Source organism: Micropterus salmoides, unplaced genomic scaffold, assembly GCF_014851395.1.
Source record: "Micropterus salmoides isolate LMB-PRFRI ecotype aquatic unplaced genomic scaffold, ASM1485139v1 Ms_hic_scaffold_17, whole genome shotgun sequence".
NCBI lineage: Eukaryota > Metazoa > Chordata > Actinopteri > Centrarchiformes > Centrarchidae > Micropterus > Micropterus salmoides.
In genome coordinates this window covers 1,480,152-1,602,047 of record NW_024040817.1, presented here as the reverse complement: position 1 = coordinate 1,602,047, position 121,896 = coordinate 1,480,152, and the positions used below count along the sequence as shown (strand labels likewise).

At 39.6% G+C, this 121,896-nt stretch overlaps 4 protein-coding genes across 8 annotated transcripts in view; all 4 read left to right on the top strand.

Annotated features, from left to right (window-relative positions):
* Positions 1–986: 986 nt before the first annotated feature.
* LOC119907944 (tumor necrosis factor receptor superfamily member 6B-like) lies at positions 987–6,095 on the top strand. Of its 2 annotated transcripts, none has more exons than XM_038725654.1 (4): positions 987–1,077; positions 1,505–1,901; positions 3,936–4,118; positions 4,845–6,095. In XM_038725654.1, the coding sequence occupies exons 1-4, from the start codon at positions 1,075–1,077 to the stop codon at positions 5,171–5,173; spliced, it is 912 nt and encodes a 303-aa protein (XP_038581582.1). In that variant the 5' UTR covers positions 987–1,074; the 3' UTR covers positions 5,174–6,095. The 2 variants fall into 2 exon arrangements, with proteins under 2 accessions (XP_038581582.1, XP_038581583.1); XM_038725655.1 differs by having other exon boundaries at positions 1,064–1,148.
* Positions 6,096–30,672: 24,577 nt separating this feature from the next.
* On the top strand, positions 30,673–70,044 carry LOC119907939 (F-actin-uncapping protein LRRC16A). 2 transcript variants are annotated; one of them, XM_038725645.1, is made up of 39 exons: positions 30,673–31,100; positions 34,939–35,036; positions 40,849–40,899; positions 48,351–48,410; positions 48,624–48,745; positions 50,274–50,371; positions 50,464–50,534; positions 50,670–50,743; positions 50,987–51,062; positions 51,294–51,382; positions 51,723–51,817; positions 52,244–52,330; positions 52,422–52,525; positions 52,606–52,683; positions 52,952–53,028; positions 53,154–53,258; positions 53,696–53,765; positions 53,897–53,978; positions 54,072–54,171; positions 54,369–54,423; positions 54,520–54,692; positions 54,985–55,053; positions 55,200–55,293; positions 55,689–55,787; positions 55,867–55,995; positions 56,261–56,383; positions 56,471–56,646; positions 58,465–58,552; positions 58,639–58,806; positions 58,994–59,060; positions 59,949–60,202; positions 60,717–60,820; positions 61,010–61,508; positions 62,365–62,407; positions 62,671–62,871; positions 63,021–63,158; positions 63,786–63,896; positions 66,605–66,754; positions 67,578–70,044. In XM_038725645.1, exons 1-39 carry the CDS (start codon positions 31,061–31,063, stop codon positions 67,700–67,702), a joined length of 4,443 nt encoding a protein of 1,480 aa, XP_038581573.1. In that variant the 5' UTR covers positions 30,673–31,060; the 3' UTR covers positions 67,703–70,044. The 2 variants fall into 2 exon arrangements, with proteins under 2 accessions (XP_038581573.1, XP_038581574.1); XM_038725646.1 differs by lacking the exons at positions 30,673–31,100; positions 34,939–35,036; positions 40,849–40,899; positions 48,351–48,410 and having other exon boundaries at positions 48,627–48,745; positions 50,270–50,371.
* A 90-nt stretch (positions 70,045–70,134) lies between these two features.
* LOC119907945 (secretagogin-like) lies at positions 70,135–79,139 on the top strand. 2 transcript variants are annotated; one of them, XM_038725658.1, is made up of 11 exons: positions 70,135–70,387; positions 72,387–72,457; positions 73,541–73,636; positions 73,985–74,074; positions 74,570–74,626; positions 76,690–76,767; positions 76,872–76,927; positions 77,072–77,117; positions 77,319–77,378; positions 77,710–77,719; positions 78,531–79,139. In XM_038725658.1, exons 1-11 carry the CDS (start codon positions 70,318–70,320, stop codon positions 78,587–78,589), a joined length of 693 nt encoding a protein of 230 aa, XP_038581586.1. In that variant the 5' UTR covers positions 70,135–70,317; the 3' UTR covers positions 78,590–79,139. The 2 variants fall into 2 exon arrangements, with proteins under 2 accessions (XP_038581586.1, XP_038581585.1); XM_038725657.1 differs by having other exon boundaries at positions 77,710–77,778.
* A 4,871-nt stretch (positions 79,140–84,010) lies between these two features.
* Positions 84,011–121,896, top strand: part of LOC119907941 (protein MTSS 1-like) — a 66,923-nt gene continuing 29,037 nt past the window's right edge. The window contains exons 1-3 of one of the 2 annotated variants that reach the window (XM_038725650.1): positions 84,011–84,574; positions 93,892–93,953; positions 95,963–96,036. In XM_038725650.1, coding sequence (XP_038581578.1) covers positions 84,503–84,574; positions 93,892–93,953; positions 95,963–96,036 — 208 coding nt within the window. In that variant the 5' untranslated portion in view covers positions 84,011–84,502. The remainder of the gene's footprint in view (positions 84,575–93,891; positions 93,954–95,962; positions 96,037–121,896) is intronic. The other variant, XM_038725649.1, reaches the window with a different exon arrangement.

Sequence of the window (121,896 nt, the reverse complement as noted above, 5' to 3'; positions counted from 1 at the left end):
AACACTTGACATTAAAACATTATAGAGATAATGCATACAATATCAGTATATGAGACAGAAAATACATTGTAATTTCATTTTAAAAACCATTAGAATTCAAAATGTGTAATAAAATCAGACAATATTTAGGATTTTTAGCTATCATTTATCATTTCATTTATGGTTTTTTTACACTAATGATGATGATTGACTTTGCTGAGGTCATTGCTCAAAATTCAAAAAGGAAAGTCGGAAATAACCTAACCTCAAAATACCTGAATCTGAAATTTATGAATGAAAAGGCTGAGTATCATTGTAATTTCTCCCCCTCTAGTGACAGTAACATGATTTACACACCACATGCATTCAAGAAGTCTGACTCTTCTTCTCAGTAGTTCTCAACAGGTAAAGATAAGAGACATATTATATTATACAGTGCAAGTCAAAACACTTTGTAAAACAGATGAAATGTAATATTTATTTAAAGTCACTCCACATCAACTTTAAACAGCCAAAATGCTAAGGATCAGATGTCTCTCCATCCCCTTGATAAGAATTTAATTTATTTTAATTTTCTATAATTTACATTGTGTATTTATATTATTGTTACTACTATAGTATTATTTTTATTATTCTGAAAATAGCAACACATTTTGGACAGGATCCTAACATGAAACTCCTGCCATCTCACACATTTAACGGAATTCCTCTTTAGCCAGATGGATGAAGTAAGTAAATCCTTATTTGGGCGAATAAGGGACACAAAACCCTATAATAACATCGTACACAACTTCAGAGGTTTGTAGAAGGAGAATCGTGCGCGTCTGAGTAAATAAGATTAATTTATAAACTGTTAACCTGCACAAAGTGCTTTAGGTAAAAAAAAAAAAAAAAAAAAAAAACAATTAAGAGCGATGACTCTTCCTAAATACCAATTACATGAGCAGCGAATTCCAAAGAAAATCTGATTGATCTGATTTGAGTGGCGTCATAGTTAGCCTATACATCACACATAAATAGAGCAAGCGAGGTAGTGAGAGCACATCCTCCTGACAGACCGCTGCAGCCTGCAACAGCAGACACAACACATTTACGATGGTAGGTGGGGCGGGAGCAGCTACAGCTGGAGCACAGACGTGCCGAAACTCCTCACTGCAGACTTCTTAGAGGCATGGCCTGACTGCATAGTTACTGATAATTCAAATGTGTAGCCTAGCCTGTTTCATTTTATTATTATTATTTAGTAGCATATTGAATAGGGCCAGTTATTTTAGAGAATTAGAAACGTGATTTTAACTGAATATTTATGGAAAGAAGATATTTTCAAGAGCTGCGTTCAGACTAACCTGCTCCACATGTGACACCAGTCCGCTTGTGATTGTGTTCCCTTCTTCTTTATATGTTCCTGTACTTGTTTAATTTCGCTGCATTTCTCCTTCTCAATCAGTTCTCAATATTCCGCGTGGCTCCACATTTAGCATCGTATTCCCTTTAATTTCCTTTGCTGTTTACTCCTTCCTTCCAGATGTTACTATCGCTCTTCCCAGTGTTGCTGCTGTCAGTGAGCGCCGTTCTGGTTGACGGCTCTCAGCTCCGGACTTTCAGAGACACGGACCGGACCACCGGCATGACCGTGGTCTGTGATAAGTGCCCCCCTGGAACCTTTATGAAGGCACGCTGCACGTCTACGCACAAAAGCGAGTGCGCGCCGTGTCCGCAGGGGTCGTTCACGGAGCTGTGGAACTACATCGGCAAGTGCCTGCGCTGCGGGGCGTGCGGCCTGAACCAGGTGGAGAAGACGGCGTGCAGCGCGGAGAGAGACTGCCAGTGCGAGTGTCAAAAGGGATATTACTACAAGAAGAATTACGACATGTGCTTGCTCCACAGCGAGTGTCCAACCGGACAAGGGGTGTTGACTCAAGGTAGGCTGCTGCTCCGGGGTTAAAGAGTCCAGTTCGGGTGGGATGGCTGAAAGTCTCCATCAGAAAAGGTTCAGAAATAGTACATAGTACTTGTTATGTAATGGAGATCAGAAATTATATAATACTGTCAGGGATCAGGTAGCATGGTTGTTAGGGAGTGCCCTTATTATTCAGGCTATTCGGTCCAAAAGCAAAACATGGGCTTGCAGTAACTTTCTGAAACGTGTTCTTTATGTAGCTACACATTAGAGGCAGTAACCCAGAGACGCATAAATAGCCTATATCATGACTGTAACCCGGGGAAAAAAATGGTATTGATATCTCCATGGGTGATGCTGTTAAACATCAAATGCAATTCAGACATGTCACAACACATTTCTACATTTCCATTCAAGCAAATGTCCCAGGTAGGAGTCAGCAACGACAGACTCCAAATACCCACGATGCCCTACAGAAATGACCTCCATACCAAGAAAACCTTCATTGCTGCTTGCAATAGTATTTCTAAACTAGCTACTACTAGGAAATGGTATGCAACTCATTCAATGCCCAGGATGCATGAAAGGAGAACGAATTTTTACCAAGCTCTGAGTCCACCCTGAGGACAGAAACAGTGTTTACAAATTACACAACCACAACAATCTGTGGAATGACACTCCGTAATGAGCACCAGCAACTGTCATGTCTCTACTGTATATTTAAGTGTTATCCCGCAATATGTCTACCTTCCTATGTCTGCAATTAAATACCGACATGACACGGACCTGTCCTGTTAATTCCAGTGCTTTCATTTAGTACAATCTCTCAGTATGTAAGCTGAGATCGCAATTTATTTAGCCAATTATTATATATTTATATATTATATATATTTAAAAAAGGTAAATTGTGTCGTGAGAGGAACAGGCTGGCATCTTTTGTGTCTGCTGTTACCAGTGTAATCAATGGTAACAGTTTTTTTCTAAGAAAGTAGAGGATAATTTATCTTTTTTCTGCTACTACTCCAAATTTCAGGGAGTTCAAAGTTTAAGTAATGGATTATCCACAATGAATCGAAGGTGTGTGAGGCATGTTTTTCTCTCTATCTGAGGTCAAAGAAACTCCAAACAATCTTTCCTGCTGACATGTGACATATTTAATACTAAATAAGTAATACATATCACATTTTAAGTCAGTATCATCAGTATCTCATGTGACTGTGCAGCTACAGAAATACAATCTTGTCAGCCTGCAGTGACATTTAACGGTGGCAAGGTGCAACCTACAGCTGAAAAGAAGCTGTGGCTTCTCACTCACACGCCCTTCTCTGCTTCTGATTGGCTGGTAGTCCTTAACTAGGAACTGCGCATGTGCAACTCTCAACAAAGATCATTTAGAGACAAGATGTATCACTCCATAGCTAAAACGAAGCGTTCAACACACAGGGTGAAAAGAGGAGCTGCAGTAATGTGCAGTATGACAAAAAATATGGTGTTTTTTTGAAAATTAAACCATGTAAACCTGTTTACGATTATGAACCTGAAAATGAGCACAAGTGCACTGGAGCATCAAATTACCCCGTCATAAACCAGGGCAGCCGAGAAAACCAAACAATGGATCAGGGCTGATGTTGTTTTTATAGACTTTAGTTTAACTGTAAAGTGTGGAACAAATCCTTAGTGAGCGGGCTAATGTGCCCATTACCATGTTATCAGTCTTTAATAATAAAGAAACAGTGAAATTTAACTTTGGGTCTATTCTCTCGAATTCGGAGGAGTAGAGAGTAGAGAAGAGAAGTGTACTTTGCACTATGTTGCTGTTGTTTTGGTGCACTGGTCAATTTGATTAGTATGTAAATTTCTCACACATGTATTTCAAAGTGCATTTCATTTGGTGAATGGAAAGAAATACTCTGTAGGGTTTTGTTGTTGTACTGACAATCAAAGCATGATTAATACTGGACACATATTTTCAGTTAGAGGTGGTATTTGATACTAATCAGGACAACATATGTGGTTCTTGTCCTTTATCTAAAACAAATGCACATGTCTTCTCCAGGTACAGCTGATGAGGACACTGTGTGCCACACTTGTCCCAACGGGTCCTACTCCGACACTGTCTCTGCTCACCAGAACTGCACAGAGCACACACACTGCAAAGATGCAGGACTGGAGCTGGTGCTGAAGGGCTCCATCTGGCACGACAGTGTGTGCACGAGCAACGAAGAGCTCAGATCCAGAGGTAAGATCACCGGTTTATAAAGTTCATACAGGAAAGGAGGAAGAAGCATGTCATGATGTTGGCTATACCAGTGGTTTTGCTTGTTAATGTTTAACTTATTTACAAAAAAAACTACACAAATCATCGTTACCTGCTTTCCAAAGCTGCACATTCATCAGTTTGCCAATGATTAGTTAAATTCTCTTAATATCCTAAGAAAACACTTAGGTGCACTGCTGGGTGGACTGAAATTTGGTTTTCAAAACAGTGACTTTGATTTGTCAGTGGTGGAACAGGAGCTTCGTGCCCTGGATGTGCATCCCACAAATCTCCATCAACTGCAAGATGCTATCCATCAATATGGGCCAACATTTCTAAAGAATGCTTTCAGCACCTTGTTGAATCAATGCCACGTAGAATTAAGGCAGTTCTGAAGGCGAAAGGGGGTCAAACACAGTATTAGTATGGTGTTCCTAATAATCCTTTAGGTGAGTGTATATGTGACATGTTGGGAGTGAAAATGTGTTGCTTTTAATGGGGGAAAAATGGAAGACACCCCAGGAAGATTAACAGAAAAGGGATCCGTCTCCCAGGACGGACAGACATGCAATATGTCAAGTGTACAGAATAGAGCAACATATAACACAGTAATCACAGTATGGACTATCAGGATGACAAAAATCAGGCCAATGCTTTTTTATGTTTTCTCATTAGTTGCTGATTGATTATCATCTTTATTTCTTGCAGACGGCGGTGACTATCTCAAAGAAATCCTTCCGACTTTCTTCGTTCACCAGAAAATGTCGCTTAGGCGGCTGCGTCAGATCTTGCACAGGCTTCCATCTGAGGACAAAAAAAAACAGGGAGGAACTTCAGGACTTAACTACTCGCAACTTAATGTAAGGATCAATACTTGGGTAACTTCTGCCACAGGGAAGCAGATTCAGCAGCTTCCGGAGATTCTGACCCAAACAGGAGCAATCAGCGCTGGTGATAAACTACAGAACAAGCTGCGGAGAATCAACTCTCGTCTGAATGAGCTGTGTTCTTTGGGGAATGAGGTGAATGTACTTTAAATGTCAGAGGAGGCTGAAGTAGAAAATACCTTCTTCTACATTTCAAAGAGTTTGATAGGTCCAGTAGTTCAAAAATGACTGCACTATTCAAGATACACTGTTATTTTCACCAGGTTTTAGTACTTAGCATTAGTTAAAGGAGAATACCAGTTAGAGGAAAAGTTAATTACATCCCATCTGCATCTAGATAATGAACATTCCCTCATTTTTCAGTGCTTTTCAGTTTTTCTTGTTTTTTCTTCTTAAAATAGACCAAACAATCCAAATTTGTTTGTCACCTAACGTGAAATGGCCTGCTCTCCTGTGTAACCAAATTTTAGAAACGTTAAATGTTATTTAAATAAACTATGCAAAGCAACATGTTTTAGAGAAAACTTCATTTCATGTCAGGTGATTGACAGGAATAATGTAATTTAATATAATGCAGATGTAATATTTAGAAGAAAAATGTCCTTTCACCAGATTTTAGTTCTCCCAAGTACATTACTGACATCTACAATTACCTTTATAAGATACTACTGTATGTTGCACCTGGGTATCCAAAACACAAAATACAGTTATTTTATTTGTGGGAGTTAAAACAGAGAGAACCTACACAATTGATGCTTAAAACTTAAAACTTAAAAATAAAAACACTGGTATTACTCTTCAAAGAAGAAAAAGTGTTGGCCTAGAGTACATCTACCTCCTCCTATGTCTACAGTTAAACACCGACATGGCACTGGCCCTGCTAATTTCAGTGGTTTCATTTTCATGTGAGCTGAGATCTTAATTTATTGCTATTTATATGAACGAGGCAAGTTTTGTTAGAGTGAGAGGGTTCTATTTTTGTTGGTAGATGAATACAATTTTATGCAAGTGAAGCTGGAATATGTGTGGCTGCTTTTGAATGACGCTTAAATAAAAATGATCACAAATGAAATCGGTTGTAATCGGGGTTTTTTTTAACAGTTTCTCTATTAATAATAATAATAAGAAATTACGTAGAAACAACCTAGCATACCAAGACAAGGCAAAAATCCAGATACAGATCAGAGGAAGTTTTGTTTGATGGACATTATTCCTAGTCATGAAAAAAATAAAAATTCTATTCGAGAAATCATTCTATGAAAGTAGGACATACTTAGTCTTTTTACCGCAACGTGTTATTTGGAAAATAATGAAGAAACAGATGGAATAGCTGATGGAACAATTAATAAACTGAACACAACAAATATCCTTCAGTGTATCTTCCATCAGTATTACAGACAGTAAATGGGAAGAAAAATGTAATTCTTTTTCTCTAACATCACCAATAGTGCCAAAAATGCACATAGTCTATTTGGTATTGTGTTTCCATCTGTTTGTTGATGGACTTGCTCAAAAGAGTCACTAACTCTAACATCAGGTCATTTTGGCTACAGGCTACCTAAAACCTTGGACTTTTCTGCAAAATGAGCAGCCTGGATACTCTTGATTTAGCATTAAAATGCTTAAACAAAATATTAAATCCCTTGTGATAATATGCAGATGACATCCAATTCTTTCTGCATGTCCTCTGAACAAATCGGTGATTGGGTGTGCCAGAAATTCCTTCAGTCAAACACCGAGAAAACAGAAATAATTGTCTTGAGACTCAGCACAACTTCAGCTCATTTGGCATGCTGCTCTAAATTCTAAACAAAGACAAAGTGAACAGATCACACCCGTGCTCAGGTTTCTGCACTGGTTTCCAGTGTTCTGTTGCACATAGGTTAAATTACTGCTGTTAATCTATAAATCACTCAATGATTTAGTACCAAAACACAATACTCTGACTGACTGTCTTTTACCATATGTAAAAAAAACAAAACAACAACCTTATGTTAACCGCTGCCTCTCAGGGTCTTCCTTGCACTTGTATTTACTTGTATATTTTCTATTGCTTTTGTTTTTAATATGTGTTTTAATGTATTTTCTGTTTAACGTTTTAAATGTGTTATGTAAAGTACGTAGAGTATCCTTTTTGTATGACACAAATAAACATACCTTTTCTTGGCTGAAATAGATATCTAATGCTTGGAATTAGGTAACTTTTTGGGATGTCAATCAGAGTTTCAAATAAGTCTAATATTGCTTTTTACATCTGTATATAATGCAAACATGTTGAGGAAGATTGTACAATTTGTTCAGCTGCTTAAAGCAAGCCATTTTATGGTGTATTTTTGCATCAAAATTGAGCTGGTAAACTGAAAAAGAGAAATATTGAGCAAAATATTTGTATTTTTATTGAAAGGCACCGTGATGTGCAGTGCATGTCATGAGGTGTGTTATTATACCATAACTAATGGATTATCCACAATGAATCAAAGGTGTGGGAGGCATGTTTTTCTCTCTATCTAAGGTCAAACAATCTTTCCTGCTGACATGTGACATTTGTAATACCAAATAACTAACACATATCACATTTTAAGTCAGTGTCATTAGCATCTGATATGACTGGGGTTCCTTCCTGAATGCAGCTACAGAAAAACAATCTGTCAGCCTGCACTGACATTAAATGACTCCCAAGTGTTACTTCTTGATCCCTCTGGCATTTAAGAGCTGCAGTCAGCTAACTTCCTCAAAGAGCTACCGAATAATGTGATTTTGTGCCACATGATGCAGAGTGAACCAGTCACTTAGGCAGAGACAGCTTTAGAAAATGTAAAATGTAATAAGATAAAATAAATGTCATATTGAGTCATTTTGACTTGTCCTAAAAGTATAATATTCTTCTTAAATTGGGTGGAAGATTCTATCATTTGCACAAAATAATTTTAACATCTTCTAAAATAAACAAGTTAAAATTTTTTTAGGAATTAGAGTCTTGAAACACGCAAAATGAGGAAGATCTGCACCAATCTACCAGGAATGTGTGCTTGCCGCATTATTTTTGTCACCCTGAGTCTGTGCCAATGCAGTCCCATTGAATTTAATGAGAAGGCTGTCCGAACCTGGCCTTACATTCTCTTGTTGGAGCCTGTTCTCATCCCAGGGCGTCAAATCCTGAGGCTTACAGAAAGCATGAAAAAGTGTTGGTTAGTAGTGTTTGGTTTTAGTTTTAATATGGATTTAGGTTATTTCAAGATGAGCAAACTTGTATCAAGTAACAGCTTAATCATACTTCACTAAAATGGAGTAAAACTTTACTTAAATGTTTCCTTCTTTCATGCTCCCATGGTGGTTTCAATGGCATTTTAAAAGATTTTCCACTGGGGAAAATTAAGAAAAGAACTTGTCAGTGAAAACCAATGTCCTCAACTTCTCTATAATTCATGCTCATTTGAGAGTCATGGAAGTATTTGATATCTAATGTCACTATCTATTTTTCTGACTTCGATGTAAATATAAACACACTGAATGAGTATTAAGCATACATTTAGAATTGACTTATACAGTATGCTTTCATTTCCATATACGCAATGTAAAAAAAAAGAAGATTGATGTGATTTACGTGAAAGATTTTTCAAGCCACTCTTCTGCACCGATGTTTGAACAATGATTAGCCTAAAGGAGAAATCCATGAAGAAAGAAATTAACAGATAACTTCCTAGAGCTGAAATACAGTATACATGCCAGTCTATCACAGTTTCTCTGAGGGGTTATTAAAAGGCCTTCTTGGAAACAGGAATCCTCTGATTACATGACTGCAGACATGCACAAATCAAATTAAGGGAATTTTGGTTGACCAACAAAATAAGAAACAAAATTTCACCACATAATAACTCCTGTAACTCCTGTTTTTCTTTCCACACCACAGTGTGAATCAAGTATATGATTCACTTTGAGGTTTGCTGAATCAAAATTTGATAAGCATTTGTTTATTTTTGGAATAATAAATATAATAATATAATAAATAGTTTAATAGCAAAACAAACATCAGCCCTGTCCTGTTTTAAAATGTCTTTAAATTAAAGATTAAAGGTCAGGGGTTGAGCCAATGTGAACTTGTGGGACAAATGTCATTGCTGTAATGTTTTTTGGTATGTTTCCTTATTTCATGCTCCCACGTTGGTTTCAATGGCATTTTATAAAAGATATAAGTAGTATATAAGTCTTGTGAAATCTGAACTAACCACAACAATGGTCCTTCCTGTAGTACTGTATCTCTCCCACCATGGTGCTTTCAGTGAAAAACAAAGAGTACCAGTACTCCCCCTATTCACATGTTAGAGCGTGCACAACAGGTTTCATCAATGGGCAGATAAGACTTTGATATTTGATATCTCTGATGTCTATCTCTTGGCATAATTAAGGGCAAGGACCATGAAGGGCATGTTCTGTTTGCCAGAATGGCAGGTGCTAATGTCAATTGCAGAACCTCAGTAGAGCACCTGGAAAAATAGGCATGACATGACAAGCCAGAGCGTGACAAGATACAATGACCGGACACAGCCAAAACTGAAAACAGCAGAGAACATAGATAGACCTAGCAGACAGACAGAAACCAAGCACAATGATACAGATAAACATCAGATAAAAACAGAATTCAACAAGAAATAAGGCAGACAAAGATAACGGCAAAATAGGACAGAACAGATCAGAGTAATAAATATAACAAATCAAACAAGAACTATGACAGATCTGGTTGAATGAAACATAACTGTAAACAACTGAACGGGGCTGAACATGCAAGAAGACAAAAACAAGGCAGAACAGCGGAAACACAAGACGATGGAACAAAAACTCTAAACCAATAAATGGACTGAAACAAGAAACACCAAACAGATTGAATAACAGATACAGAACTGACTAAATAACAAAACTGGCGGAGAACTGAACTAAACAGATCAGATAGGCAGGCATTGTGACAGGTTCACATCCAGTCCTGCCTGTGATTAGGTGGTAGGAAGAACTGTGTTGCAAACACAGTAACTATAGTACACACTTTTTGAACATCCACATAAAAAGTGCCAAAAAAGGTATGTGTGTAAACATAATTTCTAGGAGATGGTGTTGAAAATGTCAATGTCAGGAACATAGCTAGGAATTTAAAAGTCACACTGCTGTTTTTGTGGGTCCTCAAGAGCTGTGGGAGCCTAACATCATCATTACATTTAATGCCACTGGTAAACATCAAGATTGGCTGTCCATCCCTCAGAATCAAAAAAAGTGTTTTTTCAAGCCACCCTTCTGCACCGATGTTCAAACAATAATTAGCCTAAAAGGAGAAATCCATGACTGGACAAATGGACAGAGAGGTCCCTGGAGATGAAGTTTCTCTGAGGGGTTAGCTTGGGACTGAAGAAAAGGAGTTTTAGAAATGTTTTTAGTTGGACACAGGTGGTAATAATTTGAATTTCATGGGCAACCCTTTCAAACTTTGCAGTCTTTTGAGGTTAACCCAAGACTGTGTAGGATGAACACGGCTGAGTAATGATAAACATTTTCTTTCTTTCTTTCTGAGCGGGCAAGTTGGAAACTGCTGACAGGGCCAAAAAACTGATTTTTGTTACACAGAAGCTGTTACAGATGAATGTGTCAAGAGTGATCAACAATGACGAACAACAAAACAAACAAGGAAGAAAGCAGGTGTGCATATGCCCTGTGTGATAGATTTATCATGTTTGAGAAACTGAAGGAGCTGGAGCATTTTGTCTATGAAAATCATGAACTACACCAAACATCAACACAACAGCTTGTATTTCCACAAAAAGCTTCAGAGAATGACTCTGCTTGTTTGTACCAGGAAATGACTGAGGAATCCACCTACAACTTTACATCATAGATGTAAAGTCATAGATGTAAAGTTGTGTCTGTGGAGAGCACATGGTACCTCTCCACAGACCACATAGGTCATTACCCTGTGCACACTTCCTGTTTCTCAATCACCATGATTATTTACTACTCAACTGTGAAGCAGCTAGGGAGTGTGTGTTTGTGTGTGTGTTTGTGGGGGTGTGGGTCTTGTTGTTCGGGTGAGTCACAAAACTCTTCCATCCTTCCAGCTAATCCTCAAGGAAGCCTCGCACTTTAGGTAATCTCAAAACTTCCAGGTCAAGACTTAACGTGACTGGAACAGGGATTGACTCACCTGAGTGATGTTAAAGGCCTTTGTTTTATAAAATTAATGGTCTAAAGAAGATCCACTATTAGCAAGCAGCGTTGGGCAAGTTAGAAATTGTAATAAGTTACTAGTTATTTATTACACCTTAAAAAAAGCAATAATACGTAACGTTACTCGTTACGTTAATATTTTACTTTCACCACCAACCCCCCAAACAAAGCAGTCTCTCTCCGACTTTAAGTGATATCATTCATTCATAACAGCAGCAAAACACTTTTTTTTTTTTTTTACAAAACGTAAAACATTGTATATATGTGTTTTTCTCCACATGTATTTATAAGAGCAGTATTCAGTATTTTGTCATCCCTCCCCAGTGCTTAAAAAGTGACACACACTTGAAACAAATCTGTAAACATCATCTAATCTCAGAACTGCAGTAAAGCCAAGCGTTGTTCTCATTGGTGGCTATTTCCCTCGTTGAGTTGGAAATTTTCAGACATATTTTGGCGTGTATAAAAGATGAAAAACACCTAAGCATCAGTGTTAGTTTGGGAAACCATCCAATGAAAACCACACCAGTAGTGTGTATTAAAACTAGTGTATTTTAATGCCTCACTTAAAGCATTTTAGGTAATGGAAGGATTTTCCATTTCCTGTTAATTATGTAGGCAAAAAATCCCTTAGACATGGAGACTTACATCTGCCTATTCATGGCATGAGCACAAAAGATCATGCTGAAATCATGCGTGCAATACATTTTTAAATCGTCATCACTCAATCGATCATCAAAGGGCTTTACAGAAAAGGAGGCATGTAGAGAGTGTCGAGTCAAAATAGAATTAATTCATAAAAATGAGGAACTGGTTTATAGAAGCTACAATTAACGACTGCATCAGAGTATTTAAAATGACATAACAGTACTACGTCAGAACTAAATATAGAGTTAATCATTCATTTAAAGCTATATTTAACTGCACTTTACATGTTTTGTTTCTGTCTGTTGAGTGGCTAGAACATATTTTCGAAACAAGTTACCTCATGTGTCAAATATTTGAACGATTGACGTTGCAGGACTTCAAGACGATTAATTGTTTTTATAGATGAACTGTTCTATATTTTTAGGTGATTCTGAAAGGCAAAATGGTATTAGATATCTGCTTATCCCATTTTTCCCCTAAACTTGACACTTTAGGGATTTCACACACATTAAACACAACAAAATGCAGGTTAACAGAGGAAACTAATGCTTTTCCAGTTACAGTCTGTAATACATTCAAACAGATCCAACTAGTGCTATTAACTCTGGAAGCTCTTCTTGAGCAACATAGGCAGTAACTGCCTTGCTCAAGTCAGTGTCATTCTCCCTGCCCAAATATCTCGAAGCCAGGAATAGACAGTTTTCTAGCCTGCTACACCCTGACTTACTCTTTCAGTTTCTCTTAAGCAGCTTTAAAGTAAAAAAAAACACGAATTTCACACAGCATCCGCTCATTTCACCTCTTTATAGAGGTTGTGTTATTGGAAAGGTAGAGAGTGCACTTTCTTGAATAGAAACAATGATTAGGAGCTGAAATAAGCTAATTCACACCATGTGGCTGCACACAGCCAGTATAATTTATGTATTGTGTGTATTTTGAAACTGGTAATATAAATGTACATAATATTTTTTTCTGAATTTACTTTGTGTCATTTGCGCAAAAAGAACCATATTGTTGCACAAGTTGTGTATTTCTTGCATATTATGTTTGGTTTGTTCTTGTTATATATATATAACAAACCACACAGTCTTCGTGTGTCTTCATCCTAGAAGACTGTTATAGTGTACTGTGAGAGAAAGTCCCCCGGTCAAGCCAACCAACGGTCCTTGACTGTGCATATTGGGTAAAATACTCAAACCCAAGATGTTTACAATGGCTGCTCCATTACATCAAATTGTAGGCCAAATAGAGATGACTAGATGCATCATTTCCCAAAAGGCAGCTTTTTTTGGATATCACATTTCTTGTTTGCACCTTTATTTATGCAGAGGATATTTTTTGACTTTCAAATCTCAAATTAGTTTCTTTCTCACAAAAGGCTATTCTTGTCAACCCTGCTGTGCACACAGTACAGTTACAGGAACTGGGGCCTTTTTAGAGGAATTGACTTGCACCAACTGAAGTATGAAACTGTGAGGTGTCACTGTCAGTGCACTGACAGTAACTTGAATGTCAAGAATATGATCAAGCTGCTGAACCTGCTGAACCTGTAGGAGTCACTTATCACCCACAAAGTGACCCACCCATGCTAAAATTACAATGTATGCACACATAATGTTCATGGTGCTCCATCAAATTGTAGCCTTCAGTGGTTAGTGGCTTCTGTCCAGTCCTGTTACTGCACTAATTTGCAAACTGTGCAGGAGGTAGAAAATATAGTGTAATGGAAAAACACACTATTAACAGCGAAATACCTACTTTGAGTAAAGCTGCAGTAAAGTGCATGTGCATGATGCACAACAGCAGCTGCTTGTACTTGAGCAGAAGAAAGCTATGTCTGATGAGACAGCGTGTAGAGCTAATAACTTGGGTTTTCATTATTTTGTTTTATGTTGGTTATGATGATACTGTACTCAACATATTATGTAAAGTTCTGGGAACTCATTTTTTAAAGTCCACAAGAGCAAACGCTAACAGTAAGACGATCATATAAGGTTGTGAACAAATCCCCAGATTAATAAAATTTGTGGAGATGAACAAAACTGCTTGTACATCAGTCACAGTCTTAACCAATTTCCTTGACCTACCATACTAATAGGTGTGCATTCTCACTTTTTCTGAATGATGAGGGGTTATCAACATTACTATCACACTCAGGTGTAATTTTCACTTGGGATGGAGAGATTTCTATCCAGCCTCAGTAATCCAGATGAGAGTTGATAAATTAATATGCTAAATCAGAGGTTTTCAAAGTAGAAGGCGGGCCTCGCCATGGGGGCTTAACTTTTTCAGGGGAGGCTCAGTGAATGGAAGTGAAAAAATATTACATTATTTATAAAACTGAAATCACATAGAAAAGCCTTTGTGTTTGATTTTCCCACTTTATTAGAGTCAGAAACTAATATATCCATTAGGAGAGGCATGTGGTTTATGTATTTGGTATAGTAGCAACATTAGTCTATCTTGGCTCAGTTCTTGAGGGTCTACAGGATCTATTAACATAATTGCACACACAATAATTACAAGTAAACAGATTATTCCAGTGCATGCAAAGCAATAAGTGCTTTTGCCCCAGGTTTTGCCTCTCAGGCTGCATACAAGTTGTTTTTACTTTACTAACCACTAGTAATGATAGTAATGAGTAAGTTATTTGTGACTAATGCCAGATGACTGGATTCTCTCTCTCTCTCTCACACACACAAAATTCTGTGAAGTGTTTTGCTGAAAACCACCTTAGAGGAAGAAACTTGCCGTGCAGAGAAGCGTAGACAAAAAAGCTTCAGACTTCCTGCTTCCTTAAAACTTTTTAGTCCCATAAACACCAGCATGTAACTTGAGATCCTCGATCTTATTTGACTCTATTCTATCCCTTTTATTTTATTGTATTTTACTAATTTTATATTTATCTGTATTTTAGTCTTTTCAATGTTTTCATGCTTTTACCTTGTATTGTTTTTTGTATTATTGTCTCTTGGGTATTATTGTCTTTACACTTGTTAAAGCACTTTGTAACTTGTTTTTGAAAAGTGCTCTACAAATAAGGATTATTATTATTAATTATCTGGCAATTAACTTTCTAATCTTTAATTTGGCTTATGTCTAGTTGTTTTTGTATCATGAATTGCTGACCAAATTCATGTGCAACCCCCTTTCCTCTGCCTGTAGCAGAAAGTCTTTCTCCTCTCTTCAATTAATTAGGAGCACATTATACCTGCCCTTTCATCTTTGCCCTGGCTTCCTCTTAGTAGAGGATTCCTGTTAGCACCTTGTAAACCTTGTGTGCATTCCCATAACTGTCGTAGACTATTGAATTGTTTCCCCCTGTGTCACATGAACATGGAGTTGTTTAGCTGTTGATTTGGGAATCCCAGATTGTCCACATAAACACAGCAAGATAATGTAATGGGGAAAAAACTGTTGTTCTGCCGGTGGACCTAAACGCAACACTCGGGCAGAACAGGCTTTACTGAAGGGGAAAAGGGGTTGAGGGAGAGGCAGACACCGGGGCCAGGGGAACCGAGGTGACTGAAACAACGGAGCCGGGGGGCACTGGGATCCGAGGAAGCAAGGAAGCACAGGGAGGAGCTGTGAGGACGCTGTGGGAGAGGTCTGAGGGGAGAGAGTGCAGGGTGGTGAGCCCGAATGACGGATGTGAGTGGACCTGGAGGGAAGAGAGACAGACAGGGTTAGACACAGTGGGAACAAAGCACAGGGAAACAGAAATGGCGCAGAATACTCAAGAGCTTGAGTGGCGAAGTGGCACCGGGTAAGGAGCAACGACAATCGAGCAGGGGTTGACTGGAGAACCGGGGTGGAAGTACTGTCAGAGATGAGGCTGATTGCTGGCAGGTGTGGCAGGCAGAGGAGGTGGCTGACGAGGTGCAGGTCGTTGGCTGGGCTCAGGAGCAGAGGGAGAGAGAGAGAGAGACGGAGGGCACACGCAGGGGAGGAGACACAGGGAGGCAGGCAGAGTACAGGAAAACAAAACACTAGGGGAAAACAGAATCACAAGCAAAAAAGAAGAAATAAACAGGCTGCCACCACAACACATCTGCATGAATATGTTTTAATCATACCGGTGTATCAATAAGTGGATTTCCAAGCCAGACAGGAAATAGGCATGCAAATAAATATATTTGTTTTGTAAATAGTGGAGGAAATAGTAACTTCACATCTTCCAGGAAGCTGAATGGAGCCCACTGTTTTATATCAAACAAATTAGAATCAGATGGATACTATTTATTAGCAGCATGCAAATACACTTTCTGAAGCAGAAAATGTGATGTACAATATTCCCAAATAATCATAAACCAGGAAAGCTATAAATAAAAACATTTGAATCAGCTATCTTTCCTCATCTAAGTTATGGAAACAGTGTCCTCTTTGTTAAGGACCTACATGGTTACGAGAACCAATGCTCATGTGCAGGCCTACTTGGCAAATGTGTATATGTGTATCTCACAGGCTACCAGCTGTTATGTATTCAGGAAACTAACGTTTTTGAGATACTTTGGGAGAGAGTATGTAACAGTCCCGTTGGGCTTTACACGTGATGCACAGGTTACCCTACTTCATTGGGTACCTGTGCTAATGGAGAAGGCAGATCATATGCAGTGGTTTGGCTGTCTCCATGTGCATCTCAAGATAACAACAGGCAATTGTATTAAACAAAAAAAGCAAAACTAAAGATGGGCTAATCAACAAGCAAAGCAAAATGCATATCGTTAAAATAACTGTGTCACACAGTGGCTGTTTAAAAACACAAAGTAACTTGTTCTTTGTGTAAATTTTAAATTTTTTATATTTTTACTTTTTATGGGAGTATTTGTACTTTTACTTGAGCAAAGATTTACCAGTGGTTTATCAGATTGATAATGATATGTGGATTTGTTTATTGTACTAAAATTCTTAACTGAGGTGATTGCTTTACTTGAGGAAAGCTGGCTTTCTAGTTTTGAAAATGTATTTTAATGGCTCATTTTACGAGGTACGGTATTTTCATAAAATTCTCAAGAATGCAGGAATAAAAGTCTCTAGAGACCCAGAGCCCCTAACAAATATTTTGTCTGGAGAGTGGGCTGACCAAGTACAGATTCCTGGGCAATTTGTTTGCCCCAGTCCGCCCCTGATAAACATTATTAGCGATTGATATTTATGGCCAAGTAATTATAGCTATATTGTGAAATAATGTTTTTTCCCCCCCCAGAGTAGTTGGCCTGCCCCTGCTGCTGGAAAAAGATCCTTGAGGAAACAGTGCTAGGGAATACCTGCCAACACTAAATGCTTTTCTCAGTTGTTCTGTATTTCAAGATCATCTCCCGGTGCCCTGCCGTTTTGTTGTTTCTCCAAAGAAACTCATGACCCCCAAACTAGAATAATGAGTATACACGGATCTAAGATTTGGATTTTCGTCTGACATCATCAAAGCTCCCAGATCCAAGAAACACAATCAACACACACAATCCACACACCACATACAATTTGAACCCATTTGTCACCACAACAACAACCCAACCCAAGAGGCGTGTGTGCAACAATGGCAGAAATGTCAGGGCAGGATGGCGTGCCAGCATAAAAATCTAATTACACATGCAAATTTAAGCAGTCTTGGAATAACAGATGAAACTAACACCACCACCCTCCTGCATTCCAACATCATGATCATAAATGAAAATGAAAATCACAGTCTTTGGTGGTTGGTAATTTTGTTATCTTTATGTGGGGAGGGAAACCCAACACAGCATTACATTGGTATGTACAGTGGTTTCATTTAGAATTTTCCCCCCTAGGTAGTTTCACCCATGTAACTCATGACTAAATAAAAATGTTTACAAAATGCCTGGGACTCCACACCGGTCGGTAATACTGATCAAGGCAACAACAAGGTTCGGACCAAAAATCCTACATTGATGCATTACGGTTCTATAGTATGTTCATTGACATGAAGTCACATGGAGTGACATCACAGGTAACTTATTCATTGGGCAGTTTATTTGCAAAGTGCTTCACTGAAGCTACATGGACCCACAGAGGAAAATCAAATTGTAGTGACTGAAAGCGAAATCATGCTGCACGTTAGGTGTTTATATTCTCTGGTGGTCAAAAGAAATTGGTGAGCAACAATAATGGGCAACATTAAGTGGTGATCAGACCTGAGGCCTGAGTTTTTGCAGTGAGAGGCGTCCTTTTCACGCTGCTAATAGTTTATTAATAGTTAACTGGTGTTAAGAAAACAGTAGCTCACTTTCATAAGCATTATCATTGCGATGTTTAGCTGGTTACAAATTAACAAGCCAGACATATATAATGAAATAAAAAGGTACAGATGTGTGAGTTTATCTCACAGGAAAATAGTGTGCCTTGTATTTTGCAACCTGCAAAACGCACTCTGTCTGGTCGAGCCCTTATACTTATATTATATTTTTATCATGGGACAGTTGCTGTACAATGGCTCCATTTCACTAACTGTTTAATGAGGAACTCTCGTACTGTCTGCTAATTGCAGGGTTCACAGTTAGATCGCCTGCTCCTCTCGTCCACATGTTCAAGTGTCCCTGAGCAAGTCACAGAATCCCGTGTTTCTCTTGATGCTCCCCAGAGGTGACAGCAGGACTTGAGACACATTAACAATCTGTAATAATTTTTCTTTTGAAGAGCCTGTGCAAAACTGCTTCCTGTTTACGGCATCTGGCAGGGCCTTATCTTCATGACTAGAAACCCGATTACCTATCTAGTTTACAGTCAAATAGAAAGTGTACTTTCCACAGAAGCTGAATGGTCTGTTTGCTTCAACAAGAAGAAACAGTGAAACTACTCCAATACATTACATGCATTAGGAACTGTTTAATATACCTTATCTATAATAGACATTGACATTTATAGGGTTCTAAATATTGCTGTTTGTGCAAACCATCTAGCCAGTTTCCATTTTTTTATTAGTTGAGTGCCCATGCGATCAGAAGACATGCTAAATATGGATGCATTTGCCTACGTATCTTTAATGGTTACCAGCTACACAGTGTCTACATTAAACAGTAACTGTGAAGTCAGTGACATCAAGGGAGTTAATGTGTGCCTTCTATGTAAATAGATATCGCACGTCACAAGCTGCCCCTCATTTGCTTGCCTGCATGTGTCAAAACCTTTTGTGTTCACAGAACCTCATGAATTAGACACGAGAAAGTTTTCCGGTGCGGCAGATCTGATAGCTACAGTTCAAAACAGTCAGTCGCTTGGAGGACAGTCTGGCAGGATTTAAATAGTTTGACATGTAAAATTACAGACTGTTTAAGTGCTGCCCTCATAGTCACTGACAGAAATTTAAAGAATTCCGTTATCAAGTACAGGGAATAACAGAAGGAGAAGGTCACCATAACCACATTGCTATTGTTGATTCAATGACACTGTACGTTGGTAACTTTGGTATGTCGTGTAGATACCTCATTGTTCGCCCCTGCCTGCTTTGTTTATGATTATATTAGGCTCTGATTGGCCAACATGGCTTTATGGTTACGGTCAAATTGCCGCCCGGTTATAAAATATGTACGTGTGGACTAGGCCTAAAATGCCGCAGTTTCCTAGTGCATCACAACACAAAGGAGACTAAACCTACCTGAGAATGGGTTTCGGTGGGCCTCTTTTTTAACACTTTTATCGTTACGAAACATAGCGAGGGAAACCGAAATACAGCAGACAGGCTGCAAGGTGTTTTTACATCTGTGGTTTTGATTTGGTCCAGACCAGAAGGGGAAAAAATAAACATTGTTGCATTTTAGAAAAAAGAGGAGTCAACATGAAGCTATACAGGCTGACGAGTTGGCGAGTACCCACGCATGGAAATCAAATTCCGGTGACCGATGCGTGTGTCTATTTCTGTTCTTTGGTATCACAAAGAGCTCATGAAGAAATACTTGATTATAAGCATTATTAGTACTATTAGACTGCAAATGCCCTCATGTCATGAATAATGACACAGAAGTGATCGGAGTCTGACTTTTTCTTTTTTGCTACAATCAAGACGCACAAACAAACTGTATTCAAAATATTCAAGTAAACTAAAAAAAATGTAGCTAGTGCCTTTGTAACTGGAGAGAACTGTGCACGTAAATTAGCCCTCATTAACCTCACTGAAAGGGTTAAAAAAGGGTTTCTTTCATGTGAAATAGGGATTACTGACAGGCAGATCAGGAGCAGCACAACACCAGGTCAGTCCAGGACATAAGACCATACACTGTTCCACTTCATGAGTCTGTGTGTTTCTGAATAAACAAAGATGCTTTCAGGTTATTTGGCATTAAATTTGGACTCTGGAAGAACATTCCACACTTTTCCACCTAAAGTGAACCTGAATCAGCAGCTGCTTTTAATGGTGCAAACAGACTCAGGGTCTTAAATCTGAATCTTTACACAGAGCTAGCAAACTGTGCTGGGTGGGGATGGAACAGCGGTTAAGATGCATGCCTTTGGTGTGAGAAACCTGCGTTCAACTCCTCACTGTGACACATCCACCAATGTGTCCCTGAGCAAAACACATAACCCTTAGTTGCTACAGAGGCGTGCAATATAAAAAGCAATTGTGAGTCACTTTGGATAAAAGCGTTAGATAAATGAAAATGTTATGTCTCCAGCTCTACAGCATCTCATGAACATCTGGGCTTTTCCCACTGGTCTCTCCTGATCATGTTTGTTTTGTTTCATACAAAGATAATTTATTATGTCATTCAGGGTTTAGCTTTTGCACTGCTTGAGCCACAGAAATGAGGCATATGCTGCCATTGTATCACTCACAATGGGAGCCAAAGCTTGAATTTAGATGTGTAAAATTAAGATGTACGGCTGTTAACATTATTCACTTCCAGCAGTACAGTTGGTACACCTAGGGCCTGTACCACAAAGCAGGATTTGATGTTAGCGAGGTAACTTAAGGATTAACCCAGAGTTTTCAGTCCTACAATGGTGGTATTCTTCTTACCAGGGTGCACCTGTTCAGCATAGGTTGTTTTCTGTAAATGTTGCGAACTGAAGCCGTGATTGAGATACATTATTTTGACCACTATTTGAGGACTTTACACATCGTGAATGGATTTTTTGTGTTGTTTTACGAATTTAAATTAGAACTTTTTTGGGAAATTTTGGAAAAAAGTTTTAGTGCTTTAAATAAATCTGATTTCTGAAGTGACGAGAAGCTTTTGGAAGTGAGTTCTAACAACTACTTATTCAGTGCCCTCAGTTTTTTATGTGGAAAAGCCGACACACAGCCACTGAAGCTGAAAGAATAAGTGATACACACTACTACTCATACCCAATGACACTGATATTTTAAGCCTGTTAAGCGTGATTTACACTTCTGCGTCAAATCGACAGCGTAGCCTACACGTAGCCCCGTACCCTACGCAGTAGCCTACACCATTACCTGACATGCACCTCCTCAAATGTAACTACACGTTGGGGAGATGCGACACGTAAGAACTGTGATTGGTCGGCTAGGTAGCCCTGTAATACCTCTGAGCTGACAGGAAGTGCTCCGTGCTTTGAAGTAAATTTTGCTTGCGGCCAATCTAGCGGCTGTAACATGGTGGATCAATATATTTCAATTCAATTCAATTCAATTTTATTTATATAGCGCCAAATCACAACAACAGTTATCTCACAGCGCTTTTCATAAAAGAGCAGGTCTAGACCGTACTCTGTGATGTTATTTACAGAAGCCCAACAGTTCCCACCAAGAGCAGCACTAGGAGACAGAGGCAAGGAAAAACTTCCTTTTAAGAGGCAGAAACCTCGAGCAGAACCATGGCTCAGGGTGGGCGGCCATCTGCCTCCACCGGTTGGGGGTGAAGGAGAGAGACAGAGAGAGAGACAGAGAGAGAGAGAGACAGAGAGAGAGACAGAGAGAAAGAGAGAAAGAGAGAAAGAGAGAAAGAGAGAAAGAGAGAAAGAGAGAAAGAGAAAAAGAGAAAGAGAGAAAGAGAGAAAGAGAAAAAGAGAAAGAGAAAGAGAGAAAGAGAAAGAGAAAGAGAGAGAGAGAAAGAGAAAGAGAAAGAGAGAAAGAGAGAAAGAGAAAGAGAGAAAGAGAGAGAGAAAGAGAGAGGGATGTAAGGAGAGAGAGGGGTGGGAGGCAGCCTACACAATATACACACAGAGGTACAGACAGTGAAGGTAATGTTGCTATAGACTAAATGAAAAATGGTACAGATATTTATAATAGTGTTAATGGTAACCATCGTAATGTTAATGATTATAATAACAATAATAACAATAAGACTAGCAACAATAGTCGTTGCAGTAGAGGGTGTCGAGCAGGAACACGGGGGCAGCAGGAGACCCGCAACCACAGATCCAGACTCCACAGCTCCAGAGCCAGAAAACCTGCAGGAAGTGATAGGAGGAGAGAGGAGAGGGACGAGAAAGCACAAGACTACCAGAAAGGGGAGAAGTTGTGTTAGTAACATGCAATAATGGGATAAGGTTGCATACAGAGGGAGAGAAAGTAGAGGAGAGAGGAGCTCAGTGCATCATGGGAAATCCCCCGGCAGTCTAGGCCTATAGCAGCATAACTAAGGGATGGTTCAGGACTACCTGAGCCAGCCCTAACTATAAGCTTTATCAAAGAGGAAAGTCTTAAGCCTACTCTTAAATGTGGAGATGGTGTCTGCCTCCTGAACCCAAACTGGAACCTGGTTCCTCCATATATTTGAGGGTCACAACCAGAACGAAATGACTCATTTCACTATCAGAATGTAGACCTGACGCAGACTTATAAATCACGTTTTAACTTACACATTCACACAGTCTGAGATTATAATGCTTTTAGTCTGGATAATGTGTTTAACATCTTAAGGCATTGTGGTGAAGGTAAAATGATTCAATTAGAGACTGGGCTGAAATGTGCATCTTTTATATGGGAATATATACATCACATTTTTCAATGTGACATAAAAGACTGATTGCATATACAGACAAATGTAGACTGTAAAAGAAAAAGAAAAGTTTTTCCAGTGTATCCAAACATTCAGACATAGGGCACTGAATGTCTTGTGTTAGGGCAAACTGAATATGGACATTTAACAGAGTAACTACCTGAACCTTTCGGCAAAGTACTTAAGATGCTGTTTTCACATATTCATATTTTTATTATGATATGTCTTAATACAACATGTCCTTGCTTTATTTTCCCTAAGGTCACACCCAATACACATAAGCAGCCCAAATCTATCCATGTCTGGCTCTGGTTTGGAGCTGGATGTATGTTAAGGGGTTACGTTATTAATTGAGTTACTTATTTTGACTAGCTCAAAACAGGCTCAAAACAAAATGTTCTTACCAGAGTTAAGGAGCCATGAGTCTTCCTACACCCGAAGGCTGAACATGAACAAACACAATGTGAAAGGGCCAAAACAAAGACAGCATCCATAAACTAGTTCATTGCTAGTTAAAAACACAGTGCAGATTCGCCTCTATCCTGATTGAGAGGTTGCCACAGTAGTAACTTGTCAATTGTTGAGAAATACTGTGAGCCAGGTTCAGGAGACTGATGAAAGATTAACATAGCATTATTTACTGAGCCCGGCCCAGGAGATACAGTGCCAGCATACAACATGTGAACACGTCAAATGCCAACACCAAATCTGAAGGATAACATCTTGTGGTCCTGTTTCTGTTTCTGTCTTCCCCCTAGTGCCTGTAGGTTTCTTTATTAGGTAACCTTTCATCTAGAACAACTACCTATCTGATGTTCAATCCAATGCTTCGTCATATTGGAATCTCTCACTATCTACAAGTTGCACTCTAATCTGTGGAGCCAGTGAGCTGTTGTAAACATTCGTGTAGGACTGTAAAATTCCCAGAGAACACTGGTATCTGCTAGCCTGATGCCTGAGCTACTGTCTCTAAGTAATCAGTCTATTCTTGTCTTCCTGATAAGGACAAGTACATGTGAGAAATACCTAAAGCTATAATGTCAAACACTTACGGGATCACTTGAATTACTCTAAGCTAGACCTGTCTTACCTTTCCCTGTTACATCAATTAAGACACCTAAGAAATATTCTTAACATCAATCACAAGGTAGTCCCGCCCTAAAGCATCCCCTGCTGTATCATGTGAAAGAAGCAGCTGTAAAACGGTGGATACATTTTTTTGAGCACAACAACCTCCATGAAGGAAACACTACTGCGCTATGTGGAAGTTACGTGAAAGATCCAAATAATTTCATACCTTGAAGTCAAACTTTTTTGAGATAAGGCGCCATTGACCATCTTTCTTAGAAATAAAAGGATGCCCGACTCTGTATTTATCCAGTTCTCTTTATATATCCATGGTGCAATCTCAATGTGTACTAACGCGTTTTCGTCATACGGCAGCGCCGCTTGCGCCAGCAGCCACATTCAAGATGAACATGGCTAATGTTACTTAACTCAGAGGAGAAACTTGATTGTGATATTAAGAGAAATACCGTTTGTCGTCGTTGTAATCAAGATAAATTCAATGGCAACTAAAGAAAGGCTTTGTGCCAGAAAGACTTTAGGCTTTTGACTAAGTATAAGGAGCCAGAAAGGAAGCAGGTGACGTGGATGAATTGGACAGCCACAGGCCTTTCCTCTGAGAGATTGGGGTTTGGTTCCTGTGGGATCCTGCAAAGTAATTGTTCATGATAATTTAACCTAAGCCTAACCAAAGGCTTTTGAACACAAGGTTAACGTTGTGAAACACTCGCAGTTAGGTTAGGCTTTATTTAAATACACCAGTGAGATAAAATGCACCACCCACCACTGGACCTAAGTTTAGCTGTGAAACAGGTGACTCTCTTTCAATCTTGCCTCTGCCTCTTGGAGTTTGTGTACACACCAGTGGAAACTGAAAACAGAAAATGTACTACTGTTGGTACTGTGGATTCAAACTGTGGCAATGAATGGTTTCCAGTAAAAGAGATTCTCAGACTGTGCAATAGTGACTTTATTCAAAGTGTGTCAGAGGAAGGGCAGAGTGTGTTTGTTTATTCCTCCTTTGCATGGATAAATGCATATTATCTCAAAACATTATGTCAATTGTGCGTCAGAAGCTGTCAGAAGATATAAAGAATAATGTTAAAAGGACATGTGAGCCATTTTTAGCTTTATTCACCATTATGGTTTGGATGAATGATATGCAAGGGGAAATATCCACTGCGTGATCTGTTCGAGTTTTAATGCTGTGGGGCCAACAGAGCTTGAAATCCAACCACAAAAAGACCTAATGGAAAAGAAAAGGCTGGAGTAAGCTGGGGTTGTTTCAGCACCTTGGACAGATCATCTATCACCAATCCTCTTAGATATTGTGATCAAGATGTTTTAATTAACAGTTCAAAATTTACAGTTCCTATTTTTCTGCAAACTGGGAAAACATGCCAGTTTTAAGTCACATAAATAAATTGTCAGACAGGATCATTCACATTCCAGTTTCTGAGGGCTGGAGATTCCAGATTTGGAGGATTCCTCTTAATACTCTCTATTGCCATCTTTTGGACATGTGTTAAAGTTTGCATTGCTTTTACTGGTATATTTGAACAAATGCATTGAACATTAAAAATAAAAATGGCCTCAGGTAGCAAAACAAAATTATTATATTATAAAATTAGTTGTTTTGTTACAAATGTTGTTTCTTGTTCTTTTGGTTTTTTCAATTCCATCATTTATGTTAGAAATCTGCTTATTCAAACTAAATCCAAATCAACGCAATGTTACATTTGGAAAAATCTAATTTGATCCAATCAGTTTAATAAACTCCTGCTCTGCTGACATTTCATAATTCAAAAATGTTTTTCTGAGCTCATAAAATTATGACAGCTTCCCAGTTGTAATACTGTGGTGACCTGTTGGAGAAGTTAGTTTTTTAGCAAAATATTGTGGTTAACAGTATCAAAAGCCTTGCACTTATCTACAGAAGTGCAGGGAAATGTTTTCAAGTGCGTTAGCAATACAAAAACAGCAGTAACAGCAGCTGCAGCTAAGCTGTCCACCCTCTCAACAAAGGTCCTATTGATATTAAATGGGGGGGTAGGTACTTCCCTGCTTCTTCCCGAAATCTACTATCAGCTCCTTATCCTTGCTGACTTTCAGGAATGGGTTGTTGGCACCAGTAGAGCCAGGTTCACCACAGCTGTGTCATCATAAAACATGATGATGGTGTACAGCTTCATTGTGCTATGAAAAAGTCTAATGCCTGATGTGGATGAAGGACATAATTTTCCTCTGAGAAAGGCACGTAGTTGTGAGTTATCTATAGTGAACATATGCGCAGTGTGTATATAATGTTGTTGGGTCAAATATCCAGTAAGACACTTTGTTTGAATTCAGTACTCAATCCTGGTACATTAAACCACCAGCTGATCTACTCACTGGTAAGTTCACAGTAACACTGATGTCTATGTGGCTCCATCTAGTGATTGAGTCAGATTCACACACTGAATCTGACTTCAACCAGATCAGTCATCCATTAAAATACAGTATCAACCCCAACACCGACACAGGCAGAATGAACACTGGGAGAAATAACAATAACTGTTGAGGTTCTCCCATTACAACAAGATATGCCTATTATTAAAGGTTTTGAAAAATGTTGTCTTTGGTTTAAACAGCAATCAATATCAATAACTAGGTTAAAAAATCCTTTGCTTGTTTGTTCTGAATGTCAGTTGATAAGACCTCCATCTGAAGGCATGTCTCATTTCAAAAACAAATCACTTTAGGAGATTTAAACTTTGAAAAGACTAGACCACTTAGACTAATTTAGCACAAGATTACAAGTTTGCATGTCAGATATTTATGAGCAGGTTATTCCACATGTTTGGTTCATTTTAACAAAAGGCTGCCTTTCCATACATCTTCATCTTAAGGTCTCAGATCACATACTGAGCTATTACACAAAATATAAATGGCAGAGTAAGTATTCCATTAGTTGGTAGTAACTATTTTTAGCTACAAGTGACTAATTGCCCCCGCGACCCTGTACGCAGGAAAAGCGGTTGACGATGGATGGATGGACGACTAATTATTTATTTTTAAATTTCACACACATAGATACCAAAAAAATAAATGAAATCTTAAAAGAAAAAAAAAACAAAACGTGAGGGTGTGGAAGAAGCCAAAAATGGCTTATATAAATTACTACACCCCGAAAACATAACAAACAGTAAAGATACAATACAAAAATCACAAATACATTTTAAATATTAGACACAGTAAACATTACAGCAATAATAAATTAAAAGTAGAGAGAAATACAAAAAAATACAGAGAAGCAGGAGTAATTTTCTAATGTATAAAATGAATGAACTCTTTTTGTACCCAGACACAGAAAATGGAAGCCTCCAGATCCTACAGCCCTTCGTGGGCTGGTCTGGAGGGCTTCCCTTTCTTTTGTTGCAAGAAACTTATGTTTTTGCATTACTCCTGGACTCTTTGGTTATGTTCAACCCCCTCTTGTAACAATCTTTGGTTTCGACTACACTACATTTCGACTCTTGACCATTTGTAAAAACATATTGCTCTCTATTACCAACATCATCGTCAGGCAGATCAAAGTTATTAAAAGATAGAAACTACCCTTTATGAGATATATTTTCTGTACAGATTGTTTTTTATTTTTGAAGATTATTTTTTCAAACCAGTAGAAAACCATGGATTTTTATGTTTTTTTCCCCAGTATCAGCAAAACGAGGTGGAAAACATGTTGTGAAAATTGAATTAAATAGCTCCATAAATGCTTTGTAAACTGAGATCACATTGCTCTCTTTATATACCTTTTCAAAGGAAACCTTCTCGATCATTACTTTAAATTTTGATCTATTACTTAGATTGACATTTCTATAAGTGACTACAAAGGTTTTTTTTCCTTTTGTCTATCTAATCAAACAATTTGAGAGATGATCAGATATATCTGTGAATAAAATTCCTGATTTTGTTTCATAGTTGAAAGTATTAAATAATATATTATCGATTAGTGTAGCAGATTTGTGTGTTACTCTGGTAGGCTAACTAACAGTGGGGTAAAAATAACTTGAACATAAGTTGTTTAGAAAATCTTTTGTTGGAGGAAGGATTTCACTTTTAAAAAGGTTAATATTGAAATCCCAAAGAATATGGCATGTTTTGCTTTCCTTATTTATAAGCTCCAAAGTGTTGCTGAGACTATTATTAAAATGAATAATGTAGGTATCTGTTGGTGGATAAATACCAATGAACATATTTTTCTTATTTTTGTAAGATAAAATTTCGATGAAGACTGATTCAATCTCTTCTCTCCAATCTATTGGGCTCTGTATTTCAGATATCACCTTTTCACTATAGTTACTAGTAAAAAATGGATTTATCTTGTTTATTTTTTTAGTAACTAGTAGCTATTCCATTCTTACTAGTCAGAAATTAAATGTCACTATCAACGAGCTATTTTACTAGTCATTAATGTAACCACGTAACTAAAAAGTAGTTAACTAGAAACTGATGGAGTTGTTACTAGTGGCTAAAAAATAAGAACTTGTCGCTTATAAATAGCGACTAGTTTTTAAGGAATAAATGTTTGGCTTGCCATAGAAGTATTATCAGCAAAATGTGCCAAAAGTATAAAAAATAAAAGTAATCTTTTTTTTTTTATTATTCATAATGTTTTTCACAGTGTTATATTATTACAGTATGTTATTCTGTTTTGTTTTGTTTTTATCACTAATGAATATGTGTGTATGTAACAGCATATAATGTTCAGCCAAGTTTAGATACTACTGGGTAGATTGGTAGGTAGGTATTTAGTACTGCATCATATCATTTAAACATACAGTACACATTGTTTATCTGTAAAAAGTAACTGGTAACTAAGTGCCAAATAAATTAGTGAAAAGTGAAAAAGGTTGTTTTTTTCCATCCGATATATCGTGGAGTAAAGTAGCACAAAATGGAAATGATCAAGTAAAGTACAAGTATGTCAACTGTACTTAAGAACAGTACAGTACTACAAATCTGTACCTCAAATAGCTTGATACCCTTGTGACATATAAAACTAATGGTACATTTGTGAGAAATATATTCCTCACCAAACTTTTGAGATTGAGCAAAATGTTCCTCCGTCATTTTGCTGCTGTTCATTCTTGTTCAGTGCAACAACAAGTATCTAACAACAACTAACTATACTAGTTGCAGGCTATAAACTAGTTGACTAAAGCTACACACCACCTGCATCCTGAATAATGTGATATTTGCCCACATTTTTTTAATTTGAGAGCTGATTCCATATTAGGTTTTTGTCACACAACAGGTAGTTGGTCTGGAAGTGGATGTTTTTGTTGTGGCGTCTCGCCTTTGATAAATGTAGTTACCATTGTTCGTCTCAATGGGGCAGTAAACTACAGTCAGCGCTTTGGTTCAACTGAAGAAGAAAACAGTAAACAAACAAGCAACAACACCTACGCTGATGTTAAAATTGTTGAAAGTTTTCTTAACTTAAGATGCTGCATAGATCACATGAAGTCAGAGGAATGCAATCACCTTATTACACACTTAGTTTATTCAACTATTTATTTTAGTTTTTGCTTAATGATGCTGTTAGGCCTACCTCTCCTCCACTCTGTAGAACAAGAGCCTGCAGGACTTAAAAATCAGGCAAAAACATCAAATAAAACGTGTGCAATGTGTTTCAGCATCGTCAAGGTAACGTGATAAAGTGGGAAAGTGTAATGATGTGGTTGCTGGAGGACAACACGTTCCTGCACCATCACAGGAGGATTTATTGCAACTCTACCGTCCTTCAAATCACATTATCAATCAGAGAATGCTGTGCTCCATCATGACAAATTCAGCTTACAGTCCTGCAGGATTCTCCTTCTACAAACATCTGATGGTAATATTGTTGTATGAGATGTTTTTATAATGATTTGTGTCTCTTATTTAATAAGCACTTATTTTAAAATTATGTGAGAAATTGGGATTTTGGACAAACTTTCTTCAAATGAAAATTCACCGATCCCGCCACAAGGGCATTGGAGTTCTACTGAATGTGTGATACCTTCACCATCATCATATCTTGAATGTGATCTAAAAGACTTTGACTGTGGAATAATTGTTGGTGCCAGAGGGGGTGTCCCCAAGGGTAACACGGGGTGTCCCTGAACCTGTAACCACTAGTCCTGGAGGCCTCCTATACCACAGAGGAGAGCTCACTTTGTTAATCTCCGCCTCTCAGTCGTGACAGACAAAGTTTGCAATGCACTGATTCATAATGCATTAAGTCATAGTTACATACTGAAGTAAAAGCAGAAATACAACAAAAATGTTATGTAAAAGTAGGCAATGTAGGCCTATTTACAGTAGCCTATCAAAATTAAAAGTATTATGCAAAATAAGTGGCCCACGTGAATGCGATATCTCTGATGCATCATTTGTAAATAGCATTTTCCAGTTCTTGAAACTCAACTGTGTAGTTTATAAGAAATATGTTGTTGGTTAATCGCATGTTTTGTGTGTAAAATAATTTGAAAAGTAATTTCAATAAATGTTTGATGTACAGTGTGCAATATCCCCCTTTAAATGTAGTAAAGTAAAAAGTCGCTAATAAAATTAAAATTCTCAAGAAAAGGACCTCAAAACTGTAATTAAATTCCGTTCTTGGGGAAATGTTACTTCCAATCCACCACTGTTAATGTCAAACGACAGGGGGACGGTAAGTGAAGGTAAATGACCACCAGGTGTCACAGCTCTCCCACTTTTAGCAGAAAAAAAACAAACTTCTTTTCCTGGACAGCCGAAGGAAAGGAGGGATCACTGAAGTGTGCGTGAAAGAAGAAGCGTGCTTGCGTGAGTTGTTGCCAAACACACACCGACTGTCTTCACTTTTGGATGTAAGTGTCCTGCTGAAACCACTTTCAAATCAAAGTTTGTACCCCGCCTGTCACCTACAGCCAGTGTAGCCTACTGCAGAGGTAATGTGCGCGTGTGTGCGTGAGATTGCGGTGCGTGGAGAGGCATGTAGGAAAGGATGCAGACAGTAACAGTTAGGTAGGCAGGGTGTCGACAGGTGACCAGTGAGGAAAACGGGACTACACCTTCACAGCAGTTTGTCGCGTCCTCCGGTGGAAACAGCCGCTTTTCTCCTCGCTTTGACCCGCTTCTCCTGTCCTCATCGCCGGACTCCACTTCGGTGTTTACCTCGGCAGAAGAAATGTCGGAGGAAAAAACGGATATTCCCAATGAACTATTAGGTAAGAAAACCATTACTGTCTACGAGATGGCTCAACTTCTAGCCAACTGACTCACACTGTGGCCTTGTTTTTGTTTGTCTCAGGACAAACCAGTAAATTAAACACTTGTATTATATCTCAGGTAAATTTAGTTCACGACGAAATCACTGAAAACTCGACATAAACTCATTAATAACTCATATTAGCGATATTATAGTCGCATAGGGCGTGATACATAAAAAATATACTGTAAGTTTTAACAAACTCATTATTAAACCACAAGTCACTTTAGGAATACAAAGCAGATAACGTTAGGAGCTTTAATTTTCTTTTAAGTTTCTCGTGGGAATATATTATAGAAATGCTGAAGTGATACTACAGAAGGGAACAACTACCATAAAGTTCAATAAAAAATGTATAGTGTCTAAGTGCATTACACATACTAATGATTTTTCCTCTTATTAACTGGTGGCTCTATTCCTGTTATTTGTATATTTCTGCATTCCTGTTCAGTAAAGAGCTGTTTTCATGGCTTGAGGGCAAGGCTGGCTACCTGTTTGTCCTCTGCCACTTCCTTATCTGAAGCAGGGGAGAGAGAAGGCTTTGGGAAAGGGGTGTGTCCTGTGAAATTCCTTTTGGATTGTGAGATATTATCAACACAGGCTGTCCGGATGACTGAGCGAGTGTCAAGAAGGAAGAGGGGAAAAAAACACCGTAAATCACTGCAGTTTTGCTGGACAAAGCAGCCTAAGCTGTTGACTTTAAATGAAACATGGCACTGATACAGCCAGGATGGCTGAAAATCTGTGCTGGCATGGCTAATCAAGGCTCTTAGGAGTTTGACCTACATTGACTTTTGGAGGGTGATATTTTGGGCCGATGTCCTGATATTTACGCACCTGTGTAATGTCATGGTGCCCTTAAATCTTCCTCAAAGCTAAAACAAAAAACACATTTTGTTAAAGAGACATACATGTAGACTTCTTTTTATTAGAAATCAAAAGCAAACCCAGTACTGGGTGGTAAGGCTGACTCACAACCCCGTGCTCTCTGTTATGTTGTCTGCAGCACCAGTCTCACCCCGTATGTCACTGGACTGACGAATGAATGAGGCTTTTTGTTGCCATCTCCTGATTTTGGTTTTAAAAGGACATACTGACCTGATGCTGCTCATCAGCAGCATTTGGAAACTAAACGAAGAGGTTATCAGTTCCTTTTTTGTAATTAAAGAATTAGAAAAGTGATGTGTTGCAAAGGGGTGTGCCTTTGAATCTGGCCTTTGGTCGAGTTGTGAAACATTAAGACACCACCCACACTAATGCCAGTGTAACGCCAAAGCAAAGTGAGTTAATCACCAGTTGTGATGACTTGATCAAACTCAGCAATGAGATAGTGAACCCATACTGTAAGTTGTGGAAAAACAGCCAGCAAATATCATAACAAGCTTTAAGAGCAGGTGACATCTTTAAATTATGGCTGCAACTAATGATTCTTTTCATACTCAATTAATCGTTTCATCTAAAAATAGTGAAATATGCCCATCCTGAAATTCTGGAGCTCAAAGTGACTTCAAGTAATCTTCAGATTACTTATTTTGTAAGTAAACTATGCAGCATAACACAAAGAAAAGCAGCACATTCTGACATTTAAGAAGCTAGAATATAAAAATATTTGACATTTGCTTAAAAAAAATACTCAAACAACTCCATTGATCTTCAAAATAGTTGCAGATACATTTTCTGTTTCTCGTTTCAGCTATACTTTAGATTGTGTGTAGTCTGACCAACAAAGCTGTTCATAAGTCTTGTATTATCCAATCTTGTGAGATCAGAGTCAGATTCAGGTCTCAAGTCCGCACACCTCAAAGATATCCAGTAAATGAGCAAACGTTGATCATTTTTGCTTGATTAATGGCTTAAACAATTCAACTAATTATCAGAGTGATTGCTTCAGCAGTACTTTAGAACAGTGGGTTGTCGTTACAAATACCTACTGTGTGAGAAAGCTATCGCAAATCCACAGCAGTTCAAATTCTAGTTAATATCCCATGTGGTGGAATGATACGGCCATTAAGACATTTTAGAATATTTCACTCAGTTACAGCAAATGGAAAAGATCACTGCGCGATTGGTATACTGCTAATGTGTTAGAGCAGTCAGACAGAAACTTTTATTAAACATGTCGCAGGTCATTATACTATAAAGTAATTTGTCAGCTGGGAACTCCTTGGTTTTGTTTGAGTGAATTGCTTGGCCGGAGGGAGAAGTCCATGTGTTTTTGATCAGCCTGCGCGCTGCTGCTTCGTGCTGTAATGTTTTCATCCTCCACATGACATCATCATGTGTCTGGTCAGAGAGAGGAGGAGGACAGCATGAGGTCATGAAGGCGGGCCCAAGCTCTCATACTCATTAATACTCTCTCTTTGCCGTGTACACACACTCCGGGACTCTTCTTCTATATTCTAGCTTCACTTTACTTGCTTCATCTTAATGCCTTCTGGGTTTCTGTCTCTCCCTTCACCTCTTTTGTCTTTCACACTCTCTTTCTGTCTGTCTGTTGCTCAGTAATCTCTATAACTCTTACTCCTTCACCCTCCTCATCTTCCTCCGTCTGTCTCCGGAATTCCCCACCACTGCCAAAAAAGATCACCATACCTCCACCAGACATTTGGCTCAGAGTAAAGACGGATCCAAATGAATGCAGGAACATTCAAATCTATCTGGACAGAAAGAAATGTTTTGTCTCGTGCAAGACACACTATGGATGGTAGACTATACTTTTCCCAGTACATTTAAACTGTGTAATATAGTGGCATCACAGTTTTATGTCAAGTCATATGCCTCCATCATGGAGGTCTGATGGAGAACATGCTGTGAAGGTCCCATTGTAGAAAAGAGCTTTAAGTCCATCTTTGCTTACATACATACAACCGCCGAAGTTTATAAGAAAGAAATCTAGGTAGCATTTTCCAAATGTGAGCTTCTACATAATGCAAATCTAAATCGGCTTTCAGTTATTCATCATCATTGAAATAGATAGATAAGAATGCAGAATAGAAATAGATGGTTAGAAATGTGAAGTGAGTTGACTGAACAAGGGGCACAAGCTTCCTACAGCTTTTAAAAACACTTTTTAATAGAAATCATCTACAGTTATCTCTACAACACCTTTTAGGATTTCCAGGAGACTCGAGAAAGTGTTTGAGATCATTTCTGTGACTGTAAAGGTTTTTAGAAAGCTGCTTATCGAAGTAATTGTTTCATATATCTCTACAACAGAGGTAGCTGAGTGCAGTGTTATAATGATCAGTAGTCAAAACGGACTTTTATGTTTGATATCAAGTTAAAGGTTACTGTAAAGTTCCCCAAAAAATCCCCTATTTCTGTCCCGTCTCACTGTTTAATGTTTGTTGTCTTTGTTCTCAATTCAATAATGAAAATTGAGGAACAAGAAAGGAGTAGATTATGCCACTGACATAGCACATAGCAAGTTCTGATCTAAGAGCAGCCAGATTCCACTTACGAAACTATGAATACTGCACAAGTTGCTTGTTTAGACTCATACTTATGAATATAGTCAACATCACCGCATGTTAAGGCTCCAAGAAAAACCACATTGCATGCTGTAAATAATGCTTTGGATAGCATAAGAGGTGTGGCGACCAGTTCTGTTTCTGGTACTGCTAGCTCTGTGCTGCAGAAATGCTAAACAGGATTTAAATGGGGCCTCAGGCAATCAGAGCTCTCATCTGAAACTCCTGTATCCATTGTGTAATATGTTGTAATTTGATACATCCAGGTGCTGAGGTGTTAATTGTCAGGTGTCGTGTAACCTTGTCCCCCGACCCTGTCTGTTGTAGAGAGTGTGCGGGAGGCGGTGGGTCGGAGGGTGAAGCTGATCCTGAAGCTCAAAGTCCAGCAGGAGGTCAAAGGTGACAAGGTGGAGAACCGAGTGCTGGTAAGTGACAGCTGGTCAGTTTTTTCTTCTAAGTACTGCAAATGCATAATGAATACATTTTTCTGTATTATTTTCTGTCCTTGTTTTGGCATGTCTGGCAGTGTTTTTTGACATTTTTCACCATTTTCTGACATTTTATAGACCAAACAACAAATCGATTAATTGACAATGACAATAATTAATTGTTAGATGCAGTCAAGTCATAAGCTCTGAAAAAATTGCTGCCCAGCTTCCACAGAAAAGTTGGGGGCCTAGTTGATTTGTTATGTGTATTAGTCATTTAATTGCTCCTTAAGTGAAAAAGAATCCAAGACACTGGATTGGTGTGGGCATGTTGCTACAGGTCCAGGTGAGAAGATAAAATTAGCAACAGAAAGTCACTACAGAACAGAATATACTCCTTTGAGGCAGATTTTAATCCCGTAGAAAGGTAATTCTGCAGTAGTAATTTGTTTGACTGTAGAATAATAACACAATTAGCACACAAGGCTGCCCCGAAGACCCCGAGTCAACTTGCATATTGTCATTCAAATTGATGCACTTTTGTTTTGTTGCTGCATCGTTAAACGGAGAGCAGCGTGACTCCGGGCAGCTTCTTGCTGGTTCCCTGCACACCAAATCCTGTGGAAATAATATACTATTCAGGTGTTTGAGACCTCTGATTTTGGATTGGGCCAGCTACTGAATACTGATCATTTTCAGTTATTTGTGACTCTCCCAAAAACATCTTTTCACAGCCATTCCTTTTGTAAAAGAACTTTTTTGCAGGAGTCCAGTATTGATAGGACTTTTTTTCCCTTTGATGTGTATGTCTGGGACTTCTGCTGAGCTAAGCACTGAGTTTTTGGTTGACCTCAGAAAGGCGGCATGTGGTTGTTAAAAATTTTGAATGATTGCGGCAGCTACAGTAGCTCTGCTCTGTGAGTCATGATCTGCTGGTAAGTGTCTGTCTGTGAATATCAGACCACTGCTTCCTTGTTTTACAGATACAGTGCTTCACAAATCTACTTGACAAACTAGGGCTGCGCGATTTATATAATCGCAATCGTGATGTCCTCATGTGCAATTACATAACCGCAAAAAGTGTGCGAATTAATAATACAGAAAAGGTGTGTGTGACACTCTCTTCTCTGTGCTGCAGTCCGCTCATTATCTCCGCCTACACCGGGGTCTTGCATGTGCGGTAGCGGAAGCGAGACAGAAGAAAACTGGGAGAAGATAAGGAAGGTTTGGGTTTGGCCATTTAACGTTAGCCGTGTCTGTGCATTTTGTTGTTCAACATTTCACAGAGCCGACGTGCTTGTCAGTCACTTTTCGTCAACTGACCAATCACAGCCTAGATGGGGCGGGAAATAAACAAATGTTTGATTATTTTGATTGATTATTGACAAGTTAGTACTGAGCATTAACAAATTACAGACCGATGCTTGCACAAGGATTAAATAAATTAAAAACAACCCACAGAAATAAAACCGCTGTAAGTGGATATAATATTCAACAAGTGGTAAAAAAGTATACTATTAAGTGGAATTCTAATGAATGTAGTATTTAATATATTATTGTTATACTAACAGTAAACTATTTACAAACATTATACTCTGTATTTAATACACTCATGTACAGTTCCTCCTCCAGGTTGTTGATAGAGACTCTGCATTAGACAGATGCACATTGAGCGGGAGCCAGTGTGCCAATATTTGATGCCTCTGGCTGCCTCCTCCGTAGAGCAACACGCTCCCCTTGTTCTGTTTTACATCTGTTTTACTTGTTATTGTTATAAATATTGTTTATTATTGAACTCACAATGAGAAAAAGACATTTCAAAATGTCAGTATAGTACAAATCCCAATATTGTGCACAATAATTGCAATATGAATTTTTCTCCAAATCGTGCAGCCCAATGACAAACTGATAGGATCTGGACTTCTACTGTCTTCCTCACAAGATTTTGAGACCTGGCTGCAGGTGTTTTCTCTCATTGAGCATCAGTGAGGTCAGCCACTGTTTCAGGCTTATTTCACAAAAGAGATTTGGGAGCTCTGTTTAAACGCAGATCACAAATGGTAGCGGCCTCTGCAGATAAATTAGTGAGTCCGTCAGAGCTCTTGCATGCTCATGCATGGGTCAAAAGTGTTGCAAATCACAGGTTGCATTTTTGGTGAAATAAGGCCCTGGCTCTCATTCAGCATTCCTTCACCCCAGAGGTGTTGGATGGGGTTAAGGTCAGGGCTCTGTGTAGGCCAGGCCAAGTTCTTCACACCAAACTGTTTTTTTTATTTTTTTTATGTAGCTGGCTTTGTGCACGAGGGCATTGTCATGTTGAAACAGGAAAGAGACAAACACAAATGGTTTCTACAAAGTTGAACACACACTATTGTCCAAAATATCATAAAGATTTCCCTTGGTTTGATTTAAGGAGCCCAGCCCAAACCATGGATAACAGCCCCAGATCCAAAGTATGAAATAGTTTGTGGACAGAGGTTTTCGCAATGAATCTGGAGGCTTCCCATTAGTTCTTGTTGGCCCAACCTCCAGCAAATGCTGCTCCTTCTATCCTCAGTGTTCTTTTGTTTGTTAATCATGAACAACATAACAAACAATAACTTACTGAGTTGACTTGCTTGACTGAATCCAGAAGTGTTAAATGTGGCTGATCACGTAACTAGTCCTGCCAAGAGTCCTCCTATTTTAAAAAGTTTTAGTATAATTTCAACACAACATTGCAGATATAATAGAAGATGATGTCTTCTATGAAGATAATGGACTTGCAAGGGCACAAAGTTAAGAAAGAGGTATTTGGTTTCTTGTAACTGCAGGTATGTGAACTCACCTCAGCTCTCTCTGTGGGAGTAGTGTGTGAATAAAGCTTACAAAAAAGGCTCATAGATATCTGGAACAGTCTGTTTAAAGCACACTCATCCATCCTGTCAGCCTTAACCCAGTAAGTGCAATTAAACACATTTTGTATTTCTATTTTTTTCACATTTCTTTTCCTTTGACCACATACCACAGCTCTGCAGAATGTGACTGCCACTCCTGTCAGGACTTGACTGAAGCAACCCACTCATATAGCCACAGGGTGTGGGGACACACACATACACACACACACATACACACACACACACACATACACACTGGGGCGTGCACATACACACCACATTCCACAGCTGTAGACCAGCAGATTAGAAACCTATGCTATAATTTCTTGAAATGAGGCAAAACACACTGTTTCATGGTAGTGTTTCAGGCAGGTTTGTTTTGTTTAAAGTTAAATGAAGCCCAGATTGTTTCCTGAACCACGTCACAAGACAAATAAATCAGTAAATCTGTCAGAGGAAGGCAAACCGCTGAGAAGGAAAGTGTCTCTGAGCCAAAAAGGAGCAAGCTCAGCTGAAACATCATCAAAGTTATGAAAACACTCCAATATGAAGTATTATCATGATGTGGCCCATTTTGCTGTCATTAGCCTCAATCTGACCCAAGTGGCAACCACCACACCTGTTGAAGCTCGTTACAAAACACCTTAAGATGCAAAAGGAGTGAAAAGCCCCAGAATTCCCCTTTTCAGGCTTTGGGCTCAAAAATGTGTGTTTGTAACTATTTCAAATCTATTGGTAGGCCATTTAAACAAACTAGCGCTTTGCTGCTTTGTGCCTTTTTAATTTGGCACACATAACAACAAATGCAGCTTTTGCCTTCTGGAGCTGCAACCGATGATTAGATTCATCTGATTATTATTTAATAATTCATAAAATGTCTGAAATTAGAGAAAAATTCCCATCACAATTCTCCAGAGCCCAAGTTAAACACATGCACTGTATTTCACAGTTGTGACTTGTAGTGACTAAATCCTAATGGAAAATTATTGTCTACTTCACCAAGACTTAAAAGTTGTCAAAATATTTAATTAATACTCTGCTTGTTGCTGCTGTTTTATTATCAGCTGGTACAGATTCCATGTCATACCTGCAGCCTCATATGTGGTGGTACATTTACACCAACAACATCACATTTTCATTAAGAAGTAAAATATTTGGGGTCATTCCCTTTATTAAATGCATGCAAACTCCTCACCTTTTGTCGAAATTCGCCGTAACCAATGGTCACTCCTAATTGACCCTTCCCAGCTGACATGGAGAGGAGAAAAAATCACTTGTGCGTAGAGAGGGAGAACGAGAGAGATAAAGGCAAACCTACACATCAGATTCATCCAGATTGTGGTTATCCAAAAAATGTTAAATCTGGAGCAACTGGACTTGGTTGTAGATGACGTCAAGTTGCCCTCAATTAAACCTTTCTTGTAAACAGCTACAGGTATGATGGAGAAAGTTATGCATTGTTAAGTTTTGGAACTTCAAAAACAGCTTTTGCTGTGCGACCTATGGGTAACCCAACAAACACATTGTGCCTGTTATTGTTCAATCCATGGTCTACAGTGTTATCAGTACATCGCCTGAATCAAAGAAATCCTCATGGTCCAGATCGTCACCCATCTGTTTTCTGTTATCTGGTCTTATGGTCTTATGTGGACTCCCTCACCTGCTCACTCACACAAATCAACTTGCACTCACATCTGTAAAACACATGGATCGGGATGTTTCCAGACTTTATAAACTGAAAACGGGTTGTTCAGAGTGTCAGATCTCTTAACACTCACTTCCAACCCACAGGCAGGTTAATTTCTTTTCACTCAGACTCCCGTCAGTCAGAGAGGACCTCCTATCTTATTGGCTGGTCTCTTACCTTGAGCAGGCGTGACCTGGAGTAACCTCCCTCTCCTGTGGAGGGTTTCTGCACAAACCACTGCTGGCTCAGCCTCCTAATGACTACTGCTCGCTTTACTTCCCTCCCTCTCTTTCTTTCTTTTTCTGAAAATCTAATTGCAGTGAAAATGTGATTATAAGGACCATTTAACTTGCACTATTTCAAGTAAGCAAACGTCTTGCCCAGTTGAGATGAAAATAAGCTAATTTCTACTAATTTTGTCATTTAGAAACACACTGGTATTGGCTAAGCAAGCAGCCATAATGTGCACTCACTGTCTGCCAGAATAGAAGTTCAACACGTGGTGAAAGATAATATACAGTATTATCCCGCTCAGTGAAAAACTCTCTACAGAAGCCTTTGCCAGCTTTTCTGCAAGTGAAGCTGTTTTTTTTTTGTTAGACCTTCTGACCTCACCGCCTTTCAGCCTCATAGAAAAATGCACAGTTTATTTATCTACAACACTGCATCCAAGGGATAACATGTTAAATTGAGAACACAAAAAAAGTATTTTAAAGTCAACAATACCCAGCCCAATAATTCACTCAGAAGATCCGAATTGGGTTTATCTTCCATCCCCAGAGACAATAATTTCTTGTAGGTGTTGTGGAGCTGTGTCAAGTCAAGCCTCAAGTCTTGAGGAACAACTGAAAAATCACACAAAATCAAAAAAGAGCGTTTAACATTTAGTTGCAAGTTCGAAGCAATGTAGTGTTTTTAGTACATCACTACTCCTGGGTTTGATCCTAACACATCTCTGTTTGGTTACATGGATCAAAGCGGGTACTGACTGTGTTTATATGTTGCCTAATCGGAACATCAGACCATTAAATTGATTACAAAGATTAGTTTAGAGATGGCACACATACTTTATTTATGGGTCACCAAGTCAAGTCTCCCCAGCTTTTTGCTTTATGCCTCCATAAGTACTTATTTGTGTGACTTGAGCCTGTCTCAAATTCAAGTCTCAAGTCCAAAGCTCTGTTATTTATTGAGAAGCTCCCTCTGCCTGTTTTGCTGTCTAATATGTCTCTATCACTGTCCTCAGGCCTTGGCATCACATCGAGTCTATCTGTTGACAGCGCGGGTTCCTTCCAAGGTTAGTAAATCTGTGTGTCACTATCCTCCTAGTTTTTTTTTCTGTGCTCATTTTCTTCTACTCTTCCAATTTGTTCTCCTGTTTCTCTAATCTGTATCTTTCTCTTCTCCTTCCTTTGCCCCGGCTGCTCCTCGTCTTTCTCCTCTTGGGGAATGTTTCTTATTTGGTCATTAGAGACATGCTGCTGCTTGTTCCTCCAGAGTCAAGGTTTATCTTTTCTGTTTTTGTCTGGTTTTAAATTCTACATCGACAGAGGCCACCTCAAGTCCTAGCACATTCCTAACACTGAAACTCTCTCAAACACACACATTTACATTTACTCATTTGGCAGACGCTTTTATCAAGAGCCAATGACATTTGAGGAACAACATACAGTCATTAACAGAGCATAAAATACAGCCCGAGATCTACAACTGACAATACATATTAATAAAAGCAGCAATAAATACTGGTAAGAGCAAATAGCACATATCGCATCAATGGGGTAAATACCTAGGGAAAGAAGTTAGAGTTAACAAAGTGCAATCAATACAAGGTAATTGTAAGGGGATAGAAGAAGAAGAGCACAGGAAGTGCATGTTAGAGGTTAGGAGTTATAAGAGGGGTTATGTTATAAGAGGAAGTGTTCTCGGAAGAGATGAGTTTTCAAGAGCTTCTTGAAATTAGAGAGGGACGCCCCGGGTCTGATGGCGTGTGGTAGCTCGTTCCACCATCGTGGTGTCATAGATGAGAACAGCCGGGACTGTGATTGCTTTGTGTTTGAAGGGATGGCAGAGCCAGGCGGCGTTCGTTGGAGGAGCGTAGCGGCCGAGAAGGAACGTAAACTTGGATTATGGAGTTTAGGTAGATGGTGCAGACCCAGTAGTCACTCTGTATGCAAGCATTAGTGACTTGAATCTGATTCTGGAGGCCACGGGGAGCCACTGGAGGTCACACAGCAATGGAGTGACATGCGTCCTTTTGGGCTGATCAAAAAAGCAGACGCTGCTGCGTTCTGAACCATTTGTAAGGGTTTCACCGCACAAGCTGGGAGACCTGCTAGGAGAGCATTGCAATAGTTGAGGCAAGAGGTAACCATAGTCTGTACCAGAAGCTTCTCTGGGCATATTGAGTGAGGTAGGGCCTGATTTTCCTTATGTTGTATAGATCAAAGCGGCACGACCGAGAGACAGCAGCAACATGGTCTGAAAAGGACAGCTGGTCAAGTTTCTCGCCACCCCGGTTGAAGGCGATAAGCCTTCATCTACGCAGATATGTCCGAGAGACAGTCTGTGATCCGCGCCGAGACGGTGGGGTCGTCTGGCGGGAAGGATAGGTAGAGTTGCGTATTGTCTGTTGCGTATCGTCTCTAGCTCAGGCTTTTCATAGGATGTGTTAGAGAAAGGTAGAAAGTCATAGAATTTCAGCAGGTGCTTTAAATTGATTCTTTATTTAAACATATTTTTGATCTCCTTATTGTTTCATGTGTTTTTACTTCTCACAATGCTTTTTAGTAGTCTCTACCTTTGTTCCTCATATTGTACTTGAGAAAGCCACATAAGTGCTATCTGTATTGTTAATGCTCTCTTTTCCCAGTTCTCTGTTTATCTGACTTGATATTGGAGTCTCTCTCTCTCTCTCCCTCTCTCTCTCAGGCTCTCATGCTCTCTCTCTCTCTCTCTCTCTCTGTCTCTCTCTCTGTCTCTCTCTCCCTCTCTCTCCCTCTCTCTCTCTGTCTCTCTCTCTCTCTCTCTCTCAGGCTCTCATGCTCTCTCTTTCTCTCCCTCTCTCTCTCTCTCATGCTTTCATGCTCTCTCTCTCTCAGGCTCTCATGCTCTCTCTCTCTCTCTCTCTCTCAGGCTCTCATGCTCTCCCTCTCTCTCCCTCTCTCTCTCTCTCTCTCCTCTCTCTCTCTCTCTCAGGCTCTCAGCTCTCCCTCTCTCTCCCTCTCTCTCCTCTCTCTCCCTCTCTCTCTCTCTCTCTCAGGCTCTCACGCTCTCTCTCTCCCTCTCTCTCTCTCTCTCGCTCTCATGCTCTCTCTCTCTCAGGTTCTCATGTTCTCTCTCTCTCAGGCTCTCATGCTCTCCCTCTCTCTCCCTCTCTCTCTCTCTCTCTTCAGGCTCTCACTCTCTCTCTCCCTCTCTCTCTCTCTCTCGCTCTCATGCTCTCTCTCTCAGGTTCTCATGTTCTCTCTCTCTCTCTCTCAGGCTCTCATGCTCGCTCTCTCTCAGGCTCTCATGCTCTCCTCTCTCTCCCTCTCTCTCTCTCTCTCTCTCAGGCTCTCACGCTCTCTCTCTCCCTCTCTCTCTCTCTCTCGCTCTCATGCTCTCTCTCTCTCAGGTTCTCATGTTCTCTCTCTCTCTCTCTCAGGCTCTCATGCTTTCTCTCTCTCAGGCTCTCATGCTCTCTCTCTCTCTCTCTCTCTCAGGCTCTCATGCTCTCTCTCTCTCTCTCTCTCTCTCTCTCTCTCTCTCTCTCTCAGGCTCTCTTGCTCTCTCTATGTCTCTCTAACCGGATGTAAACACCTCCCACCATATGCAGACATCTGATAGTTTTACCCACAATGCAGCTGTGAGAACACACTCTGTGGGAAAGGAAAACAGCGACAGGAAGAAAAGTTCAACCTGGAGGGCCAGAGAGAGAGAGAGAGAGAAAAAAACATGCTTGAAACAGTAAAAACAAACCTTTTTCATGAAAACTGTAAATTGTAAAGTGCAGAATAATGAAAATAGTGACACTTTATTTAATAAAACTTTTACAACAGGATAAGAAGTTAAGTCTACCCTATTTGTACAAGATGTAATAACATACACCATAACAAAAAAACATTTACAATTAGACCGAAGCCAGATCTCGTGAATGTCCTAGTTTTAAGCGTCATAAACTGCCTTAGAAATTGTGGGTTATAACAGTTTTTAAAATTGCTGATGCTGTTTACTTTTTCTCAGCCTCTAATGGTTCCCTGGTAACTCTCCAGGATTTCTTGGCTTCTTACTAATAAGTCTGTGAATCACACCAGACAACATATAAATAAGTGGGAAAGTCTGATTCAGAGTGAAACCAGGCACTGGAGTTTGTTAAATCTGAAACTAACTCCTCTTCCCCTGCAAAAAATAGAATTTCCTGGCCATAAAGTGTCATTTCATTTTCTATTTAAATTTTCTTTAAGGTTCCAACCATATTGGCTTTGAAATGATCCTTGGCGGCAGTGAGAAATCACCGTTGAGCCACGTTGCAAAACAAAACATTTTGGGACTAGAAAACTTTGAGTTAATCGCAGTTCTGTAGATGTTTATCTCAAGTCCAAATTATACTTCTGAATGCGCATTGGCTATGAGGGTGCATACACCCAATATGCTACTATATACTGTTTGTTTTTGGACTTTATACCCCCCTTTAGTTGCAAATTAAACAACATTTTTGAGTAAATTCAAGATAATAACAAACGTTTTGGAAAAATCATCAGATGGAAACAGATTGAGATATTGTGCAATAATGTAGGCCTTGCTGCTCCAACTAGTACTGAGTTAAAAGTCTGGAGAGCTTAATTACACAGAAATTATAACGTAAAGTCAGTAAAATGAACTGATTTCTTTATCTCTTCTACATAGTCTCATTGGATGTACTAGTGTAAATTAAAGTTCCTTAAACAGGAACGCTACTTCAGTTTCCTAAAAGCCACCAGATCTCTAGAATTTGTTGTTTTTGAGGGTTGATGAGTTATGAAATGACCCCATACTATTGAGACTCATTTCTCTGCTCTATAGAAATGATCAGCCGTGTTTACTTCAGCGTTTTTTTTTTATGTGCATGTTCAAGTATCTCAGCTGTTTCCGCTGTCAGCGACTTTCCAGATATTCCCATAATATGTGGAGACATGGCTGGTAGCAGTTTGCCCTCTCTCTCCATTTTTCTATGATCAATGGTCCTCAGGTCCACGCCACTGGTTTGGAACACATACGTCTTGTTTATCACAGCCATGTGTAAGTCAACTATTGCAGTGTCTAAGCTTGCCGTAGCCTGGGGCGAGTTCTATCTCCAAACGTTTTGCACTGCTTTGCAACCTTTTCGGGTTGAACGACAAGTTTCCTTGCAACGTTGTGCAACGGGCTTCGAGGTACGTTTACTTCTGTTTGGTGGGCGTATAACAGGTGTTACCCAATCAGCTGTTTGTAAACACAAACCTTGTGTTGTGTTGACAAACTTTACACAACAGGGTTTTCAAGGAACCAGGAAGGAACGTTTTGTCGCCGCAGAACTCGCCCCTGGTTTATTCGCTCCAAACCAGCTGATGAAAACACACCTATTTCGCATTTACCTTTAATCATTATTTTTTTTGCGACATTTCAAAAGTCTGCTTAAAATTTGCATGACAATTAGGTGGAAACATGACTATTGATTAACTTTAGGAAACACTTTGCCTGTCAACAGCCATGGGGCCTTGCAGTTTATTTTAAAAAAATGTTATTTATATACACAATATGTTGCACACAATGAATACAGCGACACTCACACATGAAACTTAGATAACCCTTGAATAAAATCTCTTGAACTCCATCTGCCAGCTGACCCCTGATCTGTTGTTCTAAAGTGGGCCAGTGTTTTTTTTTTTTCCAGCTCTGTGTGTTTGTGTGTGTGTGTGTGAGAGAAAGTGAAACAGAGGGAGGTTTGTTCCTCAGTGTGTGTGCTATCCGGGCAGAGAGAGGCAGCAGAGGGAGAAAAAAAGACAATGGAGGAATCTAACAGCTGGCAAGGAAAGGAGGGGAGGGGGCACTCTTTCTCTATGCCCCTCGCCCTCACTCTCTTTCTGTTTCACGCTCTCACTCCTCTGTAATTTTCTCACTGTTTTTTTTTCTAGCAGAAACAGTAAATAAAAGACCAACTTTATATCTACACCCTCTTCTTTCCTCTTTCTCAAACTTTTTTTGTCTTTTAACTTTATCTCACAATCTATTATTTACTCTCTTATTCCATCTTTCACTTTCTTTTTAATAATCCCCCTCTTGCTGCCTCTCCCTGACTTTGTTTTTCTCCCTTTTTCCCCTCCTTTTCACTTGCTCTTTTGGCAGCAAGTTAAAAGTCCACTCTCTCTCTCTCTCTCTCTCTCTCTCTCTCTCTCTCTCTCTCTCTCTCTCTCTCTCTCTCTCTCTCTCTCTCTCTCTCTCTCTCTCTCTCTCTCTGTGAGGTTGTGAGTCCAGACATTTGTTCTGCAGACTATTTGTAGCTTGTGTTTTTACATTCCTTATTTTTCCTTATGCCCTGGGTTTGTTCAGGTTGTTGTTAATAATAATAATAATAATAATAATAATAACCAGCTTCAAGAGACAACTCTGTTTCTGATTAATTTACAACTCAATTCACAACTGTGTGTCATGGAGGAGCATTGGAGAGATGTTTATAGTAGATAGTATTATTGATAATATAGATATTATACGCTTTTAAGGTGAATACTCTGTAAGGGAAACATGTTTCCACAGTCAGCTGTCTTGTCTTAATCTCTCATCTTTACCACAAAACTCCAAAGCGTGTTGAAGCTCGACAAGTCCACCTGAGCAGTATTTTACTTAGCTAGCTGGCAGCAGGCTTTTTTAGCAGAGATGTTGATTTTAAAAGGAGACTTTCTAACTTTAGAAGCACATAATAATCTTAATTTTACAGTAAAATTTATAAGCATTTGTTAATTTATTTCAATCCACACAGGTGTTTAGTCGCTACAGGTCTTGTATGACCAGTAGCATATGATGGCTAGTGTTAGATAATGTTAGCATTTTGCTGGATAATAGATTTTTCTTCAGTTAGCTGACTTTGTGACTCTTCTTTACTTGTACCACTGTTACACTGCGTTTAAACGTTTACCATAATCCTGTAATTGTCAGTTAAAGCCACATTGGCTGTTCAGCAATAGTAACGTTCTGAAGGTTTGCTTGATAAAAAAAACAGGATCAAACGTGTGCAAACACTTGAATATTCCAGCCATATGTTATAGTTGAACACCTCGTTCTGAAACCATGGTTTCAGTCTTTCCACCAGATGTTGAACCTTCTGCAGAGATTTGCTTTCATTTAGCCACAAGAGCATCAGTGACATCCAACACTGATGTTGGGTGATATGATTTTGGTGTTTCAGTTCATCGCAGAGGTGTTTGATGGGGTTGAGTTTAGGGATCTCTGCAGGCCAGTCAAGGTATTCCACACCAACTGGGAAGATCTTCATGGAGCTGACATTGTCATGTTGAAACAGGAAAAGGCAAAACATAAAGTGTTGCTTTATAGTTGAAAGCATACTATTCTCTAAAACATCAATGTATGCTGGAGTATTAATCTTTCCCTTCATTGGAAGGACCAAAAGTATGTGTGTCCATGTTCATTAGAAATGTTGGCCAGTCAGATGTCCTAACAAAGCAGTTATGGCTGGCTGCAACCTTCAGCCCTATTAAATTCAGTTGTTGTTCTGAAGTACAGCTGTGTGCTCAAATACCAAACAACCAATGTAATCTCCACTTCTCCAGTGATTTTTTTTTTCTTTTCTTCTTTTACTTTGATGTGTCAAATAAAGGCATGAACTAGATCCTGATCGCAAAATGAGGCTCGCAGTATCATCAGCTGATATGAGCTAATTGCAGATATATCGGTGTTTGTAACAGCTGATAAATGACAATTATAAAAGAAACGGAGAGACGGAAGACGGATCCTTTGGTAAGAGTGTTGTTGTTGCATAGTTTGTCCACCGAAGGGCACTCTGCAACTTCCCCACTGGCAACACACAAGTTTGGAAAGCCAAAAATCCACCACAAAACACAGTAATCAACTGACATGATCAGCTTTTGTTCAAAGTACTATTTCTAACAATAAAGAAGTTTATTTTTAAACTGCTTTATGTGTTGTTATCTCAGTGAGGTCACAAATAAAGAATAATCTTTGTTTATGTTGTGTGATATATTGGAAAATCGTATTTTTAAAATCATCAAAATTGATATCAGTCTTGAAAATCCCATATCGGTCGGCCTCTAACGTGAACCCAAAAACCCTGTTTATATTTGTGTCCTTATATTGTGTCCTGTTTGTGGAAAAAAGCTTCACATTGTTGAAATGAATGTACTGTGTAATGGAACACAAGCTTCATACATTAAAAACCAATACAGTTAAGAGTGTGTGCATCCAGTTAGTAAAAGATTTTACATTCACGCTGTCTGGTTAACGTTTCCTGGGAAAATCCTCTGGTTCTCAGGAGAAGGCAAATTAACCAGTTTAGGTTTTTGGAGATCAAGCTCTCCTTTGGGACACATTACTTTTCATTTGTGATTTGTTGAAGCAAAAAAAAAAAAAAAAACACCACAAAAAGCCAACAGGCTGTTTGCCCAAAACAACATGTTCCCCTTCTAAATGCTTCTTTAAATAAGATTTCGAAATACAAGATTAACTTGAAATGTTTATTGTTGAATTTCATAATATGTCTTGTCTGGCTTGCTTCAGGTTGAAAACTCCTTCAGCTACCTGGATATACAGGGAATCAGCAGCAACAAGCCCACTCAGGTAGCCTACACACACACACACACACACACACACACACACACACACACACACCTGGACTTAACAGTTTGAACCGCCATTTGTTTGACACTGCATCTGCTTCTCTTTGGTGGTGGTCTTTTTAGAACAGGTAAATTAATAAGAATAATTAGTTGCAGCTTAACCGCACTCCTAGTTGTTCATTTCATGTTCCTTTGCATATGTCGCCCCCTGCAGTTGGTGTTGGAGTATGAGCGCGGTCCATGGAGCCTCCTGCTGGGCTCAGTGGAGGAAGTGGACGAGGTGATCGCCTACATCGGCAGCTGTCTGCACCAGATCTGCCCCGCCGGCTCACCTGTGTAGGTACCAAGTAAGAGGAAGGAGACAGGGGAGCACGTCAGTGGCTCTCAGAGGGTTGACAGAACGGAATAATCAAACTGTCTACACTGGCCTTTAAATGTTTATTAAGAGACTAGGCATACTTTAACATCATGTGCATTCTTAAAGATAAAATTGAAAGTTAAAGTAGTTGTTTAATGGTAAAGAAAGATGATATGACTTGTGAGGAATGTGTACAAGTGTGAGGACTAATGTGAAAAATGATTATTGTTACGTCCCGACACAGGTTCAAGTTTTAAAGTAAAGTTTATTATTATCGGGCAGCAAAACAGAAAGCGATCTCCACTGGAGAAAACAGTCTGGAGGCAAAAATAGGGGACTTAATAATTACAACAAAAAGTATAAGTAAATAACAAAAAGAAACAAGATTAGTAGCCTACATAACAATCAACTGTCTGTGTCAAGAGCCTGCTTGAAAAAAACCCACCTCCAAACCAAACCAGAGCTCACCAGAGCCTAACCGGACCATATCACCTGCACCTTGACGCAGCAGGAGCTCGCTGCGTTCCACTGTGGAGCACAGCACAGCACACATGGCGACACACTCCCGTTCAACTTTTCCATCCTCGAGGGCTCCTTATTTCTGCAGCTGATTAGCGACAACCAGCTGCAGCCGCGAGAATGACGTCACGGTACCGGCGCATACCTGGAGAGAGAGAGAGAGAGAGAAAGAGAGAGGGAATACAGACCACAAACACTAACCCCAACACAGGACCTCACGGGACATAACAGTTATGTTTTGGTGAAAAGTGGGAATTTGAGGAAGTGAAAACATTAGCAAAAATAAATACTTGAACAAATAAAACAATTTTTTTGGAGCATTAGTAAGGTAAATTGTAACTTGTTTACTGTTACGTTTGATGTCATATAAGTTGTGTGTTTTCAGAAGGGCGCGTGCGTGTAATCAGCGGAAGCTTCGTTTTTTTACAATATGGTTTTGTTGTTTACGATTATTTTGCCTGGTCATATGTTGGATTATTTCCAGATAGAAATACATTTTAAAAAAAACTAATGCTTTTATTTTATTTAATTAATTATATTTTTTATTATCAGGGATAGTTCATACTTGCTTAAATAAAGAACTGAATTCATTATTAGTCTACCAACAGAAAATAAGTCTGCAGCATTTTGAAAAATGAGAATTATTGAGAATTATAATTATAAACTTGATTGATTGAGCAAGACAATACATCTGTATAATGATCGATCATGAAAATGGTTAAGAATAAGCTGTTCCTTGTTGGTTGCTGCCCTATTGATTCTGATTCCCTGCTTCTTTGTCTTTTTATTTGTGTTGGATACAGTTTTGTGTTTTCAGTTTGTGAAGGTTATTGTCAGTGTCTTCCTTTCTGTCTTTACGGATATGAAGTGCATGGAAAGTTTCTCCTCTTAGATTTAGGTCAATACTAGAAAATGTTATTAGATGTTTCTCTTTTTTTTTCCTTATCCCCTGTTCTCTTCCTCCCTCTCTCTCTCTCTGTAAGGAAGAAAGATGATGAGGAAGTTGAGTTTGAAGCCCCCAGAGAGGACGGCGACACTTCGGGCCATCTGGGAGGAACAGAGCTCCGCAGATCTGGGACCCTGCGGTAAATCAGCTTTAAAATGTGAAAAATAAGTGCAGTCAAATGTTTGTAGTGTCTGTTTTTAAGTGTTAAAAGTTGTGTCTTGACTCTTTCAGGCGGTTTTTCTCATCAGTACTGGTGTGTGTCTGATTACCTGGGTCTGCCGTACAGAGAGGAGGTCCAGTGGGTCGGTGCTGCGTCTTTTTCTTTTTTCTTTTATTTCTGTTTTCATATACGTTGTTATGTTTCCTTTTTTTGTTTTACGAAGAAGATTTGTTTTTCTGTCTGCCTTCTCACCTGTTGTCATCTTCACCTCCTTCAGGATGTGGACACCATCTATCTCACTCAGGACACCAGAGAGCTCAACTTGCAGGACTTTATTCACCTGGAGAACAGGTACGTACACTGGGCAGCACCATTGTGTATAGTTTGTGTGACTTGCACATTATACACATACATCTAGTTACATTATGTTTTTTTGAATCAGTGTTTTGTATTTTGTTTTTTTGGATTTGAATGTCACACTTTTTGAAAACGTAAAGTTTATTCTTATTGTCACTCCTGAGAATATCATGGCTGACAGCTGTTTCTGTAAGCTTTTTTTGTTTGTTTTTGTTTTTGTTTTTTCCCCCCGTGCAGGGATCTGGTAACGATCATCGCAGTTTTGGAGTACAACCAGTGGTTCACTAAACTCTCCGCCAAAGACTACAAACTGGTAACATTGATACAAACAACTGTACACCACGTTGTCTGTTGTTTAATATTAAAAAAAATTAATAAAATAAATGTGCAAGTAGAAACTATTTGATGTCAGCAGATGGAAGTGAACTACGACCTCCAATAGCTGAAACAAAAACCATCGGAAATAAAATAAATATTTAAGACCTGTGTTTTTGTGTGTGTGTGTGTGTGTGTGTGTGTGTGTGTGTGTGTTTCTGCCTTCCAGTCAACAGATGTGTGCGACCAGATCCTCAGAGTGGTGGCTCGATCCAGCCGGCTAGAAGAGCTGGTGCTGGACAACACTGGACTTAGAAGGTCAGAGGTCAAATAATAGAACCGGTGTTCTGGTCTTACTAGTCAAATTTCTTTTATCTGATTCTTAGTATTTACACTTACAGTAAGGGTAAATAAACTGTTTGCTAAAGTCCATTTAGGATATCAAATGTTTGTACAGTCATGAAAAATCGGGAAAAGTCAGGGAATTTGAAAATGGTATGGAAATAAATAAAAATGTGTGTGAACCTTGAATGTATGTTTGTTTTTTTTTTTTTAGCTTGTTGATTGTGCGTGCTGAGAGGTGAGATGTTATAAACGTCACATACTCGCTAAACCAGGTCACTGATTGTGACATTTTGTTTGTCTTTCTCCTCTTCAGTGATTTTGCTCAGAAACTGGCCATCGCTCTGTCGCACAACCCCGCCTCCACGCTACACACACTCAACCTGAGCAACAACTCACTGGAGGACAAAGGTTAAAACATTTGCTCTCACACACACACACACACACACACACACACACACACATCCTGTACTCTGTTTTCATTGTGTAAACAGGTTGTGGCATGAAAAAATGGGTTATCTATGTGTCCTTAAAAGTTTTAAAACAGATGCAGAGAAGATATTCCTCATTATATGACACATTGATTTATAGTTTTCAATGGTTTCTTCCTTAAAATACAAAATATTTGATTCTCATTCACATCCACTTTTCTAAAGTTAGAAATAATTTCCATTGACAAGCTGTGTAATTATTGCTCCTCTAATCATCATTTCTTGTTGAATAAATTTTATTAAAAGTATCTCTGATGGTTTACATTTTGGCTTTCTGAAACATGCAGATACTCTGGCTGTGTTCAACTTTAAAATAACTTCAATGACTGTTTGTCATTTTCTGCAGGTGTTTTTGTTCTAAGTGCTCAACTTGCCAAACTGCCCATGGGTCTTAAGTCCCTGAACCTCTCCAGAACCTCCATGTCTCCTAAAGGTAAACGCTCAGAAAAATCAAAGATGTAGTAATGCTTCATTAGTGTCCTGAATTATTTATTCAGGAGAAAATGTTTGTCATTTTTTCGCAGGTGTGAACAGCCTCTGTCAGGCTCTCTGTGCCAACCCAGCTGTCACCTCCACCCTTACACACCTCGACCTGTCGGGAAACTCTCTCAGAGGCGACGACCTGCCGGTACCCCACAGATTTTCAGAAAACACTGATGTTGTTCAATGTTTGTGTGGATGTCTAATGTGTTTTTGTTTTCTGCACAGAATCTGCACAACTTCCTGAGTCACTCGAACTGCCTGGAGACTCTGGATCTGTCCAACAGTGACTGCTCTCTGGAGCAGGTAAACAGGGCTCACACGAAAACAAAAATACATAAACTCTTTCAAGACTTTGAGGTGCTGAAATACATGATTAACAGCCTCTTTCTAATAACCAATGATTTTCTTTTACAGATCATAGTAAAGGAAGTAATAACAAGTTAATATTCCTCACAGTAGTGCTCTTCATATTCTGTAAGATGTTAAGTTGAGCAGAGCCTGTTTTTAGCTTAGTAGATTTTTTAAGCAGTTTCAGCCTCTTTTGCTAAAGTTCAGTTTTGTGTTTTTTTAGGTGTGTGCGTCTCTGCTTAAAGGATCTTTGAAGCATCTTTCTGTCCTCAACATGTCAAAGACGGTCTTCTCTCAAAGGTCAGATATTAAACTCACAACCATCCTTGTGAAAAGTACTATTACTTTTTCAACATACCATTGGCTTGAGGCTACGTTCGCTTATCGTCAATATTTTTAACATGTCTCTCCTCACATTCACACAGGAAGTGTAAAGAAATCCCTTCTACCTTTAAGCAGTTCTTCAGCTGTGCTCAGGCTCTGAGCTCGGTCAATCTGTCGGGAACCAGGCTGCCTCTGGAGGCTCTGAAGTAAGAAAAGATCCACTGAAACGCACAGCAGTAAAACAGTGTTTTAGTTTTCAGGTTCATTTCCTGTAGTCTAAAACAGAATCAGAGTGTGTTAGATTGCAACACATTTATAGTTTTGGCTCAAACTATGAAGTATGAGAAAGTTTCATGACTTGATAGATTTTATAGCATACGGATATTATAGCAGTTAGCTCATTAAATCAAGTTGCCATTTTGCATGATTCTTCAAGTCATACAAGGGGAAAAACATGGAAAGGAAACACGGATTAAGAGAAGAAAAACTAAAACAATGCAGCCATGAGTCAGAGTAACAGGAATTACTTTTTTTCTACCTTTTAGTTTTTCGAAAATATTAAATATCAAGCTCAAGCAATGACCCTGCTTTCTGAAAGCTGTTGTTAAACTGACTGATGAGTCACTGGCTTTTCTGTCTGCAGAGCATTGTTGTTGGGGCTCGGCTGCAACCCGAACCTCAGTGACGTGTCTCTGGATCTCAGTTGCTGTGAGGTAAAACTGACATTTCAACATAAATATTATAAATCTGTTTAAATCCATGCAAAGGTAGAAAATGAAGAAGCACATAGACAAATCCTTTAAGTATCTATTGAGCCCTATTTCTGACCCTCTTTTGCACTCAGCTGCGTTCAGGAGGCTCCCAGATCTTAGAGGGTTGTGTTGCTGAAATTCCCAACATCTCCAGTCTGGACATTTCTGACAATGGTATGCAAGACATTTTATACTTTGAACAGCTCTGATGGCGCTGTATTGACTTTGATCATGGCCTGGTTAATGTTTCTGTGCTGCTTTGCTCAGGTCTGGACATGGATCTGACCACCCTGCTGGTCTGGCTGGCCAAGAACCGCTCCATCAGACACCTGTCACTGGGAAAAAACTTCAACAACATCAAGTCCAAGTGGGTGACAAAGTGACAGCAAGTACTGTATAATATTCCGCCACTCCAGCTGTATTAGTTTATATTAAAGAATTAGCAATTAATAATAAATGAAAGAAAAATATTAATGCAGTGGTGGTTGTTGCCGTGTCATGTCTTTATTTAGTTACTCAATACACAGTTACACACGTTTTAATTGTCTGCTGATGTTTCTTCAGAAATGTGGCTCATGTCCTGAACAACCTCGTTCACATGATTCAAGAGGAGGAATCAGTGAGTGAAGCCTTTCGACATCCTGTTAAATCTTTTAATGTTTCTCGTAAACAGATGAACTTTCTGTCAACCTTCCTTTTTTTCTTTTTCCTGCAGCCGCTGACCTCGCTGTCCCTGGCTGATTCCAAGCTGAAGGCCGACATCTCCATCGTCCTCAATGCACTGGGCAGCAACACCTCTCTGACCAAACTGGACATCAGTGGAAATGCCATGGGAGACATGGGGGCCAAGATGCTGGCCAAAGCCCTGCAGATCAACACCAAACTCAGGTAAAATAGGAGAAATGATCATTTTTCACCAAAAGTTTGGGAGCTGTGTCGGGTTGTCAGAGAACTCTGCAAAGAGATGGCAAGGGATGATAAAAGGATAAAACATTGATGAGTTCAGCTCTCTTAGGAGAGAAAGTGATATTTAGGTGTAGAAAGAGGCCTACAATATCATTTTAAAGAGAATTTAGTGTGAACTTTGTTGAAATGTTAACAAATTAGAATGCTTAGTTTCATATGGTCACTAAGCACCAATGTAACATCCTGATTAAATAACTTGTATATGTGTCTACAGGACAGTAGTGTGGGACAGAAACAACATCAGCCCTCAGGGTCTACAGGACGTCGCTGCTGCTTTGGAGAAGTAAGTATGAAGCAGTCTGTGAAGGTATTTTTCGTTCAGGGACAGAGTCAAAGAAGCTGTTGTTTCATGCTTTAAGCTCTAGCCTGACTATGTACTAGGATTGAGGTATAAGTCATGTTAATTCTCTTTTTTTATCTCCCCTTCAGAAACTATACCATTCGTTTCATGCCTGTTCCCATCATGGATGCTGCTCAGGCACTGAAGGCGAGCCCAGAGAAGACAGAGGATGCCTTACTAAAGGTTGTTTTAGTTTTTTTTACATATGGGTCAATGTAGATTTTTGCAGTTTTGTAAATTAGAATCAAAAGGAGCTTTATTGCCAAGTAGTGTTTTACACATACAAGCAATTTGCTTTGATGATAAGGTGCTACACGTAGACAAACAGTTGACATAAATAAATGTAGAAATATATAAATATGGAATAGACGATGCAAGTTATATAAGAATAATAAAAAGAATAGAGAAAAATAATTCGACTATTTGCAGAGAAAGAACAACTATGCGGATATTTACATGTGCAATATTCCAGGTTTGTTATGCATGTTATATTTGTTATAAAGAGTACTCTCTAACCTTCACTGGATTGTATTAAAAGTATTAAATTTCTGAAAGTAATTTTGTGTTTGGTGATGCAGATGGAGCAGTACCTGCTGAGGAACCATGAGACGCGTAAATACCTCCAGGAGCAGGCGTACAGGCTGCAGCAGGGAATAGTCACCACCACCACACAACAGGCAGGCACAGCAACACACAAACAGATTTAATTAACATAGTACTTTTCACTGACTGACCTCTAACCTCTCTGTGATGCAGATGATGGACATGATGTGTGTGAAGGTGCAGGACCACCTGAACTCTCTGAGGTTCACAGAGATCAACTCGGTCCAGGAGGACATGAAGGTGGCGCAGAACCTCATGAAAGATGCCCGGAACTCCAAGACAGTAAGAAGACCTGCCTCTTTTGAATATATTTGAACACCAATGACAACCTCGTGTAACGCCTGCTGTAGCCTTACAACAATAATTTCACATGTTTTCGATTTAGAGCAGTAAGCTTGCTAATTAAAGGAGAACTAAACTAGAGATTTAACCCATCCTCTTCCACTAAAATGTTTAAAATGCAACTTGAGTTCAAGCTAAATAGACATTTATTCTCTTTTCTCTCTTTTCTCTTTCTCCCCCTTTCCCATAATCTCTGCACCTTCAGCTGCTCCCCAACCTGTACCACCTGAGGGGAGGGGGGTCTTTGGGAACATATGTTGGCGCCATTCAGGACAAACTGGAGTCGATGGCTGGAGAGGTGTCCAGAGTGATGGACGAACAGCTGCAGGTACTGAAATGAACTCACTGAGATGCTGTTTTTACGTACTCTAACAGCAACATGCAGTGTTCTGTACTACTAACCCGTCCTCCCCAGACAATGCTGGTGTCCATGGTGGACTCTGCTGAGGGTCTGTGTCCTCACGTGATGAAGAGGAGCAGCCTTCGCCAAGAGCTGCTGAAGGCTGGATCGGGGAGAATGACCATTCCTCTCGGCTTCGTCACCAACACGCTGCTGGAGCAGTCCGGGGTCGACATCATCAACAAGATCAGGTCTGATCTGGTGTGTGTGTGTGTTTACAGGGTTAGCTTAGCTTAAGCATCATCAGGTCTTTGGTTATTGAGTTGTAAGGTGTTGCCCTTATCTTACAGAGATCAGAATGGTTTCCAAGAGAACAAGTCCAGTATTAAGATACTGCAGCTGATGTATGGTTTTAAAATTGAAAAATATGATGATGTTCTTTCCAGATATCAATACATGATTCCTCCCAAAGGATTCAGCAGCATGTTTTGTTAACTTAACATGAGTAAAAAACATCAGCTATGGTCAAGTTCAGTTTATACCAGAGGTCTTGGTATTTTGGTGGTTTAGGTATTCGAACTATATGATAACTGTTTTACAGATAGACCCACCAACGAAAGTAAATAATTGACATGAGCCAGAGTGGATCTGAAGGAAATGAGCACCAGTGATGAAACTATCTTAACAGAATAATTACTTGAACTTGACTTGTGCTTGCAACAGAACTGAGTCTTGAAAAGTGGTTTCTAGTGTTGTGGTAATCGAGACCAGTCTTGATCTCGAGACCGAACCACTTTTTGCTGGTCTTGGTCTCGTCTCGACCACATTTGCACTCGGTCTTGTCTCGGCCTCAGACATTGAGGACTCAGGATTTTATTTCAAGACCAGTCAAGACCATAACATTGGGAATATCAATAAATTGCTTGTGCATTGTCTGATTTATTTGTTAACATCCTAACTTTGATTGGATGTAAAGCTTCAAATGTAACCAATAACCCTAATTAAAAATGTGTTTTTCCCGTTAACAATTGTCACCCCTCCCCACGAGTGTAAGCATGGAAAAGGAGTGTTGAAAAAAGATGCTTACAATGATTTTGAGCCCTTAGTGTTGGTATGTGTGTGTTTTAGTTCTAGTCCACACGTACACGGGTATTTTCATAACCGGAGTTTTAAACTCCTTCACTTAAAAAAAAATCTCTGTCTACATGAAAGCGCAAACATGCTATCAATCGCTTTCAAGAGCGTGCCAAACCACCAGGTGGCAATTTGACCCTAACCGTAAAGCCATGTTGGACAGTCAGAGCCTAACAAAATTGTACACAAAGCAGGCAGTGGCGAACAATCTGACATCAAACGCAGCAGATAGCGGCGCACACTCTGACATCGCAAGGCAAGAACTCCGGTTTTACTGTCTACTTTCGTCAGCGCATCATCAGGACCCACATGGGGAAATCAAATTGACAGAACGTTTCTGATCTTTATCGGAAAGAGCTCAAGGAGAAATAAGTTATTGCAAGCATGATGAGTAATATTAGACCGCAAATTACGCATGGCTTATACAGATCAAAGATCGCTGAACACATGTCACAGAGTTTGATGTTGATGTTATTTCTGTTTAGTTGACCTTGTGTTGTTACTATCCTGCTTTATAATTGCTTTATCAATAAACCTGCACCCATGTATAAGCATGCAAGAGCCCTGACGTGCACATGTATGTGACATTTGGGAGCAACAGTCATCTGTTAAACGTTATGCTGCCATCATCTGTGATTTGTCTGTAAGCATTGAATGTGAATTGCTTTTGTGAAACGGGCTTCAGTCCGACAGAAGATGTAAACAAAGTCAGGACCTGGGTATGAGATGTGGTTTGGGTCAGGTCGGGTCCTACTGTGGATCTGCCTGAATGCCTCTAGTTAACACTGAACACTAAAACAGCACCTGTAAACAAGACACTGGCAGGTACCCCATTATTTGGACAGTCTTGTAACACATCATCTTGGTCAGTTGGAGATTTTGAAAACTAAATGTAATTTTCTGATCTGTGTTGTGTCTTATTCGTGTTTTGTCAGTGAAGTGAAGCTGAGCATGGCATCGCTTCTGTCTGATCGCATCGTGGATGAGATCCTGGAGTCTCTGTCCAGATCCCAGCATACTCTGGTTAGTGTCCTCTCTGCTTGTCTGTCTGTCTTTTTGTCTGTCATTCTGTCCACTCATCCCTCCCTCCTTCCTCCTTCTGTCTCCAGGCCGACCATCTGATCAAGAAGCCACAGCCTCTGCTGCATCAGGACCACCCGATTGAGACGGAGGTTCTGGATGAGATTGTTCTGCAACCAGAGAACCACAACCACGAACAGAAGGAAAGCCTTGACTGGGACCAGAAACATGAGCTAGAGGATATGGACACCTGCATGGTTGGAAAATACAAAACAACTCAAACTCTTTAGTCCAGTTTCTGTACAGATAAAGACATTGTTTCAGCAGAAAAGTTTAGCGCACATTGATACACTCAGAAGCACCATAGAGATATTTTCAAAGTCTGCTGTAAAACCAACACATCTCCTCCAGCCATCTAGAATTATTTCTTCTTCTTCTCTTTAGATGAATCCTAAATCAAAGAGGAAGAGTATTCTGGTCAGGATGCTGCGCCCCGTCTCTGTGGCATTTGGTGAGTGACAGTATCAACGTGACATAAAGTTACTTCAGGTGGCAGCTACTTTAAGAACTATAGACACAGTAAGAATTCTGCCCTTTCCTGCTCAAACTTGCATTATGGTGTCTGTTACTTGTAAGTTTCATTCCTCTCTGCTGTTTACACTTGTTCTACAGCTAAATGGCTGTGGATGTTTTTATGTCAAATTTGACATGGCATTTATTCTTCCTCTGTAAACGGAGCGTCTAAGGAGACGATGTTGAACCCGTGACAAAGAATATTTTTATATGCGGTTATTGTTAATTACAAAGTCAAAAATGTACAGTCTGTGTGTCGTAGAGTAGAGTCCACGCTGTATATTCAAGTGGTCCAGTTGGTAAAAGTAGGAGAGAAAAACGGATTCCCGACAAACGCCCTACCCTTTATATAAAAGCAGTTCTCTGTGCAGAAGCCATTGATGTAGCCATGATATTTGATAATCCAGGATGAACGTGCAGAAACAGTTAAACTGAAGGTTTTTTGAGGATTATTATGTTACATCAGATTGTTCTGGAGTACCTGTGAAAGCAAGACCTGGCTTTCTCTGCTCCGTCACCAACCGTGCAGAAGCTAATCCAAAAATGCTTCAGGGATGAAGGTTAACATACCTTCAAAAGAAAGAAGTTTCTCGCTATTACACATCATGGCGACTTTTTTACAGTTGTGCTTTCTTCCTGCCCTGCTGTCTTACTCTGACAGGCTCATATTAGATAAGAGACGTTTCTTGTTGATGTTCAATACATGATCAATAGGACACAGACTACCTACATGTGGCCATGGCAAGATAACTACGACTCTCAGTTTTTAGAGATCTTGTAGGTTAATTCATTGGTCGCATGGCTTTACTTTCTGTTTGCCTAACAGAGCAGGAGTTTGACCTGGACAAGGCTCTGGAAGAGGTTCCTATCCACGTTGAGGACCCCCCCATTCCTCCATCTCTTTCACAGCCATTGGACAGAATGTCGGCCTACTACAGCGACCTCCCGCCTCCTCCTACTCCACTGGACACAAATACTGTCTGTTTGGGTGAGCTGCCGCCTGTGGAGCACAAGACACTGGAGAACTGCACCAAAAACCGTCCAAAGCCAAAGAAGAGGACAAAACCCAGCCGACCGCATGTAGGTTTCCGTCAGGGAGCAATGCAGAATTAATTTAATATGTTTGTTTGTTCTTTGTTCAGTGCTAGCATCAGCACGGATTTATAATTTGTTTATTCACAACTATTGTTAAATTTAGTGTTAAATAATGTATCATTGTGTAATTTGATTATTTTGGTTGTATTTCAGGGATTTTATGTGTGTATATAATTAATAAATAATAATAAATTAATTAATTAATATAAATGAATTATTAATGAAAGAAACCATCACTTCATGGTATCACAATAATACCTTTAAATATCTGTATCAGTACTTGTAGTCTTAACCTTGGTATTGTTGGGAACAAATTTGGGTTATTCCACATTTCTAGACCCTTGACACTATGATTTTTCAAAAACTTGCAATGATAGAGATGGTGCTGCTTACTCTGCTGCTGAGGTTGTTATAGCTCCCCCAGATAAGATTACTCGCTAAATACCTTAAATGTAATTGTGTCTCCTCTCTCTGTCTCTCTGTCTCTGTTGTTTTCCAGCTGGAAGCCGCGCCAGAAGGGGCAGAGCAGAACAGCATCATGGGAAAGCTGGACGAGGGCTTAGAGGACTTCTTCTCCAAGAAAGTCATTAAACTCAGCTTCAGGTGAGGGTCAAGCTTTAAACTGAAACTATTGTTGACTAAAGTTTTTAAAAACACAGAATTTCTCAACAGTCTTCTCAGTTTTTATCTACACACCCTTTGATGTCCTTTGTTTATAAGACAACGCTGTAAATTAGATGGCATCAGATGTTTTCTCACAATGTGAAACCTTTTTGTTTGGATCGTCTCTAGACTTTCCTCTGTGAGAGGTCCATCCTCCAGCGTGCAGGAAGCGGCAGATAAGAAACGTGAATCCAGGAAGAGCGGTTTCTTTAACCTTATCAAATCCCGGACGTCCCGCTCAGAGAAGAGCCACGGAGCCGCCTCCGTCACTCCACCCCACCCTGCCTCCTCCACCAATACTCCACACCATTCATCTATTAGCCCAGTGACTGAGGAACCAACGCCTCCATCCCCCACTCCGCCTGTGAAAAACCCTGCCCCTGAGGCGGAGCCCCATCAGGAGCTGCAACGGGCTAAATCCTCAGATCGCACGGAGTCTGAGATGGAGGTCCCTCTGACTGCAGCTGAACCCGCTGAGGAGGAGAAGGAGAAGAAGAATGTGGAGAAGAAGGAGAACCTGGAGAAGAAAGAGAAACCCCACAATCCTCGCCACATTGGGGTTCCTGTGATGGGCATGGACCTGCTGGCTGAGATGAAGGCCAGACAGGAGAGAATGGCTGTAAAGAAGGTGGGTGGAGCCCATGCATCGATATTTATGTTGGGACCCTTATGACTTTATACAGCAGGATGAAAGCACATTTTTCTAGCCTTTGTAGTCTAGCAAGCTATAGTTGCTATTTTCCTGGCATTGTGTCAGTTCCCATTGCAACAGTGAAACATTTGGTGTTAACAAAGGCGCAAACTTTCAGGTCAATATTTATATTTCATACAAAGGATCTGCTTTACTGTGATACTGATACCTTGCTGTGGGGCTTTGCTGGAAATTGACAAAGAATGATCGATAGGATCGTATCAATAAAAGTTTTACAGGGGAAGATAGGCCATTACATCTCCCATCTCTGTTTGTATACATGAAGTTGAACTCTCTTTTTTACGTCCACTGATTTGAGATATCAGCTGGAGAAACATGCTTTGATGAGTGCACATATAATTAGATTGTCCCATGGACAACACGTCTGGTTTTCAGAGTTAAGGAGGCAAACTGCCTCTGGAGAAGTGCTTGCACAGAACCTGGTTCTATACTTTTCTGCCTTTTTAGGAGAAGGGAGGGAGTGAAAAACATTGTCAGCCAAATGAGAGGAATCCTGTAGTCCCTTTTTTTTCCTCATGGTGTACATTTCAGAACAAATTAACAGAGAAACCAGGGACATAAAAACTAACAAAAGCAAGGATCTTATATTCCATATTTGTGTTGTCATTCCTCATCGTCTCTCTCTTTCTCAGATACATTCACTCTCTTCTTTGAACTGTAATCAATTTAGTAGGTCATGTGCTGATGAAAACGTAGGTTAACTCAAGTCAGAAGAATATGTAAAGTCTTTTGTCTTTATTATAATAAAAGCTTGTCGTTTGTCTGTTATCAGTCTGCGTCACCATCCGTGCAGGACAAGGTGGACGGTAACAAAGGTGAGTTTTTTTAATTACCGTGTTACCTGTGCACCTATGTTGGATTTTCTAGCGATGCTTAGATGGTTTAACGCTGCAGTTTCATCACATATATGTTGAAAACGTGTGTGTTTTGACTGACTTTGACTCCACTTTACTCCAGTGTCAGATTTGTATATAATATTTAACCCACAATAATTCCACTTCAGTAGTACAAGTACTAAATCAGTAATCTTTTAAAATTAGACCATGACTCCTCAACTATCTCCGTCATTTTCCCGTAGCCAAGTCAGACGTCCATCCCGTTGCCCCAAGAGACGCTGATGAGCCCAAACCAGAGCCGACTCCCAGGTCGAAACTGCCCAGTGTCGCCTCCAAACCACCACCAACCCAGCCCGCCAAAGTCCAGCTGGCAGCCCACACCTCTGGGCCCCTCACTCCTGCCAGTCCCACCAGTCCAAGGCCGAGCAGCACCCACGTCTCCGGTAGGCAACAATTACTAGAGAAATTACAAAAGACTGGACATCAGACAGACATGAAAAGCTGTATCTTACCAAAAGCAGTAGTTTAATTCATACATATGTCTATTTGTATTGAGAATCAGTTCATTGTTTCATTGATCCCTGTTTCTCAGATGGCTCTGCTGAGGCTCCAGCAGGCAGCTCGTCTGCCAAAGCACCAGTTCCTGCTCTACGCCTGACTAGGACGCTGTCAGAGCAGGAGAGAGGGAGCGCTGGCAGCAACCCTGCCGGACCCCTGTCGCCACAGGACGGTGGGTATCTAAAAAAGGCAAAAAAAAAAAAGTATTGTAAGATAACATCCCAAGAATTTTAAATTTATTAAAACAAACTACAACATACAGCAGCCACGCTGTGTATCAAAATACATGTAGAATACTAAAAATACTTTTCCAAGGTATCATGAAATCACTTTCTATCTATCGGCCTATTTGTTCTGTCCCTTCACCAGTACACTGACTCAGTTGATCAGATGGACAATGCTAGAGAACAACAACTTTTCTTTGCCTAATTAGTCCATAAATCTGACATATGCAGCCAGTTAACAGATCAAATATTCACATTTCCCAGTGATCATCTAGAAGGTTAGGTTTAACGTTTAACTAGCAGTTTGGTCAACTGACTGAAATGCTTTATTTTTATTTTTCCATGCTCAATCAATGAAAACTTAACATAAGAAGGACGTAGCAAGCTAACTTTAACTCTGAGGGCTCCTACTCTTAACAGCAACTGTTAACAGTTGTTGCACTTGAACAGTGCTTAACACTATTATAGATGTATCTTACATTCATTTTATTCCTTTAAGTGATTCTTATCCAAAACAGGATTTAGCATTATTTGACCCATTTTATTTATACCACACTTTTCTGGTCACAAAACAGTCGCGTCTGCCAAAGGACCACTTCCTGCTCTTCGCCTGACGAGGGCGATGTCAGAGCAGGGGAGAGAGAGCACCAGCAGCAACCCTGCCGGACCCCTGTCGCCACATGACGGTTGGTATCTCAGTTTGACCTTTATTAACCGGGCATTAGTCGGAGTATTAGAAACTCAATAGTTTATATTGAAAGAATTTTAATAAAGAACAAAGAACTCATTGACAATTAGAAGAATCAGATGACGACTGATTGTATTGTCACAAGTGTTGTCCTGTCAGTTTTAGACGAAACCAGTACTTGAAGGATTGGTAGTTTGTAGTACCAGGGTAATATGTTTCCAAAATATGTAAAATTTTGGGGCACCCTGGTGGTCAAGTGGTTAAGATGCACACCACACAGTATAACAACACCATTCCTGGTTCGATTGTGGCACGGAAACTTTGTTTGATTGATTCGTGTCCTGACGAAGGAACACAGTCATATTTCTTTATGTTTGTTAAAGTGCCTTCTATGGTATGTTTTACCATGTGACTTGTGTGATTTTGGTGCTTTACTTTCATGTCATTCAACGCCATCCATAATTACAAGCTACTGATCCATTTCCTTTTACAGTATATGCCAGTGCAGTTTTAGCATGCTCTGATGATGATGATGATAAGATGACGGTAGGAAAAGGACAAGAAAAGGAGTAGATATGAAGTCTTGGTTTTCTCTTTCTGTATCAATCCCAAGTTGCAAAGAAAACTCCCGCACATTGTCCACCAATTACAAAACATTCATTCACATTTCCAGTACTAAGGATCAAGCTCAAGCTTACATGTGTCTCTCTCTATGGTGACAATACTGTATCGTTCCAGAGTGATCTACACTAGATGGATCTCGATTTCTGTGTAATGAATGAATCAAAAGAAAGTAATAATAAAATGCATTCATAGACAGATGTGTTCACAGATCTTGCTGGTGCTTTATACATCAGTAGATAAATAGAGGAAATAGCATAATAAACACGACATGGGACCACACAATAAATTCAAAAGGCAATAGTTTCACACTTGAATAATTTAAGTGTTAAGTAACGATGTAATTTATTTAAAAAAAAGTAGGAAAAGAGAAAAGAGTCATCACCATAAATGTTGCCTAAAAATCTCCACATGATTAAATAGGTGCAGCAAACACATCAAGGCATCAATAATAATAACTTGAGGCAACAGTGAATACATATATAAATGGACACAATCAACAGGACACAATACTTAATGGTCCTGATAATATATGTGCATATTCGTACATATCCAGGACTATTTAGGGCTGGACAGGGAATCCCTCAGGTGAATCTTCAGTAACAAAGCATATAAAGACAATAATTGGGGAAAAAATGTTCAGAATCACAAGAAAATGTTAAGCATGTATCAATCCCAACAACGCAAAATGGTTGCTGGCAGCCATCATTTTTGGGCCTATCAAAGATATTCCTTCATTTATTCAAAAACATTAACCACAGTGAAAAGTAAACACTGTTCATGTCTGTAACAATCCTTGACACAAATATTAATTATTTCTTTATTTTGCCACATGCCAGCATTTTATTGAGAATAAAATGTTTCTGTAATATGTTTTTCACTCTGTGTATTTTTTTTTTTTTCACGTCCACAAAACGGTATAGGGCGAAAACTGAAAGAAATAATGCATCTGCAGAGTCCACAAACACTGAAAGGAGGATATTTAAACTAGTGAGAAGATAATAGCCTTGGTTGCTGGGATATTTCCCTCTTATAGGTTTTTTTTCTTAATGAATGATGATGAAGGTTGCATGACTCAGTGCTCTGTGTTAGCCGGAGCATAGCTGAAAATACAACACTCAATTTAACAGGTGACAACTTGTTTAATGAATGCTTCCAAGGCCATATTTGACGCCTCCACACACCACACACAGTACATCTGAAGCAAAGGTCCTAGCCTGTACTTGACATGTCCAAGTGTCAGTGTGTGTGTGTGTGATTTTGTAGTTTTAACACTCGACTTGTGTAATTAACTCTTACAGGAACTCTGTATTTTTCCTTAAAACAGCATTTCTTCTATGTAATCAAAAAGACAAGTCGTCTTTTGTTGTGCAAGACGATATGTGTTTTTAAAATCAAAGAGACGAGGAGAAAAGGTCATTTACGCATTTTAAGAGTCTTTTATTATACACTCACTGCTGATGAGCTGTGACGATGTGTATTTGAGTTAACAAATTGTTAAGAATGTCCTTTGCTCTAAGGCACTGCAGTTACATGGTCACATCTGCAACAGAAAAGGAAAGTTTATTGTAAAACATTGTGAAAAATCTTTGTTTTTCAGTATGACAGCATGGATTCTGGCTTGGTGTTTCATCCTACTTAATAGTTTTGAACGAAAAAAACAAAAAAACAAAATTGAAGATGAACATTCAAACAAGAGCACAAGAAAATATAGATCAAGAGTATATTTCCAAACTGATTTGTATAAATTTGGCCACAATAATAAGATTAAGTTTATCATGAAAAGTCAGAGGATCCAGACCTTTAAACTAACGTACCTCATTTTAAAAACAGAAACAGAAATTTATTCTCTCTCCTTCAGTCTAAAAGAGTAGGAATCATACATTTATGGTCTATTTTAGCACCCATGTTGCATTATAACCTGAACATTGCATGTATTCTAATAGATGTATTGTTTTGTGTGATTTAGATTTATTACTTTCTGTCAGTGTCCGTTAATCCCAGGTCCACAAAAGGGAACAAATTACTCAGTCAGGCAAACTGAGCGTATTCTTAATAATGTTTTTATTTTTTCTTTGCATGCAGTTGAGTTGGATGGTGATGCGTTCGAGCCGCCCAGTGCAGAGGCTGAACCTGGTGCCGGTGGCAGACAGTGGTCGTCTCTAAAGAGATCAGCCAGTCCTCTTACTGTGAAGGGGGACGACCGAGAGCGAACCAAGTCCCTCCCCGCCTACGGTTAGGCTAACCATAGTTGTGTCCATCTAATACATCCTGTTTCAGTCTCCGCGTGTCTCATGCATTTTCCTAGTTCATAAAATATATACTTTGGATGTTACAGTCTTCCAGTTACAGTTAGGTGGCAAAAATATACTTTCGGTGTCCTGTCTGGAATCTCCGCTAATGTTTGAGTTGAAGGCAACAGATCCTTTTTTAAAGGGGATGTGCTTTAGTTAAACTTCAAAAGAGCTGGTTTCAGCCTTCTGTGAATATTTTTACAGTGTAAAATGCTTTAGGCACTATTAAAGTGCCTTATGTGTCTAATAAAAAGGAGAAACTCATCCTATTGTTTAAGTATGCATTACGTAGAGGCAAAGAAAGAGAGTCCACAGCTGTCCAAAACTAAATTTACTTCTCCTAGAGTCTAGAGTTTAATTGAATCTTGTTCTTTTTCCAGATCTTTATTGTTTGCCTAGTTTAAGGGTTTATGTGTGAGTTGTATACTGCATTAGTTTTCCTATTTTGTAGGTCTAACTTTACTTTCCTAGTTCTGTCTGTCTGTCTGTCTACCAGTAGTTTTCCGTTTCTAGATCAAACATTAGTTTTGAGGTTCCTGTTTCCAGGATTTGAAGTGTTCATTGTTTATATTAATCCAATATTACTGTTCATAATTAAAGTCCAACTTTTACTGTTGTTATTGTAAGGGTCTTGCATTACTTTTCCTTTGATGGTCTTACTTTAATTTCCTAGTTAGACAAGAAAACATCTTTCATTGTTTTAGTCCACCTGTTTCCCTTATTGACTTTCTCCATCTGTATTTTCGCTCTCTCTCTCTCTTCAGTGAAGCCTCTGCCTCAGGCAGACACAGATCTCAGTCCAGCTGAGGAGAAGATTACATCTCTGGCCGCTGATATCAAGTCTGACAACAAATCCGAGGATGAGTCCGACGACACTCCGTCCGTCTGATACCAGATGTTTACAGTCTCTCAAATCATTCTCCACTATACTCTACACCAGACGAGCTTTAAGGTCAATCACATACATACGTTCAAAAGCAGGGACAGTGTAATTTCTATCTTTTTTTTTTTTTTCCACTATTCCTGGTGAGGCACATGTAAGTGGAGGGAACACTGTTAAGTGTTATTCACGTGTCATGTTGTGACCAGTGGAGCTTTCTGGATGAGTCCCAGCTGTTGGCCATATGGACGCCAAAACAGCTCCATTACCGTCTCTGTCAACAGCTCTAATAGGACCATAAAGAGCAGACCAGATGGATTTTATCTGGTGCAGAGACAATCTGGAGTTGCTTAGATAACAAGGTCCAGCTATAAAAAGCTCAGTTAGTCCAAAGCACTGAGGAGAATGAGTCTGACTGTCTCAGTAGGTCCAGATTGAAGCAGATTGATTTTACTGTATTACTGTTCTGCAGGTGAACTATAGCTGATAAGTGACGTCTCCCAGCGTGTCCTCTGGAGATATGACTATAAATATAAACAACTTCCGAAGTCTTTTCCAAGTCTTTTTTATTCATTCACTCCTTGTCATAAAAAGTAAACTTATCCTCAAATTTAAAAATGCCAAAGACATTGAGGAACAAGAAAGTGTTACAAACCCAAGAGAGTTCAAGCTCTCTGCTGCTGTGGCCAGAGTGAACGTAAAGACTGATTCAAGCTGAAACAAACGAGTCGGATCTTTGTTTTACCAAATTTTTATGTTAATAATAATAATAATAATAGTGTCTGTGACTGCTAATGATGGCGACCTTAAAACTTCTGAAGGTTTTAATACATTTCTAGGAAACAGGTGATGGGAAATGTTACCTTGACCGTGCATTGGAATTGGCTGTATGTATAAAAAAAATCCATATATAATACTGTCATATCTTTTAATTTTATTAAATATAAAGCAAATAGTTTTTTGTTGTTGATATTGCTTGCCTGGGTTTTGCAGGGTTGATTTTGTAACATTCAAGTCATCTGCTTTTTCTGCAGCTTTCAATTACATCTCAACCTAATATACTGTGTATACTCATATACGTATGGTTGAAAGCTCTGGAAAAGGCTAGTAAGTGGACCTTGATTTAACATTATTTTGTCAAACTACTATTTCCAAAATCAAGAACACATTTTAGTTTCAGTTCTACAGAAATTTCTTACACTGTAAAAAATGCTTAATCTGAATTCTCCCCTCAAACGTTTTAACCTCTTGAAACAACCAAACATTTTTTCCTACAAGTTAAGATTATTCCTCTTGTTCCTGTTACAGATAATCTTAATTCTGGTTGTTGAAATGAGTCTTGTTACGTTTCTTGAAGACAGAATAAGATTGTTGTTACAAATTCTACAAATTTCTTGACGGAGGATCACTAGAACTACTCAGTTGTTGAAATAAAGTAAAATCAAGATTTCTGCAGTGTAGAATCAGAACTGCCGATTTAAAAACAAAACAAACAAAAAAACTAGCTTAAGTTAAATGTTGTGTTCTTGTCATTTGAACTTGTAAATACCGTTCATGTCAACATCCACAACAGAACAGCTCTGTTCCGATATATCCTCATCGGTGCCGTTCAGCGCCAGCAAATGTCCTTCATTTAGACCTAATTTAATGGATATGTTGCTTTATTGTCGGAGTACTGTATTTTTAAATCTTACAGGTCCAACTCCGCAACCTTCCCGTAGCTACAGTCCATCCGTGATGTGCACACTGCAGAAACCTCAGTGGGTGGAGACAAAAAGAAGCATTTCCATTGTGGCTCCACCCACTGAGATGTAATTTAATCAATTAAATTATTTCTTTGCAATAAAAATACTGTGGTTTTCTTTCCACACTTTTCAACATAAGTCAGTTCCTATTTCCTCAGATTCATATTTAACATCTAACTCTGCTCTCAACACTGCTGCTGTATCCTCACCTTTACACACGGCTTATTACATACTGATTTCTATTACTCATGTACTGCTGCACTTACCCATGCAATATGTATCCGTGTAAATATGTAAATATGTACTAACATTCCTGTGGGTTCTGTTTATAAGATAAATGGGGTTTATATCCTTTTTATGCTGTATTATGATCAGCGAAACATGCTGTTGAATCTGCATGGATTTCCATTTATGATACATGGTGATGGTTTTCATTTTATGGGAAAATATTTTTGTCATTCATTTTGAAAAATTCAGCTTTTAAAAAAAATCTTTTATAAATAATGTGTTTATTGTTTACATGCTAGTGGACCTACAAGCCTAGAAATGTGACATCATATTTCTGTATTTGTATGTTTATACCAATAAATTCTGATTTACTGTTCAGACTCTCTCCCTTTCTCTCTCTCTCTCTCTCTCTCTCTCTCTCTCTCTCTCTCTCTCTCTCTTCATATACAAGCTGTTGAATCCCTCTTCAGTCTCATTTTGCTGAATTCAGGAGACGCCTGAAGGTGAAATCAGAATAGATTTTAGTTCAGTGGATAACCGATCGTCTCTCTCTCGCTGAGAACCTACTGAACATCTCTGGAAGTAGTTCTTCCCTTTGTTGTTTTCCCTTTGGTTTGTTGTCAAAGGATCTCTGGACTGGTCTTCAGCACCATGGACAGTGCCTTGGACAGCCTAGACGCTGCAGGTTTCTTACAGATCTGGCAACATTTCGACGTAGATGGTAAGAAGAGAAAAGTTTATTTAGTAGCTCCAGTATATAGACTGAGTAAATTAAGGGATTTAATAAACCTTTAAATGTGTCACAAATGTACAAGCAGGTAATGAATATGAGTTCAGAGAAGATATTTATTTAACTGATGGTATAACTAATACTGTGTCTTAAATTTCATGACATCAGTAGACAATCATCAATTTAAATGCAGGTTTATACATCACAGCAGAAACCTACACTGTAGTTCAACACTTTTCAAATGAAATTATCAACCTTATGTGCGACATTTTGCAACATTTTCCTACTTGATCCCATGTCTCTGTAGAACACAAAATAATTTCACAGTTAATATTTAACAATAAAGAATTTCCAAAGTCGAAGATCGGGGGAAAAATACCACTTGTAATAAAGAAGTACCGCCCAGCCTGATTTGATTATTTGCAATCCTGTAACTTTTTAGAATAAAAAAGCAGGAAATGTTCCATGTGAAGTGCAGGTACAGCTGCAGCTACAGTGGTAAAGACAGCTGACCATTAGTCAGAGGGTTTGGTGGTTCAGTCCCTCAAACAAGACCCTGAATGTTGTTCCTAATGGGTGTTCACTGGACTGTATGTGTGGAGGTGGGATGGAAGCTGCTCTGTACACCACCCCATCCCCCTAAAATAAATATTTAATCTAAGGAGGAATGTCTATGGCATAGGTAAATATAATGGGTAGGAGCAAAAAAGTCTTTCCTCAGTCGATCAAACTCATGCCCTGAATGCTCTTTATTCTGCCCTACAGTGATTGTTAAAGGGTTTAATCATGATGATTTTAGCAGCCAGTCCTGCACATTTGCAAAGCAAGTATAAACTGAGGAGATTAAGTGGTCGACAAAACAATCTCACCACAAGGTCAAAAGCTGTTGTGAAGTTGTTTGATTATATTACAAGATCTCCCTCAGAAGTTGAAGTACTAAAGTCGAGCACTTCCAATTTTGTGACAAACTGTGATTTATGAAACACTGAGATAAGTGGTGTGAGAGAAACAATCAAGGCATTTTAAAGTCTTCATGGTGGGTAAACAGTTCCCATTATGTTCGGATAATTATACTCTTTGGAGCCAGACACAAAGGTCAATGTTCATGTTAATGTAATCAAGAGTAGAACAAGACAATTAATTAATCAACAGCGAATGCTAAAAAAACATTTACTTGAAGGTAACCAGTGGTGAAAAGTAACATTACATACATTTACATAAGTACTGTATTCAATACAGGTTTGCTTTACAATCCCACTCCACTACATTTCAGATGAAAATATTGTACTTTCGTCACTAGTTAGTAGCAGATTCAGATTACTTCCAAAATATAATAAACAAATATATTGTGTTTTTTTATAGGTTAGGATAAGAATTTGGGGGGATTCAAAAAAGCTACATTATAAAGTAATTCAAATTATTTCCACCTTCATCATCTGCAACATTAAAGTAATGAATACCAAGGGCATCAGTAATTATAATCAAGTGACACATTATGTGTAGGCCATTCTGCTAAAATGAGTACTTTTACTTTTGGTACTACTATTCTGATGCTAATACTTTTGCATGTCACTTGTAAAAATGTGAATGCAGAACCTTTACTTCTAACAGAGCATTTTCTGATACTTTTACTTCAGTAAAAGCTACGAGTACTTCTTCCACCACTGACACTAACTGAGGCAATCAGTTAAAAACTCAACCATCCAGCTGGAGTGGGTTCATATTGTTGCATGTTCGCTTGCTACTTTGCTAGCTTCACCCGCTAGCAGGAAGCAAAACATCTGGCGTAGGATAATGAAAGTTACTATTACTAAAACATTTCACAGCTTGATTTATAAGGCTAACTGTCATCTGTGAATCCACACAAAATTTTACTAAACACTTAGAGGTTATTTCACAAAAAATGAAAGTATAAGAATTTCTCCTCCTCTATATTCTGGTAAGCCACAGTATCCAGTTGATTTGACAAGATGCCTGGTTGTGTTTTTAGATAACGGTTACATCGAAGGAAAGGAGCTGGATGCCTTCTTTCAACATATGCTGGGAAAATTTGGGATCAAGGTAAAGAGATAAAGGATAGAGGCTGCGCTTGACGTTTATCTCTCCCCAGCCACTTCATGAAATTATGAAATACAGTCAGTTCACTTCAGCTTCTTAATTTTTCATTTTCCACTTTTATGTGACCCGAGTATCTTTCAAGTTATTTTCTTGGCAAGTTTCTGTTTGTAGAAAAATAAATTTTCAGCTCTTTAATTTTTTAAGTGTCCTCTAAAAGATCTACATTTAGTCCTTCCAGGATTTCGCAGGTCTTTTTAGTCATTGTTGCAGTCTAAAATGCCTGATTTTGCAGCAGGTTTTTCTAAAAGAAGAAGAAAAATTTTGACATTTTGCAGCGTTTTTTGCGATGAAATTGAAAATTGCTAACATTTTTTGACTTTGGAATTATAGTTGAATCCTTAAACAGTCCCTCCAGGATTTTGCGGACTTAACCCTGACCCTTACCACACTTACCTTGATTATTAAAGTGCCTGCAGTTGACCAGGATACAGCAGCATGTGTCACAGTGATTTGTCTCATCTGACGTCCTCCATGTGCTTCTGCTATTCTCCTGGCATGTTTTGCAGTCGTGTTTAACCATAATACTGCACTTTTGGCAACCCCCGCTTTGGTAAAGATGATCTGGATACCTTTTTGAATGTGAGATGTTGGTGTCACATGTCTGCTGCACCTTGTAAACAAGGAAGTGCGTTTGCTGACATGTGACAACATTTTGGCGATGATAGGTCAAATTTGCAGAAAAGTTGCGTCAAAATTACAAGTCGCGCTGAATTTACGAGGATTTGTTGAGTTTGTGTTAATAGTAGCGAACGCAACATTGCAAAATCCTGGAGGGACTGTACATTATATCAATGTGCCACACTGTTTTATTGAATACTACCACCAGGGGGCACTTAAGTCAGAAAAAATCAAAATATACACAGAGTGGCTTTAAAATATTGTGTTTACGCCTCACAAAGTATTAAAATACACGGACACATCCATTCATCATTCTGTTTTTAAAGTGTAAACAAATGACACGCTTCCTAAGTATGTAGGAAATCACCATTAAATTAAAGTGACAGCTGAAGTCCATGTTGTTTTCAGAGGGAGGAGATAACTGAGGACACAATCAGAAGACTGAAAGAAAGGTTCATGTCTGCTTATGACATCGCAGCTGACGGACGTCTGCAGATAGAAGAGGTAAAGTTATCTTATCCTCTGAGCTGTTTCTGTGTTTTAGCCTACAGATACTTTCAGCCTGCGAGTTCAGGTCAGAAAGTCTTGGGATGATGAGATGAGGTGATGGTTCAGTTGTTGGTGTAGATTAACATTCGTATTCGCTCCTGCAGTTTGAATATGTTCATTTTTAGGAGCAGGAAAATCTTATTGTACATACAACACAACATTTGACACCAAGCTATATTAAAGTGCAAACTTTAAACATCTTCACTGAGTTGATGACGAACTGGATGTCAATTAACATTGATGTTTCATGGGGGAAATATGGCGACAGTGTCTTCAACATGGATGTAAAAATAATTTTTCCAGCTGGCCACCATGATGCTGCCAGAGGAGGAGAACTTCCTGCTTCTGTTCCGCAGAGAGACGCCGCTGGACAACAGCGTGGAGTTCATGAGGGTGAGGGTCAAAGGTCAACAAAAGATGCAGAGGGAGTATAAAACCCAAAGAAGACATGATGTTTACTAACAGTACTTTACAGGATTGGGATTTATTCTGTATGCCATTATGACCGCCAGTATACTAATTAGTTATACCTTTAATTGGACTTTAGTCGGTCAAGCTTCAAAAGGTGGCTGGATTTTCATGAAATTTGCTGTGAATATGCGCCTCCAGAGCAGGATTTCTAATGATTTTGGTTAACTTTTGATCTAATTGGCACACTGTTGACTTGATTGAGTACTGTGCATTACATTTTTCCAGTGTGGACTCTGTCTGTCTGTTAGCATCGCCTGCAGAACAAACATTATGCTCTAAAGAGATCAGAAAAGGAGGAACATTGTTGGTGTATTCATGAATTATATATTGAAGGTTATATTAAACACTGCATTGACTACTCAAACTTGTAATATTTATTTAGTTTTCAGTGATTTTTTTTATGTCTTTCTTGTGTAGATCTGGAGAAACTATGACACAGACAGCAGCGGCTACATCTCAGCGATTGAGCTCAAGGTAACAGAGTTTAGATGTGCACTGTAGCAGACCCTTACATCAAAGAAACATTAATTCATTGTGTGGTTAAGAGGATGTTTGGTCCTGGTCCTCTGGAGAATAACTGATTGGATCACAGTGGTGATCTGGACCTTGAATTTCTGCCATTTGATGACTATTGTTGCATTGCCTGAACTTTTAAACTAGCAGGACTGTTGCAGACCATTTTTCCATTTGTCAAGAAATCTGATGTAAATTTAATGTAACATTTTAATGATAGAAATAATGTATTTGATTTCAAAAACAAAACTGAGTTTTCAGTAAGCGGGTGAAACATTTCATGCATCATTTCTACAAATGCTGGAAAAAGGAATCAATCAGCTTATTGGTGGAACATTATATAACTCGTAGGAGTGGTAAATACCTGGAATTAACAGTTGAATAGAGACACAAGGGCTTCAATAAAGACCCCAGTGTAGGTTAACTGGCATAGCTGGCTATTTGTTAAGAACATAAATTTAATGCAATTAAAGAAAGGAAATTGAGGAGAAGACACAGCCTGGGAAGCCAACCACCCACTGGGAATATTCTACCTGTGAAGAAGATAAAACATCCAAAATCCACACTTCAAATAAAAACAAAACTAACTACAAACCATAATCACCATCAAAAGCGAGTGGACCCTCAGCACAGCAACCACACCTGCGTCTGAAAGGCCGCCACCAGGTGCAGTTCTACAAAAAAAGAATTAAAACCCCATCCTATGTGTGTAAAATCAAGGCTAAAATGACAACACCAAACAAAAAGAAGACTATTAGACCTAAACTAAAATAAACTTTGCCTTGCACCAGGTGACAGTCAGTTACCTCTTTCCAGCCTCTCAACCAGAGCCACAAGTGTACAGACCAAGAGTCTCAGCAGCATGCAGGGAGGTCGAAATTTCCCAGTGGGATTTTCCAGCTTCTCATCTCAAAGCGTCTGAGGTGCATAACACCAAACGTGATAGAGAAACTTGGCTGACCGTGACAAACTGATGTTTCTTTGTGAAGTGTACACACAAGTAAACCCTCAGCAGTGTCCTTGGTGTTAATTAAAAGAGCCGTTTTAATGAAAATGAGGGGCATACCATAAAACTTTTAGCCCAATTAATAGCCCAGGTTTTTTAAAATTTATTATTTGATTGAAATGTGGAGAATCTAACCAATATAAGATGTGTAGCATGTCTATTGACAAAAGTTTAAGAATCTATTTGGCATGCTCAATCTAAGCAGCTTAGAACTAACACAAGCAGGTGACCAGGTGGGCTTCAAGAGGTTTTATAAACCCAAAACCATCTAAAAAAACAAGACCAGGCTTCCAATTGAGACCTGTGTTTATTTGTCAAAACATATAGCCACAGCTTCTGATTGGGACTAGACTTTTAATTAAAGTTTTACAGTAAATAAGTGTTACTTGTTAACTGCGTTCCTATCTGGCTACAGATGGTAATTTTCAAGTAAATGCTGTATATTTCCTAATGTTTTTATATTGTTAGACATTTTCCTGAAGAACGTTTGTTGCAGAGATTGTGTACCGTAACCAACTACCTGACAATATTGGCGACATATATTCACTTCAATTTACATACAGAACAGCTTTTACTATCTGATAGAATGTATTATTTTAATAAAATACAGAAAAATATACATTATGCTGCCTTTCAATTGATGGTTCACCATTTACAATATGTGCTTCTATGAGTGCTGCTATTTTGTGACGTCATAAAACTGCCTCTTCATAAAGTCTAGAGGCTAAAGGTTAGATGGATTTGCCCGTAGTTCACAAGCAGGAACTAGTGGAGGTTGGACAGCACCAGAAAGCACCAGAGGCTGGTGTGAAGGCAACCTGCAGGCCGGCACACCTGCTGCCTATAAACCTGCTATTAGCGTCATTATTATGTTGTGATTTGTGTCAATGTGGTAAACATCTCAAATATTGATATGTTAAATATATGTTAAAATTAGCTTTCCGTTTCCACTTGATGTTGTCGTACTTTAGACTTTTGTCAAACAGTGACTCACTGTTGTTTCTCTTTGTCCCTTCAGGGCTTCCTTCAGGACCTCTTCCTCCAACACAAGAAGTCCATCACCCCTGACAAACTGGAGGAGTACACTGACACCATGGTAACAGGGGGGGGGGGGAGAGGGCCATGCTGTTCAGATATTAGCCCTGCTGACATTTACTTGTCATCGACTATTAAGTCCACTCTGACTTGTTTTCCCCGCAGATGAAGATGTTTGACAAGAATAGAGATGGCAGACTGGACTTAAACGACCTGGCCAGGTACTGTTGATGTGTGGTCATAAGATTTTAAACAAAAAAAGAATCATACCTGATCTTCTGACTTCACTAACAGTGAAAGTTTTATTTAAAGATGCAGTCAACAATCTGGTAATTGATTGATTCTGTCTTTCTTGTTGTCTCAAGAATCTTGGCCCTGAAGGAGAACTTCTTACTGAAGTTTAAGATGGATGTAAGTTTGTAGATTTGAGTTTATTGAGATGTTCTATTTATATTTTAAACTTTAGTTGAATTTTGCTGAAAACCCTGCAACTTTGCCTAAATCTCTCTCTTTTTGACCCCAGTGGTGTACATGTGTTCACTAGTTTCATGTCAACAGTAGACGTCCCTGATGTTTTGTGTAAATATTTACTGTCTCATTATTTGGTGTCAGGCTTGCAGTCAAGAGGACAGGAAGAGAGACTTTGAGAAGATATTTGCTCACTATGATGTTGTAAGTCTGAATTTAGATTTTAGCTTGTTTTTGTTCTTGTTTACTGTCTGACCAGAGTGAGCAGGGAGGTCCTGATCATCCAGGTCATACAAACTTCAAACTAAAATAACCCTTGAATATCGCCTGCTGTTTGTGACTTACAATGAAGCTCCAAAAGAGAAGCTAACTTTTGTTCACCATGCTTTGGAAAGTAAATCTCACCTGACACAACAAAACGACAAATGGGTTTTACAAATTACTAATTTAAGTAAAGGCACGATTAGTTTTGTTTTCCACATCTCCAGATAATTATACAGTGTGTGTGTGTGTGTGTGTGTGTGTGTGTGTGCAGAGTAAGACAGGTGAGTTGGAGGGCCCTGAAGTGGATGGATTTGTCAAGGACATGATGGAGCTGGTGAAGGTAAACACATTTTAACCATACACATCAGTCAGTGTCTTTCTGCTCTGATAATGAACCACACTCCTTCCTGACCACAGTAACATTAAAAAAGCTTATTCGCCTTCATGCCAAGAGATTAATACCATGAAGCTACATCCAGGAGACAACTAGCTTAGCTTAGCATAAGCACTGGTTGCAGGGGGGGGGGGGACTAGCTTTGCCCAAACTTCAAAAATACACCTCCAAACACAATTAACATGTGTTTCATTTGTTTAATCTGCACACAAACAGAAATGTAAGCTTTGGTTTTATGCAGAGTTGCACGCTGGAACCATTTCAGCAGCCAGTTGCTGTTACTTCCTTGGGCACTGACGTCACACTGAGGAACCAGCGGCAACCAAAATTTCGAACTATTTATCTAAAATAATGACAGTAAAATAAATGCTGTGGGATTATGCTGAATGTACTATGTGTGCCCTTACAATACAGTAACTGATAGTTTTCATTTTCTTAAAACATTGCTTTGCACAGACAGACATTTGAGACCCAGCCTTTGTTTTATTTTATTTATGTTTTACAATAGTATCACAAGCTCTGCTGTAAAATTCTGTACCTGCTCAGAATAACCTTCGAAGAAATTTTGCCTTAAACAGAAGCAGTCCCTTTGCTGCCCCTGTCCTTTCACCGGTAGACATTTTTACCCACCAGGAGTAACGCAGTCATTGACCTCTGACCTCTCTGTTAACTCTCCAAACCCCAACCCGCTCCTCCAGCCCAGCATCAGTGGCACAGACCTGGACAAGTTCAGGAAAGCCCTGATGGGTCACTGTGACATCAACGGAGATGGAAAGATCCAGAAGAACGAGCTGGCTCTCTGCCTCGGCCTCAAGCTCAGCTAACAGAGCCTCACAACAATGTTTTTTCCTTCTCTCTTCATTTGCTGCCACTCCTAATTTAGACTTTTCAATTTTTATGTGCATCTTTTACTTCCTTTCTTCTCTTTCCTCCGACCTGACTCATTCCTTCTCCCATCCTAATTTCTGGAAGTGTGAGTCCTCCCTTACTGGCTCTCAGTTTGGTCAATGTATCTAGATATTTTATGCTCTTTAATAGAAACACAGTACATTTCCATAATATTATATATTTTTCTCTATTAAAACACCTAGCGGAGGTCTAATTAATGTGTATTAAATCTGGATTAATGCATTCATGATTTAAATATAGCTTTGAGTTAAAAGATTAAGAGAATATCTAGTTGTTGTTTTCATGACTGCATGGCATGCTGCTTCTTTGTAATGTGTTAATATATGAAACAGTGTTTGCATGACATTATTGTGAAATCAGTTACATGAATGATGGTAAATAAAAATCTATTAAATCTTTGTTTGCTGTCTTTCTTCTCATAACATGATAGGAGTCTGCCAATAGTACTAGCAGGCCACCTGCAATGTTATATTTAAACATATCTAAACACTGCATTAGGAAATTCATAAGACCTGAATCACCTGACACTGTGTAGAGTAGTAAATACTGAAAGGATAGTACTTCACTCCTACATACGGACATCATTTAAATTTTACATTTAGTGTTGCGTGCCAATGCTGTAGTCTCAGGACACAATATTGTGATGTCTTTGAACATGCTGTAAACCAAATACCTGATGTTATATTGAGCATTAAACATGTCACAGTGTCCTTTGTCTGCCATAGTCCATGGGCTCTGGATGATCTAGTAAATCACACAAAGCATGCGTCTGGCATTGGAACTAAACATTGAAATGTTGACAGTTCTTATGTACCTTATATAACTTCTAGTCTCAAAGTTCCAAAGAACAAAGCTTGATTAAAGTGTGAACAATCACTTTCACCTCAAGAACAGAAAAACATGGTACTTTCATTGTTCTTACCCAGCTGCAGAAAAATAACTGGGACAAAGACCAACTGGAGACGGGCAGTTTGCCAAGCAGGTGGCTGATCTCAGGGAAATTACAGAGGACAGGCATCCAGAGTCACGAGTGAGTCTGCCGAAGCTCTGCCATGGTCTGAACTCAGAGCCGTGGTTCAGCTTCTTGTTATCATGGTCATTGAGGTCGCTTTCTGTTTACGCAAGATGTTTTACATTCTAAATGCTTTCCACACTGTTGCTCTTGGTTTGTGTAAGATTGAAAGTCAGTGGAGTTGTGTGCCAACATTGCCACAGTTGGGGTTTTGAATTGAATTAAGAGAAGTCAGCTGCCGTTGTACTTGCTTGGATTTAAATCCAAAGCAGACAGTCTAAGATCCCCCTTTTTTAGAAGAAATCTCTTTGAAAAGAAACATTCAGAAGTTTATCAGTCATCAAAGAGCATTCAAATCAACTAGTGCTAATTGGCAAACGTTACAATACGAACATGCTAATCTAAGGTATACCCGCTAAACATCTGCATGTTAGCATTTTCTTTTTTCTGAGCAACGCTGATCTAAGCATTTATCACAAAGCCCAGCGGTGCCAACATGCAGCCTGAGTCTTTAGGATGGCAGTACACTCCTGTCTCCTGTACCTCACCTGTCCTGTAGAGGCACTGCCGAGAAAGGAACCATAAGAAGGAGAGTTTGTATTTAATAGTTCAAAAATGACATGTGGGCCTAGTGTGACCCAAACGCCCAGACTTCATATTTTGAAGAACATACTTTTAGCATGTTTTAACCGATTGCTACAAATTGTACTTTACATCACAGCAATCAATTTTGCATACCATGTCGCTTTGTTTCACATATATTCTTCTTTGTTTAACCTCCTTTTCTCCTCCTGACTTTCATTACAATGAGCCACAACTTCAAGCCACACCTCTACCAATGATGTCACATCAGATGTCACACCTCAGACAGCATTAGAGGCTGTCTGATCAGGAGCTTATTATCACTCTGAAGACTCTTTAATGATCCCTTCAGACTACAGTGTGCGCCGATGTCTCTCAATGAATGCAATGTTTCTTCATGTTTCAAGTGCATGTTGGTTTTTGTGTCTGAAGTGAATGTAACTGATTATAAAAATGACTTGCAGAGTCATAATCCTCATGATGGGAATCATAAAATACTTTCTGAACTCAAATTACTGTGAATCATGAGCCTCCAGCTCCTCGTCTTTTCACTTTCCTCCCACCTCTTCTCTCTCTCTTTTTTCTCCCCGTTTCCCCCTCTCCCCTTCTCTCTCTGATAGCTGTTATTAGTTTGGTCTTCTGTTTGGGGGAGATAATAACACAGAGCGCCGCTTTTTGTGCACTGACTATCAGTGTGTGTGTGTGTGTTTCTCCCTGTTATTAAGCAGCGAGTCTGTGTGGTTAAAATGACACATCTTTGGCAGTTTGAAGCTCTGCCAGCTTTACCATCTGATCCCAGATCTTTCTCCAACAAACAACCTGCAAATCTTAATTTTAGGGCCAAATGTCTGCAGGCTTTCCCCCTCAGCCTCTGTAGTGGAAATTCTCTTGCACATGGTTGTCCACCAGTGCTGTAGAAGGACACCAATGTCTCAGTGGAACAGTATTTTAGGAGCATCTTGTTTCTTTGATTTGATGTGATATCTCCTGGTGAAACTACAAAGCACCAGAACAGGCTTCTACATATGTTAGAGATTTGTAACCTACATCTGGATTCCAATCGGCATCAAAATTCACTGCGAAGAGCAGTATCCTGTAGTTTTCTTGGAATAATTTTGAATTTCTTCTACCCAGCTGCTAGTTACATTTTTAATGGTCAAATTTCATTATCACCACAGTGGTAGAAAGACCCCTTGGTTTGTGTTTAAACTTTCCAGAAATGTTGCTAAATTCAAATATTTGAGATGTTGTACTAACCAATGAAATCAAGAGCCAAACACATAATCTCCTTGGCAGAAACAACAACAGCATTTTGCAATTTATTCTCCACTAACACATCAACAGAAAGCTGAGGGGACATTTTTTGGGGTTTGATGGGATTAATGAGCGTATCACATTGTAGTGGGATTATTAATCTCAATCTGTTTGTCAGTGGCTCATTTGGACTGTCTTAAACAGAGTCGCTTGCTTCCTGCTAAATATAAGAAAGACCACATATGTAATGTGTGACCATTGCTTTTAGGGTAAATTTCCCATTTCAGATGTTTGTTCTCAGATATTTTTTAATGAAGTCACAACAAAGATTACCCAAAGAGTAAATTTAAAGTGCTGAAGTGTCCTTGAGAAAGAAAATGAAGCCCAGTTTCTCCTTCTGGCAAGGCCAGAGTGTGCAGTGCACATGTGGGTGACTGTGCATGAGAGGCACACTGTCAAGGTCTTTGGCATGAATGGAAACACACATGGACTGTTTTCCTCAGGATATAACTAGAGGCTCACTGACTGAGTTTTTCCACTAGGTGTCCTCCGACTTACATGAAGGTCAGCATTGAGAATTCATGGTGAAGTTCACATGAATTCAGAAGCTCATGGGCAAACTATCACAATGAGACAGGCAGCAAAACATTTAGAAGGGTAAATAAGATATTTTCTTATTGATCAAATCTCTATTTAAGAAATAAAAACCTTGGCTTGGTAAGTCGAGAGAAGCCTCAAAAGTAAATGTCAGACACATTAAATCAACTTGACATGAGTATGTTTGGCTTGGAAAAGAGAAAGATGCAAAGCAAAACAGTAATTTTAGTTTCAAATGTCCAAATTGTGAAAGATGAATGTGAAATAAAAACACAGTGTGTTATGAAGAGGTCAAATGTGGCCTCTGCAGATGAGTAAAAGTAACAAATGTGTGTGTAATAGATGTAACTCTAAAATCTAATCTAATCCTGATATCACAGGGAATGAGCTGCTTTTACAATCGTTCCAAAGTCCTCCCTGACTGAGGCAGCAACTGTTACCAGGTCATGATTTACATCTTTTACACTTTGTGCTACTTATGAAATGAATGATTCTACTGTCTTTCTCCACAAGCTGTGGGCTGTATACTCATCTGCATGTGTCACACTGGAATTAAAACCACATGATGGAGAGATCAGGCGATGTCCTCTTATCACAGATTTGACCCTTAACACGTTATGTGCAAAGGAACAGAAGCCTGTCCTCTCCACATTGACATTTTTTATCTTCCTCCTCTCCTCCTTATGCCTCATCCTCAACTTTGTGATCTTTTCCAGACAGTTCAGTGAAATACTCACTAGGTGGCGATATAGTTCAAAATATATCTATCAAAATATCTGAGCGGTCAGACTGATTCTAACATTTTGTTTTTTGTTCACTTTATTTATGTACAAAAAAGGCCTGTTTCTCTCAAATATTGTTCACAGATTTGTCAAAATCTGTGTTAGTGAGCACTTCTCCTTTGCCGAGATAATCCACCCACCTCACAGGTGTGGCATATCAAGATGCTGATCAGACAGCATGGAGATTGCACAGGTTTGCCTTAGGCTGGCCATAATAAAATGCCACTCGAAAATGTGCAGTTTCACTTGGGGGGGTCCGGAAACCAGTCAGTATCTGGTGTCGCTGTCTGCCATCAGCCCTGTACAGTGAGTACCGGGATTCATTCGTGAAGAGAACACCTCTCCAAAGTGCCACATTTTCTTGGATTTTTTGGAACTGCACATTTTCGAGTGGCCTTTTATTGTGGCCAGCCTAAGGCACACCTGTGCAATACCCATGCTGTCTGATCAGCATCTTATGCCACGCCTGTGAGGTGGATGTATTATCTCATCAAAGGAGAAGTGCTCACTAACACAGATTTTGACAGATTTGTGCACAATATTTGAGAGAAACAGGCCTTTTGTGAACATAGAGAAAGTCTTAGATAATAATCTTAGATTTATAATTTAAATCCTTCTATTTCAGCCTGTGAAAATATAAAATATCCTGAAAAAATCCTAACTGTACCTTATTTGATCCTGATTGTATTGGCCATTGAAAAGTTAATTCCCAAGTCACCATTTATGCATTTTGTTAACTGAGTTTGTCATTAGATGCTTTTAAAATATTGTTGAAAGTCAGTTAAATAATTTTGTAAATGATGTTTCTTTCTATTTTTACATTAAACCTCCCGTTATTTGATGATTTGATTTACTTTAAGACATCTATGAGCATAAGTGGTCTTTTCATTTAATATAGATGGTAGGTTTTTTTCACTCCTTTATTTTATTTTCATGACTTATCTTGTAGATTCCTAATCTTACCATTAGGCTATTTTATTTTTCTATCTTACATTTTTACATTCCATTTTAAGACTTTTGTGTTTTTGACGTGTCTTTATTTGTCTCTGTCCATAACAATTATTTTATTTCCCCTGGTGTTATTCCTTGTCTCAGCCTCTCAGTCCATTAACAAAAAGCTTCCATATCCTGCAGGCGGGGCCGAGCGGACGCGCGTTCATGTCCCTGAAGGCGCGCTCCCGGGCCGCGTCTCCTTCAGTAGAGGCAGTGGAGCGGCTCACTGTGTAAAGTTGAGCCTCTCCGGCGGCGTCGTGCTGTTTCCGTCTGTCAGTTTTCTCTCTGCTCCAACATGCGTCTCCTCCTGCAGACATGGGATTTATCTGCGCTGAGTGGAAACTAACCGCCGGCTGTGCTGCTGCTTCTGTCCGCGTCCTGGTCTCCTTCAGCCGGGAAAACCCTGCAGCGCGAGTCTGAGCGTTTTTACCGACACCGAGCCGCTTTCCCCCCTTGAATTCATTTGTTTCCTGCCTCTTCATTTATGGACTACAGAAGCTCCGAGTGAGAGTGTTTGTAATTTCCGTTCACACCGCTGAAGATGGAGACAGTGATGGAGAGGGAGTGCAGCGCGCTGGGGGGGCTTTTCCAGACTGTCATAGGAGACATGAAGGTAACATGAAGGATCATTTGTTATTATGTCATCTGATTTGTGATTGCAATCAATGTTACACACGTGAAATATTCAGGGCAGGGCGCCTGGGGAAAGATCCTGCTGTAGATCCTGTTGCATCAAGCCAGGAAATGCAGACATTTTTATTCTGTCTGTCGCTTTATTGGAGATTTTCCGGCATCATTAATTTGCTAATTGTCCAGGAGGGGAGGAGAGGGGGGAGGTAGGTGGAGTAAAGTGGGTGTGTTCAGGCTCTTTTGCCTTCATTTTCAGTTTTCTCCGAAAAAAGACCATAGCATTTAAATCCAGCTTCATCCTGGAAACCAAACACAGCTACAGGCTCCTGATGATGGACAGTGACAGACAGGGCTGCAGTGATATCACAGGAGATCACAGTTAAATACAGTGCTCTCTCTCTCTCTCTCTCTCTCTCTCTCTCTCTCTCTCTCTCTCTCTCTCTCTCTCTCTCTCTCTCTCTCTCTCTCTCTCTCTCATATGACTGATTTCTGATTCAGATCTGAGAGAAATCTGGTTTTCAACACTTGCTGATCTCTAAACAAAAGAAGAGGAACTTGTGCACAAATAAATCATTACTCAGTCAAATACAACAGAACTCTTCATTCTCTATCAAAGCAAACAGTTTTGATATTAGATTTTCAGGCCTGTAAATGACATTAGAGCTGATTATTTGATCAACATTCCCTTGTTTGCTTCTTATAAAATGTGAGGATTTGCTGCTTTTTATTTGTCTTATATGAGAGTAAAGTGACTAATTTGGGGTTTTGGACAGTTGGACAAACATAACAAGATGCCACTTTCACCATTAACTGACTAATTGAGGAGATAACTGGAAGATTTATTTAATTGATCTTGAAAATAATCAGTAATTTTAATCCTAAGTGACACGAAGAGTGACACTCTGTTATTAGTGATTTGTTTTAAAATCACCAATTCACATCATCTGTTGAATATATCTGATGAGAGAGTGAACAGTACCTTCTGTGCCTTTTTTGTGTTTGTATGCATGTAAATATTTATGGCTTAGTTGTAGCCTACAGTTATTGCGTGTGTGTGTGTGTGTGTGTGTGTGTGTGTGTGAGATGTCGGTGACGTTGTGTGGGGGCAAACCTGTTTTCGCGGTCACACTGTGGCGACTCACTCCACATTTGGGGACAAAAGGTCTGAATGTTGAGACGGTCGCTGTGTTGAGTTCATGTGCAGGTGATCACGGTGAATGTTTTAATATCAGGGCTGGCCTGCGGTGTCCTCACAGGTAACAATAGGTTTCCGTGGTGACGTAATAACAGACAGGTGGTTTCTAACAGGTGAAGTGGTTCACAAAGAGAGGGCTGGGAAATCTGCCACACCCTCTTCACCTCGTCCTTGTTATGTCCCTTCTCTTCTTCCTGCTTCTTCCCTATCTTACTTCATCCTCCTGCTTTTTCACTGAGCCTCCTCTTCTTGCTCCTGCTGTCGTCCATTTATTCATACAGTAAACACTTCCTCCCTTGCCCTCCTCTGCTTCCTCTGTCTCATGCCATCTTCCAGTCCTCCTGCACCTTTTCCTTCTTCTTTCTTGTCCCACTTCTTCTCCATCTTATCCTCTCCTCCTCTTCTTATTTGCTTCCTCTTCTCCTCTCTAGTCTTTCTTCTCTGCCTCCTTTCCCCCCTCTCCATCACTGTTTTTTTTTCTTTTCAGCATCCATGTTACGGTTCTGTCCCTTATCTTTCCCTTTCATTTTGCACTCCTTTCTTCTTATTCATTCTCCTTTGTGTCCCTCCCGTTGCCATTTTCCTTTTCCCCCCTTTCAAGTGAGTCTTAATCTCTCATGCATCTGTTTTGTATTTATTTTTCTTGCAAGGTGAAAAACGCCAAAACATGTTTATAAGCTTGTTTTCTTGGTGATGCATGTTGATACCAAAATTAATCAGTTGCTGTCACACTTTCTCTAAATATGCATGTTTCACACCTAGCCTACCTGTTGTATTCACCAACATGGCCGCTGCAGATTTAAGCTGTGAGTGATGCTGCGTCATGAGTCTGAACAGAATTGACTTGTGTTTAATATTTTATTCATAAATGTATGTTTCAGTCCACAAAGGGGATAAAATGACGACCATTTGAAAAGATCAAGAACAAGCTAAATGTAGCTACTTTATTTACTATTGTGTATCAACCTCAATTAAATTAATTTAATAAAATGCACCTCACTGCAGTCTGCCTGATTCATACGTGTGACTCGCAGAGAGCCAGACTCTTTTCCCCTCTTAGCATAAAAGTGTGGGCGGAGAGAGATTTTACTGTGTCACTGTGGAGGAGACCCGACTCTTCTGCTTCTAATGGTCTTTTACACGCACACGTTTTGTCTGTCTAAAATGAAAACGATGAGAACGCTGAGAAGCCTGCTTGTCTGTGAATAATAAAGTTGTTAGTTGTTGTTTTTTTTTTATTCTCTTGGCATTTAAAGATGAGATGTGAAACTAAAATTAAGCTCCCTTTCCCACTGCAGGAACTTAACATCTCGCAACACGGGGCTTTCTCAGAACCTGTAAGCCTTTGGTACTTGGTTGTTTCTTGTTTTCCCAGTTTATTTTACAAACAGGAACATTTTGGATATATGCCATTCACGGTGCAAAAGCTAGACCTTCTACTGCTTTTTATTGGTAGGGAAGCAAAGTAAGTGATTGAGGGGAAAGACAACAAATTAAGTGCTGCTGATATAGTTATTGATTTTCTTTCCTGTTTATGCAAACGTAGGATCCAATTTTATACGTTGATGGAGAATTTAGGGGCCTGCTGGGACCGACACAAGCTGGCTAGGAACGTTTCAAACCATGTGCTAGATTTCTAGTTTGATCCCTATTTATTACAGTCATCTTTGTTGTAATATGACAACACATCTGCTCGACCAATCATTATCGACAGCTCTGCCCCTGGAAGAATTTTTGTTTCATCATGACAGCGGCTTCATGCTATGTTGCATCACATTCCTGCAGTAGAAAAGGGAAATTTGAGGCCACAAGTTAAAGCAAATCAGAGCTGGTTGTCACCACTGTAAATGTGTGAGTAAATAATTTAATTTACTGTAATTAAGAGAAAGTTTAATGTCTTTGGACATACATTAGTGCTTCTTGTGTGATGTGACTCAGCATAAAGTATAGAGCTGAAAAGGTTAGTTGATTATTCAATTACTACCGGTTCAGAGTTCTCAAATGTTTCAGTTAGCTGGTTTTCTCAGTCTACGTGATAGGAAATTTAATATTCTGGGGTTTTGCACTGTTGTTTGGGTGAAACTAGCATTTTAACGGCGTCAACTAGCGCTCTGGGAGATTGTGACCGTGGAAAGTTTCACTATTGTCACACGGTAATGACCGAAGCGGTTAATGAAGAGAATCATCAATAATCAATACAATAAATCTTTGTAATTTAAGCCATGCAACATAAAAGTATTTTACTTGGAAAAGCCCACAAAACAAGCTTATTATAACCAAAAAAATAATAATTTCCCTTAATCTTTTTTCAGTAGACATTGTAGAGATGCTCAAAACAAGAGACTACATTACTTTACAACACCTTCTAGTGTTGCTGTTGAAAGCACTTTGATATTAAATCCTTGTAGTCCAGCAGCCCTTTTCGTTAAGGGCTTGATGTAACTGCACTCGGATGAGACATGAGATTCCCCCCCCCCCCCCCCCCCCCCCCCCCCCGAAATCAATTCCTTACCACCACATACATTTCCTCTTTGCAGGTTGGCTACACCTACGCTCAGTGTGTTGTCTATCCATATGTGTTCATCTGTTAAAGTGAGTGCGTCTGGCTGTGTGCAGTTCATCATCCACACATCATTGTGCTGGTTAAATTGAAGCAGACACATTACTGTTGATCCGTTTAAGTGGAACCAATCTGCATGTTTTTCCCTGGAGGAGAAACTGGCTCATCCTCTTCTGCTGTGATCTTCACATCTGCCTATAAACTGTCTTTTAAAGTGTTGTTGAATAGACGCTGAACAAAAGGTTCACTGCTGTGGATTTGGAACATGCTCACATTAGTGTCTTTACAATGTTAAAAAGTACAGTAAGTGATATTGGACAGTAAGTGTGATTGGACCATAGAAAGACTAACCTCTGTTCTGATTAGACTAATAGTTTAATTATTTTAGGAAACTATTCTCTACTTTCCAGCACCTGATGTAAAGTCCAGGACCCGCTCTCCTGTGGTTTGGTCTCCACCAGCTCCTGAGGAATTAAACCGCTAAATGCTCCACTCTCTGCAGCTGGTCTCCAACTGTGCCTTTCTGCTGTTTGGTGCTGAGCAGGCGGTCTACAGGGGGTTTATCAGAGCTTGTTCAGCGGTTAAAATGTCTGCCTGTGGTTTAAATGGAGGATTGGTGAGAGCAAGGAGACTCAACCATATTGTAACCCCCTGCAAAGACTAATAGATGGATGAATTGGTGAAATGAATATCTCTGTAACTTGAATCATTGCAATGCATGTTGAATTTAATAAATAGATAGATTATAAATTATATATATATATTTTTTAAAGACAAATGTCTCAACTGTAGTTTGAAATTAGCAACATCCCAGCTAACAATGAGTTCCAGTAACAATGAGAGACTTCCAGTTCTTCCTGTGGGAGTCAGACAATATACAGGAAGCACAGGTTATTGTAATGTATTGCAGCACTGTAAACATTGAACCCATCAAAATAAATCTAAACGTTCTCTGATCTGTGTTGAACATCTGTGAAAACAGCTGATGCTAACTTAACCCTGTTACTGCTGCCAAACAAACAGCGTTCAAGTGCTGAGACTGTGTGTGTGTGTGTGTGTGTGTGTGTGTGGTTTTGAGGTTACTGAATGCTAATCACCATTTATCTTGGACTGAGCTGTCGTCTTAATCACCTCTGAGCTAAAATAATCCTGGTCTCTTATCTTGGGAGGGGGGCCGCTGTGTATCAGATTGGAGATTGTCATGGAAACATCACAGCCAGAGCTGCTTTGGTACTTCGGGCCAAATGGGTCACTTTGTTTCGTTTTCTTTCTGTTGTAGGCCTTTTTATTGGCATTGACTCTTCTGCTGACGTCTGCTCTGGTCTCTGTTGTAGCTCTGACGTGTTTCCTTTCTGGCGTCAGGTGCTGTATTTCTGGTTCTAAGAGGTGAAAGCAACTGTTGTGTGTATGATACTAATAATCCACACATTTCTAGAGTTACACTCGGTTGGGTTCAGCAAAAGTTTTTGTATTTTTGCCAAAATATTCTAGGGCTCTATTATTTACTCACACATCAATATTTTTGTGAAATGGATCCAAACTGAAATTTTCCTGGAAATTGATTTATCATTTCAGTTTTTCCACTAGGAGTGTTTTTCAGGGAGGGTGCATTTAAAATTTATAGATTCTCAAACCCAACAAAGGCCCTCTTTCTGGTTCCTTAAGGTTGAGTGAGTGGCACAGCTTGATCTACAGGTAATATAATGCATTAACTTGTTGTTTCCTAACTGCTAAATGAAATGCAAAGGCCAGCAAACTCCTTTTATATGTTTTAAAGGAGTAGCTCAATATTTTTGGAAACATGAGAAGACCGAAATATCAGTCTCATGTCTGTACACGTATGTGTATGAAACTACAGCCAGCAGCTGGTTAGCTTAACATTAGGACTGGAAACAGGGGGAAACGGCTAGTCTGGCTCTGTACAAAGGTAACAGAATTCGCCTAGCAGAACCTCTAAAGCTCACTAATGAAAGACGTTATATCTTGTTTGTTAAATGTGTACAAAAACAGAGATTTAAAAACAACAATCGGCTGTTTTATGGGGCATCTTATTTGTTGGCTGTGAGCATCAAAACTTTCTGGAGTCAGATCTGGTTTCCTGGCAACTGCCACCAATAGTCTGGCACAAAAACCCACCGTACAACCACAACTTGACGTTTTTACACTTGAGTTTTTGTGCAAAGTTCCTAAAATGTCAAACTATTCCTTTTAAAAGGATTCATCTGCTGGCCCACGTTCTCTGAACACATGCTAAATTGTGTCTCACTGAGTTTTAACCACGGTCACAGTGATTATGAAGGTGCTTTGGGGACCTTTTTTAGAGAGAATATAAATGCTCTTCCTTATGAAAAGCTTCACAAAAGAAAATGAAATCTGGACTTCTGCAAATACTCAGTCACAGAAAAACATGGTCGTGCTGAAGTTTCATGAACCAGATTTGTGTTATTATCCTCAGTGATAAAGAAGAAACAAACAGATTTCATGGTTTTAAGCCCGTGCTGTCGCTCTCAGAGCCGAACAAACAGAGCAGAGGATTCCTGAAGGACCTGCAGGCTCCTGCTGCCTCCGGTTGTTGCCACGGTGACAATTTATGTCCTCAATGACTGATTGATGCTGCGGCCCTGCCCTCGCCTCGCTGTGTGTCCGAGAGAGCGAGGAGAGAGAGAGAGGGGAGAGGGGATGTAATGAGATGTGGGTATATATATATACAGTGTAATAGAGAGGAAGTGATGAATGAGTAATAAAGAGCAGGATGATGAAATGAGAGTGTGCATGAGAGAGAAAGAGAGAGAGAACAAAATATATGCATGTTGAATATGAAAGAGAGAAACAAAGAAACCAAATGTGTGGCACAGGAAAAAAAAAATGTGTGTGTGTTTTGGGTGTGGATGAATGCACGTGTGACTCTCCCCTCCCCACAAATCCTTCTCTGTCTGAAGCCCCTCTGCAGCTGCAGCGTTACCATAGCAACGGCAGCCAGCCCGGTGACGCTGGGCATCGCTCTCACAAAACAGAACAAGGCCGAACACGCTCAGCTCAGCTGGGCTGCTAAGAGAGCAACGACGATGACGCTGACAAAAGGAAACGCCCGCGTCTGACAGCTTTCTGCAGGAGGGTGGAAAAGTCTGTCTCAGGGGGAACTTTTTATGCTTTTCCATATTTTATGGCATATCTATAATGTTTCAATGTCAGATGTTCATGTTAAACAAATTATGAGGTACAAGTATTGAAAAGAAATCTCTGTGAGCCAAAACCTCAGATTTCCACCTTTTCTGTTCTGAGTGTTCAACATTTTTTTTTCTACCAGCTCAGTATGACGTCATACCGAGCAGGATTTTCATATATGGTCATTTGCTCCAGGCACAGCAGGCCGGCCACAAAGGAATGCACAGCCCCATGCTCCTGTCAACATGTGGCGAGTTTAATCTTAAAACGTTTTGCACGTTTTTCTGATTGAACGGTTTTCTCCTGTTTGGTGGGCGTGTCAGAGGTTTTACCCAATCAGCTGCGACACGTTTGTAAACGCAGCTGTGTTAAAAGGACAGGAAAATGCAGTGCACATGTGTGTTCAAGGCACAGCCTTTTCCGCTAAAAAATTTATTTTGCTACATTTTGTTGGAGCTGAGCTGAGTAGACAGTTGGCTTTTTTTAGGCGGGGGGGCTTAAAGACACAGGAGCCTCTACAGCAGGTTTCAGACGGAGGCTGAAATGAGGCCCTGCATTAAGTTCCAGTGATAAGCTGCCATAGAGGAGTCACAGAACTATGCAGTACAATACTCGTATGATGTGCATGTTGAGTGAGTCAGTCGCTGCTGAAATCCACTGTCCTCGTTCTGCGCAAAGATGCCGTTTTAAATGTTTAGCTAAAGCTGATAAGATGATTCAGCCGTCTGAGTTACCTAAATCAGGCATGTATACGAGTCCTAGTGGTCACATGCATATTTATTGCCACTTTTTTGTCTGTCTGGGGAAACACTGATTTGTGAAATTGTACAAATCTGCTGAACAGCATTACGATGAACAACCAATAACTCCCACAGTGTACAAATTGCATGTGAGAACTGTATTAAATACACTTGACAAAATCTGAGCCTGTCCTTAACACACACATCTGTACAACATAACACCCCAGAGACTTGAGACGTGACTCCAATTGTAACCGTTCTGTCAGACACACTTGAGATGGATGACTGAAAAGTGCAGCTGTCTCTTGTGTATTGACAAACCATTATATTACATTGGTTTTCTCTGCTTTTTCGTGTCTTTCGTTTGTAAAAGCAACCTTTTTAAATGTGCATGTGGCACCTTTTCACCGCAATGATAAATTAATTCATTTTAATTCTGTTATAAAGTCCTGGACTTTAATAGTTCCTGTGTCTCAGCAGGTTTTCTGCTCATGTGTAAAACTTTCTGCACATTCAGAATCGCTCCCACATATGTGTTCTCTGAAATGTTGAGAAAAATTGTCGTAATATTACGAGAATAACGTCATGATTTAATGAGAATTCATAACATTTTTTATGTGAAAATGAAACTGACCGACTACACTTCTGATCAGGCTACAAATCCACACAGATGTTAACTCTGATAAAGTGCAGCTCGCAGTCCCAAATGGAGCAAGTTTGGGCTTCAGTTTGGCTCGAGGTCTCGTCACAACCCTAATTGTGCTGTGTTAAATTTTGTGAGTCAAGAGGCCTCAGATGTTTCTCTGCACTAGAAAAGCCCCACCCACCCTGAAACATCAGGGGACTCCTGCTGACGGGAAGCGTACCCCAGTTTCTTCTGTCTTTGGCTGCAGTAACTCAGTGTTTCCCTCCATGCAGCCTACTTTCTGAACACACATCCAGTAATACCGCACTGCAGCGTTTGGCTTCTCAGTCTTTGTATCTGTCTCCATATTAAATCCAGTCCGGGGACCCAAACTGTATTTGCATGCCTAGGGGGGTGCTTGTCTGGCTTCCTCTGGATGGGCTGGGTGGGGCGTATGGATCGGCAGTATTGATCTGTCTCCTTGTTGTCTGTTGGCTCACGGCTCCTCCTGATGCTCAGGATTTATGTGTTTTTGGTTGAGCCCGAGGATGTGTGGCCGAACTTTTAATGGGGAGGAATTTGCTTTGGGTGTTTTTATAGTTGAATACGTATATATTTGAGGCCGGGTAATATGAAGGGAAATAAAAACCCAAACTGTGTGCACGTTTGAGAAACTGTTCAGGAAAGACTTACTGCGAACAAATGATAGCATGATGGAGATATCGGCAGTCTAATACCTGTGGTGTTTGTTTTTTAAAAGTGTCGGACCTTAAGGCCCCATAACGGACACACACTGACCTGATAAAGTGGATCTTTATCAGCACGATACTGACCTTACTACTGACTACTGAGTATTTTAGGTCACAAAAAAGTTTATAATTATAGCAACACAATAAGATTGTTTACTCCTAAATCTCTGTGTGTGATTTCAAGTTGCAGCTATGAAGGAAAAGGTTGTTTTTGATATTAATAAATAAATAAAAAAAATCTGATTTTGTTTGTTTTTTCTCCTCAGGGCAGTTACCCTGTCTGGGATGACTTCATCAGCAAGGCCAGCAAACTACAATCACAGCTCAGGTAACTAAGCCTAATGCCAGAAATCGAATGCAAGTAACAGACAAAACAAGCAAAGGAAGAAACCACTTTGACAGCACATGCCTCGCATTTAAAATAACACTTTATATGGGTAAAACAGAAAAAGAAATATATTTACAAACAACAAAACAGATTAGAAAGAAATGAGCCAAATACAGAAAGGGGTAATCTCTCCAATAATCCTGAAATCACACAATGAAAATAAATAAATAAAATCATTGTTATTATTATTAGTTTTGAAACATTCATCAATTTTTAGTGTCCCTATATTTACTTGTGCTTTCTCAAACTGCAGTGTGTAAATCACCCTCTGCCACCAGACATATTATTCATCCTACACGTGTAACTTCATGTACAATCATAGACCTGATCATCACACACATTATAACAGCCTAATACGTCTTAATATGCAGTGACAAAAAAGAAGCAACATACAAATCTTATGTTTAAAAATTCAGTTTTTGATCCTCAGCTCCATCTGCTATGCAACTATTTGGAAGCCAACAAAATGTCTCTCCTGGTCAGAAAGTCTGTCCATCTTTCACTTTACTTGTTTTTACTCTCTGAAGAAATATTGCTAACCTGAATCCTGATACACAGACGTCATTGTTTTCAAAAGAATCAGATTCATAGACCTTTCTTGCAGCAGACATTTTGACATCTTTCATAGCAGGAAAAGCACAGATGGGAATAATAATAACATTAACAATTGCTCTGTTGCACTATTAATTGCAATGCAACAATTTATTCTAGGGTTCAAAACAACTCTTTAGAAACCTGCAGGGGATGTTTCAGATGATAGGTTCATGTTTTTCTGCAGGATATTAAAACGGACGCTCTTTCATTTTCCCCACTGACGTTAAACTGATGGTATTACTTGTTGGCCGTCCCAATAGGCAAAACGCTAAAAGGGAAATTTGTGCACAGGTGGTACACACAAATACACACATGATGAGAGTCTGTACAACCTGAGCTCATGAATATCCAATGAGTCTGTTTCATTAAGTGTTTAAATGTCAAGCTCACCTCTCCTGTTCTGTCGCCCTTTTCCCAGACTCTCTGATTTACTGGCCCTACACACACACACACACACACACACACACACACACACACACACACACACACACACACACACACACACACACACACACACACACACACACACACACAGAGAGAGAGAAATGTGCACATACAAGTTGCAAACCTAAACTAAAACATTCATTCATCATGAAGAATACCTCCATACTTGCTTGCACACACACTCACCTCCCTGCAGCTATTAACCAACCACAAACTTTCTCACACACACACACACACACACACACACACACACACACACACACACACACACACACACACACACACACACACACACACACACACACACACACACAACTCAATTAACCTTCCGAGGCTGGCAGAGATTAATGATGCCACCGTAAAGTCATTATCAGTGAAATGGATCAGCAGCAGCCTAGAGAGATTCTGCACTGGACCAGAGGTCACCAGAGGTCAAATCTTATTACAAACACTTTGACTGCGTCCCGCCTTCTCTTCCTCGCCACGCCATGAGGTGTCATGGCATTTTAGGCACTGCTTCTGTATCTGGGATTAAACGGCCGTACTATTGCTTTTGCATGTTTTATTTATCCTGCTCTTTACAAACTGCATGTACCTTCCTCTATAGCCAATCATCTGCTATAACGTAAGGCACATACTGTGATTTTTAGTTCACTGCGACATAAAAAGTAAAATTGCAGCGATTTCAAATATAGACCTCAAGGTAGACTAACTCATTTGTTCAAGTTTGCTCAATCAGATATTAAAATAGGATGTGATAACAAGAAACATATGGTAGGACAGAAAAAACAAATTAGCGGACCCAAAACCACAATCTGAACACATTTTCTGTAACATAGAAGCTGATTTTAAAATACTATTTTGTAGGATATATCCTCCCTATCCAAAACCTCCTCTGTTGTGTCTCCCAGGACGACCGTTGTCGCAGTAGCAGCCTTCCTCGATGCCTTTCAGAAGGTGGCCGACCTGGCAACCAACAGCCGAGGTAGGCTTGAAACACGTCTGTCTGTGTTGGTGTGCATGCACTGTTTTACTGTTGTCCGTCTTTGTGTGGTAACGCGTCAAAAAGCTGCAGCAGAAATTAAACTTTTGGTGACGAAGCTGAATAAATGATGGAAGTCGTTGTTGGACTTGTGGTGAGTGAGACGCTAGCTGCTGATGTTTGTTGTCAGCCTCCGGTTTTGAGATTGCCGGCTGAAGCACTCTGCGGTCCTTCGTTCATCTCACAAATCGAGAAGCTTTACTCATCGGATGCTGGTAGTGTCATTCACAGAAGTCAGTCCACTTTTTGTTGTATGATAAGCACCATGCCATTAACTCACACCTGGTTCAAGTGATGGAGGTGACGGATTGAATCATATACTGGATGAATGGTGTGAGCAAATACAAGACATGTTGTGAAGTAAACCCTGAATTCATTGTCCATCTGCTGTTATTATATTTTTGCACTGAAGTAGAAGAATGGCATGAAGAATTGGTGGGGGGGCATAATTCAGCAATGAAGCATAATTCAAATGATCTTGTTCTGTAGACAGAGACAAGAAATCTTGTGTTGCATACTTGCCTAAACATTTTGGAAAATAACGAGTACTTTCTATATTTTGATAGTTTTACTGTAAAAAAAAACAAACAGTTTGGGCCTATTTGATCACTTTTTTAAACTATATACTGTTATATTAATTTACTAACACTGTTTTTATGAATAACGATCAATAAATAAGTGTGATTTCAAAATGTCGCCACACTCATTGTGTGATGTCGGCCAAAAGATACTTCTATATTACTCCTTGTTATCAAACCAATATACTGATGGCCACGCCTACAGGAAATGATGCCACTCTAAAAACAACATGGCGTGCTCGAGAAGCCTAGACCCTCGCCATTTCCACTCTGGAACTGTTGTCGGAGCCCCCCTCCCCACAGCCAAATCGAGCTCCCTAATCCACATAGGGTATAAATACAGCGGCCAACTTTTGGACGAACTACCCTCTCCTCCCAGTGTAAATAGGATCTGACGTTACCGCTGCACTCACTGATATAATATCAGGATTGGTTGCAATAACGAAACTGACTGATTGCATTCTTTTATGAAAAGATTGATATTCATTGTGAAAGAAAGGCCTATTTGAACATCTTTATCTTTTTTAAAAAACATTAGGCCTACATTCACAAATACAACATTTCAAAAGAAATCAAACATTATATTGAAGCATTATATAGTCTGAAGAATTGAAACCAGTTAAACTGTATGAAGACTTTTTCTTTAATGCCTTTGTTGCTTGTTACGTGATCCCCCTGTGTATTTAGTTGTGCCATGTTCTATTCAGTTGTTTAATGTAGGCAATTTAGTTTTGGATGAAAATTTTCGTATTAATACGGTTCAATAAAAACAACAGTTGTATTTTCTATCAGACAAGAGCATTTTTTTTATTAAACACAATACAGCCTGTGTTAATCTGTGAATGGTGATATGAAATGTTAGTGTAGTTTCTGAATTTAAAATCCCACATGTTAACCAGCGATCTCACATTTGAAAGAAAGGTCCCCCGTCGTGCAGCAACAAGCCGGCATCGGTGCTCACTCAGCATTTGAGGGTTTTAACAACCCACTCCGCCCTCATTTGTTTTCGGATGGCCCTCAGTGTGGCGGACCCTCCGCGTGAACGTGCAAACGGAGTGGAAGTAGGTAGGGAGAGGGAGTAGCACGCAGTTTCGGAAAGGCCCTCAGACTGCTGATCGACTCTGACTCCGTGATTTGTGACCCCTCAGTCACAGAGACAGCCGGAGCAGTGATCTGTGTTGTTATTGTTGTGGGGCAGTTTGCATGTTTTGTATTGATTTCTACTTTTCAATCATTGACAAATAATCAGAGGTGGCTGGCTTCCCGTTCGCTGGACTGCTACATCAATAGAGGTCGCTTCCTGGATTGATTAAATGAAGCCTTGATGGGCAGCTCGTGTGTGTGTGTGTGTGTGTGTGTGTGTGTGTGTGTGTGTGTGTGTGTGTGTGTGTGTGGGATGTGGGCCAGCTTCCTGTCGAGGCGACTTGCTGTCACAATGACAAAAGTAGCCGAGGAAATAATCAGTCAACGCTGCGATGATTCTAGGGCTGTGGGTCACAGCCGCTCTGTAATTGACTGTGTGTGTGTGTGGGGGGGGGGGGGGCAGTGTGTAGAATTATTGGCTTCTTTCAGCAACAGTTGGGACAATTAGAGGTTTGTGGAGCCACACCCCCCACCGTCCCCTCCTCCCTCCTCCACTGAGCTCCTCAGTACTATAGTATTGTACAACGTACTAATTGTTTTCCCAATTAAATTGTGCTGACAAACATGATCGCTGCCTGAATTATGCTCAACATGTTTTTGTGAATGAAGCCCAGCTTTTATCTACCACAATGGATTGGCATGATGGTGGACTAAAAGGGCAGGACTTTGACACCAGAGAGCGGGGTTCACATCCAGAGTCCTGTCTGTTGTTACATTTAGGCAACAAAAGCACTTTGGTTATTAGCTTGGGTTAAATCATAAACACGTTTTGTTTCATGCTAGAAGTGCTTTGCAGACCTTTTCTGTATTAAGTCAGATCACGGTGAACTGGCTTAATACAGTGCGTGCCTACTTAAACCGTAAAGGGTTTAATAATGCAGTAGTTGTTACAAGCTGATATTGGATTGTAAGATCTGATATTGTGTCATAAAACAAATGAAATACTTTGCCAGTAAACATTTTACTGATTGTCAACATTTTTGCAATTTGCCAGATATGTTGATTAACAACATGTCCTCATCATGTTTATAGAAAACGTAATCCGTTCTGCTTTACGTTTCCTTCAAAACATGTTTTCTGTTGCAAATAGTTGTTCATTCATCATTACACATTACTCATTTCTAGGGGACAGGGTTGGCTCCTCAAACCACTGACCCACAATAACAAGCAGTACTTACTTTTTGCATTATTATTAATAAAATAATTTAAAAAAAACTCAACTCTTGGCCCAATTGGAGTTTGGTGATATGATGATCTACACTGTGAGATGATACAGATTTGCCAACCATAGTAGAATTTTCAATGCTGTAGGTGCATGTTGTCCTTTTTAATATCTCCGGCTGGGAAAATTTTTTAAATGTAAAATTTTTTAAGGTTTTTGGGTATTAAAGCGGAGGTTAAGCAAGAGATGGCTAGATTCTGAAAGTATGCAACCAAAACAATCCCACCCCCTCCCTTCAGGCCTCCCTCCAAAGCCATTCTCCTAAAAACACATTTTCACACGCTGACCGAGTGTGTGCAGGTAGGCCAGCCAATTATTTCAATTGGCCTGAAGTCCTGTGACAGCCACAGAAACCGGATTGTTTTTAAATTCATGTGATTTATTGCTTGTTGTCGGGATGTAGAGATAATTTAACAAATATAACAACAATGCTTCTGAAATAAATTACCAGCGTTAATTATCTACAAACTGTTTCTCAGTAAATTTACTAGGATATTTACTGTATCACAATATATTTACATTTATTCATTTAGCTGACGCTTTTATCCAAAGCGACTTACAATTGCTATACATGTCAGAGGTCGCACGCCTCTGGAGCAACTAGGGGTTAAGTGTCTTGCTCAGGGACACAGTGGGGGATTGAACCCGGGTCTCTCACCCGGGTCTCTCACACCAAAGGCAGGCGACTTATCCATTGCGCCATCACCACCCCAATATATACTGATATCATGATATAAAATTACATATAGAAGTGATGGCAGGTTAACTTGCAGACTCACTTAAAATTTCATTTTCGAAATAATTTAAAGTGCAAGCCTGAGCTTTATCAGGCCCACTCACCAATTAGGATGCAGGTTACAGGTGGGATATACTGGAGAGCAGTTTTACCCAATCTGGGGATCGAGACCCTCCAACAAGGAATCAGAATCAGTTTGCAAGATGAGAAAGAAGGTGGGCGAGAAGAACAAAAAACATTGCTGCTACCCAATTTAGACTTTTTTGAGTTTTTGCTGATCTTTGAATTTAATTTTGAAGGCGTTTAATCTCTTCACGATTGAAGAGGAAAAATCACTCCGTGGTATTGTTTCTTAAGAGTTTTAAAACATCACAAAAAAGCCTACAATTCAAAGAAACATGACTGATGCTAAGGAGCATTGACAGGTGTATAGCACATTGGTCTCTTTGTGTCTTAAGCTTGTTCGACCTGCGGACAGCGAGTCTACTCAGATGTGATGAATTATTGAAGAGGTCATTTCCACCAGTTCTGCTGCTCAGTTTCATTCCCATACATTGTATTATGGATAGAGAGACATAGGGTGGAGGAGGAGGAGGAGGGGTGACGAGTCAGAAATTGATGGAAGTGATGTTCGAAATGGGGGAAAGTGCGTGAAATTGTGGGCCAAAACAGATTTCAGATTAGAAGGAGGTAAAAGATGAACAAAAAGATGATGATGGGCAGTAGAGGAATGGGTGGCAAAGGGGGGGGGGGGGGGTATGGGGTGAGGGAGAGCAGGCAGAAAGACAGAGGGCAGATGGCGATGAGGGGGGAGAGAGAGATGATGAAAAAAGATGGATGGAGGGGGGAGGCTGTTGGCCGTCATGTCCAGCTGGCTGCTACTGGTGCTCATGGCAACAAGATGGAAATCACTGCAGGATTCAATCTCAGCAACAGAACTGATATCTTGTTTTGTTTTGTCTTATCCAGGGATGTGATTTTTTCCGGATTAATCCGGAATTCCGACTCGCGTGAATCATGCAGATCTGGGGGGAGGGGGCTGGCCGAGTGAAATGGAAAAGATTTGAGGACATCTACAGGCTGACGTGTGTAAAGTTTTCTTCCTTTTCAGGTATCAACAAGGATGTTCGTTTGCGTTCAGCTGCCAATTCCACACCTGCGCAGTGTGTAACACAGTCGCTCTCGCGCATCAGTGGTAACGTGTTGGGCAGTGATACTGTAATTTTACTTTTCCCAGTAAAGAATAGTGTGACCGATTTTACTATTTACAAAACAGTTATATTATTACAGTTACTACTAATCCAAGTAAAGCTGCACTACTGAACGCACCATCCCTGACGTAAGTGCCCGACTGCAGCGCCGGACCTTATGTTGTTCAAGTCAGCTGTCAAAAGCTAAAGAAATACTGGAGAACAGGGAGAGAGGTATTTCCGACAGCTGTGTAAGTAACTTTATTGCCATTATTGTGTCGCAGTCCACGATACAAAGAACATTGTTGTTCTGTGGATTTATGCTAACTATCGAGATGTGCTGCTTGCCGTATGATCCATAAGCGTGTTTTTTTTTTTTCCACGCCCATAAATCTGTGCAACCTTGCTGTTGGGAATGCTGTCGAGAAAGTGCCTGCTTATCTTCATTCTTAAAGACTGCCCAGGGTGTTTTCTTTATCTCAATAGCTGAATGAACCAGGGCTTCATGAGAGAGAAAGGATTTTATTCCTAATTCCACTGTTTCCTGCAAATTAAAAACAACCTTCATGTCTGCTTGTTGATAAATTCAGCTTAATGTGCGTCTCTAATAAGCTACCAACAAAGGGAAGGATGGGGAAAAAATCATCACAGAGGTTTGAGTTTCATTCACCATGTCAGATGTTGCAGAAAGCTGCTCCTCCAAATTTTCTATTCCCAATTTATTTTGCGTTCCCTTGGCATCAATTTATTTAATAGTATTTGTTGGACTGATTATGGCTAAAATGATAACCGTAGTTGTTCTACTCAGTGTTAAGAGCACGATTGTTTGTCTTTTAAATCAAAATATTAAATTAAATCTACAGAAAACCTCACATTGATAAGCAACCAATTAAAAGAAACTCTGAATACATCTCTGAGGTCATAAAGCCTATTCCTGCCACTTTAAATAAAAATCCACCACTTACTTTTAGTTTTTTTCTTATAATTGTTACACATGTTCCCATAGATGTTGAAGTATGACATAATTAAGTGGGGGTAAATGGCAGAAATATGCTTTCATAGAGGTTTCTTGTAACTAATGAGGATCGTATTGTCATCCATTTAACATTCTGCAGATGATATGATTCATCATTCAAGGCAGAAAAATAATAATCAGTTGATTTTTATAGTTATTATGAACTGCTGCCCAAGTTCAGTTAAAGTTCTGGTGAACCCGTGATCATGAGTTGCCTTCTCATCCTGTCCAACAAACAACTACCATGTTCAGAAAGGCATAAAAACACAAAAGAACACAAAAGACAAAAACATCTCCAGGTGGTTTTACCCCCGATTATATTTCCAGTTTTTGACAACAGGAAGTTTCCACTTTGATTAGAGGAAGTGTTGACAGTTGGAAAGGATCCAACACACACAGACACAGCGGGCGTCCTCCTCTCTCTACCTGTTGTGTATGTGTGTTGGTCGATGGTAACCATATCAACCTGCTGCCGAGGATGATTTCGGTGAGTGCCGTCACTTTGGCGGGGACCGTGTCAGCGTGTCTACACCTGGGAACCGGCTCCTGAGGAGAACGAGGAGGGGGACGGAGGAAGAAGAAGAGGAAGGAGACACAAGATCAGAAAGATGAGGGCGAGGAGATGGGAGGAGATACCAAGATAGAAAGTGAAAGGAAAGGGAGGACAGGAAGTTCATGGAGAGGAGAAAACAGTGAGTTTGCTGTTGAGCAGCGAAGACGGAAGGAAGTGGCATGAGAACAGGGGGAAAAGAAAAGGAGGCAGACAAGAAAGGAGGGAGACAGAGAAGAAACAGAAGTGTTGCTTTGCTGCATTTTGTTTTTAACAAGTTATTTGATGCTATAAAAAGGAGGTTTTACATTTGACCCCGAGGCTCCATCCCCGATGACTACTGCGCACACTCTGGCTTCAAATAATGTCACCAGCGCAAGATGGCAGCGCACGCATACGGGATATTTTGGCTTAATTTTCTACAGTGGGAGGAAGTGGAGACACGTCGTCCATCTTTGTATACAGTCTGTGATTCAGACAAAGTAAGGCTCTGGGAAAACTGTAATGGATATTTGGATTATTTTCTAATATTTTATAGACCAAAGGGGGCAGTCAGATCCGCAGATTAATCAATAATTGAGAGGTAGAGCAGGTCATCTATCACTTGCATGGTTGGCAGTTTGATGCCGAGCTCCTCCCGTGTGGACAGGCCAGCGTGACAGCTGGGTGCGTGTGTGATTGAGAGGCAAATTTTAAAGCTCTTTGCATGGTAAGGTAGAAAAGTGCTATACAAATGCAGTCCATTTACTATTTCATGAAAATCACTGGAAGTCACAGGCCAGGTCTTATGTAAATGTTTGTTTTTTGTTGTTTCATCCTGAAGTCCTGCAAATTCATCAATCATCATCCGGAAAGCTTGTGGAAAATCTTTGAAATTGACGTCCAGATGAGTGTTTCTTACACCTCGATCCAGCTGCTCTGATCTGCAGTAAACTGAAGTGGACTTTAATATTCCCAGTTCAGTCACGTGCTATCAGGGCTTCCGTATCCCATCGGCAGCCTAATTGCGGGCTGCGAAAAATGCAGCAGCTTGTGAACCACAAAAGGCCTTAAAGGCCAGATGTTGTTTTAGAGTTAAAACAGTCCCAACATGTTGTGGTGAAGCTGTGTGAGCAGAGCTGCAGCATATGGAGCTGGTATGAAGCAGCAGGATAAAAACTCCCGCTGGTCCGTTTCTGAGCCGGCGTCCAGCACTCCCAGTTAAAAGATAAATACCAGCATCATCCAGAGCTGCGATTACAACAGCATACTCGAACATGAATCACTGTGACATTAAACCTTTTTGTTTTATTCATGTGTGATAGTCCAAAACCATGGTCATTAATGTGCTGCTGTGACAGCCTCCACTCTTCAGGTCTTTCCACCAGAGCATCAGTGAAGTCCAACACTGATGATCAGGTCTGGCTCACAGTCGGCCATCCAGTACATCCCAAAGGTGTTGGACAGGAGTCTGTGCAGATCAGTCAAGTTCTTCCACACCAAACTGGGGAATCCGTTTCATTATAGAGCTACTTGTGCAAGTCGAAACAGGAAAAAGCAAAACACAAATATAAATAAATACTAACTTCAATCCTTCATCAATGCTACGCAACAAATGCAACACAATAGCAGCACGATGAGTGGATGTTTCTGACCGCAGTGCTCTCTGGGACTTGTAGTTTTGACTTTTTCTTTTTAAATTTTAAATTTCATGCCCTTACATCCTCTGTGGGGCAGAACGTGATTGAAAATTTCCTTTTGATTTGATTGTAAAAATGACACCACTTTTACAGGGTGTTGTTCTGAAAGCAATGAAAAAAATAACAGTCTGTAGTGAAGTGAATCCCTGTGGATGCTGCTGCAGTCACTATCCGCAGTGTGTGTGTGTGTGTGTGTGTGTGTGTGTGTGTGTGTGTGTTGGTGGGGTCGACTACTCAGAAGCTCACAGATGGCCTCCTTTGGCAGCTCGTCATTTAATGACATCATCTCAGTCGCAGGTGAGTGACATCATATCTGCAGTGTCCACATTGTTTTTAAGATTTTCATCAAGGTCAGACAGAGAGAGACCCCAAAAATATGTGTTAAGCTGTCTCTTCATTTCCTGAAATGCAGATAAACAGTGTTGTCTTACACATGTTGATTCCTCTCATGTATAAATACTGAAAATACTAACACACTGCTTACCAACTGATATATTATATTCTGAAATTGAAATTCCTTGTATGTTTTCATAGTCGAATAATGGGTTGATTAATTTTCACGATTAGCGGTTTGGACTATAAAATGTCAGAATATGGTGAAGAATGCCAATCGGTGTTTCCCAAAACCCTCGATGACGTCCTCAAATGCCTTGTTTGTCCACAATCCAAAAACATTCAGTTTACTGTCATAAAGGAGGTTAGAAACAGAGTCAATATTTACATATAAGAAGCTGAAATCAGACAATTGACCCTTCGATAAGCCACGCCTCCCTTAGTTACTGTTGCTAAGTCCGACAAACCTGTCGGACCTGTCAGACTTTTATCGTGGCGCTGCCACAGCCTATAACTTCACTCCCTGGAGAAATATTGTCTAATGTTTGGGGAAAAATAATCTCAGAAAGAAGCGTACAGTTTTGCAGTTGCATTGTGGTTTTGAAGGTTGTATTCGGGTTGTCAAACTGACGTGAAAAAAATACGGACAGAAGCTAAAGCCTAACGCTACCGATCAGAGTAACCACCGTATTACCTGACTACTGAGTAAGAGGACAACGATATCGAGGATCAACACTGTTCCTGTACAGCTGGGTAGGTCTCTATTCACTATTACAATCATGAAAAAGTTATATAATGTTACATTCAGTAGCAAGTTAGCTCGCATTAGCAAACTAACAGTACATTAGAAACAACTCACAGCCTACATATTTCTGGATTTGGAAAGGAAATAAATCGTACTTCTCCTTTCAACCTCTCTGGGTAGCGACTGTAACTATTACAAGTGGCCCAGGAACAGCGTTTGACCATGTCTTCGAATAATTATGAAATAAATGGAAAGATTTGCTGCAGGTGAGGTGAAGACTTGTTACACCTGAGCTGAAATCAGATTTGAAGAAATATTCAGAGTTGCCCCAAAGCTGTGTCTGTCCACCTCCTGAACGGACTAAGACAAGAGGCAACAGGAGAGAGACTGGAGAAAGATAACAGGGAAATGTCTCGCCGTTTGTGGTGACTAAACACGGACTGTAAAAACATTCAAGTGGTCAAATTTGTTTGAATTAAGCAAAAGACAAAATTGGTTTTGTGTTCAAGCTACACAGTATCTTTGTTTTTGTTTTTTTTAGATGATCCTCTTTTTGTGTGGATGAGTGCTCGTGCGTTTTTATTGGTCAGCTTCTTAGAACACGTAATAATCCAGGTTTCCATCCAAATGTGACACAAATTTAAACAGAATTTTCTAAAGAATCTGCAGATAAAAATTAAAATTTATATCAGTTTCCATTCACTTTTTTTTAGGTGAATTGTGGGAATTGGTTCATCAAAATGTATCTTTCCAGAGATGGTTATTCATTCATTAGTTATTGTACACTCAGCAGGGACATGATTTTGGTCAGGCGACCTCCATGATGGCTTGGCTGAGGGTTCTGGGAGATTTTCTTCTTCAAAGCCTCTCTTACTGGGTCACACTGTTCATCTATATGAAGCTGTTTACCTTCTGTCTTTCTGTTTCTATGCCCCGTTCACGTCCTCACGTCACTGCATACCACTCACACAGAAGCTATGTGCTGCCATACTTCAGGGTCCAGTAGGAAACCGGAGCTCCGCCGTCAGCTGCTGCTTTACTTTAAACCATCTCACGTTTCCTCTGAGCCTCATCCTGAGCTCTTTACTCAACAATAAGCAAGAGTGATTATTGCTTTATATGTTTTACTTGCTCCTCTACAATGACAGCAGAGTTTCATGACAAGGAACAAGTAATAGAGACCACGGGTCAGAGGTTGCAGCTCACTATCGATAATTATGTGACCTGCGAATGTTCTGATAAAAGATGAAGAAAAGAACTAAAAGATAAAAATTCAGGACCTAAAATCTTTATAGAACTTTATAATTGATCAAATCAAACCTACTAGTATCAATAATTAACAAGGTTCAGGACCAGAACATTAAATATATGTGGAATAAGACATTCATGCATAAATTAGAATTAAATTTCACCAATTTCATATTTTATTTGTTAAGTTGTCATATATTCACACGTTAATGTGACCAACGTCCTCTGCAGGCCACTGCTGCGGGAGGTAATGGGGACAGTGAGGCACTGGTCCATTAAAACTAAATTCTATAAATAAATGTTACATTATTTTTCATAAAAATACCAAAATGACAGAACGACATATCAAAACTGTGTGACAAAACTTAGAGCGTCTGTTCTTGTTGTTACAGCTGGACAGAAGAGAAAAATATCCGATGCTTCGACATATAAACAAACTCATTAATCCTTTGAAAGTTTTCTACTGTTTTAATTAGAACCTTTTTTATTCTTGTTTTAGTGTATTTCTTGTAGACAAATATGTACATTTTTGCTTGCTTAGCTCCCTTGATTTGAACTGACTCAAAGACTAGCAATGCATTGTATTGCTATTGTAATGTTACCAAAATTGCTGTAGGTTTTTTCTAAATAAAAAAACAACTCATCCTGAAGAAGGAAAAAGAAACACAAAAGCCCCAGAAATGGGTCCACACGAGAGAAATTAAAAACACTTGGGGGGTAAAACTCTTTGAAGGATGTGCCACCAGTTTCCAGCTGTGGGAGGAAAGATTTGTGGTCAAAATGTAGTATTTATTTGCAGACTTGTACATTTCACAGTTCAGTAACATCACCAAGACCAGAATAACCATCTAAATCTGGATAAAGGGGCCAGAAACACTCAGAGAAAGTAAAAGTTGTAGCAGGATCAGACTTAAATCAACAGGAATTATTATACAAAGCGGGATGATGTCAGAAGCTTAAACTGGGCTGGAATCAGGAGTTTGAAGATACTGTAAAACCAAACTCTCTGCTCCTCTGTTCCAGTTCCAACCCCCAGTCTCATATATCCTCTGCTTTGAGGTTTCTCCACCACTGAGGTCTGGCCTGCTTATCACTGTAACAATTAAAAGCCTAGTCTCAATTAGACGCCTGGTCTCTTGATGTAAAATCCTCTTTAAGCCCACCGGGTCAACCGCTGGAGCTAAACTGCTTAGATCGCACATAAAAATACAAAGGTTTTGGCTCATGTCAGCAGGGATACGCTGAAAATCATTTGATCGGTTCCACAATTCTATTGAGCACCAACGTCAAATTCAGTCAGACTAACCAGCATGGTAATCGAGACACAAAAAAAGTGGTGACTCACTACATTTGAATGGCTCATAAAGTCCAAATATGTGTCCGTTCCTCAATTATTTATATTCCTTCAGTCAGTAAGTCAGTTTCTCATAAAAAGGAGGTTGGCCCAGAGTGCCGTCTCTCGGAGCTAGATCAAATGAATGATTCTTGATTGAGATGTTAGCCTAACTTCTATAAAATAAAATACTCACACGGGTTTAAAAAAAAAACAATTTGATAGAAGCATATTTGCCTTTTTTGTTGAGCAATGTTTTGTGCAAAAGGATTTAAAGGCCTGTTCCATACAGATCCATTCAGTGATTGAAGCAAATAAAAGAGCTGGGCTATAAATTGAAGTTTTATGGTACATATTTTTAGAAATTCCAGTGTTAAACAGTATTAAAAAGCCATCCAAGGGGAGGAATTGGAGACATTTCTACTGTCAGAGGTGTTGAACCAGAAAGCACTTTATCTTCGGGATGCGTTGTGCGGAGTCTGAGTCGAGACGTGGACATGAAAACAATTCCGCTTGTCCTGAAGTTCTGCACGTTCGTGTGCATGAAACTTCATAGATATGAAATAATTTCAATGTCAGAGCTACTTGATTGTAGGTTATTGATGAAATCCCGACTTAAGACTAAACTTCAAAAGTCAGTTTTAGAAATGAGGCTGCAGGGGTTTTCCCGTCACGTGTTCTGTTTTGTGTGAGAGCCGAACTGACTGTCAGCAGCAGTGTGTGGTCCTAAAGGGCCTCATTATGGTATGGCGTTGCCGCAGCAACAGCAACAGCTGCCTGGTTTGACGTCACTGTGTGCGCGCGTGTTGTTCTTAACACATTCTCAGTCTCGGAGCATATGGAGTGAATGCAGACGACCGTGTAGACTCACTGTACATCCAATTAATGCAAATGAATGGTGATATTTTGCAGCAGTGGATAATAAAAAAAAAAAACATCTGCTGGGATGGTTTTGGGGAAGATAATCCACCAGTTTTACACCTGCTCATTTACAGCTGGGGCCGCCATTTGTCATCGTGGTCATGTGAAAACCATGTTTCACGTTTGTAGCAGCGTTTCTATCAATCTGAGAAGTGTTACTTTTTAGTGCTGCCACTTTTATAATGAATGTAGCTGCAGAAGAAGGAAAGCTGCAAGGCCTCAGGCCATAAATAATTATACATAGCCCTGCATGTATCGTGCACATGAACTACTATTAATATTTTATGAGGATTAGTAATTTGTACCTTCATATTAATAATTCTTGTACTAATTCTTTTAGTTTTCAAGTGCTGCATGTGCAAGCCGTCTCGCACCGTTTATTTCAATTCATGCACTTGTTTAGAAACGTTTTATTCTTAAATATGTAAGTTGAAGAATTACAAGCTTCTGTATAAATCATAACTCTTTTCTGACAAGTAATTTCAAAATGTTTACAGAGTTTAAATTGAACAAGACTGTTGGTTGTAGATTTTTAAATGGTTGACATTGTACGTAATCATAAACAAGTGTTTATTTTTATTTTACCACGCCCATAACGTGTACTTTGTGTGAGTTTTTTGTTCTAAGTATCTTTTAAAAAAACAAATCAGCCTGATGTCAGATAAAAAAATCCGAAAAACACATTGTTTCCAAAAATTGTTTTGCTTCCTGACAGCTGGATAACAAATCAAACTTTCAAATCCAAGTCAGGGTAAAAATAAGAAACAAGTAAAAAAAAAAATATATATATATATAAATATTTTAAACAGGAAAGCACAAAAACATACTTTATTTCAAGAAACTAATAATCCCAATCAATAATCATGTATTACTATATCAGACCATCATCAGATAATCTACCTGCTGCATGTCTGTGTGACTCAGACAGAGGGTGTGTTTTGAATTATTAACCAGCGGCGCTCAGCAAGTGAGGCTGTGTGTGTTCTTTTCATCTCCTGATCGTAATTAGTTATGATGCCCCACCCGTCTGAGGGAGCATTAGAAAGAATAGTTAAGCACTCCCTCTGCAGGCCTGAACTCAGGCTGTGTCCAGGTCTCTGTGGAGAAAGATATACATGGAGGGACGGGTTTCCCTTCAGCTGCTGGCCTGTGGCCGTGACACAATTCATACGGTTTTATTTTATCATCCAACGAGCTGTTGTTCTTCCATCGTTATTGTAATGTGGTTGAGAAATAGTTGGCAAGAAAGAGAGACACGAGAAAAGAAATAGAAAAGAGAAACGATTAAAAGAAGAAGAAAAGGAAAAAGCAAACCCAGTCGTCGGAGACTCGGAGTGTCTGTTCCTCCTGAGAGTGGTGTTGTTGTGGTGGCGGAGGAGGTTACCAGCAGGAGGTCACAGCTATTTGTAAAGGTTGAACGCCTGTTAAATAATTCACCACTACACTATCACGCTGCAGAGATGAACTCTGAGTGCCTGCTTTACTCTGCGACTTTCACACAACTTCACTTTATGCAGCTGAATTTGTAGTGTAGTGTTTTTCCCAACACTCGAGCTCCACTAACTCATACGGACATAGCAGCCACTAACCGAAGAAAGTGGAACATTTAGAACCAGATAGAGCTGGTGGAGACCAAACCAGAGCTAAAAGGAGAGTAAATATTTGTCTTCCATCAGGTGGACACAAACACAAAAGAGTGCTAATGTTGCTGTGCTAATGAGTCTGCTGGATGTATAAATAGGCCAACACATTCACCATAACGACATTATATGGCTTGTTATGAGTTCTTCTATCTATTAAGGTAACTTTAAAAGCCTTTTATATACAAAGTTTATATTTAGGTCACTTTACATGAGGAGAACATCGACACAAAATTCACTCCTGCTGGTTAAAGATGCTTCTCTTGAATAGAAACATGCACAATTTTTAGCATTGTCTCCATAAAGCTGCTCTATTAGCAACCATAAAACTAGTAATAATGACGCGTAGATGTATAGAACTATTTTTAAGCACCCAAAAAAGAAAACGAGAGTAAAATGACAGAAGAGCGGTTCAAAGTAGCTTTGAACATGAACATGTGAGTAATTTTGAGGTATTTGTAAAACATGGACAGAGAAAGAAAATACTCTTTGTTTGCTGTGTTTGGGTTTAACAGCAAGTATACTCATTTGGTATCTGACTTGTATTAAAACTCATATTGAGAGTTGGGTATTTTTTATAATTTTTCACTACTGATGGCTGAGTTGTTATACTGTGAGAAAAAGAAAACATTATTAAGTTTAAATAGACATCTTTCATATAACAAAATAAGCCAAGTTGAAAACGACAGTAAGAATGTGACCACGTATTCCAGTACTTCACTGTTTTCAATGTGGATATAGTTCATGTTTCAATCTGGCAGAGAAACAAGGGGTGTGTGTGTGTGTGTGTGTGTGTGTGTGTGTGTGTGTGTGTGTGTGTGTGTGTGTGTGTGTGTGTGTGTGTGTGTGTGTGTGTGTGTGTGTGTGTGTGTGTGTGTGTGTGTGTGTGTGTGTGTGTGTGAGGTGCTTTGTGTATCACATCTTCAGGGAGTGATGGGAGGATCAAAGTGTGTCTGGTTTAACAGATGACAGCCAATCACAGCTTAGAGAGAGTTGCCCGAACAGGCTTTCGGTAGTACGCACGCATGCACGCACCTGAGTACACCAGCAGAAATATCAACATAGACCTCCCACACAGTTCATTACAGACACACACGAAGCTACAGTATCGTTAACTTTCATGTCATGCTCAGCTCCTTATGGTACAGTTACTGACCAAGACTCTAGATTAAAAATGTACTTTTTAGTTCAGTGCATTCAACAACAAAAAGGTCACGTCTTCACAGAGTTATAGATATGTGAAATCTGCATTTTTGTGTATATTTCACATATTTCAGTGTATATTTGTTACTGCTTTGTTTACAAACACTACTGATGTAACCAAACACTGAATCACGAAACATCAATAACTATAAAAAAGTCCGGCTGTTTCTTCAAATATTTTATACATTTTTTAAATTCACTTTAAAACAATGTTTTCTTTGACCTTTTCATCATCTTACAACTGGGGCTGGGCAATAAAACAATAATGATAATTATCGCAATATAATTTCCCTGAATAACAATATAACAAATATTCAAAATATTGTCAATAAATGTTTGATTGAATTCATTTGAATCACAAACAATCCATTAAGATATTTATTTTGTTGAGGAAAAAGGGACTGAAAAAATATTTACTGATCATATTTGTTGAAAAAAGATTTTATCATAATTGTTTTGAATGTTCTACCTCAGATTTGTGAATTGATCTACTTTTTGACCAAACAATTAACCATCTGTCTTCTTCAATCTTCACTCAGGAGCAAAAATCAGCCTTTAAACCCAAATCATTAAAAGGAAATAATGATTTGACATTTATGATGATAATTATCAATATCGAATGATTTGAAATGCTTTTATTGTGATAACATTTTTGGCCAGATCGCCCAGCCCTACTTTACAATTATGTTTTGTTCATTCTTTAACTTTTTGTTCGCTCCCAGGTCCGTTTCACTCGCTGGGGTTACAGCTGAAAGAATTAGGCTGATTATAAGAATACATCTGAGCAACACATTAAGTTAATGGAATACAGAAATGTAGTTATAGTCAGGTCTACTTGTGCCCTCTTGATATTATAAGACTTTGCATGCACTGCCAGCTGTCCTTCCTGCTGTTGGCAGCTGCAGCTGTGTTGGATTATGTGTTAACTTCTTTGTATTTGTCTAATATTTTAGTTGGCTCTTCCTTTGCCGCTCTGCTGCTACTAGACTTGTACAAGTTAGGTCATATGCTGCAAACACCAGATCCTTTTTATGTGAACACGTTCATGGCTGGATTTGACAGACCGAGTTGATAACTTGGCCTGATCACGATAGTTAAGAGTTAGTGAAGCCAGATAACAAAAAACTATCGAAGCAAGGTATGTTGAATTTGCTTCATAGTACACACCTGGTGACATTAGATGCCACTTGACAAAATCAGGAAAGACACCTCACCTTTGACTAACCCAGCGACTTCACATGGGGACAGATAAAACACAAAAGCTATGTGCCATTTCCCAAACAAAACGTTTATGCCTTTGCACTTTGGTCTTTTGATTTGGAAGGACTAAAACATTTGGGTACTTCATTGGGTAAATTCATAGTTCTTAGTCATATTTCAAGCACAAACGTTTGTTGGTCCCAGTTTCTCAAATGTGAGGATTTAATGCTTCTCCTTGTCTTACACGATAATAAACTAAATATGTTTTGGTCGGACAAAAACAAGTCATTTCAAAACGTGTCCTTAGTCATTATTTTCAATCTTTAAGACAAAACTATGAATTCATAATGAAAATAGTTAGTTAGTTAGTTAGTTGCAGCCCTTTACATTTTATAGAAGTTATGGGCCATGTGTTTATTTGTCGTCAAACTGCAGGATCGATCTACTTTAAAAACTGAGGGGGAAGAGAAGAGCCTGTGAGTCTGTTGCTTTTCTCCAATGAGTCTTTAATAGGATGAAGTAGTGAGCCGTGTGTGTCTATCAGTAGTTGTGTCAAACCTGCCTCAGGGTATTTTGAATAGATTACAGCTCATTAAATAGACGACTAAGGCAAGCTGGCCTGCCTCAAACTGCATGTGTGTGTGCGTGTGCGTAATTAACGGTAAGTGCTTTGCCTTGTGTATATGGAGATAAGGTAGACACTTCACCTGTTATTATCTCTGTTGGTTTGAATCTCTCCACACTGAAAGCTTTCTTTTTCTTTTCTCTACGCTCGAGAAACTGCTGTTTACTGTCAACATGTTGTGTTGGTTCCACGGCTGCACAGCTCGGCTGCTGTTCATAATTACAGTCGAGAGTTTTAAACTGTGGCGCTTTTTTTTGTTTTGTGTGAATTACTGCAAGGTGACCTAATGTTGAATACTGCAAGTAAGAGCACCCAGCTCAGGATTTGGAGGAGCTGGAAGTTTTGATGTATTAAACACTGAATAAGAATTTCATAAATTGGCGGTTGATGCAACAAGACTTGCCTGTTACTTATGAGCAATAAAGCCCGGACACGTGAAAAATATAATAAATAAGACTGTTGGATGCTTAATAACAAAGATATACAAAGAATGATTTTGAATGTTTAATAGTTTCATAGCTTTTTCTTTTGTAAACAATTTCTATGGCAAAATGTCTTTTTGGGACCAAGGGTGTCACGTGACCTGCAGTTCAGACTTTGACCACAAGGCTGAAAGTGTTGACGGTAGACAGGGGGTCACACACTACACGAGCTGACAACGGCTGTGTCACATGACGGCTGGTCTCCAAACCACGTTTTGTCAAGAAAACACACGGGAAATGGACTTTGATAAAGTATCTATCTAAAAAATGGGGATAATAATTGATTATAATTTATATACTTTAAGTAATCCTTTTTCACTGAAATAACGCAGACTGAGGGGCAAATTCACAAAAAATGGATTGTAGCTCAGATTGCATGATGAATTTTGCATCACTTGTCCTGTTTTGTCCTGGTGAATTTGCCTGAAGTCCGGCGTCGGTGTCATCCAGTGTTTCCACCGCCGCTGCTGAATGAACAAAATGAATGAATAAAATTTCCCACAATCATTAAACTATGCGCTACAAATGTTTTCACTCGCACACTGAGCGAGCACGGCAGCACTCAATAATGATAATAATAATCTTTATTTGTAGAGCACTTTTCAAAAACAAGTTACAAAGTGCTTTAACAAGTGTAAAGACAATAATACCCCAAAAACAATACAAGATAAAGAAAAGAAAAGACTAAAATACACGTTTAAGATAAATATAAAATAAGTAAAATACAATAAAAGGATAAAATAAAGTCAAATAAGATCGGGAAAAGCTCTCCTATAAAAGTATGTTTTAAGAAGGGACTTAAAAGAGTTCACTGACTCAGCCGACCTGATTTCCTCGGGCAGGCTGTTCCAGAGCCTCGGGGCCCTGACAGCAAACGCTCTGTCCCCTTTAGTTTTCAGTCGAGACTCTGGAACAGACAGCAGACCTCTGCCCGAGGATCTCAAGGTACGTGCTGGTGCGTATGGGACTAAAAGGTCAGAAATATAACAAGGCGAGAGGCCACGAAGAGCTTTAAAAGTGATCAATAGAATTTTAAAGTCAATTCTAAAACATACTGGGAGCCAGTGTAATGAAGCTAAAATATAATATAAAAGTGGTTTTGGAAAAGAAAGGATGGAGGTGACTGGAGGAGCTGAGGTTAGTAAAGCTAATTAGTGATGCAAACTCGTCCTTTCAAGCTTATGAGGAGACATTTCTTTTTGGATTTTAATGTGCAAATAAAATGCACCTCAGAAGGGAGGAGGTTTCTCATGTTGCCTATTTGTTATATTAATGTCTACAGATAAATGTCAGAAGCTGTAAAATGAAGACATAAAAGGCAAACATGAACAGTCGTAGCTGTAATGATTCTGAGGTCATATTAACAGGGTTTTCCTGCCGTTAAGGCTTAGGGCTGACATGCTGTGCCATCACTGTAAAATCACTGTGGGGCAACAGAACCAACCAAATTACTTTCTCCAGATCTAAAGGTTGTAGATCCTCCAGTAGACTGATCTTTGGGTGTTGGTCATTTATTATCTGCTCTAGCTTTTCCAACCATTTGTTCAGCAATATGGTGAAAATAATGTCCCAATATGATGTGAAATTACATATTTTTCATTGGAAAACATTACATTTTGTTGGGGGAGCTCCCCCAAACCCCCCGACCAACACCAAAACATTCATCTAAAGCTCACATTAAACTGGGTTTTAAGCAATTCTAATGTGCGTCGCATGCTCATGGACACAAGAGCAATGTTGCTGAGACATGTTGTGTTGGGGTTTTATATTCAGACAAAACTTTTGCCTCACCTCCGCTGCTACAACTCCATCCTAGGGGAAACACATCAGTCATCCATCAGAATTTAATAAGGGTTCTTAAATAAAACATTGCTTCTGTGCATTCAGTTGGAAATAGTTAAGGGCCGGTGTCTATAGTGCCACTCAAATATCTTATGTAACCTGTAAAATGTGATAAAACAGGCAGCATATGCAGAACGTAGCTAGCAGAAGGAAGACACCCTGACTGGTCTCATGACACCTGTGCAGGGAATTTGAACCTGGCTTTCCAGACCACAATGCGACCGGCACCTAATAAGCCTTGTAACTCAAACTGGACTTCCTGGATCCAAGACGGCTACTTGCGTTGTTCTAACACAAGGTTGTTATCGATCTGACTGCCACTGTGGTTGTGTATCTAGGAGCTTGTATCTCTGAGTATTGTTTTTATTTTTCTACTGTCGGTCAGTCTTAACACCTGATGTACTTGGGTGGGCTTTAACATACTTGAGTAGGCTGCCCAAGTACAGCCTATGTGTGGAAAACACTTCTGCTTATCATTTTAATTGCTTTGCAGTGTGCCCTGTTTCCCAGACAGCAAGACACTGAGACTGCAGCAATCCAAGCAGCATCAGCGTCTTTGCAGGCGAGGTCGAACTCTGAGGTGACACGAGCTGTTAGCATTCAGATGCAGCTCCCTGACACTCACACGCAGAGGGCTGTGGGTGGACGCCGTCAGCCTGCCAACATTTTCAGACTACAGATTAGCGGGGAAATAAGAGCGCTTGGGGGGCTGGCAGCAACTCGGGTCAAACAAATCAAACGCGCTCTTTACTTTGTTTTAGTCTCTGTTCAAAGAGTGTGTGTGTTGGCTGAAATTCGTCAAGGCTGCGGACGATATCGTTACGTTGTTTTAAAGTGTTGGGATTAAAGAGCGTCTGATATCAGCGGGATCCTGTTTCTGCATTCCAGTTTCTCTGTAGATGGAGACGTGTTTCCACTCATCCTGTGTGTGCGGTCAGCCTTCAGAGTGTGTGTGCGTGTGTGTGAGGGAGTAACAGTGTGTTAAAGGCCGGATGGCTGGGAGGTTGGTTTGTCTCCGTGTCCTCCTCTGAGCTGTTCAGTCGCTCGTTCTGTTTTCTCAGCTGTCAGAGGAGGAGAAATAACTGAAGTGTTCATCTCGGTCCATGAGTATCTGCCCAGATATTCCCCCTGAGCTCCACAGAGGCTCATAAATTTGCCACCTTGTGTGTAAAGGTTCAAGGAATCATGGCGGAGATAACAGGACAAGCGATACTGCGGTGTGTCTGTGCAGCCGTGTGCGACATGTTCAAATACAGTTTACAACACATCTGCTGATTTTCTATGTTTTTATTATGTTTTTAATGATCTTAACTGATCTTTTATCAGCATAACAATTTATTTATTGAGAAAATAAGGTTGGTACTCAAAATAAGTTTTTGTTACTTTAGCCCCATTTTTTCCACAGTAGGCGCTACTGTTCTAGGGGTGTATCTGAGAATTTAGAGGACAAACCTCATAATATTTTGAGAAGTATTATATATTATTATTATTATTATATGTAATATTAGGACACCTTTTCCCCTAAATGTGCAACTTAATTGTTGCAATATTATAATTTGCTCCTCAAATTTATGACTATGGCTACGTTGGGAACGACGAGTTTTTCTCCCCCCACATAATATCAATAAAATATACTATATTTTATGAAAAATCAACAAACAAACTACCGCACACTGATCTGACTTTACGCAACGCGTTTCGCCCATTGCTTCTCCAGGCTCACACAGTTGTGACACACATCTACATTTTGATGCGTAAAGTCAGATCAGTAGTTTGTTTTTTGATTTTTCATAGACTTATCCTGCTATCTACCAGCACCTGATTGTTGTTGCTCTGCTCGGGGAATTTCTTGTTTCAATACTATACTTTATGTTTCCCCTTTTATTTCCTAGTTTTAAAATGCTTCCTTTTAAAAATGCCTAAAAAACATAACGTGTATAAATGCATTTGATAATTTAAACTCTATCCTGAAATCTATCATAATTGTCAAATAACTTAACAGATTCACGGTTCATTTAGTCGAGGTCGCAGCAGCTGACAGGACAGCAGCTGTCTTACTGCTGATGATTGACAGTAATCGCTGTCCACGGCAACCCCACTGTCCCACCAGGATACCAGTTATAACAGTAACAGGTCAACAGATATATAGAAAAATGTGCAAAATGAATGAAACTGTCCACTGGAACCCGACTGATTGCAGACGCTCTGAAATCCGACATTCATTCATAAAATGCAGCAACAAAGACTTTTAAAGCAGGTGATCCTAAAATGCTGCTGTTCATTATCGATCGTCCATCATATAAGAGGTGGGGCGACTCTCACCGACTGACACATGATAGTAAAATCCCAACAGCAGCAAACTGATAAATCAGTCGAACTCCAGGACGTAATCAGAGAGGGGAGATATTCCCAGGACGCCTATTTAAAGAATCCTAAGACTCTACTGTAAACGCCCACTCCCACACACACACACACACCCCTGCAGAAGGCATCCTACGACTGCAGCCTCCACTGCCAGGCATCTCTGGACCGCTCCCCTCCCCGGTTTGGTGTGTGGCATTCCAGGACTGTACGACCCCGTCAACCCCTGAGGAGCTGCAAGGAATTCTGTTTACTCGCCAAAAAAACTCCCACCTCCCATGTACTGTAACCAGGTTAAAGGAGAACGCCAACACGTTTCTACATTATGACTGTGTGTGACGGGGATGTAAAGTTTGGCACTGATGTTGACCCCTTTTTTTTTGCCTTTCGCATTCACCCACAAATGCTGCAATGTAAACTAAATTTTGTATATAAATATGAAAATATGTGCTTTAACATTTTAGTGCTTATATTACGTGTATTTAAAATCGTATAAAAAAGAGTGTGCCGCCCCCCATTTTTAACTACACATGCTGAAAATGTGGTCATGTGACAAATAAATCTTTCTATCTTTGAACCTTGAATGTAGCCTGAGAGGTCAAACCCAGGGCAAAGAAAGGTCGACATATAACTCTCCTCTGCTCGTAAATCTTATTGCTGTGAGTGTACAGTAATAACTGAAGCAGACTGATATTAGTATCGTATTAGGTTGTCGAGATGCCTAAAGAATCTCTTTCTTTGCATTGTGACGTAGTTCATGTGAAGCGTAAGTTGGCTTGCAGCTTCTAACATTTAGTCGACTCTCTTTGTATCCAGCTGAGCTCAATGTGACCTTTCTGACATGTTGCTAATTAGCTGTAACTCAGTGTTTCGTGCCTCGGCATTAAAGAGATTGACGGCAGAGGCACGACGACACTTCTGCTGCTTGTTGACATGTGAGACGCACTGAAGTGGTAAAGTGACCTTGGCTATATAGGAAGAGAGAGAGAGAGATGCTGACTGATGCAACCGCCAGGCAACACCATGCAGCTGATTTAACATCGACCATTACCCTCGGACTGTGACATCAAAAGCTTTTGTAACTTCTTCTTCTTCGTGAGTTTTGTGCTGCTTTTCAACAGAGTTGCAGTGACGATGATGTCACGGCGAGATGGAAATCACACCTGACATTAAAGCTCTGCCCTCACAGTGATGTAACTGACAGGCAACGTAGGAAAAGAGAGTGCAAAGGGAAGTATGAGTAGATTTAGTTAGTTGAAGGTATCACAAATTTCTTTCTCTAGATCCATCGCATCTAAATAAAATCCATCACTGACATTGAGACAACTTCAGCTAAAAAAGGATCTAAGGTGTCACCTGTTAATGAACCGTTGTGTTCCCTTTTAGGTATGAACAAAAGAAGAAGAACAGGTTAGTTACCATTAGCAGTAACAGATGCTTGAGCTGCCAGAGCCACTATATCTGAACCGAAATGATGAAGTTCTACAGAAACTGAAAATACATCAAGAAGCAGGCAAAGAAAGATGAAGAAGTCCTGCTGTTTAGAGTGAGACATGTAGCGCAGGAACCAGATTAAAGGAACCACTGAGCGGCAATATCGTTCGTCCTCTGGCCTTTCTGTCTTCATCTGCTACTTTCTAACCATGATTTCATCCCTTCTTCTCTCCTCTGGGCCTCCTTCGTCATCCTCTACTACTCTTCTTCCCTCATGCTCCAGTTCTCAAAAATAGCTCTCCAGTCGTAACCTCCCTGTAGCAACAAGACAAGAAATATAGCCCCATACTACAGGGCTGTGATTTACTGCCTGTCCTGCTGGGTCACTGTGTGTGTGTGTGTCTTCAGCTGCTCCGGTTCCTCAGCCCAGCTCCACCAGCGTTTGTGTTCACATCCCAGTCGGATGAAGGGAGTCTAAGATTCCAGGTCACTACTGTTCACTGTAAAGCTCAAACGCCACGCTGACGCAGCTGACACCATCAGCTGGTTATGGCATCTAGAGCTGCGAGATCCGCTCGATCCGCAGCGAGGTTACCGTCTCGGAAAAAATCGGTCAGGATACTCTGTGCGGGTTTTAAATTAAGGTTACATTCGGTCTCTGTCTGCTGGATTGTACTTGCTGCCTTGCCGGAGGCCTGTTATTCCGGCTTCTTTTCTGTAGTTTCAGCTTAAACCTACTGATGCAACCGTTTTCAAGTTTTAATGATTACACGCCAAGAATTTGAGAAACTATTCACTTACAGGAAGCCAGAAGAAAGTCAAATTATTCCAAATCCTTGTCTCCGCTTGTGCAGGTTTAGCTCAGGCTGTAGGCCTACTGTTTGGGACTCGTGTTAAGAAGGTTGTAAGATCGATTCCAAATAACTCCCTTGTTAAACAAATTGATTAAGGACACTTTTGCACATGCTCACAATAAAGCATGTGCTGCAGTTTGTGTGCGTGTCGGCGTTTGATCCGCATGGACGCTGAGGAAATTCAGGGGAATCCAATCACATGTTTACTGACTGCTTTTTCAGAGGTGTGTCAAGCAGGACAGAGACTCTTCTGAATGTCCTTCAGAACTCTTCAAAGTAAAAGCTCTTAATAAACTCAACATAAAGCTTTGCTGCTTGTTCTGGCGCTTTTATTTTGGTGATTTTGTCAGTAACTGTAGCCGTCATGACTCAGATCTATTTCAGCACCAGCGCTATCAAATTATTTTATTTTCTGACTAATGCTTTAGTGTGTCAGAGGGAGATGAGTGAAGTCCGATAAATGTTAGCCTCAGTTGGGGCTGAAGTTTGAAAATGAAGTTAGGAAGAAGTGAGTTCACCAGACCTCTGTGGCCCGCTGCTCATCTCTGCTGCAGGCTCCAGGCTACATTAGCCACTCGTAGCATAACACCCTAATCTCCCATCAAACTGTCGCCGGTCAAGTTGTGGGTAATGAAAAATGACGAAAGGTAGGATATCTCTGGTGCTGCTTCTTGATTTTTTAAAAATTTTTATTTAAAACTGTCACTTGTGAGTCTGATAATGTTAGTAGGGGCATTGCTAAATCAGTGGAGTTCAATTTTTATAGTGTGTTCAGGAGGAGCAAAAGCAGTGCAATTGGATGTAAGTCAATGGAAGCATGTCAGAAGTCACACGTACTTAGACAAAAACGTGAGTTGACGGTCTGTTTGCTGTTTGTGGTTAATAAACACAGACTGCAAAAACACTCCAAAGGTCATATTTGCATCGCGACACATTTAAATATTCATGTGGGAGCTGCTGACTGCTGGACAAAGACATAAGAGTCAGTGAGATACCGTCTCAAATGCATCTGTATCATCAACTGTCAAAAACTCTGTGTAATATTATCCTGTACTGATGTTGCAGCAAGAAGAAGTGTGTCACTATAAGTGACTCAGCATGAAATCTATAGCAGCAGTTCAAGTAATGAGGAGGTAATAAACACGCTGGCGAATGCACGTACAGCCCGAAATAACAATGGGAACGGTTTTGTTGAACATGATTACTCATAAGAACTAAGAATTTCACAATAATGGAAATATGGTCCTCAAGGTGACGCGATATAGACTCGAAACTGTTTGTGGTGTTGGTTGATCAGAAGTTCATCACTTGGAAGACAGGGATATAGCTCTAGCACTTTTTCTAAATTTCTCTCCATACATTATAGTCTATTTAACCGTTGTTTATCCAAGGAAGACTAAGCAGAGCGCACCTTGTCTTTTGCATTTCTGTTCTGCTTTACATTCATACATTTACACAGTGTTTCCCAC

Coding starts and splice junctions, on each gene's coding strand:
- LOC119907944 (XM_038725654.1), top strand. Junction 1,902..3,935: donor ACAAGGGGTGTTGACTCAAG/GTAGGCTGCTGC, acceptor TGTCTTCTCCAG/GTACAGCTGATGAGGACACT. Junction 4,119..4,844: donor CGAAGAGCTCAGATCCAGAG/GTAAGATCACCG, acceptor TATTTCTTGCAG/ACGGCGGTGACTATCTCAAA.
- LOC119907939 (XM_038725645.1), top strand. CDS start 31,061: ATGTCGGAGGAAAAAACGGATATTCCCAATGAACTATTAG. Junction 58,553..58,638: donor CCAGATCCCAGCATACTCTG/GTTAGTGTCCTC, acceptor TTCTGTCTCCAG/GCCGACCATCTGATCAAGAA. Junction 62,408..62,670: donor CAAGGTGGACGGTAACAAAG/GTGAGTTTTTTT, acceptor ATTTTCCCGTAG/CCAAGTCAGACGTCCATCCC.
- LOC119907945 (XM_038725657.1), top strand. CDS start 70,318: ATGGACAGTGCCTTGGACAGCCTAGACGCTGCAGGTTTCTTACAGATC. Junction 74,075..74,569: donor ACAGCGTGGAGTTCATGAGG/GTGAGGGTCAAA, acceptor TTTCTTGTGTAG/ATCTGGAGAAACTATGACAC. Junction 74,627..76,689: donor TCTCAGCGATTGAGCTCAAG/GTAACAGAGTTT, acceptor TTGTCCCTTCAG/GGCTTCCTTCAGGACCTCTT.